The sequence below is a fragment of the Anser anser genome (genome assembly GCF_964211835.1).
Source record: "Anser anser genome assembly, chromosome: 22".
Lineage (NCBI taxonomy): Eukaryota > Metazoa > Chordata > Aves > Anseriformes > Anatidae > Anser > Anser anser.
The window spans coordinates 4,588,755-4,699,186 of NC_139743.1; the positions used below are offsets into that span (position 1 = coordinate 4,588,755).

The window sequence follows — 110,432 nt, forward strand, 5'->3', positions numbered from 1 at the left end:
GGGGCCTACATAAATACAAACTGAAAAGAGGAAAATCTTGTTATTTGAAAAATTGTGATGGGTCCGCCTTTGGGTGCGTCTCCTTTTAAGCATTTTTTTTTCATAAGAAAACTTTTTTATTCAGACAAACTTTAGAAAACTGTTGCAAGAAAGGTTTTCCAGATGTTTCCTCAATTTTTTCTTTTCTGTTTTCTTTGCCAAGGTGAACCTTTAGGACCTGTAGAGAATGGATCTGGGCTCTGAAGCCTGTTTTAAAAAGCCTGTATTTGCTTTCTCAGCTGAAAAGTACTACCACATGCTGGTTTGGTAAGAGAATGAGGTTGCTTTCCCTGAGGGCTTTAAATTGGGGCTAGTGAATAAAATACATCATAGTCTGTTGTTACCTGTAGCTGATGAAGTAGAACAGGCTTATGACGCAGGCAAAACCATTGCTGAGCTCTGGAGAGGAACGATCCAGCTTATGTGTTGTAGCAGGCTGACACGAGTTTGCAAAAACTGATCCATGTTTGCAGGCATGAGCAGGTATTTTGAGCAGTGACACGCTGTGATACGAACGGATCGTGAATCTTTGTGTGGAAAAGACTTTTGATGTTCTGTTAAGGCCGCTCTGTACCTACTGAGGTCAGTGTTTATTTGCCCATTTGCTTCCAGGAATTTGGGGTTCACGTTTGTAGCCTCAAGACTTCTAGTGCGGTTAGATTTACTGTGGTTTTTACTTATTAGAACTATCCTGGCATACTGTGCAGAATCCACAAATTCAGGAAAGCATTTAGACCTGATCCAGTGAACTCCCTAAAGCGACTTCAACTTACTTGGTGCAACTAGGCAGCTAAACCAGTAAGTTATCAGCCCAGATTTCTGCTGATTCGGTGCAGCCTCCCTCATTTCTACTCACTGACTGAGAATTTATTTGTATTTTTCTCTATCCTTGTCATTTCCAAGAATTAAAACCAAGCTGAGAAAAGCAAGAGAAATACAAATTTTGTTCCTGAGATCCTAGCTTCTGTCACTAGATGGTGCTGTGAATTAGACTGAAGGAATCCCTCCCTAGCAAACAATACGCATCAGATTGAAAAATAAATAAACAAAGCCACCTAAACAGAAGAGAGATCAGCAAGGAGCACCAATATTTCTGAAGTATAAAGGGAAATCCATAGGAGGGTTTCCAAATCCCATCTTGACACCAAACTGATGTATTTCCCTGTTTTCAACCATTTGTTTTAGAATATACATCAGTGAGGAATATGGCAGAAATAACATTTTTATTAATTTCTCTTTGTAAAATTGTTGACTTAGACTTGTCATATATTTGTGTTAGTTTCTGAACTGGCTGATGGTTTCACTGTGAACTGTAACTAGAAGTCAGGGTGAAAGGGACAGTGCTCTCTAAAATGCAGCTGATCTTAGATAGGAAATCAGAACAGCCTACATGGAAGCTCTGGTGAAATTATTAATCTCAAAAAGATTGATAAAAGATTCGTTTAATGTGAATTTTGCAGGATACAAGGGCCTGTGGTGCAGATTCTGACGTGAGCTCGACTCACATGCCTGAACTTGGCGTTGTGTCATTTTAGAGAGCCTGAGCGCCCCACAGCTCTCGGGACAGTGCAGGTCTCCTGCGGGTGCTGTGACAGACCTACCAGCCCCCTGCGGGTGTCTTGGCTAACCCAAGGCATCTCTGCATGGCAAGGCAGCTGCCTCTCGCTCCGTCTCTGTAATATCCTGCTATAAATACCGTAGCTGCTCCCCAATTTTCATACCATCTCTACTTTTCTGAATCTCCAGACTGAATTATTCTGCTTCCTGGTGTTCACGCCTTTTAAAATTTTCCTTTTTGTTTCCCTGCATCTTTTAGGGATTCTTGCTGGGTATGAATCTAATTTAGACCTGTGCATCCAGACCGAAGGAGCACCTCAGGAAAACAGAGGCCTTTTGCTGGCTCTGCGGAAGATAAATTCAATTTCATGATGCACAGTCAGGGTTAATATTTTGTGTCCGTGAGCTAGAGCCACAAACACGTATTCTTTTTGACACAGGGTACATGAGCCACCTTCTCTATTTACAGTCTTCTTTTTAAAGGATCATTTACTTGCTTAGTTATTAAAATACAATGACATGGCTGGCAGCCAGTCAAAATACTCCATTTCTCCAACTCTTTCATAACGCTGCCTCTCTTGTCTTCTAAGTCCTGTCCCTGACAGACACAGCCATATGTTGCTCCTTGCACAGTTTTGCTTGCTTACATTGAGAAGTGAGTTACTGCACGTGAACAAAGGTGGAGAAATTGAGCCCCCAAATACTAACTTTTAAGATTATTTTCATACTTTTATTTGCAAATCCTTTTTCTTTATTCTTGTCCTGTCATGACTGATATGGTTATAAAATGCTTAACTTATTTATTTATTTATTTATTTATTTATTCCTCTGCTTAAGCTCAGACTTGATGGTGATCTAGTGGAGAATGTCATTTCAGGATACAAGGTTACTCGTTGTTGTGTTTTATCTTGTAGCTGTCTTTGGTCTGCCTTTTCTGGCAGGGATTCAGTAAAGCACTTAAGTTAGGAAATTAAGTGCAAGCCTGACATTAAGCATAAACATGCGCTATTTGAATTGGGGCCCTTCCACTTTTTTTGTTTATGGTGGTTAAATATTCCATGAAGTCTCTTGGTACATCAGTTTTCACATCAAGCTAGGCTTATCCACAAGGGTGTCGTGTTTGCTCTTCAGAGATGTGCGATGCGTGAATAGCCGAATGCATCTGGCTGGGCTTGACATGGACTAGGTTCTGGCAAGCACAAGGATTTGATGGTTCTCATCTGGTCTGATAACAGGGCAGCAGTGAGGTGAGAAAACACTAAAATGGAGATTTTGGGTAGCTATGAGATGTTCACGTATATAACGCGCTGCACGTAAGCATGAAGGTAAGGCCTGTAATTGTCTGTGGGATGGCTGAAGACGTGCTTTCAAATGCATCTCTGCATCTAAAGAGCACGAGCTCTTTCAGGTCAGGGCTGAAGGGAGGTAAGGCTCAAAGTGCCATTTCTGTGTTAGAATACAGCTGCTCAGTTTAATGATGATTGTGAGGCAAATGCCACTTCTGTTAGCCCACAACTATCTTCCAGCATACTTTAGTCCCTTGATTTTTGATTTCTACTGCCTTTGAAAGGACCTCCGAAACCTTTTAATGTTAACTGGAGATGTTGGTTAGAAACTTCACGCTTCCACAACCTCAGAGAACATCTCATCTCAAATAAAATCCACGTAAACAATGTTCCTTAACATCTGCGTGTTGGGGAGGCTGTAAAGAGAGAGGCAGCCGATTTGTCACAAAAGAATTGAGATGGACCGAACAGCAAATGTTCCCCTATTAACTGCAAATTAGCTACATAACAATTTACTTATTTAAGGTTAATAATTAAAATAATACATAAGTGGAGACAAGTAAATAAAGGCCCTAAATCCACTTTTCCCTCCTGAACAAAACCAGTGAAAGTCGCGGACAACAATGGCTTGTAATCTGGGGTCAGGTTTCAGCATCCTTTTCCCATACCCTGAGATTTCATTTTGCTCCCAGTGGACTTCATCCAGGTTTTTTTCAGCACCAGGGAAATGACTCCCACTGAGGTCAGTTAGTGCAGCCCTACCATGGCTGCATAAGAAAAGAAAGGGGTGGTCTCATGCAGATCTGAAAATGCTTCTTTCTCTGTGTGGTACACAGAGAAGTGTTTCACATTCAGGTAATAATAGTAACTAAATTTATTTTTTTTTTCCATCTGTAAATCTCAAGGGCTCTTACTAAAGACCTAACCAGTCACTTTACAAGTGGGGAAATCATTTCTTTTATTTATTTTTTTAACTGTAGAAATCAACATCAGAAATTTCATAAGCTTCTGGCTGAGAGGACGTAACAAACAAAACCCCTCTTATCCCGGAGAATCAAGTTCATGATATCTGAAGTTAACACTTCACTGTGAAACCCGATCCAGACATTGCTGTGCTAATCTCTGGATAATAACACAATGAATAAGAGCAGAACCTTGAAAAACAACTCTGTAAAATTTCGTGGAGAGTATTGAACTACTTTATTTGTTCAAGGTTGTGTACAGTATTGCTCTTTAGCTTCCTTTAATAATTGTGACATCTGGTATTTATCTAAAAATAAGGAAGTACACCTTATTAATCAACAAAGCTAAGAAATATATTCAGCTGCATCCAGTTCCTTTGTAGTAGAATAGCCTGATCTCTAAGAGTTTTGTGAGTGCACATCTCAGTTGTAACATAGCTTTAATAACCAAGCCTTTATTTTCTCTTAAGCTCAGGCACTAAATTTCTGGAGAAATACCACAATAAGATGGGGACGTACAAGGGATCTCACAGGGGCCGAAGAGCAGAGTTATACAAGATGGTAAAGGCAATGTTAGTCTCAGCCCAGCACTTAAGTTTAAGAGAACTCTTGTTGATCTTTGAGGTCTATTCCTGTTGTTATAGACAGCATGTGCTTGAAGCAGTAAGCATTTAAATTATTGCTTCCCCCTGATATTTTAGAACTGCATTCCCTTTATGTTGGAGGCAAGGAAAGCCTGAAGGTGGTCGGAGATGTTGGTGGTAACATAGCCTAAGGAAACACAGAGGGCTGAATTAAAAGCTTTTGCATGCAGCTTGCGAAGTATTTGATAGCAGAATTCCAGGAGTGGATGTGTGCTCTAGCAGTTGTATGGCTTTGAACTCTTGAATCCTCACAGCAGTTGTTGAACGACAACGCACCTACAGCTTGTCAACATCTGGCTGCAGCTGCGAAACAGGCAGAAATGTGGAGCAGTGGTCCAGAGCTGAGCAAAGCACACCCCACAGGGCAAAGGAGGTGAACACCACCCATCTCATAGCCCTTCGAGAAGTCTGTGAATAAATCTGCGTTCTGTGGAGCTGACGTCTCCTGAAAACTTGTCTAAGAGGACAAATGAGAAAATTGCTGCCCCTGAGTAGGTATATTTTACAGAGACATATTTATTAGTGGTAGGCGATATGTACATAGGATTGTTCTTGCTATAGTTCGTGTCATTTGCTTGAGCCATGAATAAATAAGTGAATGATCTGACAGCTTTTGAGGATCAGACTCTCAGCCCAAACCAGTTTAGCTCGGTGATTGTTTGGGTTGGTTTATTGCCACGTTTATTTTTTTCCTGAGCAATAAGTTCCCATGAAAGCACCAATGTCTTCCCCCTTGTTGTGAGTTAATGTTTCATTAACATAAATCATTTCACGTTTTGTGGAGTCTGACCTAATTTCTCCACGAAATGTAAACCTGCATCTAACTCTTCTTTGTCAGTTGTATTGCAAGGTAAATTCCAGTACTACTTCCTTATGCTGCAGCTAGCACCCCTGCAATTTCTGCTTTTAAAAGATTTCATTCTTTGTGCCAGAGTTCTTACCTCTGTCAGCAACTCCTGTCTAAGAATAACGCAGGCACAGGAGAAATGTAAAGAGCAAATGACTCCATAGTACAGTACACAGCTTTTTTTTATTTTTGAGGGTCATTCTGATCACTCCCTTAGAGACCAGGAACCAGCTGATGGAAATGCCCACAAGAAGTTGTTTTATCTCCAGAAAGTGAATTTGTCTCCCTTCAGACCACATTTAGCTGCTTTGAATTAGGGAAGCTCCACTGTTTCCAGCAAGGCTTTGCTAGCGGAGCCAAGGCACAGCACAGGTGCTGTATTGCTGCAGCGCACGTTCCAAAAAAACGTCCATCAAGGAGCAGAGGTGGGAGATGATGCAACTTTCTGGGGTATGTAACTGACTTGGGGGTAAGTTTGTGTAGGAAAATGAGAAAATGCAAAAATACAGGTTGCTTGGAGTTTACTCCTCTTTATCCAGGGTCAAGAGGCTAATGGAAGTACAACTCAAGCAAGGAGGTCTTACCAAAAAAAAAAAAAAAAGAATTAAATATTTACCTAGCGAAAGAAATGCCAATTGGCAGATTAAATATGTAGTCTCTTTGTTATCATTCCAATAATACCAGCAGAACAAAAAGTCGGAGCTAAGAGGGGGACCAAAAGCCTGGTACAAGCCTCCACCTGTGCGGAGCAAGACGAGACCTGCCACCTGCTCCTCCCTAGGGAGCAGGGCCCCTGCAAGCACTGCGGTTGTTACTCAATCTGTCTGCGTCCTTCTCCACTTCAGGTTCATTTTTGCCTCTCTTGCCTCTTGTACGTACCAAAGGAATTCATGAAAGGAACCAAAATACCTAATTTGTCAGGTAATGAAAGTATAGGGTCATTCCTCTGTTGAGAAAGACCTGGCCAACGTGGCCATGCTGATTTTGGGGGACCTGGACAGACTTGTGAGCCTGATGCTACGGTCACTAGAGCAAATGTGCAGGTGACATCTCTGATGGTTTTGCTGTTAGCTTTGGCCAGATCCAGGAAATACAGGCGGGTCCTGGTGGACATGTGCCTATGAACCACAGAAGTTTTTTCCAGCACCGAGTGTGCTTGAGCTTCAGTGAATGGTGGGTGCTCTAGGTTTTGTTTCTGAAGTTACCCTGTGGTTTCAGCCCTTTCTCACATCTGTGGCTGCTGCTTTAATCTCTGGGTAAATCTCAAAGCTCATCAGTGAAAAGAGCCTAGATGTGGCCTCAAACGTTTTTTCTGTCTAGATAAAACGTTCTGGAGACATGTGCCTCAGATGGCGCTGAGTGCTTTTCAGTCCAAATAAGAACTGCTCATTTAGCATCATTAGCTGGATGTTTGATTAATCAAAACCAAACGGAAATACTTTGTGTTCAGCAGATTAGACTAGAATCTGCTGATAAACCTTTTTGAATTCACACCAGTTGTATTGTTCCTTAATATTGTGCATTAATGAGTGATTAATATTGTGCATTAATGAGTGACTCCTCGTTTAGTGAAGTTTCTCTGGAAATCAGATGTCAGACGTGGTTCTCATTAATTGGCCTCACTTTTGGCAGGCTGGCTCTTGCTGCTTAAGCAGTGAGCACAAGGGAGAAGGAGACTGCTGAGGCTTCTCTTGCTGGGTGCCTTCGCAGTTCGAAGGGAGCTGGTTGTTACATCTCACGTTATTAAACACTTGTATTTACATAGGTAGACTGAGAGGAGCAGATTAGCAGTACTGTTTGGATATGGCTTGTGGGATGCGCAGCAAGAAACATCCTGTCCCAACCCTGATAATGCCATTCGGAAATGGGACCTGCCTAAGGTATGGGCGAGGTATGTCTAATTTCATTGCAGGACTGAATTTTAAAGAGTGACCCGGAAACAAGACTCTTGTCCCTGTTCTGTGTGGAGCTGGTGGGTGGAAAAATTGTTTCTCCCTTGAAAACAAGATAACCCGAGTCTTAGCTGCATGGGGAAAGGCCACTTGCAGGTACAAGTGGATTTCGGTTTGTGTAGCTCGTGCCCTCTCTGTTGAGGATGCAAACAGAGGGCAGATGAATGCTGGTGTGCATGGCAGGCTGTAAGAGACAGATGTTTTTCTGCTAAAACTTAAGCTGAGTGTTAGTGTCAGGCACGGGGGTAACACTACGCCTCTCGGTAACAGGGAGCTTCATCCAGTACCCCATCGCGCTCTGTAGCTCTCTGTACATGCTGCTTTCTCCCAGGACAAATTGTTTTTGTTTTTGTTTTTACAGCAAACTGAATGGCAGCTGATTTAATCAGTAGTCCTGGGAGCAATAACTCTGCAAGGTTGTAACTTGCATTGGCTGCTGTGTTTGTTCTTCCCAGGGAGAGAAGAGTTTAACAAAGCAATGGACGATCGTGTATGTATTGCTCAATAGGATAACTTGTGCTCTCAGTTTACAGGCTTGAAAACAAAGTGGATATGATACCATCAAACTGCTTCATTCCAAGCCCTGCTGCTCCTTAAAATGTCAGAGCTGTAACCTTCAGACACTACTCTGGGTTTTGAATCTTTGCATTCCTGGGGATGCTGCTAGACCCAACTGTGCTTTAGGGCAATGGGTGAGCTGTTATCTTGGTCACCCGTGGGAGAAACCCACGAGAAGAGGAATGATGTCTATGTGGTGTTTTGCATGCTGCTGAATGCTCTTACTGTTTGTGCTTGTCATGGTTTAACCCTGGCAGGCAGCTCAGCACCATGCAGACGCTCAGTTACTGTCCCCAGGTGGGATAGGGGAGAGAATCAGAAAGGTGAATCAGAATCAGAAAGGTAAAAGTGCAAGAACTCATGGGTTGAGACACAAACAGCTTTACTAGGTAAAGCAAAAGCCACGTGCACAAGCAAACTAAACCAAGGGACACGTTGGCTGCTTCCCATCAGCAGACAGGTGCTCAGCCTCTCCCAGGAAATCACGCTGACGGCTCCCTGGGAAGACAAACGCCATCACTCCCCACGTCCCCCTGCCTCCATCCTCACCCCAGCTGTTCCTGCTGAGCACGGCCCCAGATGGGACGGGATGTCCCTTTGGTCAGTGTGGGTCGCTGTCCTGGCCGTGTCCCCTCCCGGCTCTGGGTGCACCTCAGCCTCCCCGCGGGCATCCCAGCTGAGCGTGCTGTGCGTGTACCTGGTCTGACCTCAGAGGGAGGGCCTGGAAATCCAGAACGCTTCTGCAGCAGATAGAGGTTGGAGTTGCTTTTGGATGTATATTGAGCCTCTGTCTGCAAGCACATACTCTGCCCCCAGCCCAGCCCTGGAACAAACTAACTAGACCCAGGCTGTGCATTTCTGGGGATGAAAGACTGGCTCCTGGAATACAGGTGAGAGGATGAGGCATGGAAGCTCCTTTGTGACCGTGAGCCTTCTGTTCCCACAACTATTTACACGCATGCATACTTGCACAGTGGTTATTTCACTGCCAGGTATTTCATGAGAATTCTAATCCAGGGAGCAGTAACACACAAAATGGGAGGAATGACAGAAAGAGTCTCAGAGCAGGCAGAGGTCTCTGTAAACCACAGACTGGGATTAGTCACTCTGCTCTCCTTTTCCATGTGCATGTCTTGGGAGTTGCACTTCTCCTCCCTGAGGCTAGCTGCCTTGTCCCCAGGGGTGACATTTGCATTGCTGTTGAATCCTTTTCCTGCTCCTGCTGCTGTGCCGTGTGCTGGATGTGGTTACAGTGCTGTTCTGTCAGCCACAGCAGCCCGCGAGGGGCAGTCTCTGGATGCTGGTGCCAAGGTGCCAGGTGGTTTGATTGCCTTCGGAGGAGCGTACCCGGCTCTTGCACGTCACCGGCTGTACGTACTAAAAAAACATCCAGAATCTGATCCTCAAAACTCTTAAGACTGGTTTGAGAAAAACAGGATTGAATAAACTTCAGGCTCTTCAGATTTGTAGTCTATTTTTGGATCTTAAGTATACTCAGGCTCATGTTTGCAAGTACTTCACGCCTGAAGTCCTGGGGGTGGCCTTTTTTAATTAAATGGCGATACATTCCTAGCCACTCAGTTCCAGGTGCAGGATCTTTGAGATAAATGTTGCAAATTTCAAAATAAACCAGAACACTTGGAAAGGAAAAACAATGAAAACTCTTGACACCTGTGACCTGGCACTGAAGTACCACAAGGGACATTTTGCTCGCTCATACTGTTTCGCCCACTTGTCTCAGCGAGTTGCCAGTTTGCTCCTGAGATTAAGCAAATCTTCCTCCTCCTGCAGGACAAGTGGTCATCTTCAGCATGAGTCAACAAGAGCAAGCTAGGCTACAGTAGGAGCATTATTTCTTATGCCTTGAGCCAAATCCAAAGGGTCAGAGAAATGTAATGGTCCCCATAAAACATGCCGTGTCCTGCCCCGCTGCGCTTCCCGTGCAGACGTCCCAGCTGCTGGCTGCAATCTTCCTAGGCTGATTGCAAAAGGAGCTGTCAGGATATTCTGGGAAGTGGGTTTCCTCTCACAGGAGACAAGCCCAGCTGATGTAAATGTGAAACCAGCATTAGAGGGTGACTGGATTTATCTTCATCGAGGCTTGAAGGCATCCGGGGTGGGGGATGTAGGTGAGGTGTTACCCACAAGTACGCTCAGATGAGGAAAGAGGAACCGTGCTGTGAAGTGAGCTGGCCCTTCCTCTGCCTTTACAGTCTGTTCTCAGCCTCTTTTCCTCCCCACCTCACTTATTTTCTGCTGTCAGCAGCTGGCTTTGCATGGGCTTTTAATGCCTGGAGATACCCAGAATACTCCGCACGCCTTGCTGCAGTGATTTGTGCTTTAGTGACTCCAGAAGCAGAAGTCTCCCAGCGGAGAGCTTTGAGACGCTTCCTGGAAAGCACAGAGCATGCAGCATGCCTCGTTAGGCTGTGTTAATTAACCAGCAAGGTTCTCATCTGCTAAGGTGATGTGTGTTATTGCAAAAGCTCTAAAATAGATGATTTTGAGCGGCCCCGGGGCGTGTGTTAATATTACTGGAGATTTAACTCTCTGTTCCCCAGCAGAACCTACATGAGACACAAAAAGTCTCCCCTTATTTAGTTGCTGATGCCTGGGATAAATTTTGTGTAGGAAGGAAGAGGCAACAGCTGGTGCAGTGGGGCTTCTGTCTGAGTCAGGGAGAAGGAAACTAACCCAAACCCTCCTGGACAGGTAGATTTCCTAGGGTCCAGCCATGCTGGGTACTTTTTCTTCTCGGAAAGCTTATTTTCTTGAAATGTTCTTGTTTAAGTCTTCTCCCAAAGTAGGAAGGGCAAGATACAAACCAAAAATTGCTGTTTGTTGCAGAAGATGGAGACCAGAATAAGTTTATGGAGAGCAGGACTTCAAGTTAAGCACACGCTTAACACTACGGGCTGGGGTAGGCTTTCATCCCAGCAAGCACTACGTGCTCAAAATAAAGCTCCAAATTAGTGCTCATGCAATAAAGCAATTGGTACTTTCATCTTTTGATCGTTCGTTTCCCATAATCATTTAGGGAGGAAGGCAGCAGTAGTGACTTTTCAAGCTTGTGAAGAATTGCAAGGGTTAAAACATGTGGTATCGCAACAAAACCTTATTGTGGTGACTGAGATTTCCTTGGACAAGGACCACATGTGACACAAGAGCACAGATTACTAAGCTAGTTTTAAAAAAGTTTAGGCAATACGTATTTTATTGCATACGATTGTCACATGAGTTAAATGATTTCCGGGGTGCCTGCTTTGTAATATCTGAAAAGGACTGATTTTCCCAAAAGGCAGAATGCCTGTCCCAGATGTACTGGGGCCTTTCTGATGATGTTAAACCAGACAATAGAAACTTGAAAAAAGGCAAGTTAAACCATTTTCAGAAGTGACTTTTGCTAAGGGTGGGAACTGAAAGGGGCCCTTCCTTCCTGACCCCAGAAGGTGATACCCTGCACCTGGGAATTCTGCCTGCATTTGTTGGGTGCGGTGTGTTTTTGTTGTTGCTGTCATTGCTTTTTGTTACGGCCAGTCAAAAAGTTCATTTAGTTTCTGAATATCTGGTGATTTAATAACAGAGCAGGATTTGCTCTTGTGCTTTGGGTCTTTGTGCCTCACTTCCAGGGCCGAAATGTCCCATTTGTTAAGGCTGTTAGTCAAAACTAAAAGCCTTTTCTTACACTGAGGATTGACAAAGTTTGCAAGTGAAACTGAAAACAATGTTTTTCCTTCTATAAAAGTATTGAGCCTCTCAGTTAGTTTTATTTGAGTGTGTGTTCTTTTGTTTCAGATGTTTCTTTTAGATGTTAAGTTGGGAGAAACAAATGAGAACAATTGAGTCAAAATATTTTCACAATATTGAGATGTTTAGCTGGGAAAGTCCAAGTTAACTTCACTGCAGCAACTCATAATTGGAACAGTATGATCTGATTTGTTTCGTTTTTCTCTGATGTTATCAGATACAACAGAAAACATTAGGCAAATACAGGAGAACCCAAAGCACCTCCAGCATAATGCGTGTTTGTGTCCTGCACCGACGCCGTGACTTCAAAAGGTTGATTCCTGCTGCTGGCCGCAGAGAAAATTCATTCTTGGTAAAATGCACAAAGTTCACATTTTTGTCTTGCAGATTCCAGTGATTATATTTTTTTCCCCTTTTCCTTGGCAGGATATTTGACTATGATAAATGTGCAAAATTTGGAAGGAGAGCCAAGCATCTGCCTTCGTACCTGTAGGTTTGCACGGGGCGGCAGGGGAGCGTGTGTGCACGCAGGGCGCGAGAGGAGAAGCTGCTGGAGTCCTGCGGATGGGCAGCAGAGCCAAGATCAAGGTTTTGGCCAAGAGTGCAGAGGAAGCCAGGCGTAGAAAACGTGATCTATAGCCGAGTGTTTCCCATAGTCTTCAGGTCGGCAAAGTTCTGGATTTAGTTTTCAGGTCAGCATTGGCAACTTCTGCCTGAAAGTTGTGAATTTATTCGCCTGGCCGTGGTGTGCCTCTGTTTGGCACGCTTCTGTGTGATGCACTTGAACTCCGAGACACCCAGGCTTTGTGCCATCGTTACCTGCAATTGTAAGGAAATAAATTAATATAGTAGTTTAATGTCTAATCCAAACTGTGCTGAGCTCTGCCCAGTATGAAAATTCAGCCCTTCTGTAAACATAAAAGCAGCTTGAAAATATTTCTTTGGAAATCACCTGGCCTGGTCTAGTCTGAAAAGGAAACTCGATGGACTCTCTTAAAGTTTGGTGAACCTGATGTCTGGGTTTAGGTCTTCCGAATGGTTACAGGTGGGCCTGGTGCAGAAGTAGACAGGTCCTACCACAGTCCAGAGCAGTAAGAAGACAGACTCTGCATGTTTGTTGCTATCTGATATTTGTATCAGGTGTTGGAACTTTGCAGTGACCCAGTTCATGAACTTGCAAAGAAAAAAGCAAGAGCTTTACTGAATACAGAAGTTATTTCCATTTGTGATTGCGTGCATTGTTATTTCTTCTTGTGTTCTTGCTGTGCTGATACCCCTGTGAAGTCATTACAGGGTACAGACAGAAGCAGGAAAATCCTGCAAGTGGTATTTTTCTTCTGTAAGTGAGATTTTCTAGTTGGAAAAAATGAAGTAATTTGAATTTGGCTTGTTGCAGTCTTGTATTATTTACTCTAAAAAATACACGTAAGAGTGTAACTGCAGTAGTCAAAACACCTGAGGTTTCCAGATCTCACACAGAGTGTAACCAGTGAAGTTCATCAGACTTTGTTGGCCTTCAGTTGAATCTCCTAACAGGCACTGAAAGTTCCTCTGTGGCAGTAAGCTATAAAAGCTAGGTGGAATTGTAGTAACCAGTGTCTTACTGCAAAGCTGTTGGGTCATACAGCAACAGGTTGTGGGACCGGTATTAGAGAAGAGAGTATGAGATGAATAAACGTTGGCAACGGAGCCTCCCGTTATGGATGAGGATTCCTCAGGACTGAGTTCCTCGCATGGCAAACATTCAGAGTTAGTTTTTGCCTGGTTCAAAGCATACATAGAGGTGAAATTGTGTTAAAAATAAAGTGCAAAGATAGTGAGTGCAAAACTGCGGACAGGTAAGTGAAAGAGAAATGAAGGAGAGGCTACAGTGGAAACTTCAGTGCCGCTATTGGTATTTACACAAGAATCCTCAAGCACAATAATTGCTGGTTTGGCACCTGCATTTAATATAATAAAAGGCCATGCAGTGAGAGTTGGAAAAAAGCGGGCAGTTTTCACAACTGAGCCCTACAGAAGGAAAGTCCCTGAATTTCCAGGAAACTGAGAATATTAATTAAATGCATTTTGTACAGCTGGAGTAAAAGAAAATGGCCTATCATTCTGCTCTGCTATTGGCGAGGGATTACTCAAAAATATGTAGCAGAGATGATTAGATGGCAGTCAGTGCTGGGTTTTAAATGAAAATGTATGGCTCGAGCATTTCTTCTTAGATGCGTTTTTTGAGTGCTGCTGGTATGTTGCTTACATGACTTATGCTGATGAAATTTCTGAACATCTGCTCTATTTTAAATCTACATTTCTATCAGGGTTAAATAAAAGGTTTATAGACAGAGATGGATACCAGAAAATTCAGGGCTGCAAATAGTTTTTCTGTTTCATAGCAGCGTGCCATAAATCTGCCCGGAGACACAGCTGTTGAGCTGACTGCTCTCAACAAAAATCAGAGCAGAACATCAAAGAAGTTTGCCCGAGAATGCTGCCGCTGCCATACCCGTGTTTGGCTAAGCCTGCTGCCGCATTGCTTCGTCTTGGAAACGGTGGCTTCAGATCCTACCACATGTACAGTACAGGATCTGGGGAGACAAAAGAGGCTATCTCTGAATTAGAATCTGAGCTTGTTCCTGGATTTCAGCGCGGGAGCCGCAGCAGTGGGCCGTATTGTTTCCCTTACCCAAGCGTTGGCAGCGGCCTGTGAGACTAATGGAAAATCTCCTGTGCCTGAGGGGTTCTGAAACGATTCAGAAATTCTCATTTGCCAAGGGTGGATTTGCTTCCTTGCCGCACATGCGGTGTCTCCAGCGCGTTCCCAGCTCATTCCCTTGTGAGAAGCCCTTTTCTTGCCGTGCCCCGGACAGAGCGGCCGTTGTTCTCAGCTGCTGGCTGGCCCTGGGGCTGTCGTTGGCTCTCGGGCTACGTGAGCTGCGAGCCGCCAGCCGTGCCGGAGGTGCGCGGCTGCCCAAACCGTACGCCTGGCGTGGCTTTGTCGCTTTTGAGCCCCTTCCCCCCTGCAGGACAGCAAGAAGCTGGCCTGTCGCACGCACTCAGCGTTCACAGTAATTCGTGAAAGCAGCTGGGCACGAGAGAGGCTTGCAGGGCGGTGTGGCCTTTTCACATCCTACAGTTTCTGTGCTATAAAATCTGGTGAGGGCCTTGCCTGCGGGAAGCCATGCCTCAAACATCGAGCTGGAAGCACTGCATTTTCCCTGAGAACTGTTATGAACACGTTTTTTTTTCCTTTTTTCTTCTCTTTCCTTAATCCAATCCGTCATGAGATGTACAGTGCTGACGGTCACAGCAGCCGTGCTGTTTTCATCGTCCTTTCCTGAACACCAACACCTATAATGCTGTCCTGGGGCATGTAATTGCTGGTAACCTCAGTTCCTCTGCTCTCTTTCCAGACAACCTTTCTGACTTCCTTACCTGCCTTTGGGGACGCTTTTCCTGATACCAGCTGGCACCGGCAGACCGGAGGAGCCGCAGCTGGGGCAGGCCGTCAGGCAAGGTGCTCTCTTCCCTCTGGGCTGTGAACTTGAGTCCTGGCTGCGGTGAGTGCTGGGGAGCACGCTGTCGAGGCTGAGCTGCGAGATCTGGTGCCTGCGTTCACAAACCTCCTCCTTGCCCTGCCAGCCCCCCTCCGAGCCGAGAGGAGGAGCGGGGCTGCCCGGCAGGTGGCAGCTTCACCCAGCGAATGGCACCGGGCAGCACCGCCGGGGGGACGGGGCCTAACCACCGGCTGCACGAGCCGGGTTCTGCTCTTACCTAAATCCCAGCTCCTGCTTGTGCTCCACTGCCCCCTCCGATGCTGTTGATGACGGTTTCAGGCAAGGGCCACTGCCAGAAAGCGGCAGACGCAGCTCCTGCTGGAGCCAGGGGAGTGGGGCTGGACTCAAACCCAGCGGTTTGCATTCAGAGGAGGGTTGCTCGGAGCATCACAGGGATTGTTTCCCTTCAGCAAACAAGAAATGTTTGGTAGATGCCTCTGGATCTAAAGGCTAGCGTACATTTGGGCATCTCTCTGAAAGTGGAAATCTTTCCACCGAGTTGCAGAGGCAGCAGGTGACATCTGTGTCTTACTGAGTCCTGAAAGAGAGCTGCAACCGCAGCGTTCTTCCCAAAGTGATTGTTGGCTTTTTTTAATCAGAAAAAGGCAGCTTTGTTTCAGGACTTGAAGCCCTTATCTCACTAACTGCATGACGGCAGAGGAAATTGTCGCTCACGCTTTCTGACATAGCCCTTCTTAATGCCAACGTTTTGCTTTTTTAATTTTGTACTGTCATAATAACACTAAAAATGAAAGGGTATATATGTGGAGAACAGCGAGCGTAGTATTAAGTGTTGCAAGGAGAATATGGGGGGGAGAGAGAGAGAGAGTATGAGCCTTTGGATCTTATAATTACACTCCTTTTTGAGCCTTCCATTGTGATTTGCCTGTTTAGTGACACACAGATCCAGATTCCTGGAGCATGTAATTAATAACTCTCAGCTGCCAGATAAATGTGCCTTGTCCTAGGAGTGTTTCAGTCTTCAGAATTTCTCTAGTTCGAGGTATGATGTTTTTAAACCAGTCTTTAATCTTGTTGCCACTTGGGAAATAAAATACCAGTGAAACAACGGTAGACTTGAGAAAAAGTCATGCCAGGATCCTTTTCTCAGAGTGATTGGGAGCCCTGTGTTTCCCGTGAAGATGAGGAAACCCCACAGAGGCAGTTCTAGGGTAGCCTGCCTATAGCAGAGGCTTTGAGCTCTTGGTTGCAGAGAACCCAGGGTCAGTTCCTGTGGGCACTTCTGCACGGGGACACAGAAAGAATCCCAACAATCAATCCTAGAGTTTCTTCTCACTTTATAATAGATGCTGGTTGTTTTTCCCTTGGCACTGACCAGAAATTCCAATTTCTTCTGTTTCTGCAGACCACAGTCAACATTCATAATTGCCCTTCCAGTGCAGCGCTTTCAGCTCTACCCATTTCTTTTATGGGGACAGTCATGCTTCCACTTACCAAGCTTTTATTTCTGCATTTTAGTCTGGTTGTTGGTTGTTTGTTTTGGTTGTTTTTTGTTTTCCCGTTCTCTCTAATCAGTTGTCAAATTGGCAGAAGTTCTCCTTGCAGGCCCCGTGGTGCAACTCTGCAAACTGGAAGTCAGGTTTTCTGAGTGTGGCCTGGCCAGGAACCAGAGCTGATAAGGTAAAGGGGTGGGTTTTACTTCCTTTTTCTTTAGATATAAAATCAGTTTGAACATCTTGTGCCCCCTCTTAAACAGGGGGGCCAAATGAAGATGCAACAGGTGCCCTTTTCTGAACTGGGTTCAAAGCTTTCTTTTTTTGTGTTTCCACTATCCCAGGGTCCCATTGGCAGCTCTGGAGGTAGGTCACACTGCTCCATCCCTGCTGTTGATGATGAAAAGAGACAGATAAATGCTACTTTCAGTTAAAGTCATTAAACTGAGCAGGGTTTGAATGGCCTTATACAAAATCAGTGACCAGCAGTGAAGAGGAGGAATTTTTCCAGTGGGGCAGAGGACTAAAGCAAAAGTGTCAGGGTGAAAGTATTAAAGGTCTAATTAAGTACTGACAGAAGCTGCCAAGGGAAATAGAAAAGCAAGAATCCAAATAAGATGAGAGGAAAACTGTATTCAAAAGTGTGATCTGGAAGTGAGCCAAAGAGACAATCCTGCGGGACGTTGTTGATAGGGAATTGCCCCAACCCTTTCCTAATTATTTTTCCCTAGGCTTCCTGCTGGGTTCCTTTCTCTCAGACTGGGCAGGGAATTAATGAAGAGATGAGGCGAGGTCTGCAGGTGGTCCTGGAGGTGGCACAGAAAACTGTCCAGCCTCCCATGCTGCTCACGTCCCAGGCAAACATCCTGAGATTTCAGAAGCAGCTGCGCCTCGGAGGGGGTTTCCCAAATGTTTGAAGGGGACCGCGGAAAAGTAAATGCTGAATGAAGCAGTAGGAACTTTTCTGTAGATTCACAGCCTGCTTCAGTCCTATTGTTCTCTGTAACTCTCTACCCACTCCTCTGCAGCTGTACGTTGCGGGTTTCGGGGTGAGGATGCTGCCAAAGCTGCTGAGTCCTGTTTCTCTGTGAAACTCTGGGGCCACATGGGTGCTCAGAGCTCTCGGTGTGAGTGGTTTTCAGAGGGGACCAGGTGATTCGACTTTCCTTGTGACACAATTTGGGCTCGAGCCTTTGCCTTGGTAACAGTGCCTGGGTTCATGTTCACAGTGAACAGCCTGCTGGTGCGGTTCCTGGCAGATCTGATCTGCTGAGATAAGAATGTCTCGCACCCATTCAAAGCCCTTAACCTGAAGAAATGCTGGTCACTTAGGTTTTGGCAAGCCTGGGCCAAAATCTGAATGTGAAAGGAAGTTTCGAAGTCCCTGGCTTGCTCTGCTGAGTTCAGGCCCATGTTTGGGCTGAATGTGGCTTTTTTAGCCATTAATAATTCTGTTTGGGAAGGGTTTCTTCCACGGTGTGAGCTGAGCACGTCTGTGAGCAATGAGCAAGGTGCCTTTCTAGGACTTGCTTTCGTTTGCATCCAGTCAAATGAGAGACTCTCAGAAAGTGGGTTTCATCTGAAATTCACATCAACACTTACACGGATTTTGAATGAAAACAACTTTTACAAATGGTGAATATAGGTCATAAGAAGTATCACTGTTTTCGTGTTCATCTGTGGACCTTTAGTTTTGCTTCTGTGGGGTGAAAGAGAGGCTATTTAAAAATGTGCTGGTGAGAGCTCCTTAACAAAATGTTTTTTCTTCAACAGACTCAGTAAAGAGGGACCAAAGCCTTTACTGCAGCATGTTACTGGCTTTTGTGCTGGACCACTGCCTAAGACTGCACTGAGACTCCAGTGGGAACATGGGGCAAGCTGCATTGCTTTCGTAACTGCTGAAAGCCCCAGCTTTCTCGCTGCCTCACCTTGCCAGCTTCCAGAGCTGGTCATGTCATCTATGTGAGTAACATTCAATGGCATTCTTGATTGTATTTTCTCTTCGTGAATCATTTGAGATCTTCTTGTGATTTCTGCCAATTTTCAGGTTTATTTTGGGGGTGGTTCTGTGGGTAATTTCTCAACACATAGATGGGACGGGTGGTTTTCCACCGTGTCGGTGCGCGCCAACCCTGGAAGCCAGCGAGTCACCAAGGTGGTGTAGCTGTAGGTGGGGGAGTTACAAGGATGCCCTTAACACCACCTGCCTTATCAGCCACTGCGACATGCGAAAGGGGAAAGACTGTGCAACTGCTGCCAACCCTAGCTCACCTGAGATCATCTGTCAGCACCGCAGGCAGAGGCAAGCTTGCAAGATGCATGGGCGTACACAAACTCCTCCAGCACCTAACTGCAGAGAGCAGCTGCAGGGACGGGCATTTCAGTGCACATCAGCTGCACCGTGGTGGTCCCAGCAAGCACAGAAGCCCATGTTTTTAGCACTGCCACTGTTCTTGGTCATGTTGCTATCTTGGATAAGGTTGGTTCGCATCGTGCCTGCAGCCACAGTACGGTCACGGTGTGTGTTACGTGCTGTTGTTCCCCCTGCCTGACTCAGCGCTGGAAACTCCTGAACTAAACGTGACTGCTGCTCGTTCACAGACCAACCCCTGAGTGTTTGAGGAGAACGGGTAGGCTGCGAGCAGCTGGTGCTGAACGTGGCGTGTGTGAGCAGCAGGAAGGGAGAGGCAAGGACAGGAGGGCTGTAACAGTCTGTGTGTACCTGCTGCAAACAGCTCGAATATTCAGCTTCAAGGAGTCTGTTAGACAAGTATCAGCGGTCAGGAAAACTTTGGAGAGGAAACAGATCACATCTTGGAGCTCAGGAGCAGACCAGATGATCTCTAAAGTGTATAAAGTACAAAGAAATCCTAAAAAGGTCTGTTCTAGGACTTCATGTGTGTCAGTAAATGCAAGTGCTTGTTCATGGGGAACTCACCTCTGCCTCCAAGTGCAGAGTGGTCTCAGTTGGCTCACTTTTTATATATATATATACTTTCTTTCTACCCTAGAACTCAGAACTTTCTTGAGGCTACTGGGAAAGGGGTTCCCTTAGGTGCCTGCATGCAGTTCTGAAGGCTTTCATGCTCTCCTTTGTGCCTGATGTTAGGCCTGAGCAGCACGGGGCATTTCCTAGTGAAAAAAAACTGTGTGTAGTAACCAGGGAGTGGATGTGGAATGTCCCAGGTTCAGATCCTCAGCGTCTGAGAGGTCATGAGGGTGACGGTGATTTACACTGCCCAAGAACTTAATCACTGAACATGTATGAAGGCTGCCTCATTTGTTCCTTATCAAAACTGAGGTATGAATCAGAACTTGCTTCTGAGGGCGAAGTGGGAGGTGTGAGGCTCACATTAAAAATAAAAATATTACCGAACCCTGCTTAACCTGGAGTGTATTGTGCTATAGTTGTTTTAATGTGTGTAGTATTATAAAAAAAGGTGACGTTGTCTTAAGGAAGCACATAATGACTGAGTGGTCTTGTGCATAAAGTTATCCCAAAATCTGTGCCCCGTTCCTAGTCCTGTTATTAGACTGTTATAGACTTCTTATGTGACCCTGAGCAAAGCACTGAACCTCCTCTTAGCTGCCTCAGTTTCCCCCTTCAAGAAGAAGTTCAGTTTTTCCTTTCTCCTCTCTGCCTTGTTTAGAAGGTATATTTATGGAGATAGCAGCTGTCTACTGTCTCTTGACTTTGCAGCAAGCTGTTTTCATTGGGGTCTTGGCGTTACTAGAGCCGTATAGGTAGAGAAGGAAATCCTGAAATGAGATGTAGCACGGTGAGGTGTGTGTTCCTCTTCCTTCAGCTCCGTTCCTGGCCCAGCCTTGCAGTGTACCTGCCTTTAGAGGGGCAGAACTCCAAGGTAAAACATGTATATGGCTATTGATGAAAGGTTTCTGCAAAATGAGTGTGTCTCTGTGTTTCTCCAAGTCTGTAACCTCCGAAGCTGATGGAACAGGCTGTGCCAGCAGGAGATGCCATCTTCTCTACCTGCATCAGACACTTCCTGAGTGTGTGTGGAATCGGAAACTTGTCTTCGTTCCTTTTAGACCTTTCCACAGTGGGGCATATAGTAAATTCTGGCATTATCCTGAGCGTCTTTATGAGATTTATTACAGCACTCATCAAGTCTCTCTGGCCCTGCCTTGTAAACCTATCTGATCGGGTTGTTTATCATCTCCCTCCTGCTGTGACTCATGATGTCCTGGTAACCTTCGCACCAGCTTCTGCTGAAAATGGGAAACCTTCTTTTATTTTTCTTTTTTGACTTATTTTTTTTCTTGTCGACTGAAGTAACGTTTTGCTTCAAACGTGCTTTAGCAGTGTGTGAGGATTTGCCAGTGTTCTCTGGTAAATGTACGGCAGGTACAGCATGAAAAGTCGCTTACCTGGGGACACCCTGAGACGTTCATATCCCCTGGAGGGATTCTTTGGGTGTGTTTGTGCAAGAGCGAGGCGTTTATTTTGTGGTTGTGAGGCCGGGGCAATTGGGAAGGGTGAAAGTTCCTGGTTAGGAAGGATTTTCTTCTGTGGTATAAATGCTTTGTGGAAACCAAACCAAACCAAACCAGAAACTCCAGAAGTCCTTGGTGTAATCACAGGGGGGAGTTTTGGAGTAAAGTGAAAATTTGTCCCCGTTCTTCCTCTTTCTTGGGCAGGGCCAGCTCAAAAGGTTGCAGAGCCATCAGTGAGTGAGTGACACACAAGTGACACGCTGTGCAGCTGGCTGCCTGTGTCCTCTGCCCTTGTTCACCACAGCTCTGGCATCTCTCATACTTCTCAAGGCAGTCAGCTCCTTGCTGTTGGTGCAGCAACGGCATCGCTCCGCATCCAGCGGAGACTTGGGCTGCGGGGAAGGGCTTCAGCTGCGAGGTTAAACATCCCACTCCTCTGAAGCCTAATCAAACTACCAGAATCAGGGTGCTCGTTGTACTAGTCCTGCTCTGCGGTCTCCAAAAATGTCCCAAGTGTCTCCACAAAGTGTCTCTGGAGGCGCCCGTGCTTTTGGTTCTGCCCAGGGAGCTCAACAGAGGTAGGGGTGCTCCTACGCTGAAGGACACGACTTAAGTAAGCTTGCTGGAACAAATCCCAGCCTCATGCTCTGTGGGCTTTGATCCTGGATTATTTTGCTGTGTGTTCACATATAGTGTCATGCAACAAAATAAAGATGTGGGACATAGAATCTGTAGGCTGAAAAGTCTGTTCTGGCTCAGACAGATGCCAGTTGCTACTGCCTCAAATGAGGCTCAACTTCTCATTTCCTCTGTTCCCTCTCTTGGCTGAGTAGGGAAGAAGTATGAGAAAGAACCTTTTCTAAACGTGGTTGTATTTTAAGCTCATTCAGACCTCTGAGGTAGAGATCCTCATATTAATTTAGCTATTGTATCCTCAAAGACAAATGTTTGTATTTGCAGACCACAAAGCTTTCTGAAATGTCAGACTACTGCTTATTCATACTTCTTGCATTGTATGGTAGGATTAAAGTGCTAATATTGACACTTTCTTTTTTTTAATTAAAAAAAAAAAAGGTATCTGTCACCAGCAGTAATCCAGTAATCCAGTTTTGGAAGAAAATTACCTATGATCTCAACTCCTGTCCTGGGAATAAGACAATAATAAGGAGATGAGGGGAGGAAGTGCCTAATTCATAATCTCTAAGGTAAAGCTCAGGTTCAGACTGTCAAACGCAGCATACCCTTCCGATTTTATATCGTTTGTATACTGAAAATTGTTGCAGGGCCGTGTTGCAGCCAGCCCTGCAGACAGAGTAGGTGCCGTGCTTGGTTTTATTCCCACTGCCCAGGAGCACTGGGCACTGTGGCCATGGCGCTGCTTTTCCAGACGGTGCTGCCTGGTGGGGTGCAAGCTCCCTGAGTCCTAACGGAGGGAAGATCAGTGCTGGGCACTTCACCTCATGTCATCTTGCCTGGAACTGGGGACAAGGCACACACGGTCTGTGTTGTCCTTGCTTTGTGCTCCTTCCATCCTTGCTGAGTTTGGTTGCAGGGATCCGCTGGGATCTGCTTGCAGCTCCGGCTCTACGCTGCGTGCAGTGCGTGGGTGCTCTGTCGTAGGGCTTTGCAGCTTTTGTCAGTTATCCTTGGAGCAGCTGTGTGTGGCGGTCAGACAAAATTTGCCTTTGAATCTTTTGGTCTGTGGACTCGAAGCGTGGCCACCAGGAACATGACAATTGCACCCCGACTTAGCGCAGAGATGCTCCGTGCCGAACCAAGGTTTCACTGCCTCTTAGCCGTAGCCTGACGTAGAGTTTGTTGCTTTGGTCTCGTGGTGAACTGGTCAAGGAATGACTGGGAGGCAGCTGGATTTGCATCTTGAGACAGGCTGCAGCTCATTTTCTGAGCGTTTCTTAAAGGAGCAGCTGTCCACAAGCAGCCTTCCTGCTGTCGGTGCTGTTTGATCATCTAGTAGTAGCTGAGCTCGCGCCGTGGTTATAGACTTGAATCATGGTTTGCGAACAGTTGGCCGAGGAAGAGGCAAAGGCGATACTTGCTGAGCAATCTTTTTCATCTTTTGCTCTACTTGTGTTTCTTCCTTTGGACTTTGTTAGTAAAATGGTGCTTAGCCAAATTGTTTCTCTGTGAAAGACATAAAATGAGAAGAGGGCCATATTTGACAGAGTTTGTCTTTTCCTGGTATGGTGTTGGCTCACCATACACACACGCTCCTTTATATCTTACCTTGTATACCTGTAAAGTTGTTTTGGAGAGTGTGATTCTTTGTTAATACATTGAAAGTTTTTCGAGTAACTGTGGGTAAAATATGGAAAAGGATGGTTATCTGCCACCAAAATAGTGCTGCTTGCTTTATCTGTGGAAAACATGCCCCTTTTTGCAACTTCCTCATTTTAGATATTTATTACTATATCTGCCTGCTTTCATATTTTTAAAGTATTGATATAAACTCAGAAAGAGTTTAATCCTGAGTAAGTCAACGTTACCCCCAGCTTTTCTAAATATGACTAAAGTACAGTTAAATGTGAGCTGATGGGTCTCTAAGTTAGTACGAGACTGTATATTTACTTTGATGTCGTGCAGTCTGCCTTCACATATACACACAGCCTGCTGCGTACAAGTCTCAGACTGTGCTTGTGCTGCTCTGGAGAGCACAGATGTACGCAGGGTGTGTTCTCACACTTAAAAATAGAGATCTTGTTCCTGGCAGAGACCTGCTGAAGGCCTTGGTTCACCATGCTGCTTCCCAGTAGCTCTGTGATGTCAGAAATAGACATTTCCAGCAGCAAACTGCAGCAGAGCACCGTTCTGGATGCTCTCACGTTGTCTCTTGCACTGACTCGAGCCAAAGTCCTGTAGCTTCTCCCCGTGCTTCCTGATATTGCCTTGTGCCATAAGCCTTAAATGAATCTGAATATATGATTGAGCCCTGGTTTTTGCAGAACATCATTTGTCAGGAAAGCATTTCCCCTTGTTAGAAACATTTACCTGTAATTTTACAAGTTTAAGAGGCTGCAGCTTTTATTTTTATTTTTATTTTTATTTTTATTTTTATTTTTATTTTTATTTTTATTTTTATTTTTATTTTTATTATTTTTATTTTTATTTTTTAATGAAGTTCTGTTATGTCATTATTTTAAGGAGAAATATGATACTGTGTTTGTATCAGAGAGACGAGAGTCCACAAATTCTTCCTACCTTGATGTAAGTGAAATGCCACCAAAGCCAGTTTCAATATTCTTCCTCAATTCACCCGGCTACACTGGGCTGTGATTTACACTCACCTGTCCATCTGTGCAGTGTTAGCTAACAGGCTGCCTGCTATTACTAAGCACTTTAACAGCAGAGAGGATATTACAATGTGTGGCTGGTAGTGAGCATTAATGCAGATATGCAAAGCGCGGCAGAACAATGCCCTCGCGCCTGGGAACGCAGAGGGCAGCGATGGGGAGCTGCGTACGCCTCATTTCTTTTCACTCTGCTTGTTTTGGAGGTTGGGTCTTTGTGGTTTGGGGGCAAATCTTTGAACCAAAGGGAATATAATAATAAAGTTTTCATCTTTGTTTCATCAGTCTGCTTTTTTGGGTTTGGTTTTGTTTGGTTTTGCTTTCTTTCATTAAATTCAACGCCAATGTTGTGTTGCAGAATGGTTCGCAGTATGGACCCGCTCCTGAGGGGTGTTTGGCACCCTTCTGACAGACTCCTGGCCAAAAGGACTGCCCAGACCCTGGGCAAATTTATAGGAAGAGAAATTTGAGAGAGCAAACTTCAGGGCCGCAGCAATTCAGTGATTAAAAACCAGCTGGGAGTTAGGATCGTTAGAATCCTAAACCCACTGCGCAGCCCCCAACAAATATTTTTCTGAGAGTCACTGTTGCTTGTGAATAGTCACTGCGACGGTCTGAATTTTAGAGGAAACAACGGTAAGAGGTTTAAGAGGTTGTGCACATGGAGTGGTGTGAATAGGTCAGGTATAATGATCCTGTTATGATTAACGTTAAGAACTTACTCGAGCCCCTATGCCAAGTGTCTCGGCCTCCCTTTAGCTCCACGAGCTGCTTTGGACGGGCCAGCTTTCCCTAGTAGGAAGCGTCGTATTTTGATAAAAACAAAACAGAAAAAGAAGGGGTTTCTTTTTTAAATGAAGGACGTCCTCGTTTAATGAGGCTTGAAGTGTTTACAGGTGTTTCCTCATAAGTTCAAATTTAGTGGCCCCAGGGAGTTGAGATTCTCATAAGGCAGGGGCAAACACACAAGTTTTGTATTTTAGAAGTGTTGAGCATTTAAAGGGCCATGCAGACCTGGCGTACGTAAAGGTTTGGGCTCGCTGAGGTGTCTGGAGCCTGTAGGTATGCCATCTGAAGCAGAGAGTGCAGTCCGACGTGAGACGAGGCCGTTCTTGGTGCCACAGACGGTCACGATCCTGTTAAAAGCCCCTTGTGCTTTTTCTGCTGTGCAACCCTTTGACCTGTTTTTTTAAAAATCTCCGGCAAAAACCCCGTGAGAGGCAGGTTCCAGGCTTGATTGTTTGTTTAAATAAATTTTGGTGATACCAAGTGCCGTTTTACGCATAATATCTTCCAGAGCGCCCTGGTCTTGGAGGAACTGTTCAGCGTCATGAAGAACAACACAGAGCAAGGGAAAATATAGAAGTGGTTGTGGTTGGAGGATGTGATGACATCACAGACTTCAGCGGGAACACGGGGCTTTTAAAAAGCTGAAAGAAACATCCTGACAGTCAGTTATCACATCCCCCGTAAAGGAGTCAAACACACGTTAGCCATTAGAAAGCCCAACTGTCTTCATCAAAGAGAAAAAAGACTCCGTCCCGCCACAGAATATGCACTGGCAAAAATGTAAGTGAGCTCTGATTGCCTTTGTTTTTCCTAACTGCGGTAAAAGATGAAGATTGTAGTGGATAAGCGAGCATTAGCATAGCACGGGAGACAGTACTCTTGAAGAGCTGCATGTCTCAAGAGAGGCAAATGAGAAGGCATGATGCTAATTTTCCAGCAGGGATATTAAGACAGGGCAGCATCGCTGCTTTGTTGGCATTCGTCATTATGAATCAAGTGGAAGACTATGATTCATAAAAACAATAACAGGATGCAGGTATTATATCAAAGGTTATAGTGGTTACATACCAGAGAATTTTCCTTTTTAAAAGTGAAACCTGTGAGAAATCTTATTTCTGTGTCTTTTTTGATATGTACTTTTTTTTTTTTCAACTAATAATAAAGCTAAAGACTGATGCAGTTGAAGGCAATACAGTTATGAGTTTACAGGAAATCAGTTTTCTTGTTTTCAAGATCATTTTACTCCTCTTGGCCCACCTTTGCTCAAGTAGTTTACCGATCCTGATACAGGTAGGTGTTTGCCCTGTTTGTGCAACTCTTGCTCTCACTGCATGGATCTGTAGATGTGCCTTTCTGCAGCCCTGCTGCCGTCCTTTGCACTTCACCATGCTGCTCAGTTAGCCTGGAATAAAATAATATATCTGAATGGAAGAAGCTTATTTCTTAAACATTTGCCATTGACTTACGTAATATGGAACTAACATTAATATTCTTCTCCTTTATATAATAGCCTGTAATTACACAGAGATGGGTTTACTACGCGTGTCGTTCTGAGCTTATTAACTATAAAGCCCGTTTTCTCTGCTATGTACTTCTGTTACTGTTTTCAGTTGAAAACTGGAAGCTCAAATGTATATTTGTGAAATGACATTGTACAGTGTAAGATCCTGAATTAAGCTCTGACTGCTTATTCAATCGTGTTTCAATTTGTCTGACGAGTATTAAGCAGCAAGCAGGAGCGCTATGGCAACACACCTTGTTTCCTATTATCTCGGGCTGTTTTCAGAATCGGTAGGTATACGATGTGGAACATACTGCAAGATGATTAGATACAGATGTTATCTTCTATCTGAGAGGTGTATAAGTCTTTATTTTTTTTTTCTTTACTGCAATGACAAAGCAATACTAACAAAGTGATGTCTTAGGTAGAACCAAATTGGTAACTGATACGATATTTTTCCTTTGCATTGGTTCTTTGATACATGCAGTGCTTTCAAAGGTAAGCAGAAATTACAAGCCTGCATCAGAGGAGATAAAATCCCCGTATTTTGAAGTCAGCCATCTCCCCTGTGAGAGTTTCCAGACAACAGCTGCCCATACCTGCCTGTCCCTCCGTGCCCTCTGAACTTCTCAAGGCTAGTCTGCTGTTACAGCAATGCTTTCTGCTGTTTTGACAGACTGCATGAGACATGGCAGCTGCCTTGATTTGGCGTCTGTTGCTGATGAAGCCCTTTTCACATCAGTCAGATGAAGCAGCCAGACTTGTCCCTGACTCCTGGGCTGCTTGCTAGATCAGCCTGGCCGTGTGCTTACTACGACACAGAAGGAGCCGAGGGGAGATTTCTGTAGGTGGCTGTCTAGGTGACTCTGCTCGCTGTTGGTCTTTGCTGTCTTTGTCTGCTGTGTCATGGCATGGTTGGGCTTCCTCAATCTCATGGACCTTTAGGTTTTTTTTAGCTAAACCTAAAGATGGGATTACTTTTCTAGCATGAAACATCATCCTGCTTCTTTCTTGTACCATTAGTAATGACTTACTTTGACTTCAGTTACCCACTCTACTGGAGACTCCCTGTGCAACTGCAGACAGATTGCTCAGGCCCGTGCAGGTATTCACGTGCCAGGTCTCAGTGGTTTCAGTGGAAGTCAGATTTCTCAGTAGCTCTGTGAGTCTCCATGTGGTCTCTCTGGTCCTATGGTCTCTCTTAGCGCGACCAGCTGTGGCCTCAAGTTTCCTGCGCCACCTGGCTCAAACCACCTGGGACCAGACCAAGTCCCAGTGCCCACATGCGAGCCGTTGGCTTGTCCTAGACTATCAGCTGATGCAGAGGCAGTCTGGGTGCCCAGGGAGCTTGGTCTCTGCTTGCATGAGCCCTGGGCTAATGTCATAGCGTAAAAGTGCTGCCCTGCTCTGCTCTGCTCCCCACCTAGGAAATAGGAAGAGATTTCCTCTGCCATGGAGGGAGTTTCAGTATAATTAGACTTAAAATGAGTTATTCGTGTATTTTAGCAAAAGGGCACCACAGATAGATGGGCAATAAGTCCGTGGGTAGCTTCTGAGGTGTGGGAGAAGCTTTCCCCATGTATTGGATGGAGCATCCCATACTCAGTATAGAAGCAGATGGCTCTGTTCCTGGCAAGAGCAACTGTTTGCAGCCCTGTGGTACCATGTGGCTGAAGAGCCAGGTAAATGTGCCCCAGGCAGACACCTAGCTATGCATTTGGAGGCACGGATGTCAGGATCCGACAGTGCTCACCCAGCAGTTGAGTGACTTCCCTGTGCTTTAAGGTGCTGCTTTATGCAGTAACCACAGTACAGGGGTATAGGATGTAGGTATAGGACCCACAGGTGCACAAGTAAAAGAGACCTTTATCCTGCTGGGGTTCTGAGGCAGCAGGATGCTGGATGAATTGAGCCAAAAGAAAAACAAAAGGAGGCACAAAGAGGTGTCAGTGAAAATCAACTGGAGTCGGGCATTTAATTTCCAAAGACTTCTTTGCAAATCCTGGAGTATGTCCCTGGTTTCTGGAGGAGGCTGGATTCAAAAACAGCAATTAGTAAGTCCAGCTTTACATGCTTAAACACCATATTTTAATCAACAGGATGACTAGGGAACGCGGGGATCCGTGTAGGTTGTGTACTGTTATGGTGCTGGAGGGAGCAAAGGGCCTGCTGGATGCTGGATGCTCCTGCCTTAGCAGTGCAGAGCTGGTTACCCAGGCAGAGCTGTAATTGCAGTTCAGCTCACGGGCAGTGCCAGCTTGAATGCAAACGTAGGGGCCGATATCTTTGCTCCATCTGTACCTGCATGAAAGGAGACTAAATAGAAGTTCTTCCGTCAGGATGCCTTGGTATGGATTAAAACTGTTCTTTGGCACAACAGCAGGTTTCAGAAGAATGCAGTCATTTCCATGTTTTTCCCCACTAGACGAAAACAAACCAACCAAAGAACAGAAACACAAACCAACTGAAAACCAGAGTGACACAAGAAGGCTAATTTAAATAGGTGTCCCCTCGGAGGGCATTTCTCGCTGGCACCAACCTGAGGGGACCCTGCTGTGGAAAGCCCTGCAGGGGCAGCAGGCCCGCTGGCCAGCCTTGCCCTCAGCTGCTGTGGCCGGAGGCCCTCGTCCTCCGGGGAGCCTCGCATGGCTGCTCCTGCGCGCTGGAAATCCTTCCCGCAGGGTCACGGCACGCTGCACTTCTCTGCAGGAGCGGGGCCCAGAGCTTCCGCTCAGCAAAACCCCAGAGAGGCTCTCGGCCCGAAAGCATCCCCTCCCACGGCAGGAGCGAAGTGACTGGTAGGGGCTTCCCGGCTTTTGGCAGGATTCTGCTGAATGGAAGCCGGCCCGCTCCGCCGCCCCGCAGAGGTGGGAAATTTCGAACGCACGGCGCCGTGGGCTTCTCTTCCCTTGTGTGTCTTTATGCAGAAAGTTACCTCGTGTTATGTTTTGGAGACAAAACGAGCATGCTTTCCATGCAAATGATTTCTGTTATGAGAGGGTAGGCAAGCAGGTTGAAATTCTCTAAGTGTTTCTCATTTTGGAGGTGTTTTTGGTGAAGGCAAAACGCTCTGGACACTCAGCTCTTCGTGAGCTCCAGCGGGACTTGTGCAGATAAGGCAGATGTTCAGCCACTTAGCTGTCCCACTGGCTGCTTGGATTCCCCTGCAACTGAGATATGTCAATGTGGACCTTTGAGAACCTCTTCCCAAATGGTTTTTAAGTCCTTGAAGCCTTTTTCTGCCCGCAACAGATGTGGGGCTCTATACACCCCTTCTGAAAGTATCAGAAAATGAGACTGAGAGGTGAAACTGCAATATGTTGCGTCTTGTGAGGCTTAATTTTGGTAAAGCCCCAATGGGAAAGATGGATAGTATGAAAGCTGAGTCCATCCATGCCTTACAAAGCAGGTGTCAGGCTCTATGAATGACCACATAGGCAATTAAATGGAAAGCTTGCATTACTAAAATGGAAAGAGTATTATGGGCTGGGAGGAATTAGGACGTGCGGGTGAGACTTATGGTTAAGACACTTTCTGTCTATCTCAGCTTCCCCTTTGTAGCAGGGGTTCTCTTATTCTGAAACCAATCATTTTTAGTAGCCTTGCCACTACATGGCCAATGCAGCCACCTCTACTGGGCGCTTGGAAGCTCTTTATTTCACTTAGGGGAATCGAAGCAGTAGGGATTATTAACCGCCCTTTCATACTGGTTCCCAAGTGTCTTCAGATCTCCCCCATGTTTAGATTTTATCCAGGTGGAAAAAATACAAAGTTAAGCTTGTTTGCCAATCTGCAACATCTTCCTCGTGTTGGAGCAGAATGCAGGTCCTGCACGGTGCTCCACTGACTTGGATCTTCTGGAGGGATGAAGGAGAGCTGCTTCAGGAGGACGCTGTGCAAACGCACGCTTTGCTTACAAGAATGACCCAGGCAGGGACAACGGCGTATGGATCTGCGAGGATCCAGGGTTAATTTTAGACTTGGAAATCTTCCAGCTGCAGATAAACAGCTGGAAATAAAGGTACCGGGCATAATGCTGAAATACACGGCTGCCAGACGAATCTGTTTCACCAACTTTGGTAGTTACAGTGCTGTGTAACTGGGCAGAGAGGGAACTAGCCGAATGCTGTACCGAGTTGTTGGTCAGCAAGTGAAATATTTAGTCTATTGATTTAATTATGCTAAGAACCCTCCCGAGTTCATTTCCTTATGCTGAGCAATGAACCATCACTTGTCTCTTCTGCTCTTGCTCCGAGTCCTTCTGTTTAGTGTAGAGCAGATTCTCCGATCAGATGTTTGCTTAGTGCTTTGCATTTAGCTAAATCTTTTTTGAAATACCCACCCTTAGTGTGACAAAACCACTCTGGTTCAGTTCTCCTTGTCAGGGTTGTCTAAAAAATAAAATAAAACAGTAACACTTCAAAGGAGATCTGGGATGTGTCAGATGCCCAAAGTGCTGTGTGTTCAGCCCTTCGAATGCATGATGATGTGCAAGCATGGGGTCCTGAGACGTGTCATTTCAGAGGGGAAAACTATTGACAAGATAATAAAGCAAGCAATAACCGAATGCAATACAGATAAATATTACTTTTGAGTTGTTTTGTGATTTATTTGGCAATGCATGCATGGTTCTGTATCTGAGCACAGTGTGGCAGGTTATTCATTCTCAATGCTGGCTAGAGAGCTCTGTTAGTCATTACCGCCTGGTACTAGCCTTCCAGATCTGTTAGCACCAACACAGCACCTAAAATGGGCCTTGGTAGCAATAACTCTGCGTTTTGTTTCCTTTTCAAGGTGCAAGAAAAGGCATGGGTTGCAGGTGGGTCACTTCAGGGAACTTCACCCTTGACTGATCTGATCGGTTAGGACAGGGACACGCCCCGGAGGATGCTGAGGGCTAGCGATGAAGGTGAAGTGAAGATCCTTTCGTCTGAGTGACTCCTTGCCTGGCTGCCATCTGGGATCTTGGGCAGTCCAAGGGGTTTCTGTGTTTTGGTTCCCTACCCTGGACTTACCACCAAGCCAAGACAAAGAAGGGTCGCCATTTTTTTCACTTTTAGTAATATATTGTAGGAAACCATTTAATTAGTGAGCGAATGAAGATGGGTGGTCTTCTCTGGCCATAGCCAGGGAAGCCTCGTTCTCCAGTGCTCTGTAAGCCTCCCAGCTGGGTGGCCGTGCTCAAGGGAGCACGGAGACCTGAACAAATATTAGACCATTTTCTCCCTTGCATGAAGAGGTACGGGGGTTGTGCATGGAGCTGGAGCCTTCGGGCCATGCACTGCTCTGGATGCAGCTGGCGTATGGCTCCAGCAGTGCCAAAATACCCCTGGGGGGCCTGGCAGGGTGCTGCTACAGGAGCTGTGCGAGCCCAGGAAAACCAAAAGGGATAAGGGCTGGTTTTCTCCTGGTTGTATAGGTTTGTAACAAGCTGAGTTTTCAAGGGGAATCTGACTGCGTAAGAATTACAGACCCTCCTTTACCAGGAGTTTTAGAATCACTGGAAAGTGTTTTTACCACTTGTGTAAAGCACATCCCCTTGGGCAGCCGACCAGCTTTGGGGATCTACCTCTCAGTGACCCTGTCCTCAGCCTTGCACAGGGATCCTGGCAGAGCTAGGAACTGCACGTAGGTTTCCTTGCTTCTCCTTGCTGGTCTGCTGCTGTGCGCGGTCAGGTAGGCTGGATGTCGGTACAAGGGGAGCTGGTTAAATAACACACGCAGGAGGGGTTGCCTGGCTAGCTGCTAGGAGCTGCGTTTTATCAAAGGAAAATACTTTTCACGGTGCTCCATGATGTACTTTGGAACATTATCAATACCATAAAAGCAGCCGTTTCAGTTCTGCTGTCGGCTCTGATCACATGATCCATTTCCAAAGCAACAGATTCAAAATAATATTATTAGATTAATGCTTTATAATACTTTTAAAAAGTATTTTTTAGGATTCTCTGTCTAAATTAAATGTGAAATGTGGACAAATACAATGCAGCTTTTAGTCCCTCACTTAAATATTGCTAAATGAGCATTGGTGTCTTATTCTGAAAAGGTTTTGATTGCAGTCAAAGCATCCAAGTAGTGTATCCAAAGCCAAGCCACTTTTTTTTCTTTTTATTATCCAAAGTTCACAGTGTACAATAAAAGTGTCAGCAGCTGCCTTATGTAATTTGCTCTTCGAGATTGAAGTCAGAAAATCACTAGTCTTTTAATTGAAATCTAATTTTTTCTTGTTATCCAGGAGTAACTGTTTGCTTTTTGATGTTACTGCAAATAAGAAAAAAGATTTCTATTGTGTTTCTTTTCAATATTTTATTATATTGGGGGTGAAAGAGGAAAAGAGAAAACTATTTGCACTGGTAACTCTGATCAATTGATAAGCTTATCACACACCAGTGTGTGAGCAAAGAAAAAGTAAATCTTCTGAGGCAGTGGCAAGTGCGTCGTTTGCTGTGGCAGGCAGGCAGTCATGCAAGCTCTGGAAGATTAGCAGTGTATTTCAAACTGAAAAGTGGCCTGAGGGGAAATGGTTCCGACTTGTTTGAAAGGTTTAAACTGATCTGCAGTTCATGAGGGTGTGAAGGCCAGCGGTGCTAATAGGTTTAGTGATCTGAAACTTGTCACGCTTCAATGTTTGTAGCCTTCCAACAGCTGCTTGCCATTATCCTCCCTCCAATTTTGGCAATGGTTAAATACAAATGTAGAGGAAGATGCGTTTTGAAGGTGCTTGGTTTAATTGTTTGGCAATGTCTTTGCATGCTTTCTCTATCTGATCTTTTACCCAGACCAACATTTCCTGGATGTTATTTAGAAGAAGACATCTTTCAAAAGACTGTGTCTGAACATAGGTACTCTCGATGCTATGGACACATCCCTGTTATGTTCTCCAACACACAGACGACTGAAGCTGCCCGAAGCACTAATCTGCTCAGCTTTTTGCTCCCCTTGGGCAAGTCTTGTACAGTACCTTGCCGAAGCTCTTGTCAGCCCCTGTGCTGGGGCTGGAGCTGCTCCCCAAAAGGCCAGCAGCAAGGTCCCCGTTGGCCGTGCCTGCTGCGTGCAGCACAAGCTGGCCCCATACTCAGCGGGACAAATGCCATTTTCTCCTAGGTGCAAACGAATTGGTAAGAATATGTGGAGAGAGAAGTGTATTGACATTAATAACAACACTACTGCAGTCATCAAATCTTCAGCCAGAGCCCACTGAAAGCGGCAGCCTGCAGGCTTCTCTCTGCAGAGGCTGGATTGAGGGGCTGGGTTGCACAGGGGTCTGTCTCCAACCATCGCCGAGGGCTTTTGCCGTTGTCACTTGGTACATAGAGCTGTGGGACTGCCGTGTTTGGGAACTTTTCATTAGCTGCTGTGTTATCCATCCACTTTGAAGGATTACTCAGAAGTCTTCAGGGTTTGTGCTAGGCTTTTGTCGATGTTCAGCAAATACAGTGAGAGATAACGCTGATGAAAGGAGCCTGGGCATGTGCACACACCGTGGATTTGTAAGGCGGCCTGACAAAAGCATTGCAATGAACTAAAACATATTTACACACAGAAACTATTGCAAAGCTTCCTACTGGCTGCATTAAATTCCCCCCCTTCTTTCTTGACTCCTGATGCTTTGTACTGCTCCAGCTTCAGAGAGCGGTTGCAAATCGAGCCCTGGTGCCTGTTACGGAGGGCATGTGGCTATTTCGTGGTGCACAAAGTGTAAAAGAAGCCAGAGCACAGCATGCACTTGAGCACCAAAACACAATGGTGGTGTTTATTTGTCGGAATGGAACCTGGGCATGCGGATGTTGGTGCATTTGCAGCTCATAACTTAAATAACAATGTACCAGCCTGATTTTAATGAGAGTCGGTTCAAGACAGGCTTGATAGTTTATTTTCTGACAACCCTGCTGTAAGAAGTTGAAGAATACTAAATCCAGGTACATTCTTTATAAGGTTGTTGTTGTAATGGTTGTTATTTCTCAAAATGCCTTCATTTTTAAAAGATCACATTTCTTTGGCTGTATGAGAAATTGTCCACTGAAGCCCAGAGTCATTTTGCTGTGGTTCTTCTGTAATACTCAGACATGGTATACACTTAACAGTGGAAAAGCAGCTGTGCTAGCATTATTTTTATTTCTGGAGGTCAGCTTGGGGGGAACCGAAATATGTTCTGCAGACTTTGGTTTTTTTCTTTTTTCTCTCTCTCTTTTTTTTTTTTTTTTGGTTACTCTGCTTACACCGGAAACTCTGAATAGGTATATTTGTCAGCTTTTACAGTAAATTTCTTCTTCCCCATCCCCCAAACCTGGAGCCAGAAACTGCCATCCCTCCCCACCCTATCTCTGCAAGGAGGCTCTCTGCAGTCAGTGCGATGACTCAGGGACAGGACGCTGCCCGAGAGGGACGCTTCTGCCTCCCGTGCCGTCTGCACTGCAGCTCCTATTTGCTTTGGCAGAGTTGATGGTTTTGCTCAGCATGAACAGCAGCAGCAACGTCTGACTCTGAAATGTTCTCAGTAAAGTACAGATAAATCATTTCCAAATGTAAATAAATCCCCTATAAGACCAGGAAAGCACCTTTGGGATGGTCTTCATTTCAGACCTCCTGAGCTCGTTCTCGGAGCTATCAGTGCAGCTCGTGCCACAGCACTTTTCAGCACTGTCTTCATTAGCACTCAGATAAATTAATATCAATTAAAATTTAAAAAGCAAAATGTGAACTGTGTTAAAAATCCTTGTGGATTCTTGCATGCAGAATTAGTGACCTTCATTCCCATTGGTAACTGCATTTCCAAAGCCACAAGCTTTATGAGACTGCAAGTAACCCAAGGTGAAGTCCCACAAGGAATGTCCAGAGAAAGCAAACGCGGATCATGCAAGGGCTGAAATGCCATCTCCTCCAGCTACTGCTTTAAAGCGTGGAATTTTCCCAATATGCTTAAACATATTTTAGCATACAAACAAAGAAAACAGTTTAACACATAATTGTAGGGTTATCTACCACCAAAGGTATTTATAATGGCCTTTCAAGATTTCATGATTAAGTGGTATGTAGTGAGGCAGAAAGAGCAAACGCAGTAGTACAGCACAGTTGAAGGAAAATAAGTATTTCATTTCTGGAAGAAAGTAAAGCAGAAAAGTTTATTCGGTTAAATATTTTTGAGGTTCACTTAAAATATTTATATTTAGACTCAGTTTTTCTCCCTCCAGGAAGGTGTCACAGAAATATCTAAGTGTCCTTATGACTGCATGTAACTGGAGGAGCTGATCAGAATTAAAGCGATTCATCTTGTTCTGTGGTGCGAAGCATCCACATCTTAATCAAAAAATTGGAATAAATACTTCCAAGGTGGGATAATGCTTGAATTTTAAGGTTTGAGCCAGATATCCAGCTGCACTTCATAGACCAAAGGCCTGTTGCGATCCTTAGGAATGGGGACTTATCAACCAGCGTGTTTACAAATCAAAGTGCAGTTAAAAGGGGCAGGTAGCGAGTCCTGCTATCGGTGGTTTTACAAACACGGGGCCTTCCTGAGCTTTGTTATCCTCTGGCCTCCTCCTGCTGTTAACTGCCTCCAAATACTTGATGTAAAATATGGCTCAATAATACCGGCTTATGAAGAACTGGGCTTCCTCTGCTTTCATTGCCGCAAGGCTTTGCGATAGGGCTTTTTAGCTGGCTCTGAGCTTTACTTTTCAAATCGAGGTCTGAGAGGTGCTGTCAGTACAGCTGTCCGTGAAGCTGTGTGCTGGCCCAGCTGGCCAGGCCACAAACCTGCTGGGCAGGCGATGAACAGCTCTGTGGAACAGAGGCATGACTCTGGCCCAGGACGGCACAGGTATACCCGCCTGTTCCCAAAAAATAGACGTGCAGGCATCAAACTAGTGATGGGTTAAATGGCTTTTGAAATGAGGGTGCTTCTCTGATTTGGTTGTGCTTGTAGCTTGCTTCTGAGCACAGACTATAATGTATTTCTCTTGAATATCTGATCTCTACTCATTTATGCATCTACCTGGCCAGCATTTAAGTTATTTAATATGCTGGGTATCTGCTGACCGATCATTATTATGTGCCTGTCAGATAAAGTCAGTCTGAGTTGTCCTTCAAGTGGATGTAAATCACTGCGCTGCGAATCTGTGGCACTGAAGCAACGTAAAGCAGATAGACAAAAGTGAAGTCTCAGGAGGAATAAGACAAGGAAGCTATTTTTGCCAGAAGCCTGAAGAAATCAGAATATTGTGCTCAGGAGTTAAGGGGGAAAAAAATAAAGTGGAAAATCAAAATTAACACACTGCAGCCTCACTGAAGACAGCAGAATGAAAGGTTCAGTCTAGAGACAGTTTGAGGAATAGCAGCGACTGTTCATTGCCCCTCTCCTATTTTTTTAATCTAGCTGGTTGATAACTTGTAAAGAGGGACACCCTTGTGCACGTCCCATCAGAGTGTGTGGTTCACCACTACCGCTCTCGTGTTTCACACACATAAGAAATGTGTCCGCATAGAGGTGTAGGTTTATTGATAGCCATCACTTTTAGGAATGGAGCATTGTCCTCTGCAGAGCAAGTGATCCCTTTTCTGTGCACTACATCCTCCCTGGCTTTCATAAACGTCTAGAGTGATGCAGCTATTTATTATCAGAGCGTGTTCATTACACCCTGCACCTGATGGGGCCCAGCTCCTGCAGACCATGGCAACACCTGCCTGTGTGGTGGGGACACCGCGGTCTGCTTCCAGACCGTCCCCAGCTCTTCTGCTTTCTGAATGCCCTTTGGCAACAAAGGGGCTGAATCCCTCAGTATTCCTGCAGCCAATTCACAGCTGGAAGGAACTGCAAGCTTACTTAATTCAGGTTGGGTTGTCCTCATGATCCATCCGTGTGATTGCAGCATCTGAGCAGCAGAGGCAGAGAGGAGACCTCGTACTTCACCTGTTGGCAAAAAGACATCACGAGCTAAGAAATGTGCACGTACACTGCCGTGTTGAGAGCACCCTGCAGACAAGGGGCTGCCATGGGGATTTTGGCCTTTTGAGTGGCAGGAAAGGAAAATAAACGTCACCTGCATCTTTTTTTTTCAGCTTCTGCTCCAGAACAACAACCGCAGCCTCGCCCCTACCAAGGTGTCCGTGTCAAAGAGCCAGTGAAGGAGCTATTGAAAAGGAAACGGGGAAATGTTCACAACACCAGTACAACGGCAGCTACAACGGTAGGAGAAGAAACAAACTCAGGAGGGAAGTTTTTCTTTGGTAGCTAAATGATTGACCAGCCCTGGCACCAGCTGGCAACACTTCATCAATGAGAGAAATCTAGGAGGTAGTGGAGCCTCACATTACCTGGAAATACCATTAAACAGATTTTCAATTAAATATTATAAATACATTTAATGCAAATAAAATATGTTTTCACCTGTAAGGTGCTGAGCAGCTTCAATCACCATTGACTTAGTTGAAGGGGGAAAGTGCTTTGCACTTGGCAGGTTCTAATTCCTAGGAGCAGAAGGTGGCTTGGGATGTAAGCACACACAGCCCTTCTGAGAAGGACTTGAATTTAATGTTTACGGTTTTAATCCCTGGATGTTTTTCTTCTCTTTTCTAGGTTGTTTTGCCCCATCAGACGCTCCCTTCCTATTCACCAATGGGTAATGATTTCCTGCCTTTCTAAGTGTCTGTCAGCCCTGCTGCAGGGAAAGCACTGGACTGAATTGCGATCCTCTCCTGTTTTTCAGGCCAGCCTTGCATCGATATGGACGGTGCTGCCCCCGCGTTGCCTGTGACAGATGAAGGAGCACTCTGTTCGGGCTGGCTCTCCCAGCCCTCTCCCACATCCTTGCAGCCTTTAACCCAGTGGACCCCTTACCCTGACTACGTGTCCCACGAAGCAGTCAGCTGTCCGTACACCGCCGACATGTACGTGCAGCCGATGTGTCCCAGTTACACGCTGGTTGGACCTTCCTCTGTTCTGACTTACACTTCTCAGCCGCTGATCACCAATTTTGCAGTAAGTCCAAAATCCCTAGCTATAAATGATGGCCAAGTCCCCACCTCCCAAGAAATGTCATGGAGAGTTCAGGATGTAATCTGTATAACTCAGTTGTTGTAACATCATTTGTTCTTGCATCCGTGCCACGTAGTTACAGTGTAAGCCCTTCTGTTCTGTGCTGGGTATCGGAGTGGTTTGAGGGGGACAAAAAGCTGCAGTTGTATTAAAATCAGAGACCCCACTGCCATTTCTCCAGCTCTCTGGAGTGCTCCTGCAGCACTATCCACATTATTAACACACGTTTGTGCTGTTTTCCTGGGAAATGAGTCCTCTCCCACCAAGTCAGCAGCAGGGCTGGCATTGCACTGCGTTTGTTCAGCTCTGTGAACAGTTATTTACTGTAGGGGAATATCAGACGTGTTACTTTTACTGTTGTCATCAATTCCAATTTGTGGAGGTGTTCTTCAGCTCGATTTTGCAACTGCTGAGAAAGCACTAGTTCTGGCTGGGTTTACTCAATAGCTGATAAATGCCGTCAACTGGACGAGTACTTAGGACACAGTCTCTCCAGAGATCTGAACAGTTTTCAGGCAATTTTTTGCTATTTAACTCTTAACAAAGTTAAATAGTTAACAAACTTTTTAAAAAGTAAATGGGATTCTGGGAAGCATCCTCTGGGTGGACCAGGAAAATCACTTGGTGATAAGTTTCTGAAAAATTGCTATTTAAAGATGAAAGAGCAAGGCCAAAATAGCACCTACATGTAGCAGAATAATCGGTTTCAGGTTGGACAGAATCTGTTTGGCAGACCCAAGATAATTCCTTCTTCATTAGGGGAGACAGACAATCAAACTCAAGCAGCTTTTTTTTTCCCCTTTAATGTTTCGGCTCATCTGCTGGACTAGGCACACCAAGTCAGCAAATGGCCCTGCCAGTGGCCCTCACTGTTGAGGAAGGGTTGTCTTTTCAAACCTGGCCCCGTGTTAGCTGATGGATGGGCTGTTCAGCACGGGTGCTCACGGAGGCCAGAACTAAATTCCTTCAGTCCTACGGCAGCAATGTTCTTGTGCCCATGTGTTCGCCTTGCAAGAGGTGCTGCCAGTGAAGGCCGCATTCAGCGCAGGGTGTAGCTGTCTCATGGGCTTACCCTGAGGGTGGGAGCGGGAACAGAAAGCTAGAGGGAACTTGTCGTGAGTGTGAGCTGCTGCTTGAAAGCACCTGGGACACCCACAGCCACCGCTCTCATGGGAGCCAGCGTGGGAAAACTGTCACACTGGTGTAAAGCTTCACCCAGAGGGACAGGAAAAGGGATGTTAAGAGTGAGACCGAGCGTCCTTCACCTCATTTTGCGTCCTCCCCCTGCCCCACCTAACCAATTGTTTGATCTCGTTTAATTTCTCTCCCACTTCAACAGCCCCGAAGCGCCACCCCAGCCGTGGTGCCGCAGCTGGAGGTGTCGGATCAGCAGCCACCCCTCACGTACTTCCCGTGGGCACAGCCCCTCTCCGCGCTGCCGGCCTCCACCTTGCAGTACCAGCCGGCTTCTTCCACGCTCCCTGGGCCCCAGTTTGTGCCCTTGCCCATCTCCATCCCGGAGCCGGCCCCCCAGGAGCTGGAGGACGCCCGACGGGTCATCGGCACGCTGCCCATTGAGAAGCTGCTCCTAGAAGACGAAGACAATGATACGTATGTTTTAAACCACGCTCTCTCTGTTGAAGGGCTTTAAGTTGCACATCTGGGGCCTGATCCTCGCTTACTCAATGCTCCCCTTGGTGTCAGTGAGTTTTGAGTACAGAGGAAAGCAGGCCGGGGGGTGGGGATGGGAACTTAGCTTGGGATTTTGTTGTCCACCTCTAGCACGCCGTGACTTGCGCGTGAAGTGAAACTCGCTTTGTCCTGGGGCCTGGCACAAGATGTCTGCGCTGTCACAACTCCTGCCACCTCTCCCAGGCAGGCTTCCAGAGCTGCATAGTTCTTGTGCTCAGCCTCAGCACGAGGTGACTTTCATCCTCAGACACAGAGCATGGCCTAAAATCAATAACCCGTAGCGTAGCGATGGCCAGCTGTAGTGTTTGGTGAGGGTACCTTGCCTGTAAATATTGGCAAGACCTTTTTCAGAGGACTGCTTTCTAGAGCTCAGTGTAATGCCCTGTACGTGTCTTTGCCCTGTCCATGAAGGAACCTCTTCCTGATTTAGGCGACTAGAAAATAATTTGGGGGCCTGAATTGATACTTTTCTTGTCCAAGTTGAATTGTCCCTTTGAAAAACAAGAAAATATGAAGGGAACGTTTGTTGTACTGGTGCAGATAGATGCATCGGTCTGAAGATGGAAAGCCAGTACAGTTGAACTAAGTGGCAGTGCAGGTGGACAGCCCTGTGCACAGAGCAACCCAAAGCGGGCTAGGTGAAACGTCTGATTTCACAGGAAGGTGAAACTTGAAGGTCTCACCTTGTCTGTTACTGCAAGACAGACACGTAGGTGTGGGACAGTGCTTTGGAGTCCTTGTCTTTCAGCTGCAGAATGTTTTTGGACTCTAACCTATCCACCTTCAAGACGGGGGGCTGGTTCTGTGGCTGGCTGGGAACGCTGCGTGTTCCACCAACGGACAGGTCCCGGCCCACTGAACTCACCGGGAGTTCTGCCTGAGTCAGGATTGCAAGACATGGCCCCATGTCAGGAGACGATTGAGAAGACAGGGTCTTCCAAAATCTGGCCTTTGGTCTAATAACGAATTCATGGCATTACTGTTAGCTGGCAGTACTTTCATTTCTTCTGTAGCATTTGAGCGTGAAGTTGGTGATGTGCTGAGACAGGGGACCTTAGTGACCTCTCTTGTGCCTTACTGCTACGGAAAGTTTCTCCGCTGTAGTTTCCCAGGTTCACAGGTGCACATGTTTGCTTTATGGCTTTCTGGTTTTCTTTCCTGGAGAATGAGTAGCTTTACCTTTTCCTCTGATGCAACTGTAAATATTACTGCTGATGTTCAGGAGTGCCATGCCACAAACAAACATACTTGCAGGAGATGTACCCCCTTCTAACTTTGCTTATTGTTTTCTTTAAAAATGAGGGAGTCTTGACTGATGAACACAATTTCTCTGGGTTTTTCTGCTTTCTAAAGCCCAGGATCTGTAGGTGATTTTAGTGTTTGCAAGACTATGCAAAATAATTTATTGCACTGTTTATTACCTGGTGCCCAGCACTCCGCTTCCCACCCAGGCAGTATTTCAAGTAACTTTACGGTTTATGCCTGAGTGAGGTTTGCAAGCTCACAACAAAAGTCTTGAGGACTTGTAAGCATATTTCATTGTTTAATATTAACAAATCTGGTAGACATGAGCAATAGATCATGTAAGTGATCGTAAAGTCATTTGGAAATAGCAGTAGTTGAGGCGCATTGACATTAGTGGCTTACATTTGCAGAAAAACCCAGCAAAGAAATTAATCAGAAGGAGCTTGGTTCACCACTGGTTACTCCAGTTTTATAAGCACAGAGACATTCAGTAGGTAAAGCTGGGGTAATGCAGCTGTGAACCAAGCCTGTGGTTGCTAAGATTGCTTTTAAATTTCTTTCACTTCAGTGTATGTAAATTCTGTGTGTGGATATAAAACAAAGATGAACTGTTTCAGAATTTCTTTCTGGGTTGTTCTGGTTTAGAAAAAGACAAAATCTTTTCCAATAAAGATCTACGGTAACTTTCATATGCCTAGAGTGTTTTATTTCCTGTCCAAAAGCATAACCCAGCATTGGTTCAGCAGTTAGTCAGTTCAAGAACTATGTAGAGGCTAGAGCCGCAGATCAGCTGTTGGGCTTTTTGCTCATTTTGCACATCAAGGCAGACTAAAGAGGAACCCCATGGTCCCAGTGTGGCTTGGAAGCAGTATTTGCTCACGTAGTCATTACTCACACAAGCACTCCTGCTGCTCGGGTGGTAGTTTGATCCCTGTTACCCTCCGTCGGTGTCCCTGGGGATGTGAGTGTGCAGTCAGAGCTGATGCTGAGCTTGACTGAAAGCTAGACCAGCCAGAAAGCTGCCTTTCTACTGCCTGAAATTGTCAGGTACGGCTCTGGGCTACAAAATCACCTGGGGAATCACCCCAAACAATCACCCGTTGTTTTCCCCTGGACAGAGGGGAAGTGCACAGCTCCCCGTGCTGCCAGGCGTGCCTGGTGCCCTGGAAATGGGCCCTGGAGAGGTGGAAGTGGCACGTAGCTCTGTGCAGCTCTCTGCAGCTCCAGCCGTAGCGTTTCCCACATCGCCATGTCACCAGCAAGCCTGTCACTGCTATGGGACATGACAGCTCTGTGTCTTATGCACAAGGTAAGGACCTGGTCCACCCAACAGCAGTTTTAATAGAGTTTAACTGGCTCAGTTTACGAATACCCTGTTAGGAAGAGGCTGTTTGTACCTCTGGGTGGTGAGATATTACCAGTGCATCACCCCAAACAAGTGAGAGCGTGTGATACAGCACGCTGGGCCCCAGCACAGGGCTTTGGGGAGGACTCGGGTACCTCCTGGCACAGGGGCAAATCTCACACGGAAGTGCTGAAGTGGAAAGGAGACAGCACGTCCAAGTTCAGGAGCGCTGAGGGCTCTTGAAAGCAGCACTTATTTTGAGGTAGGAAGCCCTTTCCTGGGGAGTGGGTGATTTCAGCGTCGAGCCCTTGGGGCTTATGGCATGGTTTTGGGGCACTCTGGGCATAACCCCCCCAAAGCAGCAATGATACCCTGTAAAACCGTTTGCTCCCAGGGCCAAGCAGTGATCGGTGTCTTTATTTACTGTCTTAGAATTCTACATATTTATGCAGCTAAAGGTATGAGGGCGTTTGCGTTGGCAGCTGCAGAGCGCATGAAAGAGCTGCGAAGACTCGATGCCAAGGAACACCGAGGAAAGGTAACGCGGACCATCTTCTCCTGCAAACTGCAGTGTTTGGGATGGGCACAGACTTTGCATGCCTGAGAGCAAGTGATGCCACGAAAATCCACCTCGGCCTCTCTGGTAGTGCAGAGGAAGCCTGGGGCAGTGACTTGCCTTGCTTTAGGTGCCCCTGGCAGGTTCTGCAGGTTAGGTGGGATGAGGACGGGCATTATTTCTTTCCAGCCCGTGGTTCACTGAGTGATCTAAGATAACGCTGGTCCTGGAAGATGCCAGCACGTTGGCAGCAGTCTCTGAGGCTGCAGGTTTTGTGAACAACTGATTAATGCCAGCAGTGCTGCACCTGGCATAAATAATGTCTTGAAAATGCTGGGCTCGGGTTGTCAGCCAAATTAGGGCTGCAGCACACTAGAGGGAGCTCTGAGGAGCTGAGAAATGTCCCCTCTGACATGACACCGTGGGTCCTGATACAGGGCATTCAGAATCTGCCTGTGAGCAATCTTTGGCTTGTGCACCTTTGGCCTTCTAGATACCGTTCAGCCCAGTCTGCCTCTCCCTTTCTCTCTCTCTTTCTTTCTTTTTTTTTTTTTTTTTTAATGATGCTTCGGCTTCTAGACTCTCACAGTTTATCTGCTGTGCTATTTTCAGACTCCTCTGCTGGTGGCTGTCACCGCCAGGCAGCCAGCCATTGTCTATGATTTGATCCAGACAGGAGCAGATGTCAGTGCTGTAGACAACAAGGGGCAGTCAGCCTTGCACCTCGCTGCAACGTACGGGTATGCCCAGGTCCTGCAGGTAGGAAAAGCTTTTATGGTTTTAATTGCTAGCAATATACGCCTACATTAAAGTCTCAATAGTGGTGTCTTTAAATAACAATCTCAGCAGGTGTCAGTAAGCAACGAAGACATACAGAAGCCTCTGCTTCCGTCGCTGTGTTAGGAATTGTCTCCCTAGGATATTCCTGTTTTAGGACTATGCTTGCAGCTAACATCAGCCTCTGTTACGGAGGGAGTAGCTGTAGTTTATTTTGGGAGGGAAATAAGTTCTTTTTGCAGACCATGGCTCTCAGCCTGCTGATGCAGGCCAGGCACAGTGGGCTTGGGCTTGAGCCCTGAGCACTGTTCTGGTGCCTGTGTTGGAGCAGGGTCCCCAGGGGCTGCAGGCAGCTGTGGGGTGTGGGGAGAAGAAGCACAAACGCCAGGCCAAAACCCTCTCCGTGAGCCCAGTGTCATCCAGGAGCGAGCAACAAACCGTGTCCAGGTTCAAACCAGCTGAAGGAAGAGCAGATGTGAGCCTGGAGACGGAGCCAGAGCAGGCACAAAATAAGGCACTTTGTTCACATTTAAAGCAAAACCAAGAGTTGTTCTGCTCCTGTACAGGCAGAATCTTCTAGAGCTTTCACAAGCTACCTGACCAGAGGGAGAGACATACATATGACCATACCTGTAGGATCATGATCATCTCGAGTAACCCTTAGTGCACCCCAGATCTTTCCATGGACAGGGTATAAATCTAAGGAGTGTGCCAGCCAGGCTCTGACAGCCCCCAAGAGCAAATTGGCACAGTAGAAAAGGCACTGTGGCCATTTTGGGGAGGCATTACGTAGCGCAGCTAAGCGTATTGGCGTGTGTCTCTTCATTGTGTAGCTTTTGGCCATAAAATAGAATTAAGAAAATGTACCAGCCTTGATTCGTGTCAGGGCCGCCTGTAAGCTCTGCCATTGCAGAGCTTCAGTGCAGCAGCAGGGCTGCCGAGGAGTTTACCTGCGGGCTGGGCACGGGGCACGGGGTCCTCTGAGGATGAGGAAGGTGTCGGTGGAGGTGCCGCAGGATCCCTGGCACGCTGGCGGTTTGCTCCAGCATTCATGAGCTCTGCCTTGCACACATCCTGCACTAAGTCCCGAGTAGGCAGTTAATGTGTAACGTCACGAGTTCCTTGGAAAACAGGTGTTTCGTTCAACGGGGACAAGTGTTTTACATCCAGATGATTCCACCAATGCCTCCCGGAGTGCCTTATGGTAGAAATGCATCTTTTTATTTTTTTTTTAATACCTGTGAAAGGGAATGAGAGGGAACAAGGAAAAATACACACAGCTTTGCTTCTCGCTGGGGTCAAAGCCATGCGGTGCTACAGGGTTTCTTTTGTTTTGTTTTGTTTTCTAATGGCTTAAGCATCTAATCTCTAATCATCAGGCAGCCCAAAGCTACTTGTCAATATTTGATCTGGATATATTATATTGTTGTTATGATAAGAGAGCACAAGCCCTAACGTTCCTGGATAATCCTCCTGCACCTTGTCCAACTTGACGAGGCTCTGGATGAGTCACGGCGCTGCATCCTCAGCCAAGATGCTGCAATGGGAGCAACTCGCTTGATTCACTCAAGAGCAAAAAGTGCTGCTCTGTAATACTTTAGACAAGGAGCGACCTGCCTGCATCACACCGGGTCTATAAGTTTCTGAAGTTAGAGATTTTAAGTTTTTCACTCTGCAAAACCCAAGCAGCCACTGTAACAAGCTACGGCTTCAGCCTGTCGCACTGTTACACATTAAAAAAAATAAGAATGAAAAGTAAACCCAGCCTGAGAATTTCCACTGTCAGCAAACTTTTAGGTAATAAAGTTTTACTGTACATATCAGGGAGAGATTTTCATTTATCCTTGCCAAGAATAACTCAGAAGAAATACAAATTGGTGTTACGAAGGCATACATTTGCTTAATCCAGGGTGAAAATGAGGAGACTAACACCCTTGAGCTGAGTTTTACTACTAGGGATTGAGAATCTAATAGGATCTAACAGGATCTTGTACGTAGATGGATCTTCGAGAACTAGGGAATGTGATCATCTTGTGCAACCTTGAATGTCCCTGTTAGGAAATGGGATTCACACAGCCAAAAATCCAGTGTCAAACTGCTTAACTTGCAGTTAAATTATAATTTTCTCTTTTGTTGTGTATCACACACACACAGAGCTTCTGTTAGATCTAGCTGATTTTAGCCTGGACAATGTTCTGCTGAACTAAAATTCTCCTTTTCCATTTCTCTGTCACTTCTAGGTTATACTGTCGCTAGGTTTTCCTCTTGATTTAGAAATGAAGAATTTTGAAGGTGAGACTCTTTGTACAAGTATTTTATCGTGATGGTAAAAAAAAAAAAATCAGGGATCAGAGAAGGATCTAGGGCCTTAAGAATACGCTTACATACGTTGCCCCTGCGAGCCCTTACATCCTCTCTTTACATCATTATCTTCGCTGGGGCTGTCGTCACCTCCCTCCCTCCCTGTTTTCCAGGCCATACCCCCCTGCACTGTGCCGTCCTGGCCCACAACGCCCTGCTGCGGGAGCAGGGGCACCCAGGGGTGACGAAGGAGCAGCAGGAAGGTCTCCAGCACCAGAGCGAGGAGCTGGAGACCTGCATCCAGCTCCTGGTGCAGGCGGGAGCCTCCATCTACAGCCGGGTAGGGAGTCGCTTCTGTCTGTCCCTCACTCATCCCCGTGCTGTTCGTTTGTACGAACTCTGAGCCTCGTGCTGCATTCAAAATATCGAATTGGAGGAGGAATGAACTGCTGGCAGAAGGAGCAAGCCTGTTTCCCTCGCAAGGGACTGGTTGCAGGGTCAGCTTCTGCCTTTTGGGGTTGCTTCCCCACAGCCTGAGCCGAAGGCTGGGCATTCAGGCAGCCCCTGCAGGGAAGGAGGTTCCTCGGTGCTGCCCGTGAGCTGCAGAGCTGGCCTGGACGCCTTTCTGCGGGGTTTACATAATGGCTTTAAGTTGTTCTGCAGGATGTTTATTGTGCTTTGTTTTGCTGTCTGTAATTAGGATGTGAAAAGCAACAAGACAGTTCTTCATTACACAGTCCAGGACGCGAACATCTCCCTGCTTAGGTACTTCCTGGAGCTGAACGCTTTCAAGTCCAGGGATTTTGTCAACAGCAAGGTGAGTCAGGAGGTGCCGGGACGGGGTCTGTGTGCCAATGTCCGGGCAGAGGAGGTGCTGTGAGCACCGAGCTGCTCGCAGTGGGAGGCTGCAAGCTCATGGAGCCATTGGGGGATCTTTGGGGTCCTGCAGAAACCAGACACTCTCTTCCCACACTCATTTTTCTGGAGGGAAAAGAGCAACAGCTTGTGATTCTGAACTTGTTTTTTGCCCTCAAACTGCATTTTCCAGTAAATGGGCACCTCACCTGGAAATGTGCTTGAATTGCCATGAGACACAGGCGCCTCTGCCAGCAGCAGAAGCTGACAGAAGGAGAGCAGCTAGGCAGGGAGGAGAGGGACGTGGGAAGTGGTTACTCGAGGAGGAACGCGAACTTTATTACGCTAGGCTGAAGATTGAGAAAACAGATCTGCAGTGATGCAATGGCTTGCTGTTGGCAGCAAAATGACAGCGAGAGACGGCTGTTGAGGGCTGCGCGTCGGTGACCTCTCCGGTCGGATGTGCCATGCGCGGCGAGGGACAGAGCTCCGGTCCAGGGAAGGGAGATGGGGACTTTTCTGCCTCGTTCTTCGCAAGTGTTCTGGCTCTGTTTGTGCCGGGACACAGACGGGTTATTGTGACGGCTCTAGGTTTGAGCAGGGAGAAGCCAAATATTTACAGGGCCCACAGAACTCTAACAGCTGTCGGGAGCAGTGAGGGAGGACAGGCAGATGCTGCTGGCAGCGAGGCGGGGGCTGACCTGGGCCAGCTGAGAAACCAGCTCCCCAGAGGGAGCCAGGACCCCTGCAGAGCAGGCAGGAGCCTGGGTGCTCTGGCAAGTGAAAGGTCTCTGGCTCTGGGAACTCAAGATGCTAAATGCTTGGCTTTAGGCACTCCATACAGCCCCACTTCCAGTCCTGAAGATTTGTCAGTGTCGGTCCCTGAGCGCGGTGTCCCTGCTGAGCCATCCCCAGGTTGCAGAAATCAAGCTCGAAGCCCTCGCGGCGCTGCTGTTACCACCCGTGCTGCCCCCCGCTTCACCTCGGAGCAAACAGCAAGCGGTGACACTATCTTGTAGGTGCATCGGCTCCTCCTGAGCAGAAATCCTGACATTCCTGCGGGTGGCTGAGCCGTCGCCCTGCACCCGGGCTGAGCTGCCCCCCGCAGCAGGACCGGAGGGTGCTGCTGGCAAAAAATCCAACCTGAGCAGGGAGCACAGAGGGAGAGGAGGAGGCCGGGGCTCCCTGCGCTGAGGGGGCAGTGCATTTGCTTTGCATTTCAAGAATTTCGCGGGCTCTCAGCCTTGCATTCCCCAGAGCATCCACACGCCTGTGTCCGACAGAGAGGAATCCAACTCCATTCTGACCGGGAGGCAGAAACTGGGCAGCTTCACATTTTTTTTCCCCCTACAGATTTCTGTTGGGCTGGAGGAGAGAAAAGATGTTTTTCTTTGGGGGGGGGGTAATTGCACTGGAGTTTTGCTTTTCTGCGAGGTGAAAGGCCTTACGCTGTCTTTCACTACATTCTTGCTGTATCTTTTAAGACCCTCTAGGCAGGTGCTATCTTGTCCATGGGAGTCTGCTCTTGTCTCTTGATCACAGTCCTGTGAGAGCTCCCTGCTGCGATAGGATCGCTTGGAGTCTCCAGTCTTGTTGCTGAGATGCCTGGGACAGTGAGAAATGTAACGGCGAGGCTGGCCGGTCCCCATCCTGGCGTTTTAGCTCTTCCAAGTATGACAAGGAGAAGAAAATGGGGATGCTGTATTTTGGCTTCCCTGGCTCGCCCTCTGCTTGCTGTGGTTGTCTCATTCCAAATCCAATTCCTTGGGGATTTTACAGTGAGAAAAGCACTGAGGGCTTTGGGGTATTTTTCACCTGAAGGGTTTCTAAAGCCCAGATGTTAGTGCTCTGAACTGTTGTCTCACGTAAGTCCAATTAAAGTCAGTGGAGAGGCTCCAAGCTCAGGCATTGCCAGATTGCCCTGGTCTCAGCCTCATGCCTGGATTTGGAAGCCATCAAATGCTTCTGCCACAAAGATGCGGTGAAAAAAAAAAAAAAAGTAAAATAGGTGTTTCCTTTTTAATAAGAAATCCTATAAAGAGTTTGTAAACTACCCCTGGACTTTATGGGATAGTAAAATCGACAAGGATCTGCTTGTTCAGGGCTTGTAAAAATGCCTTGACTGAGAATAGTTGTTAAGATTTCCATCCTAATGTCCTGTTTTGTTTGGTGCTTCCATGCCCCCCCCCGTCTCTCTGGGAAGCAGACCCTGAAACCCCAGGCAGCCCTTTCAGCACTATGGGCGCAGGTTGCGCCCAGCCTTTCCAAGCGCTCGGGGAACGTGTGATCGCCTCGGAGAGGAAAAAACACGCAGCTGCCGCAGCGAGACCTGGTGCAGACTAAAAATACCTCGCCTCCTGCGTGTGCTTGCGAGCTCCTCCTTGCTTAGAGCCGTTAGGGGTCATACCCCAGTGGGCAGGGCGCACGTTTGGGGTGCCCCAGCTGCAGCCCCCGCGGGGTGCCCCGCACCCTCTGGTGGCTCCGCAGCTGGCCTGGGGCACAGGGCCATGCAGGGACACGGCTGCTGCTCCTCGGCCTTGCTGCTCGCTTGCCTGGCACCTCTCGGAGCAGCTCTGGGTAACGTCGGGGGTCTGGGGACCTGGGGGAGCTTGCACGGTCAAAGGGGATGCCTGGGGATGCAGAGTTCAGCAGGGGCTGAGTGGGGAGGAATGCTGCTGATACGGGGCTGCCTGTTAGCCCCGAGGTGCTGCTGTGGCCGAGCAGCTGTACCCAAGATCAAAGCTCCCCAGTCTGTGCTATTCTATCACACACACAAATCTAAATCCCTGAATTTCCTCCGTGAGCAGCCATACGTGGGAAACACGGAACAGGGATACTCTCTCACCTCCAGTGAGGAAACGGCGTGAGGTTTCTTCATCTCTTTCACAAGTCTTCGCTCCCAGGGCAGTTGTAAGCAGGTGGTACGGCTTCTCAGAAGGTTTCTCTTACTCGTTCTTCTTCGCCCCTTGCATTAGGCTCATGGCAACACAGCTCTGCACATGGCAGCTGCACTGCACTGCGACAGGAACCAGACGGAAATCATCCAACTGCTCCTCGACCACGGGGCAGACCCGAGCATCCGAAACTTGGACAATGATCAGCCGATCCACATGGCTCCTTCTGGGAAAGCCGGGGACCAGGTACGTTCCCGACACGTCTGCTGTCTGTCCTTCCCCGGGGAAACCGAGGGCATGTCCTGGCCAAGCTGTGTGACGTGGGTCCGAGGGTGTAGGCTGGGGGCTCCGCACTTCACCAAATCCCAAATCAAGGAGCCCAAAGTGGGCATTAGCAGGTACTCCAAGCACATCTGGGGAGATATCGATGTATAGTTCCTTCACAATGGCAGCAAGACTCAAATGAAGACCAAGTTTCATGCCTACAGGTCTGAAAAGGCTCCTGGAGCTCACTTTAGTCTCCAAAATGTTTATACGTGCGTACGTATTCATATACATGTATATAATTGTGTGTGTATATGCATCTGGGTGTCTGCATGCAGCCCATGCATGCACCCACCACAGTTTCACCTGGTACATTATAAACTTTTACATTTTTTGGCAGATCAGGCATTTGCTGAAGAAAGGGAAAATTGCATCTGCATTTATTTCCTGCCGCCGAAATGCCAGGTCCTAGGTTGCCTGCACTTTCTGGAATGGTTTCAACTTCAGCTTGCTGATCGCAGAAAACCTCTTAAAAAACCCTGTGAGGACGGTTAATCAACATGTCTGTGCCCCTAAAATCTTTAACCCCGCGTGGGATGACAGCGTTTCTCAACCTGTGGCCTGGGGACTGTGAGTAGCACGTAAGATATCAAGAGATGAAATTGGAAATGGTTGAGAAGTTTATTTTGTAATAACCCTGTTCCATAACTTAGCAAAGATTTGGAGTACAGCCACTCTTTGGCTTGGTGGCAGTGGAAACCCCGTGGTGGTGGCAGAGCACAAGGTGGTCCTTTGGCTGTAAAAGGTTGAGAAATGCTGATCGAAGACAGGCTCACCCTGTGCCTCCTGTTAGGTCCTATACAGAGGTACCGGGCGAAATGCTGAAGCCTTTGTGATGTGCAATTACCTCGATTATTCCTGCTACCTGGGAATGCGTGAACCTGGGGGAGGGAAAGGACTGGATGGAGGAGGTCAAGCTAGTTTGGGGAGCTTTCCACGGCATGGCACGGCCGTATTCCCCCTGGGGGAACAGGCATCTGAGCTCAAGGCCTCCAAGGGAGGGTTCCTGCAAGCTGCTGCTATCCCGTTTCTCAGCACTTTGTGGAAGAAAGCTGAATCAGCTGCCTGTTGCCACTGTCTCTCGCCCCACCCCGAGAAAGGAAAGCAGATGCTTGAAGTGTGAGCACCTGGGGCAGGGTCTGAGCAGCGCAGGTCCGCGTGGCTCCGGAGAGGTTCCCGGGGCAGGGATGCCTCTGAGATGTCCGATCTGATCCCAGAATGGCAAAGAATAACGTTGTGAGAGCACCTCAGAGCAAGAAGCTCAACTCCCACCGGAGCTAAAGCCTGTCCTGGAGACGGAGTCGTCCTCTGGGATCTGCAGCAGCTTCTGGGGGGGACAGGGCAGAAAACCTTCAGCCACGTGGGGCTGTACAGAGGGTCAGGGGGCAACGTGGCCAGTGCTCTCCTGTTCCCACTCCTACATAAGGGGGCATGTTAGTAAACTCTTATTCTTTCTGTGAAATGATTTGTAAATTGCTGTGCAATCGGCTGGCAGCAGTGTCTCTGCCGGGTCAACAGGAGTGGAGGTAAATGCCTCAAGGGAGTGAAAGCTGTGTTTCGATAACCCTTGCGCAGAGGGTGCCTCATCTCCAGTGCACGTTCTGAATTTTGCTGCTTTCCTAGTCTTGCACAAGTTATTTTTCTTCTAACAGGGCTGAACAATAAGGCGAAGGGCAAATCCCTTAAATCACTGCAGTGATTTCCTTGATCTGACTAACTCAAAGAGACAGGGTTCTTAAGCACTTGTGGGTCGTGCAAACCTGGTCTGTTCAAACAACTGCTTTTCAGGCTTGAACAAAAGCTCTTAAGAAACGCAGGTATCCTGATTAGAGATCTTCTGACTTCCCCAGCCCTCCTCCGTGCTGTTTTGCTACTGCTTCTCACTACATCACGTCGACAAACCTGCCAACATCCTCTGACAAAAGAGCAGACGTATTTGCATGTGTTTGCATAAATTTGCATGCATCTGGGCACAGGCCATCCAAAGCATGTGCTTTCTTACATTGAAGGGATGCTGTAACAAGCCCCAAATCGAGTGAGAACTACATTGGTGATTGTCCAGACAAATGGTCAATAAATTATCTCTTTCTTGATCTCGCTAGCAATGGAACTGTAAAACCGTGACTGGCACTTGGCAACTGAGGCACCCAGGAAGATGTAAAAAGCTTTTTGCCATCTAGAATTGCCTGGGAGGTGACCTGTTGTAGCAAGAAAATAAATACACGAGCTGTTTTCTAGACTGTCTTACGTCTTTATTGTTTCACCTGCCTGCCGTTGGGTGTTTAATGCATCAGGGGCTGTGTGAGCACCACCTGCGGAACATCAGGGCAATATCAGTCCGGGGACGGAGGGAGGGATGTGGCCTCTCCCAGAGCAGCACCCTGTGCCCCTCGGAGGTGATCGATGAGATTTGCAGAGGGAAGATCTCCTGACTGCCGCAGGAAGGATTTAGTGTCTCTGCAGACATCCAGAGACCTGCTCTGAAGCCGCCCACGATCACCAGGCCGTTCCTCTTGTCTTTGGACCGGGTCCACGAGACAGCTGGCGGCTGCTGCCTCCCCCTGCACGTAAAGCACCTTCCCCTTCCCTGCCCAGCCAGCCCCTTCCCGGCCTGCGCATCAAGAAAATCCATTTGGGGGCTCAGAACCGGCCTCCGTGTTAACTCTGTGCTGGGGTGAATTTTGTTGATTTGAGTAGGATCTTCGTATTTCAAATGTTTTGTGGCTGCTTAAGGGGAATGTACCTTGTACAAGTTTCGCAGCAGCACTGGCGGCGTGATACCGCTTTATTTCCCCAGTTTATCTCTTCCTACCTGTGGCTTTGGGTAAGCTGCTAATAACAAAGGCTCGTTATCACTAAACAAACGTGCTCAAGTGGCACCATGGAAAAGTCACCAGTGGTTGGCAAGGAAAACTTTGTGATCAAATACTCTGCGTAACTGGTTAAGGACCTGAGAATAAGAACCTTTTATTTTATTTTTTTTTTCTGTAAGTGCAGCTTACTTCTGGAGTGATTCCTGGCTTTTCTAAGAATGGGGTGATCCTAGCTTTTGTGTGAGTGCATGTTTATGTAGGCTGGCAGAAATTCACCTGGCAGGGACTGATGAAAGGGCAGCGTTTTGGTAGTGCGATGCCAGTTCTGTTAGAGATATGGCATGAGCTATTGTCACTTAATCTTTTTTCTTTTTTTTTTTTTTTGGGGGGGGGGGGAACGGGTAGAGGGGAGGAAAGAGGGGAAAGAATACGTCCCTCATAGCCAGAAAATCCACAATCAGCCTTTGAATAGCCCTCCTCTGTTGTTTTCTTCCTTTCTGTTTGTAGTCAGTCCAGGAATTCTTGTGTCAACAGTGAGCAAGCTTTAACTTGCGCTGCACGTGTCACCTGGGGCTGTTGACACAAAGCCGGGGAACAGCGTCTAAACCGTGCTAGCAGTCCCTGGCATGGGAGGTTGCAAAACAATTGTAGAAGGAGCAGCAGAGAAATGGGAAGTGGCTGCAAGGGACGGGGGACAGAGATACAAGCTGTTGAAGTCCCAGGTGCATGAAGACATTTTGATGGAAATCTCCCTGTCGCATCGGGGCAGCTGGAAATTCGGAGCAGCTGGTCCCATGCGGCACGAGGCCAGTAATTGTTCGGTATCTGTTATCTCTACGAGCACACGGCAGGCTCCCGGCGCAGACCTCAGCCACCTGCTGCCGCAGACGCGTGGCAGCCCAGAGGCGAGCCCGGCTCGATCTTTCTGGAGGCCGCTTCCTCCCGGGGAGGCTGCTTTTTTGCCTGGTTCTGGCCTCATCTAAAGAGCCAGGGGTAAGGACGGGGGTGCCGGGGGGTTGTAGCCCTGCCATTCCCAAGTGGTTGAGCCTAAAGAGCCAGCCACAGGCTCAGTGGCACAGCCAGAGGCTTTGCACTGAGCGGTCCTCCGGGGAGATGCACGGAAACCGCTGCTGGCTGTGCACGTCTCGGCCACCGCCTGCTGATAAACGTGCGACTGCTGATAACGTATTGGGCTCAGATATCCGCCCCGCGTGCAGGTGAGGGAGATGATATCGGGCTGTAGCTCCGCTGACGTCCCTGCTGGTGTTTTTTGGCAGGTTGGGATGCTGCTGGCCTTGTCGTGAACTGTTAACGTAGGCTCTCTCCTCGTTTGATGCTCACTACCCATTTGATGCTCACCCATTTCCACAAGCTGCAGGAGAACCCCTCCTGCTGGTCCCGCTGAGCTCCGGCTACCGCTGCCAGCCCACGGGCAGGATGTGGTCGCACCATTTCCAGCAGCGGCCTCAAATATCTTGCCTCAGCCTTATCCTCTTGGGGCTGTTTGATGTTGGCGATAACGAGCTTTGGTGCGCAGCTAAACCCGTGCCCACCCCACGAGCATCGGGCGGGAGCAGGAGCGAGCTGTGGAGCCGGCTGGGGGGGCACGGGGAACCCCTGCAGGCTCCTGAGACCACATTTAGGGGCTGGAGCATTTCGAGCACTGCTAAAATAACGCTGCCAGTGTCTGCACAGGGGTAATCGCACCTCTAACTGCGGCAAAGATGCAGCTGCTGACTCCTATTTATAAGCTTTCTGTGACCAAACGTGTTTAACGCTTGGGCCAGCTCTGAGATGAGCTGGGTAAAAACAGGGGAGAGGGGAAGTCAAAGCAAAATGCTTTGTGACAAAGTATTTTAAAGCAAACTTTGGAGGGAAAAAAAAATAAAATAAAAGGCTGCTACCTTACACAAGGCAAGGGACCCGGACGCTGGGAAGGTTCAGCTGGGTGCACGTAATCTCTGCATGGCAAAACTGACACCCCCTGCCAGCGACCTGTTTTCCGAGGCAGGGTGGGGGACAAGGTTGGATTAACTGGCATTACCTAAATGTTTTAAAAGTTCCATTAAGAGCTGTTGCTCTGCTCTTAGTTCCTCATAGATTTCACGGGGTGAGGAAGTACTGGTGGTTGGGTTTTTGGTAGAACGGAGGAAACTTCCCTATTTGCCAGGCAAGCTGTGCGTGTCTCGCATCCCCAGCCGCTTGGGCAACGTCAGCTCGGGGGGAGGAAAGCTTTTCAATTCCCTGTGGACGTGTCTGGGGGGGAAGATGAGCATGCAGCTAGCCAAACCGGGTCTTTGCCTTCATAGATGTAGCTGCTTTTTTTTTTTCCGTGTGGATTTAATATGGGAAAATGCTTTTTGCTTTCCAGCCTGGGTGCTCAGCTGAGAAACCAATGGCTTGGCAACCTGCCTCACTGAGTGGTGCTGAAAGGATGTGAGAGGGAGAGGACTGGAAACGTCTGGGGTTATGCAGGAAAACAGGGAACCCTCAGTTGTGATAACTTCCCCATTATACACTTTAAAATAAATCATTTAGCTCCTGTTCAGCTGGCTGTGGTGAAAGAAGACCTGCTATCAGCAAACTCTGCTTTCCTGGGGAAGCCGGTGCTGAGCAGCAGCCGAAGGTGCCTGGTGCTGGATTGTACCCCTGCGTGGACCCACGGGGCTTTTTCCCACACGTGGTCCATGCGCTGAGCTCGGAGCTTGCCTGGAAAACATCGGTTTTCCGGCTCTGCAAGAACCACCCGGGAATTATCGCAGCAGCTATGGGAAATCTCAGAGCTGTGTGTGGCAGCGGGCTGGGTGCCGAGGGACCCGCTGCTGGGCAGGGGCAGGAGGACTTCAATGACTTCAAGTCAAACCCTCACCTTTGTGAGGACAGGGCCGGGATCCTCCGTCATTAGCAGAGGAGAAAAGCACGCGAGTAACAAACGGGCTTCAGCGTGAGTACCAAATGATTTATTTGTACTAAAAGAGCTGGCTTAATGACATGTGTTTGGTAAGGCAGCTTGGGATCTCCTAAAAACAAAACAAGGAAAACAACATTAAAAAAGCTGTGCCTGCCCGTAGAAGACAGGAGGACTAATGTAGTGGCAACATCGTGTAGGAGATGTGTGAGTAGTGACGGATGAATGGGACCGTGCGAGGCAGTGCAACTTTGCAGAGTTCGTGGGCAATTAATCTGGTTCGGGCAGAGCAGAAGCGCGAGGCCCCGCTCCCATTAGCTGTAGCAGACGTCCCAGCTCCTGTCCCGTCGGAAGAAGTCGTCGGCCACGGGCGGGAGGCAGTCCAGGCAGTCCGTGCTGGGGCAGGGGAAGAACTGCGGGCCCTTGGTGTCGGCGTGCTGGGGGCCGCAGGCTGCGCAGCAGCAGGCAGGGGCGGCGTACGGGGACGGGGGGTGGCAGGGCCACTCCTCTGCCGGGTAGCTGTGGGTCGCCGTGTCCAGAGCAGAGGGTGGGCTGTGGGTCAGCGGGGTGAAGGGAGGCAGCTGGGGGGGAGAGCAGCTGTAGGTGAGAGGGCTGGGCAGGTCAGCCGAGCTCGGGGGTCCGGCAGCCTGCAGGTGGAGAGGGGAGAGAAAGGAGAAAAAAAAAAAAAAAAAAAAGAACGGGGCAGTTCAGGATGTGATCTGGGGAACCTGCGGGCACCAGGGGAACGGGCAGGACTTCTGCACTGCTGCCCTGCCCGGGAGGGGCTGGCCACCCCAGGAGCTGGCAGTTCTTTTGACACTGGTGCTAACGGGCGGCTTCCCCGCGAATTAAACAGCTAACAGGAACTGGGCTACTCCTTACAGGACATCTGTAGGATCTGGAGAAGGGACATCCCCTCTTCTGCAGCCTCTTTAGGCTTTAGTGCCCTCCCTGTCCTCTGCTCCCAGGCAGAGGACCACGCCAGCAGCCCGTGTTGCTGTGGCTGCGCCCCACGCCCCTGAAGCAGTTTGCAAATCTTCTGGGACGGGACCCCCCGGCCCCAGCCTCCCCCTGAGCACACCTGCACGCCGTGCTTACCAGGCCCTGGTTGAAGCAGAGCGGGACAGGCTGGAAGGAGTCCGAGATGTAGTGCGAGGGCGTCTGGAGAGCGCCGAGGGCTGGCTCTAAGGTTGCCTCCGTCTGAAGGTAGGAGTCGACCAGCTGCTCCAAGTAGCTCGGGCTTTCCTCGCAGGAGGGGCAGTTGGAAAACTGCCACGATGGACAGCAGTTGGGAGCAGAAGAGATGGGTTCTGCACCGAAAGGCGCTAGGAGGGAAGGTAAAGCAAGCAGTAGCAGGTTATTCGGTGCCTGTTTTCACAGAGATTTCAGGACTCTCACGCGTTCGGTAGCCCTTTGGATTTAGATACGGGTGAGATATGGCCAAAGGTCCCTCAGGTTCAGGCTGCGTTTTCTAGGGGAGCTGACACTAGGAGGAAGATACTCAAAAATATGCAAATAATTGGGAAGTTTAGTCCCGTTGGAAAGCTCCATGTCTTTAAATACTGCCAGAAACCCTCCTGCACCCAGCTGTTTCGGACAGGGATCTGGCTGGAAGCTCCCTCTAGCTCTTGCCCTCTGGCTTCACCCTGAAGGCGAGCACTTCACAGCCCCGGGCAGCGATGTGTGCCACGGGGTTTGACAGGCACCCTGCCCTTCTGCCTCACCCAGCCCCCAGAAGCAGGGTGGCTGCGTCTGCAGGAAGAGCGGGGTAACAGACGAGTGATTTACCCTTTTAGCCTCCACTGAAGCAAACAGAGAGGAGATAAACCCCCGGGCAGGCGGAATGGAGCAAGCTGGCGATAATGCGGCTTTGCACCCAGAGGCCAGAGCACGAGTAGAGCAGAAATGACTTCAGAATGATTACCTTTTCGTGCTGTGCTCAAATGTGGGTAAAAGCAAAGCCCTGAGCACATGGAGGGGCGAGGTCTGGAGGCAGCGGGGCCGCACACGGGTAGAGTCACTCAGTCGGAACCGCGTGCAGGCTCAGGGTGGGAGCGTTTAGTGGGATGGGGGGGGACAAAGTGAGAGGCACCCAAAATACGTAAACAGATGGCAATTTACCAGCCTGGAAGAGCTTTAGCGTGGCTCACGTTTCTGTATTAACATAAGCAAATTGATTCCCAACTATTGATGATTTATTCATTTCCTTGTCCACACAATGTATATATTCACACCTGCCAAACCCTTCAGGTCTCTTTGCTTTGGCTGCAAAACGACTGAAGGCTCTGAAAGCCCAACGGGTTGTTCCCCCAGCCCTTCCCCCTTTGCCTGGATGTTCACCTACAGGAGGAAGGAACTCTTTGTGTTGCTGAGAACCTGACACTCCTCTGGCTCCTGCCAAGGCTGCCAGGAGAGCAAGAAGAGCCAATGCTGCTGGGGCTCAGCACGGTGCTGCACAGCACGCCGGCCCCCCAGGAGAGCAGCGCTGCTCCCTCGGGGATGAGCATCCCTCCTGGAAGGGGCTCTCCCTTCGTGCCGTGGGAAAAATAAACTGCATAAACTGAGAGCATTTGAGCGTGCTGGTGTAGAGGGTGATGTGTACCCTGCCGGCCTCTCGGCATCCTCATCTGCATTTCATGGGCTCCGTTCAGGTGCTGATTGGCTGCACTGCTGGTTATCTGGCACTGCCTGCCTGCACCGAGGGCTGGAAGGTCTCTGGGCTCTGGGAATAGTTGGGAAGGGACATGCGGATGGGTTTTGTACCAACCTGGGTGAGGAGGAGACACAGATTCCGAAAACTGGATGCTGCTGCTGCCCCACGAGACCTGGCCAAAGAGAAGCGAAGAGGAGGGTTTGTAGATGCTGCAACACAGAGGCATTTTTCTGCGTGCGGAGGTAAGTCAGGGTTTCGCTTCAAGCTATGTATGTAAACTTTATTTACCTCGTGGCTGTGGCAGTGCAAACCTCCCTCGTATTGACAGAGCAACATTAGCCCACATAACATGATTTTTCCCCTGAGCCTATGGAGATAACGGTGCTGGAGGAGCCCAGCACCAACCTGGTGCAAAGCAGAAAACCCAAAGAACTTGTAGGGATAAATATCATTCAGAGCGAGCCACTGACAACTGTAGCCATAGTGGTCTCAAAACACAACCACGGGCAACTGCAGGTAGCCCCAGGGCTGGGCTGGCTCACGGTGGTGATGCTGATGCCCATTGGGGATCCAGCTCTGCACCCCCGCGGAAAGGGACAGGCTCATTTTTGGAGGGATATGGGAATCCAAAGGTGACAGGCCGGCATCTGTCCTAGGAGCCTGACCTGCCGGAGGGGAGAGAGCCACCCAAAAGCAACAGGAGGGTCGATGCTTGTTTGGGATCAGAATCTACTCTGCAAACGTCAATCCTTTCCCCCCTTGTTTTAATTCACACAGATTTCCACTTCATTTCCTTTATTCAAAATGCTCTCCGGCTGATGGCTCATTTCCCTGCTAACAGCTTCCTATCCCCAGGTTGCATTCATTAAGCAGTGGCTGTTCTGGGCTCTGACAGCGCCTGCAGGGCTCCCCCTGCTCGCTGTGGCTGCGGACCTGCACCGCGGCAGAACTTTTCGGGTCCAGCTCCCCAACAGGCAGCAGCTGATCCCCCCCTGGACAACGTGGACCTTTTTCAGGCCACAGAGGGAGCCTCCTGCACTGCCCCCTTCTCCCTTATCCCTTTGCGGGCATCAACTTGCAGTGGGAAGCACAAACCAGATCCAGGCAGCCCCGTGGCTGCCGGTGGGGAGGAGGGACCCATTTCCAGAGCCCAGCAGCTCTGTGCTTGGATCACCCGAGCCTCTCCATCCAGCCTACAGGCTGATCAGCTTTCTGTGCAATCAGCAGCCGCCAGGCACAGGAGGTGGGAGATGAAATCTGAAAACCATCCAAAGTGGCGGTGTCACGAACCAGGAAGAAGTAATGATTTACCAACCTTTTTTATGCAAATCCCCAGCGTGGCTGGAGCTGGAGGGCTCTTACAAAGACTGGATGGTTTTGCGTGCATTGTGCGCCCGGGATCCGATCTCCTTCCCCTCCCAGAAGGGGCTCGGAGCTGCCCAGGTGGTGCTGGACAATGCTGGAGACCCGAATTTGGCCAAGCACTGGGATGTGCGCCTCATCCTGCACTAAGGAGCCCTTGTGGAGCAGGACAGAGCCCTGCTTAAGGGCTCTTTGTCCAGGCCTGGTTTTCTTCCTTTTTGCCAGCCAAAATTTGGGACAACTGCTAAGTCCCAATTTTTTGGCCCGTCTCCACCACCTTTTGCTGCTTTAGCAGGGCAGAAATTTGCCCTGGGTGCTCCTCAGAGCTGCGTGGTGAGGGCTGAAGGAGTACCAGGGGCACATCCTCCACCTGGTGCAGCATACCAGCTTGCTTCAGCCCGGCCACGCCACATTTTAAACGGGGCTCATCCAGCAGTGACACCGGATTTGCTGTGAGAAACACAAGTGGGACTGGCTTGGCCAAAAAATAAAAGGTGAAGGGGGAAGAGACAGAGCAGACATCAGAAGTTTTTCACTTACCGTCGCACCGGTGGCCGCCTGTCGTGCCCTCCTCTGCTGCAGTAACTCCTTAACTGTTATCTTTACTCGCACGCCTTGGTACACCTTGGGCTTTCCTGGAAAAATTCATGGAAAAACACTTTACGGGGTGGGAGGCTTTCAGAGCACACGGCACATCCAGCGTATTTTCAGACACGCTCTACGTGAAACCAACTTAGAGCTGACAGCTATCGGTCTCTGGATGTTACTTGTAAGCAGAGTTCCCAGCCCTCTCTCACACCTGCTATTCAAGCTCGTGACAAGCAGACATTTATGAAACAGTTGGTGTTGGATTTTATGTATTAATCATACGTGTTCTATTCTTCAGTATCTCTTTATTTTTTTTTCCCCCCTCCAGGTGTCCTAATACCCAGCTCCATCTGGTGCTACTGTTGAATCCATTTAAATTCCTGTCATATTTGCCGCTCTTAGGACCTGAAAATAGATGTGGGAACCACTTCATCTGGCAGATGAAGAGCAGGAATAAAACAATGCAAATATGTGGGTGGTTATTCAGAGGGCTAAATAAAACACAAATAAAATGACTGCTTTCATGAATCACTTTCTGCAAAGCCGAGATTATCTCTTTGTCTTGCTCGTTCTGTACAACTCCCATTTATTTCAAAAACAAACAAAAAAAAAAGCGTTTAGGATGTCTTCGATCCAGCCAAAACCAACAAAACCAGCAGCCACTATACCTATCACCATGAGGGATTTTTAGTACAGGAAACGGCAAAGAATTTATCTAGTCTGAAAAATCACTTTCACTCGCCGCGCTCATGCCGAAATACTCAAAGCCTCTGGCAGTTCGGTTTCCGTCCTGACTTTCTGCTGGTATTTTCATGCAGCGGCCGACCCTACAAAGAGTGGCGCGGCCGCTTGCGGGTCCCCTGCCCTATTGCTGCTGCCTGCAGCGAGAAGATGGGGTCGGGGGGCTGCGGGGCTGGGGTCCGGGGGGCTGTAGGGCTGGGGGATGAGAGCTGGGGGCTGCAAGGGCTGGGGTCCGTGGGGTTGGGGAGCTGCGGGGTTTGGGAGCTGAAGGGTTGGGGCGTTGGGGGGCTGTGGGGCTGCAGGGCTGGGGTCTGTGGGGCTTTAGGGCTGGGGGCTTCAGGGCTGGGGGGCTGCTCCGCACCTCCCCGCTGCTGCCTGTCCCCGGGGAGATGCTGACGGGTCCCCAGGGGACTTTGCCCTCCTGAGCTTGCTGAGAACCCCCTTTTAGCGGACCCTACGGCCGGGGAAGGGTGGGGGGCGCCCAGCCCCTCCTTCAGCCTGCCCCAAACCCCCCGGGGGGCGGCGGGGGCCGGGGGCTCGGCGCTGCTCAGCCCCGCCGAGGGGCCGGGGTCTGGCGGCGGAGCCCCCCCTGCTGGGGGCCGGGGCCGGGACAGGATGGGGACGGGGGTCGGGGGGGTGGGGGCGAGACCGCGACCCCCCGGCCTCCCCCCCCCTCTGCCCGTGCCCTCCGCGGAGCCTTCGCTGCCTCCTTCCTCCTCCTCCTCCTCCTCCTCCTCCTCCTCTTCTCCTCCTCCCCTCCCCGCCCTCGCCGCTTCCTCCCCGCCCGGGCGCCGAGCTTCGGCCTCGCAGGCGAAATGACCCCGCGGAGCCGCCGAAACGCCCCAAAAAAAAGGGGCCACCGGGGGGTCCCCCCGGCTCTTACCGGACATGGCGAGCGGCGGCGGAGGGGCCCCCTCACGGGCGACCCCCGGCGGCGGCGGCCCCGGCCCCGGCCCCGGCCCCGCAGCGGGGCCAGGGGGCTGCGGGCGGCGGGCTCGGGGTTTGGGGGCGAAGGGCCCCGCTGGCCCCGCGGCGGTGGCAGGTGGTGGCCGGGCAAATATTATGGTTTTATACCCCCGGGTAAAAGTTTGAGTTTTTCTCTCCTAATGCCAAGTATTTAAAACCTCTAGAAACCAATGATTTGACAATCAATGATTGCGCGATACTTTCAATTTGAATATTCAAAGGCTCCACAAAATGGGCTATCTTTTTGTGAAACCGAGCACATCCCCATCTAGCAGAGGGGCTGGGGGAACAGGATTCGGTGGGGCCACCCTCCCCACCCCTTGCTTTTCTGACATTTTCAGGGTTTTAGCCATCTTTCCCCAAACGAAGCAGACGCCTCGAAGCCTGCTCAGTGTTTTCCCCTCAGCCGCCCAGGCTGGGCTCCAGCCCTCTCATATTTCACTTGCTACCTGCAGAGAGGACTCTGCAAGGGACGGCGTGGCTTTTTGCACAATTTGGCACTTTTTAAGGGCAAATACGAAGGTTTTCAGACCAAAATGGCACGGGGTGGGCGTGGCGCAGCAAAGAGGCCGCCCTGGGCACCAGGGTGGTGGAAGGCACCCGAACCCCACTGCTTCCCACAGGGCCCCTTCCCCTCTGCCAGATGCTGGCCTTGTCTTGGTGTTTATATGCATTTTTTCCCCCAATTCGGGCTCTTTGCTGGTGCTGCACAAAGTGGCCTCTCTGTCGCATGCTTCAGCTCAGGCCTGCCCCGTGTGCTGCAAGCAGTGGGGCTGCAGGCCGCCGAGACAACCGGCATTTTGGACAACCCCTCATCACCACATGGTACCCGTGTAGCTGGGGGCTTGGTCTTTCAGGTCACACTTAAACTTTTCCCTGGGCACCGCAGTCTCTGCCGTGCCTCGGGAATCGCCGGCCGATGGCAGAAAGCAGGCCAGGCTGTTAATAATCTACCAGCTGCTCAGCTTGGCTATTGTTGCAGCTGAATCTTTTCTTTCTCTTGAAGTTGGACAAATACACTCGATTTCGGGGAGGAATGGGCATGGCGGCGATCCTTTCCCTCGTGTGGCGGGGCCAGCATTGCTCTGCCCCGGAGGGGAGCCCTCTCCCTGTCCTGTGCTGCAGCATGGGGGGGCTTAGGGGGTGTCTCAATGCAGGCCTGCCTTCACCAAGGGGTTAGGGTCCCTCAGCCCCTGCCATGCTGGGGATGCTTCCCCCTGGAGCGCTGGTGGCGGGGGCTGAGCCCCAGGAGGCCACCAGCAGCCAGTGTGGCCAGGAGCCCCCTGAAGGGACGGCGTTTGGGGTTTTCCAGCATGGACTGGGGTTGGGAGTGTTTCCAGAGCCCCTGCTTCAGTGAGGAGCCGAGTGCCAGAGTGGGTCCGACGCCTCCAGCGCCTCTGCCCTGGCTGCTGGCTCCATCCCTGGGCCGGGCTTTGCTGGCCCCCTCGGGGCAAACAGAAAGGTGCAGCCCGCGGGGTGGGTGGGTGAGGGCTTGGGGCACGCAGAGCCGCGGGGGTTTGCTTTTCTGGACGGGTCTGAACAGGGCTGGGGAATCAGGAAGCGGCAGCAGGGAGCGGAGCCAAGGCAGGGCTGGAGCTGGGTGCTCCCGGCCGGCTGCGGCCGCACGCCGGGGGCTGCGGGGGGCTCGGCCCAGGGGGGGTGCTGGGGTGCAGCGGTGGGGCTGGGCTGTGCCCGGCGGTGTGGTGGCACCTGAAAGCTGCAGCACTCCCAGCCCGTCCTCCGGTGCCAACAGTGTGGCCTGGGGGGCTTGGAAGGGGCTCTGAGCAGCCTGGGGGCTGTCTAGTGGGGATGGCTGTGCGGCTGTAAGGGGGGGGCTTTGTGGAAAGGGACCAGCCAGGCCCGCTTGGCAGCCCCACACAGTGTTGCTGATGGGGGTCCAACACCGCTGCCTGTTTGTGGGTGCATCGCCGTGTCCCCAGGTCCCCTGTGCAGGGGTGCTCGGGGCTGTAGGACGTGCAGCCTGTGACCCCAGGCTGTGCCCTGGTCCCTGGAGGGGGCCGGGGGGCTCCCAGTGCCCACCCAGCCCCAGGGTCTGAGGAGAAAGGGCGAGCAGCGCCTTCAGCCACCCCATCACCGCCCCCTCTCAGGCCCTGGGTCCCTCAGGGAGGCTTTTGGTGGTGAGGGGCAAGATGGGGGCGAAGAGGGTGCAGAAGGCTGTGGTGTGTGTGCGGGACCGTGTTTGTGTGTGTGCAGAGCTACCTCTAGTGGCCGTGGCAGCCCGGCCTGGCACCGGGACTGCAGGTCGGCTGGGTCCCCCATGGCAGCCCTGCGAGGTGCAGGCAGCTCCTGGAGCCCACAGAGCCTTTGGTGGCTGCTCCTGGGGCAGGTGAGGCACCATTATGCTATTGATGAGGGCTTCCCCCAGCCCCTGCCTCGCTCCCCAGCCCTCTTTTGGTGACACCGCTCTGTGGGTGTAGTTTAAGGTTCGGCGAGACCTGTTTTCTCAGCATCTGAAGGCGAGTACCTGAGATCTGTCCTTGCAGTACAGGCCAGTAATGTGCAGGTATTTTTCAGGCTGTGTATTTTACTTGTAGCACAGCGGGACTGTGAGCTATGGCTTTCCTAAGGCACCAGAGCACCCCTGTAAGCTAGATGTGGTATATCCAGTGACCTCTAACCAGAGCATGAAGCATTGCGTGTTGTTAGCATCCTCTGTCTGAAGGAAACTGCTAGGAAAAAGCGTGCGAGTAGCTCATTTGCCTCAATAACAGTCAGCGCCTGCCCTTCCCTCCAGCTCTCGTCTCTCCTCAGTAAGTTCTCCGGCCTTCGTACGTGCCCCAGACGGGACTTCCATCCTCCTTCGCCCAGGCAGAGTTATCGTGAAGGGGCGGCAGCTCCGCGGGCGGCTCCGGCGAGAGGTGGCTCATCCTGGAGGCGAGCTCGCTTGCCGCGGTGACGAAGGGCGAGAAGGAGTAGGGCGAGGTGGCGGCGTAGCTGGGCGAGTAGTGGGCATCTTCAAGGGGATGCAGGGGGTAGGGCTGGGCTCCGGGGCCGGCCGGGGTCCAGCCCGAGCTCCGGTATGGGGAAGAGCCTCCGGGCTCGTGCGAGGCGAGGCACCCGGTGCCTGCGGGCAGCGCCTGCGGAGGCTCTGAGCATGCGGCGTCCGACTGGCCCAGGCTGTCAGGAGAGGTCTGCTCCCACGGCTCTCTCTGCAGGGAAGCGGGGAGAGAAGGCGAGGGAGACCTGTGAGGTTTAAAGATTGTCCTGGAGGGGATGGCATACCTAGCCCGGCGTCACCATGCCACACTCCCCCCGCCCCAAGCCTGGCTGGGAACACTCACAAGGGTTTCCAGTGTTAAAACTGCTGGAAGGAAACACCCGTGCTGTGAGCGGTGGGCCAAGCTGGGCACAGGCTCCCAGTGCACTGACCAGCCCTGATCCTACAGCGCCCAGGAGCTCTGCCCTGCGGCGTGAGCCAGCTGGCTCCTGGGAAGCAGCAGGGATAGGGATAGGGACATGGATTGGGGTAGGGATGGGGATAGGGGTAGGGGTAGGAATGGGGTAAGGAAAGGGATGGCGTTGGGGTAGGGAAATAGGGAAGGGGTAGGCAGCTGTCTGGAGCCAACAAAGGATGTTTCTAGAAAATTTCAGGAGCTTAACGGAGCTGTTGTTTTGGGAGCAGGGAAGATCATGTATTTAGCAGCCACTCTCCAACAGGGAAAGGGGCCGTGAGATGGGAGCAAAGAGAAAAATCATTCCCTTTCAGCCCTGCCCCATCCGCCGTGTATTCTGCTGGGGCTGCCTCGTGCAGTGGCCATTTCCTTCCCACATGGGACCCCCTGACTTAACCCCAGCTTCAATCGGGTAATTGCTCATGGGGGGGCTGAGAACCGCAGAGTCACTCACTAGTAGGAAATGCGCTGTGTCATTGGGGAAGGATGGCAGGAGAGGGGGCAGTGAAGAAGGGCTGAAGAAGGAGCTGGTACCAGGCGTGAGGGGAGCGCTACGGAAATCGCCATATTGCTCGGGGAGATACGGGTCCAGAAGCGTTGGGTAGCCCTGGGTGGTGGAGGAATCGCACGTGAAGGGCTTGGACCCCAGCGGGGACGAATAGGCATCACTGACAAACTGCTTTGTGTTGTGGAAATCCAAGTCAGCTGTGAAGGATCTCCTGACTCCGTAGTAACCAGCCGTGGTAGGGGAACCTGTGGCGGTCAGAAAAAAAGGGATGGCTAAAGGGAAACCACACCAACAGCACCTGGGGAGCTGCAGAGCCACGGGCACCTCCCTAGGTGCCAAGCAGAGCCCTGTCCTTTCCTGCACCTCCCCAGGTAGGAGTCAACCCTGATGTGAAGCAGGTGTACCTGCCCAAGGCTTTTAGCACCCTGGGCTGCCCCTGATCCAGCAGATCACCTCCACCTGCAGCAAACCAAACGTGTTTGGGGAAGCTTTAAATATGAGGTCTTTGTTTTTTCCTTGTTCTGCCACAATTGCAGGGGGAAGAAGTGGATTAGAGGCTGTAAAACCTCCTGCCTCTGTTCCAGGTGTGCTTCCCTGTTCCTGCCCAGGAGCTCAAGAAACAGCACAGGTCAGTTGCTGCTTTTGTGCTTTCTCTCTTCAGCTCCAGTGGAAACTGGAAGGTGCAGAGGTTGGCAGAAGGGGGTTCACCAAGTGGTATCTCCATCAAAAGATGTGGAGCTGCTGTAATTACCTCTGCCTCCCTTTGGGACTTTCACGCAAGACTATAGGGGCCTTCTAGCAGACCACTGCTTGTGTGTTGGCTCTTTCAAATACTTTCCTCCTAGGCTTTCTCAAAGGGGTGGCCCTGTTCCTGTGCTCCTTTCTTCACCTCTCACCTCTGGAGGAGCACTATCTTCTGTCCAACCCCCACAGAAGGTATTTATTGGTAGGGGAAAACCTCACCTGGCATTTGGACAAAAGATGACTGTGGTGTGCTGGTGCTGCCCTGCAAAACATAAAGATGCATTAAAAAAAAAATATTTTCAAAGTAAGGTAGTTCTCTGAGCTTGTAGTTTGGGAAGGTGCTGGCATAGCTGTGATGTACTGTTTGAGCCTTGGCGTTATCAGTATGAAGAGATTAACTTCAAGATTTCAAGCCTGGGGCCTCTGAGGTATTAGCAGATGTAGGCTAAGAAGAGATTTCAAAGGTCTTGGACAGAGCTGATAACAGTAGAAATACCAAGATAACTGACTTCTTTCTCATGTACTGCACCGTCCCTTAATGCAGCCACAATGCTGAGCGGTTACTTTGGTGTCAGAGTAAAACAGGTCCCAAAAAATTTGTGTACAGGTCCTCGGCTGGTCAAAACAGGTCAGCTCTGTGCTGCCCACATGTGAGCCTGGCTCTGCCGCATTGTGCTTCCCTGCCATGGAGCCTCCTCAGCTGGCTCCTGGGGAGCTGTGCAGGGAAGGCAGCTGTCTCTGGCTCCTCTTTGGGTGGTACAGTAACGCTGAGAACAATAATAACAGCGGTGTCTTGGCCCCAAGGTAATGGAGGATTAGCCCTGAGCAACCCCGGTGCTCGGGGTGGCTAATTCCTTACAGGGCACTGTGGCACAGGCACCTGCTCCTCTGGGGCAGAGCTCGTCCACGGGGCAGTGCCAAGGTCTGCCTCCAGCCCTCTGGACCTGCGGTGCCCGTGGCTGCGATGGTGCCATGCTATTTCCAGTTTGCATAGTGCAAACAGGAGGTTCCTGCCATAGCAAGCAACCAAATTTAGAGGTTTAGATTTGAATTAAATTTGCCAGTGCTAAGACTTCCTTTTACTGCCAGGGGAGGCTTGCAGCTGCTCCCTGCTCCGTCATGGAAATGAGCCCTGAGCCCACAGGAGTCACTGGGGCGCAGGAGGTGGCAGGAAGGAGCCCTTGGGCTTGCGGGCAGATGAGCGCTCATCCTGCAGGGCCGGGGCTTGCACCTGCCTAAGGCTGAGCCTCTTCTGGCCACAGACCTCAGCGAGGATCCTCGCTGGCAATGCGGCGCCCTGCGGAGCTGAGGCCACCCCATGCAAATCTGGTGTCAGCAGACACCCCTCCTGCTGCATGCGTGCCGTTTTGGTGATCCCTTCTCCTGCTCCAGGGCGTTTTCCCCACCACTTCCTCTGCCTGCCCGTGGCCACAGCATCCTGCTGCTGGCTGGCTGCGTTCACTGAAGAGGAATCTTTGCCTGAAGGTGATGGTGCAGCCTCCTGCACAAGTGTTCAGACCCCAGTCTTAGCAAGAAACATTCCCAGAACTGTCACCTGGCACCCCTAATATTGCCTTTGAGATGTAAGGGACCAGCAGCGCTGTGCCCTGCCTGCGTTTGGAGGCGCAGCTAGCAGAGAAGGGCTGCGGTGAGGAGAGCTGGGGTGTTTTGCTGGGGGAATGGGGAGGTCCCTGGGCATCCTCTGTTATGGAGCATTTCAAATCTGTGGTACATCTGAGTAAATCCTTGATCCTGCCTGTTCAGCAGCCACTGAAACAGTGTCACAGGCATTTTTGGCACACCCCTGTGAAGGCTAGCTGCAGAGCTGGTGTTAGCTGTGAGGGCTTTACCTGCCTTAATTCAATTACAAGATCCTCCGCAGCTGCCCACCCCTGGCTTTCTCTGTAGCAAGCACCCGCAGACTTGCAGGGCCCTATGTTTCCATTGCCTCCTGGCTCCTTATCAGGTGATGAATGGCTCGGCTTAATTTAAGCCCATTAGTCCATTTCCTCCCTGCATTACTTCCTTTCAGCGCTGTGGGACTGGGCTAGCTGGGTCTTCTGCAACACGTCAGCGCGCCTGTTCAGCATCACTTGAGCCCGCAGCATGTTCAGCTGCTGATAAGCCTGGCCCCCAGCTGCATTGCTTCACCTCGGGAGCTCAGGCGTGTTCAGCTACAGGGCTGCCTTGGGGCAGTAAAATGGGGAAAAAAAGGGGTAAAAAGGATGCAGGTCAACTTGAGAGTGTTATGGCCCTGGCCCTGCAATGGGGAGCCCAGGTGCCCTGGGTTAATAAAAGTGCCTTGCTGGCCACAAGCCTCTGACTGCTGCTGTGCTCGTCTGTGCACTGACCAGTGTCCTTGCCTGAGACAAGAATGTGGTTTAAGTCTTTTATCATACAAAGGGTGACAGCTGGGTCATGCCTCTGTCCGCAGTGAGCCAAAGGAGAAGTGTCAGACCCTCCCCGGAGCCCAGGGCTGAGTCCTTTGGCCCTGCAGTTGATGGGAATTCAGATGCCCAGACTGTGTGGTTTTCACCATGGTACAAACTGTTTTTCTATCGTTTAATGTGTGTCACGCCTGAATGTCCGGAAATGGTTCTGCTGCCTCAGTAAACAGCCCATCAGCTGCCCTCTGATGGGCAACGACCTTTCCTCAGAAGCTTGATTCAGCTCCGCAGACCTTCCCTTGCACGGCAAGGATTTACTGATTTCAGAGCAAAGATCGTATTCAGACAAAAGATGCAGCTAAATTACACCGCATCATAAATATACAAAGGGGTGTTCAGTCATCTGCTGTTTGCTTTGATTCTGGCTTATGTTACCTGTCAGATAAAGAGCTGCTCTTACAGTTGTTCTTTTCATGATATGTTCCAGCAAATACGGATGTTTGCCCTGCACAATAATTTTTTGTCTATCACGGGGAATTAGCAATAGGGCGAATTTTGCATTAGATAGACACACAACTACCTAGCTCTGGAATATAAAGCAAGGGGCAATAAAGCAAGTAGCGTGTGTTTTACAGTCCCTAGGGCCGGCAGTTGGACACGTTGAGGTGCTAAACAAAAAAGCTGCTGCCTCCGGAAAGGGAGCAAGTGAAGCATGATAGTCCTCAACAAGGATCTGGTTGTTCAGTGAATGCAAACAGCATCAGAACTCCTAAAATCCGTTTTCTGCTGTCAGTAATTCAGGTCTCTGCTCCCACCCTTTCCTTGCAGGACCCAGTTTCAGCAGCTTGGCTACATCTCCTCTTCTGTCAGAGGCCCCGCTGCTGCCGGTCAGCCTGGAAGCGAGGTGCTGCTGCCTGATAAAGGTGAGACCTCAAGCACCCAGCAAGTGGCTTACAGTGCCTCTGGGTGCCCCGTGCTGGCACCTGCAGTATTGTGCCCCTTCTGGGACACCATTGCTTGTATGGCTATTCCAGAAAAAAAACAACGTAGCGTACTATAATTTCACTTAGGCTTCCTGTTGCCATAGAACCACTTGAGAAAGACATCACCTCTTACAAGCTGATGTTTGGCCTCTTTCCAGACCATAACATCACTGCGTTTCCCCTGGCACTTGGGTATGCCAGAGAGAGGAGCTGGAAGGAGCACAACATTCAGGGAAGATCATCTATTTCTGCGGCGCTCAGCTGTTCAAATGTAGCTGGTGAGAAAGCAAGCTGACTTGGGAAGGTGTCATACGCAGGATGTGAAAGGAATGGGAAATTTAGCGTTACTGATTTGCTAAATATACATACGCTGCAACTTCAGTTCCTCAAAGGTTCACCGATGTGGAAAAATCAAGGAACCATCTGTGATCTCTTGGGGGAAAACAGTGGTGTAAACGTTTTCACCATTCCCTCCTGATGTTGGCAGTGCCCTGCACTCAATGCAAATGCTCTTTAAACTAGAGGATTACATGGACTGACTTCTGTTTTTTTTTAAAAAAAAAAAACAACAAACAACAAACAAATAAACAAAGCTGACTTACACTGAAGCAGGAGCCACTGCTCTGCCTGGATCGCTTTTCAGCAAGAAGGTCTTTGACTGTGTGTTTCACTCGCACTCCTTGGTACACTCGCTTGCCAAAATCTGTAGTAACTAAGTGAATGAGAGAAGTGTTAGAGGAGTTCAGCAAAGGCAGAGAGTAGGCGGAAGAGGTTGTTATGGAAGAAGCAAATTCCCTGCCTCTACACCAAGTTAGGGAGGCAGCAAGTAAGACTGCTATTATTCATGCAAAACCATCCCTTAGGAGCCCCGCAGTGAGGGCTGCTCATCTGCAGAGAACAAAGACTGAGGTGCCCTGCCCTGCAGTTAGCACTGGGTGCCATGAGGTTTATGTGCAGCTCCATCAGTGCCAGGCTGGTTGGTGGCTTTAGCCTTTAGCCTTTTTTTTTTTTTAGAGTGCCTGGGGGCTCCTACATTTCCCCTTTGGATCAGCAAAATTTGATTTAGTGGTACAGCCCTGCTTGCTTCCAGCAGAGATGCTGTGGTTTAGCTCCTCGGTGCCCTTCTGGAGTTGCTGGCTTTCAGCACATCGCTCTGGGGGCTGAGATAGTTTTGATCTCAGTGCAGCAAAGGCAGAAGTAGCCCAAATGGTGGGACTGACCTCTCTAATTGGTGATGTGAATTAGGTTGTGAAGATACCATGAAAGGAAAAGAAGGGTACGGTCTCAGCCATGTCACCCTGATGGCAGTCCTGCCTGTTCTCTCAAGCTACCTGGAATCCAGCAGAACCTGTACGTAAGGTCTGTGTGACTTCTGGTGCAAAGCATCTGTCCTCTTCCCTTGCCTGGAAAAAGCTTTGAGGTCTATCTGCCTTGTGTACAGGTGTTCTGACACAAGCGAGGGCAGAGCGGTACGGGGAGCAGTTCCAGGGGAGCTCTTTTATCCCGGCCAACGGGCTGCGCCGCACAGAGCTCGCACCTGCGGAGCCAGGGAGGAGTGTCCAGATGGGCTTTTATTGGAGTATTCCAGAGAAAAACTGAAGTTTGAAGTTAATCCCTTGGAAAACACAAAGCTGTGCTCTCCTGAGGGAGCACCAACAGCCATTCCGCAGCTGATGTTTGTCTGAAATTGTGATTTATCATTTTGCCCGCCTGCTTTTCAGGAAGTGCCATTTGGCTCCATTTATCACTTTGATTCGTGAGGCACAGTATCCCCAGGTGCACATACAGAATCACAGAATTGTCTAGGTTGGAAGAGACCTCCAAGATCATCTAGTCCAACCTCTGTCCTAGCACTAACAAGACCTCCACTAAACCATATCACTAAGATACGTACAGGGGGCTTACAAAGGGAAGAGGAAGAGGGTGGAAGCAACACAATCTCAATGCTGGCTTGGGGTTACCCCAGATGTTTTCTGTTGGGCATAGCAATTGCAATTCTGGGGCAACTGCAGTTTGGTTTTGGTGTTTGAATACTGACCAGAGAGAGCCTTCAGCCAAGACATGAGGCAAACACATTGCAAGGACACTGCCCCAAAAAAGCTTATGATCAAAATAGTCTAAACAGGGCTGAAGACAGTCTGAATGCTGACCAGCCAGCATCTCTGGGTAAGCCAGGACACAGCCAGCAATGGATATAATACTCTTGAGGTTGAAAGAAATTTGTCTGTATACAGAGACTGGCTCTTGTCTGTGGCCCAAAGAAGCGTCCCTCCTGTAGCCACTTTTCTGGGCTCTTTTTTACTGAGAGGAGTTGGAAGCAGGGGTACCCGTGCTGGTAGCTGGGGTTCCGAATCTCTGGCAGAGCAGGCATTAAGTGGCAGAAACAGCTATACTTGCTGCATCAGAATCTTTGTGTGAGCTCCTTTAGAGATACAGCACTGCAATTTGATGGATGAGCCAGAACTGCAGAGCACAGCTCACTGGGCTCCACCATGGTTTGCTGCCTCCAGTAACTCAGGCAGCTGTTGCTGGCTGCGTCCTGTGGAAGACTCAGGCCTTGATTCAGCACGGAACTTTGGCAGAGGGACCCCAGCCATGAGTATGCTCATATTTAATTTTCAGAGTGGAGATACCTCTAAAATAGCATTGTTAGAAAAGCCGTGGCCCGCTTTCATTCCTTTGTTCATCAGCCTGCTATTGCCAAATCCTGCAACATCTTTGTTAACTGACCTTGCTTCTGTGACCATTTCCAGCTGCTGTCCGATGCTCTGCACTTCTGCAGTCCTGGTTCCCTAACATCTTTACTGCAGTCTAAAAACACTTCAAAAACACTTCCATACATCCTTTACACAAGGGTGCTGTGCTGTTGAAGTTTCTTCACTCATACACCCACAGTTATAAGAATTTGAGACAAAGAATAAGTAAGCAATATAAGGGCTCTGTCTGTCCTCAAACCCCTTTTTTAACAAAGCAGCCCAGCACATGCAAGTAAAATAACTTGGCATGCTATTCAGCAGGATCGGATGCCGAGCTATTAGAACCCCACATAATCCTGCTCTTGGCAGCATCAGGGAAGAAAATACTAATTTAGGCCAGAGTTGATGTAATTTTTCAAGTAAATTAGATTGTATTTCACATCGCTTTGGCATAACTGCCTCTTGGAAAAAAATATTGAAAATAAAATTGAATTTGGTTTAGAGAAGGCTGAATATTCAAATAAATATTGTTAAATTTTTGGAATAGCAAAGGTATCATATGCTGATTTTAGACAATTCTCCTTTCTGCGTTGTTTTAACTTGAGCCCAAGGATGGCACGATATATTCTTTCCCCAATATTTCCATCATGCTGCTGCATCTTTATGCTTTTGGAAAGTCAAGGTGCCGAGACTCACCTGTTTCCATTGCGATCACTGGTGACGAGTCCCAGCTCTCAGATTCTGCAGGAGTTTGGAGAAGGGCTGTCATGAGCTTCCCAGAGCAGAGTGAAGTCAGTGCTCATTCTCCACTGATAAAGTTCCAGCTGAGCCTGATGGAAATATATTTTCTACAATTTAGTGATGTCTCCACAATACCTTGTTTGGGATTTGCTTAAATGCAAATCTCTTGATGTGTGTATCGCTCCGATTTGCATGGTCAGTGTGGATCATTCTCAGTGGGTCTCTTTCCTGTCTGAGCTGACAGTTCATGGATGAAAACTGAGCTGAGTTCATCAATGGAAAATGTTTGGTTCAGGTGAAAGGCTGGTAAGTCTTGCAGAGATGGGCCATCCCTTCATGGGTGGGAGAACAAGCTGGAAACAAGTGTTGTCTGTAAATCTGAAATGTCCATGTGCAGGTGAAGATGCACACAAGTCATACTCAGGAAGTAGGACTGTCTGTCTGGGACCTCACAGGCCAGCCTGGGCATTACACAAATTCTCTGAGAGCCATTTTCCTGCGACGCAGCTAGCACAGCCTAGCAATGCGTTGAGGACAGGCTGCAGTGAGGCAGATGATCTCTGGAGCATTTTGTGTGCAGAGTGGGCTGGTACATGGCATTACTGTGCTCATCTTACATGAGCAGGGCAAAACTGGCGCCATTGGATTCCTCATAATTAAATATTCCTCCTTGTGGAGCCTGCTGCCAGCTTGCGGGTCTGTTAGGTAAGATCTGTCTCTCTTTATAATTCTGTGTGCTCTCCCTTGCGTTGGCCCAGAGATGAATTTGGCCTGTCACGTGAACTGACTTCCTGAGGAAGGCTGTTATTATTATTATTATTATTACTATTATTATTACTATTAAGTGTAATTATTCTTTTCCTTTAGAAGAAAAGTAAAATATAAAGGGCAGCAGCTGGCAAAGGCTGATCTGATCAGGTCATGAAGGAAAGTAGGGAAGGCAGAGCTGAAATAAATTCACAGGTAATTCCCAATGTACAGAATTCCCAACTTTCAGAACGATTCGGGTGTTCTGCCTGCTCAGATGCAGTGCTCAGGACCAAGAGGACATTCCACAGTCTCTTGGAAAACCCTAGCTCCTGTGAACGGAGTTTTAGACCGTGTATATTTGCCCTCTCCATGGACAAGTCTTATTTTGGCCAGACTGTCCCTGGCTGCCCCCACCTGGTATGCGCGGTGCTGACAGGTGTTACAAGGGCAGGAGGCACCAGGCAGGGCAGGGAAGCGTGGGCAGATGTGAGGTCCCAACAGAAGAGTTGTCTTTGCCTTGTCAGCAATAAGCTTAGTTTGCCACCTGCTTCCTGGCAGGCTTCCCATCCAGTTTTGTCTCCTGTGCCAGATATTTATATACTTTAGGATTCACAAGTTAAAGCCAAGCCCTGTTCAAGCTAATAGCTTTGTGCTATCTAGCCAGTCCAGGTGTTTTCTGTACTGATTACAAAACAATTACACTGAAAACAACAACAGGTCCTGCAGAAAATAATTAAACAGAGATAAAATAAAAACTCAGCCTTCTTTTAGAGGGAATCCATCCCTTAACTTGCATTTTCCTTTGAAAAAGCATCAGATCCAGATTTTCTATATTATTTAGTGGATTTAGGCATGTACCGTGTGTACAATAGGAGTTATGGAAGCAATTGTGTATTGACAAGGCACCTTTTTATGGCACGTTTTATACAGTCCCATTCTGTTTTAGCATGGTATTTACCTGTGCCAAAGCAAACCGTTCTAAGAATTGCGTCTCTGTTCTCTACTACAAAAGCCTGGAGCAGCAGATGCAATACTCAATGCATATTTGTTTATTTCAAACTGTCATTTCAATCTGTCTTTTCATTAATGGGTAAAGAGAATATGTCACATTGTCTCACAGCGGCAACATAATACCGATGGATAGCATGGGTTTTGTGTTTTGTGTTTGGCCAGGATGCCCAGATGTGTGTATTTAGATTGTAAGCGTGTGCACTGAGATGAATTTGTGTTTTTTTTGACAACGGCAGCGGCATTTGCCCTGGAGGCGTTGAAATGAATCTGTGGCAGCTGCAAAGCCTGTGCCAATCTTTGCCTTCTGCTGCTGCAAGAGCCAGGACCTGCACCAAAAACCCTAACATGCCAGGTATGGAGCCTAGGGTACGAGATTACCAAGCCCAGGTGTGAGCTGGTCCTGCTGCAGTCCCGAAGGACTGCACTCGTCATCCTGTGCAGGTCTGGGCTTGTGTTGCACACTGAGGAGCACAAGCCCTGTGAGGAGCAGCTGAGGGAACTGGGGTTGTTTAGTCTGGGGAAGAGGAGGCTCAGGGGAGGCCTTATTGATCTCTGCCTGAAAGGAAGCTGTGGGGAGCTGGGGGTTGGCCTCTTCTCAAAGGTAACTAGCGATAGGACTAGAGGGAATGGCCTCAAGCTGGGGAGGTTCAGGTTGGAAATGAGGAGACATTTCTTCTCAGAAAGAGCAGTCAGGCGTTGGAACGGGTTGCTCAGGGAGGTGGTGGCATCACCGTCCCTGGGGGTGTCTGAGGAAAGGTTGGACGTGGTGCTTAGGGAAGTGGCTTAGTGGGTGACATTGGTGGTAGGGGATGGTTGGACCAGGTGATCTCGGAGGGTTTTTCCAACCCTAATGATTCCACTGGGGTCTGAGCTGGGCGATGCCAACGAGCCAGCAAGGTGATGATGGGTGAACGTTGCACAGGGCCGTATCCTGCCCTATATCCATGTTATGAGGGGGGTGAGAGATGTGTGGAGGAGGGCAGACATGCATAACTTTTTGCCCACGATGACGGTGCTGAGGGGCTCCTCGGGCAGCCCTGGGCCGGTGCCGGGGGGTCGCGGCCCTGTTGGGTTTTCGGGTTTTGGGGGGGGGGGGGGGGGGCGGATTTTTGCCCGGAACCTTCGTGACCCAGCTCCGCTTCCCGCCCGCCCCCTCTCCTCGGCAGTACGCGCGGCTCCGCGCCCCGCGCTGCGATTGGCCGGCGGCTGACGGGCGGGCGGCTTCCATTGGCTGGCCGTCGGGGCGCGGTCCGTTGCGTTCCGGCGCCCCCCGTGTGGGGCCGGGCCTGGGCCGCGGTTGGCCGCCATGGCGCCCGTGAGGGAGGCGGTGGTGCTGCGCTGCGAGTGGGCCGCCTGCTCCTACGCGGCCGCCGCCATGGAGGAGTTCTGCGGGCATGTGGCCCAGCACCTGCGGCACCACCTGCCCGGGGAGCGGCGCGACGAGGTGGACCCGCTGGGTGAGGGGCCGCCCCGGGGGAGTTCTGTCCAACAACGTCCGTATTTGGGGTTTTTTGTTAAGCTTTTAATCTGTTTTCTGGCTTTTTTTATAGAGGAGTACACGTGCCTGTGGCAGGAGTGTGGCTTCTGCTCCCCCGAGAGCCCGGCCGACCTGGTGCGCCATGTCTACTTCCACTGCTACCACACCAAGCTGAAGCAGTGGGGGCTGCGCGCCCTGCGGGCCCAGCCGGACGTCAGCCGCTGCCAGCTGGACTTCCAGAGCCGCAACATCATCCCCGAGATCCAGGAGAACTTCCTCTGCCTGTGGGAGTACTGTGAGGTGAGGGCACCGCGCGGCGGCCCAGGGAAGGGGAGCTGCCGTTCCCTTGCCTCTCGGTTCTGCGCGTACCTGTGTAAGAGTGCCTGCTGCGCGCAGGCTGAGGCCAGCGTGATCATCTCACCCTCTTCTGCCTGTCCCTCCTCCCCCACAGAGGTCGTTCGATAATCCCGAGTGGTTCTATCGGCACGTGGAGGACCACAGCTTCTGCTCGGAGTACAAGGCAGCCGGGAAGGAGAACCACGTGGTGCTCTGCGGCTGGAAGGGTATCGGGGGCGTGCGGGGCTGCTCCGGGGAGCTTGGCGTGGGGCTGGGCTGCAGGGGTTGTGCAGGAGGGTTCTGCATGCCTTGCACGGTTTCAGAGAGCTCTGAAACCTAAAGAGCGCCTGTATAATCCTAATGATGCTGCTGTAAGGTTTCCTTCAGGGGATTTATCAGGGTGTTTGATATTGAACTTTTCACTTAAGGTTAATTGCTACATAAGAGTAAAGGTTCCAGTTAGATTTTTAAAATAATTTCTCGCTTCTGCGTGCGTGCAATTGCCTTAAATGTTTGTGGTGCCAGGGGGCCCGCGGCAGCTGGACACCAGCGCTCCCATCCCGCTGCGTCTTCCAAGGAGCCTGCCGCTCAGCCGGGCTGTGGACGCTTACCCCGCTGAGCCCTGCTGTGGGGGACCCTCACGGCGTTCTCTCCTCTCTGTGCAGACTGCGACTGCTCTTTCAAAGGGCGCTGCAAGCTGCGGGAGCACCTGCGCAGCCACACGCAGGAGAAGGTGGTGGCGTGCCCCACCTGCGGCGGGATGTTCGCCAACAACACCAAGTTCTTCGACCACATCCGCCGTCAGACTGCGCTGGACCGTAAGCTGCTGCGGGCGGGGAGCAGCCCCCTGGGCAGGCGGTTGGGTTGCCGGGGCTGCCTGGGCCCGGGGAGCAAAAGGGTCGGGCGTGGGGAGCTTTGAGACAGCCTGCCTTCTCTGTGGACCGGGAGCTAAGACACTGAAGAGCCTGAGAAGCGGCGTGCGGCAGAGGCAGGAGGGCTGGAGGCCGGCCAGAGGCTGCGCAAAATGAAGGCGGCCTGGTCCTTGCACGTGTTTTGTCTGTTTGTTTGTTGGGTTGGCTTTGTGTCTGCTGTTCCTCGCTGGAGAGGAGGGTTCCCAGCTCGGCTGTAACGACCCCTTTGTCTCGCGTGCCGCCCTTGGGGCTGTTCCCTGTGCTTTGATCTCGTTTCTCACCGCCCCCTCCGTTTCCTCCCCGGCCCTGACGCTGCAGAGCAGAGGTTTCAGTGCTCTCACTGCTCCAAGAGGTTCGCCACAGAGAGGCTGCTCCGCGACCACATGAGGAACCACGGTGAGAAGAGGGCTCCTTCTCCCAGCCGAGCTCCGAAGCGCCCGCTCTCCCCCTGCCCCGCGCTGACGTTTCCCCCCCCGTCTCTCCCCGCAGTGAACCATTACAAGTGCCCGCTGTGCGACATGACCTGCCCGCTGCCCTCCTCCCTGCGCAATCACATCCGTTTTCGGCACAGCGAGGAGCGGCCGTTCAAGTGCGACTACTGCGACTACAGGTGAGGGCCGGGGCTTTGCCGTCCTCCCAGCCCGGTGCCAGAAAAGCGCCCAGAGGCCCGACTCTGCCCTGCACGGTACCCAGCCTGCTTCCTTCAATCGTTTCCTTGTAGCTGCAAGAATCTCATCGACCTGAGGAAGCACCTGGACACACACAGCAAGGAGCCAGCCTACCGCTGCGAGTTCGAGGCGTGCAGCTTCACCGCGCGCTCCCTCTGCTCCATCAAGCTGCACTACCGCAAGGTCCACGAGGTAGGGCCCTGCTCTCCAGAAGCATGAGACGAAAACAAAACAAAAAACCCACTAAATTCACACGCAGCCCCAGCCTGCAGGAGCGTGAGGGCAGGTTGCGTTTCTTTCTAGCTGCGGTGCCGCCTCGTGTCAGCGTCGGGGAACCCGATTCCTCCCTCCCTGCTCGCTCGCGGGGCGGTTACGTCCCCCTCTCTGCCCTTCAGGGTGACTCGGAGCCCCGCTACAAGTGCCACGTCTGCGACAAGTGCTTCACGCGTGGGAACAACCTCACCGTCCACCTCAGGAAGAAACACCAGTTCAAGTGGCCCTCGGGGCATCCCCGCTTCAGGTACCGCACACCTTTAGCTCCCCTCGAGTGCAGGAGGCAGCCGGGCTGCGTCCTGGAGCCGGCAAGGTGACCCGACAGCGCCTGGGTGCTGGCACCTGCCTGTGGCGTGCTCCAGCCCCATCTCCCGGCGGTTGGGAGGCGCGGGGCGGCAAGTTTTCGGTGGGGTTCAGCACAGTGGCGGAGCAGCGGGGCAGAGGTTAGCGTGGGCAGCGCGGTGCAGCCGCGCCTCGTGGGACTCCTCCGAGCTCGGCGGGGCCACGTGTCCCACCCTGGAGAGAGAAATCCATCTCCTGGCTGCTACAGCCCTCGTAGTGCCGGGCTTTGGAGCCCAAAATGTGATTCTCCTTCCTTGGCTGCTGCTTCAGGCTGCTGCCCTTCTCCTGGGGGGAGGTCTGCAGCGTGGCCAGCTCGTCACCCCCACCCTGTTTGCGCTCAGGTACAAGGAACACGAGGACGGCTACATGAGGCTGCAGCTGGTGCGCTACGAGAGCGTGGAGCTGACGGAGCAGCTGCTGAAGGACAGGGAGAAGCGGGGGGAGGCGCTGGATGGCTCCCCCGACTGCGTGGTGCTGTCCGAAGGCGAGGGCAACCTGCGGGGCATCGTCCTGGAGGCCCCCGCGGAGCCTTCCCCGGCGGAGAACCGCGCGGGTGAGCGGCAGGCGGCCCCGCAGCACGCCGCGGCTCGCTCTGCTGCCGGCCCCGAGGCAGCGCTGCCCGGCGCCTTCCCGGGAGCTGCTCCGTCCCCGGAGCGGGAGCCCGGCGCCCCGGCCAGCCCCGTCGTCCGCGCGGCGAGCCGGACCGACGAGCGCGGGGAGAGCGAGACGGCGTACTACGGCGCGACGGCCGAGGAGCGGCTGGCGGAGCCCGGCGGGCTGCCCGCGGAGCTGGAGGAGAACGTCATGGACCGCCTGCAGAAGACGGCCGAGGAGCTGGGCATCCAGATCGTGTGAGCAGCTCGCCTGCCTCGCTGCCTCTGGAAGTCCCGGGCCTCCGCTGGGGTTCGGGGGGCGGTTGGGAAGTGCCCGGGGGAGAAAAGTTGAAGGTGGCTTCTCCCACGTGCCGCCGGCTGGCTTCCCACCCGCCCGGGCGGCGTGGCGGGGGAGAGGGACTGGTCTCCGCTGGCCATGGGTCACAAAAATTAGCTGGAAAGAGCTCTCTCTTTATTTTGGGGACCTCTCACGCCTCCGGGTTTGGTCTCAGCCTGACCCAGGTTCGCTCGCTGGTGCCGCGGCCCCGTTGTGGGCTGTGCTGGGCCCGGTCCTCAGCCGGGCTCTCCCCACGCAGGTGATGTGCGGCAGAATCGCTCACCCGGGGAGGCATGAGGCCCTTTGCAGACCCGTTCTCCCCCTGCCTTGTGCTCCAGGGTGCGGCGTGCTCCTCGTCTGCCCTCATCATCACTTCCCCGCGCATCCTCGTGCGCTGCTGATCCCGTTACGCTGCAGCCATCTCGGTGGGGGGGGGGAGGAGAGGGCTGCAGGTGCTCTCCCTCAGAGGCTTCTGCTCCCCTGCAGCGCCGGGGGCTTGGAGCCTTCTTCGTGCTTCTGTTCTCCCCCGGGTTTCCTCCCCACGTTGGGGTTCGGGCTCCCGGTTGGGTGGCGTGCTTTGGAGAGACGAATAAACGGCAGCGTGCCAGGCCAGCTGGCGTCCGGTGTCTGCTTCGGCCCCGTCCCTGCCCGCCGCAGCGCGTTGCGAGGTAAGACCGAGCTGCCCGGGGTCTGCAGCCCCGCCGCGGAGCTGCCGGGACCCCTCGGCATCTTTTGGGGCCGCCGGCCCCTGCCTTGCAGCGTGTGGTGCCCCAGGTGCCCACAGGCGGCACGGGAAGGCCGGGTTTGGCTGAGGCTCTCCTGGCGTGGGTTGGGTTTTTGCTGCCTCCTTCGGGGTGTGACTGCCGGCTGCCTGCAAGGCTGTCGTTTGAATCTGAAGAGCGGCCTGGGCCCCTCAGCAGAGCCCCGTGCGTTCTGGTGAGCGGTTCGGGTGAGGACGGGGCGAAGCTGGGCTCCCTGGCAGGGGGCTGGCGGGGCTGCCGCCAACTTTTCCCTCTTCCTTTCTCAAGCAGTTGAGCCCAGGCTGCCGGAACCCCAGGTTAACGGAGGGGATCAGGCTGAACCCCCGGCCGTCCGCTCGCTTTCTAATTCCAAGCTCCGCGGGTGTGACCCTGGGCTGCGCGCTGGGGCAACGCGAGTGGCCCCTCGGCCGTGCCCTGCCCGCGGGGCTGCGAGCTCTGCACCCGCTGCGCGGGGTCTGGACGGGAAGCGGGGATGAAGCAGGGAGCGCTGCGTGTCCCGGGCTGTGTGGGGAAGGTTTCCTGGGGCTGGATCCGAGGGTGGGGGGCACCCCCGCTTCCCAGCAGCTCCGACCGCGCGCTGCTGCAGGACGCTCGCCCTGGGGAGAGCGTCCCCGGGCTGCAGGCGCGCAGCGTGCCCGGGGTCTTGCCCAGCCCTCCCCGCCCGGCGTCTTCTCGCTGGCGCTCGGCAGAGCCGCGAGGACACCTCCAGGAGCGGGGCCTCCTGCCAGGTTTGCATTCCCAGCGCTTCTTCTTGGCTCTCCTTCCCCACCCCGCGGGCCTCGGGGCTCTGCTGCCCGGACTGCAGCATCCCCGCGCCGCCCGAGTTGTCCCTTTAAACCCCGGGGCCCAGGGAGGGTAATCTGCCGGGGATTATCCGATGGGGAGAGGATTGGCGTCCCGGGGAGCTCTGCTCCCTGCCCCCACGCCCCAGCATCCCGCCCCGGGTATGGAAACCAAGCTCACTTTCCCCTGGGCCGTGCTCGGGGGCGAGGGGAGGAGGGCAGGGACTGCCATGGGACTGGGGCTCCTCTTCCTCACCGTGCTGGCCACGCTGGGCTCCTGCGAGTACCCGGGAGGTAACAACGGGGTGTTCGGGATAAAAGCGGGGCTCTCGGGGTGTCCCGGGGATGCTGGCACCAGCAAGGAGCGAGACCCTCGCCACGGCCCCGGGCTGAAATTCGGCAGTGGGGAAGGGAGAGCTGGCAGGAAGGAGAGTTGGGGCGAGTGGGTGCTCACGGGTGGGCTGAGGGGAGCCTTTGGGCTCGTACCTCCCACCCGCAGGTCTCTGAGGGCTGGGGAGCTGGCGGGCAGGGTGGTCCTCAGCCCCCCCCCCCCAGCCCTGCTCTGCCCTTCTCCCCGCGCCGCCGGCAGACCAGGACACCTACTGGTCCGGCACAGCGCCCATCTGCCTGGGGGGCTGCAAGGGGAAGCACAAGGAGCTGAAGAGGAGCCAGTGCGGGACCGGCAGCTGCTGCTGGCTGGGCTACAAGTCCTTCTGCCGAGGTACAGGAGCGTGGGGGGACAGGATCGGGGCCGTGCGTGGGTGCCGAGCCCCTCTGGCAGCCCGGACCCCACCCACGGGACCCTCCCCGTCCCCAGTGAACTGCGGGCGGCCCGAGGCCGACTTCAACTCGGTGGTGTACGGCAACGACTGGTGGGTGGGCTCGGTGGTGCGCTACAGCTGCCGGCCTGGGTTCCTGCTGCTGGGGGACCCGGCCAGCGCCTGCCGGTCCGACGGCCGCTGGACGCCCAAGCCCACCTGCCTCCGTGAGTACCGCGGGGGTCTCACTCGTCCCCAACCCGCCGTGGGGGGGGGGGGAAAGGGGTTGGTGGGCACCCGAGGGATGTGCCCCGGTCCTGCCCTCGCGCAGGGCTCTGCCTGCGAGGCCGGATTGAGATCAGCGAGCGGGACGTCGCCGGGAGGTGCTCCTCGTCCTGCAGCACCCTGAGCCACCTGGGACCCCCCCTCGCTCGTGGCTGCGTCAAGATCTCCGCCTGCGTCCCCAAGCGCTCGGGCTGGGCACGCTGGTTCCTGCGCTGCGACCTCTGCGAGTGCGACTGCCACGTCCCCTGCGGGGAGTCCCGGTAGCGGCCGCCCGCCCCCGGTAAGGGTCTGGTGCTGGTTTTTGGGGAGGGGCGGTGGTCCTGAGGGCTGGGGGCTGCTGAGCGGCTCAGGACCTGCTGCTCCTGCTCTCCGGACCCCTTCCTCTGGGTAGGGCTGAGGCTTCCGCGCCTGGCGTCTGCCGTTCCCTTGGCCGCGTGTCTCCGTCACTGGGCTCTCTCCGTAAGCTCAATCCACGCCGAGGCTTCACCTGGGCGGAGAGGAGAGTTTTGGGACTTGCAGCCACCGTGGGTGGCCGTCTCTCCTCCTGGGGTTCTGGCCGGGCTCCCTTCCCTGAGCCCTTCTTTCTCCCCTCGCGCCCCGCCGGGGCGATGCTCCCTGCGTGCACCCCCGGGAATGGCCGCGCGCTCCCTCCGAAGCAGCAGAGGAAGAGCAGGTATTTTAACTCCCCGGGGAAGAAGTAGGGACGTGCGATGGGATTGCCAGGGGTGCCGGAGGCCCAGCGCCACCACCACGGATAGCTAAAAAACCCATTAGCAGCACTGACACAGGTTTTCCAGCTGTGCGGGGAGATCCTGCTGCCCGCTCTGTCCCCGGAGGGACAGGACCTGTCCTGGGCGCGCGCCCCGGGGCCAGGCCAGGCTCCCTCTGCCACGGGTCCCGTCCTGGACCTGTGAGCGCCCTGGGGACGGTGCCGGGCGTGCTGAAAGGGGAGCGAGCTGGGGGAGCACAGGGAGCCCTCGGCTCCGTGAGGAAATGGCAGAAGCCCCCCGTTTGGAGGCCGGCTCCAGGACTGCCACCTCCTGGAGCTGCCCCTGCTCTCTCCGCTCGCTGCCCCCCGGCTCTGTCCCAGCTGCGGGAGGGGGAAGGCTTTCCTCAGCTCAACAGATTTTTTAATTTTTTTTTAATTAACACCCTCGTCAGTGCTACCCGTTTCCGTACGTCTCTCTCACGTTTCGGTGCGAGGTGCTGGTGGGGAGCCAGGTGAGGCTCTGGGGACGTGGGGACGGTGGGGAGGGGGGGCGTGTGCTGGGGGCAAAGCCGTGATATGGGGGGGGGGGGGGGGGGAACCACGCAATTTGGGGCCAGCTGTGCCCCCGGCAGCCCTGACCCTTGGTGGGTGCTGTGAGCTTCCTGAGCAGTGCTCTGCCTCGCTGTCCCCCCGGGGTCCTGGGCGTGGATTTTGGGGTGAGTGGGGGGGGGGTGACCCAGGGGTGCACCGGGGGGGGGGGGGCTGGCAAACTGCGGGCTCGGCGAGCTGGGGGAAGGATGCTGGGGCCTTTGGGGCGTGCGGGAAGAGAGGGAGGAAGGGAGGAAGCGGGGCCGGTGCCTTTAAGAGGGTTTTTTTTTTTTTTTTCACCGCCCCCCCCCCCCCCCCCGGCCGCCCATCGCGGCAGGCAACGGGGGCAGCGCTGGCGGCGGGGGGCTCGGCGGGGCCGGGGGCTGCGGCACGGCCACGGGCGGGGTGACACGGCCACGGGAGACGCGGGCACAGGTGACACGGCCGCGGGTGGCGCTGCCACGACCCCCCCTGTCCCCCCGACCCCCCCCCCCCACCTCCCGCCGCCTCCCATCCGTGCGCATCGCAGCCCCGCGGACGGATGGGGAGGGGACCCCGGCTGGGGACCCGCAGGGGCAGGGCTCGGCCCGGGGCCGGGTGCTGAGCACCGGCAGCCCCCCCCCCCCAACCCCCCCGCAGCCCCCCCACCCCCCCCCCGGGCTCCGGGCAGCGCCCCTTTGTCCGCAGGGGAGGGAGGGAGAGGCGGCGGCGGCGGCGCTGCGGCAGCGGGGAGCGGCGGAGCCGCTGGGAACGGAGCCCCCAGCCCGGCAGGTGAGACCCCGGGGGTTGGGGGGGGTCCCCCCAAAGGCTCGGGGCTACCGGGGAGGGAAGGGGCCGGGAGGGAGGAGGAAGGTCCTCGGCCGAGCTGCCGCCCCCAGCCCCCCCCAGCCGCCTTGTGCCTGCGCGGAGCTTCCCGGAGGGGATTTGGGGGATCGAGGAGCGCTGCGGGAGGAGGAGGCAAGGTGAGCCCGAGGGCGCTTCGTGGCCCCCCCATCCCTGAGACCCCCGGCACGGACCCCCCCCTAAGCACGGGGGGCACAAAGCTTGAGGCTGCAGGGTGTGGGCGGGGGGACCGTGCAGCCCTCGCACCCACCTTTTCTCCCCCGGGGCTGGGGCTGGTATTTTTTTTTTTTATTTTTTTTTCCCACCCCCCCCACCCCCCCAGCCCTGCAAGGGATCTGCCTGCAGCGGGGAGATCTCGGCGCAGCTCCTCGCGAGGCCGTCCTCGCCTTCCAGGGGCTGCGTGTGTGCACTGCAGCTGCGGCCGGGAGCCGCCTGCAGCCTGCGGCTCAGCAAAATGTAGGTTAGCAAAGCCTCGGGGTCCCAGCCCCGTGGGTGGGGGGGTGCTGTGCGCGGCCCGCTCGGGCGGGGGGGACCCGGCATCCCGGCCCGTGATGCTGCAGAGAGGGATGGGAGCACCGCAGAGCCCTGGAGCCGAGCGGGGATGGAGCCGGTGACACCGTGGTGATGGAGCCGGTGACACCGTGGTGACACCGGTTTGGTGCTGGCCTGGCGTCTGGGGCTGTGCCGGCAAAAGACGGGGAAGTGAAACGGGTCCCCGGTCCCAAAAAAAAGGGGCCCACGGCGATCCCGTCCCCGTGCGCCTCCCCCCAGAGCGCCACGATGGCAGAGAAGGGCATGGATCCCGCCTGCGTCTCCATCGCCCTGGAGGACACGGTGTGCCACGCCAGCCCCCCGGACGCCCCGCTGCTCACCACCCACCTGAAGAAGGTGGAGAACCACATCACGGAGGCCCAGAGGTTCTCCCACCTCCCGAAGCGCTCGGCCGTCAACATCGAGTTCATCGACCTGTCCTACTCCGTGCGCGAGGGCTCCTGGTGGAGGAAGAGAGGTAGGGGCCGCGGCCGGGCAGGGGACCCAGGGCTGTCACACCTCTGTCCCGCTCCCTGACCTCTCCCAGGTCCCCAGCATCATCGTCTGTGCTGGATCCGTCCCTTTTTTGCCCCAAAGGAGCGCCTCAGCTCTGCGGGAGGTTGTGCTCGGCAGCGGGAGATGCCGGAGCCGCTCACCCTGCTGTCCCCTGTGGATGCCTGGCCCCAAAACCAGACCCCATCCTGGGGGCTGTATGGGGCACGCGGGGCGCTTTCCCGGCAGGGGGGCAGCCAGGATGGCTCAGTCTCCCCAGCGCAGCGGTTCAGGGTGTGGTGGCTGCTGTGCCAACTGCAGGAGACCCCGAGGGGCGCCCCGGTTTGGCGAGGGGGTGCGTGGTGTGCGGGGGGGGGTCCTCTCCGGCAGCCCCCTGCGCAGCCGGGGCCGTGCTCCCCGTCCCCGTGTATGACCCCGGCCGAGAGCTCAGGGAGGGGAAAGGGGAGGCAGATGGCAGCTGGTGGGTGGTAGTCCGCTTTAATTAGCGCTCTCACTTAATGGGATGCCAATCGGCCAGCCCCGCGAGACAGGGGGGAGCTGATCTGGGGAAGGTGAAGGAAGGCAGGGCTGAGCGGGGTCCTGGGGTGCGCAGACCAAGGGTGCAAGGTCCCTGCTCAGCCCCGAGGGTTTGCGGGTAGGGAAACTGAGGCAGTGCCCGGCAGCGGGACCAGCCCCAGGGCCAGCTCTGCCTCTTGGATGCTGGGGAAGCACAAGATGGAGGCTGAACCGAGGTGCTGAGGGTGCCTGGGGCAGAGCAGGACGCAGCACCCAGAGGTCCTGGGGGGCGCACACCGGTGGGGCTGGGGCGGCGAGGAGCGCGCCGAGGGGTGCTGGGGTCCTGGGGCGGCAGGAGGAGGATGCTCCTCGCCCCTGGAGCGCGCAGAGGAGCGCGGTGCCGTCGGCCGGGATCCGGCCCCGGGTGCTGAAGCTGGAGGTTACTGGCAGTCAATGAACGCGAGTAACCGCTGCGCAAGCTGCAGTGGCGCCGATGTGAGCAGCATGCACGCCGCCGGGGCCGCTCGCTCGCCCCGCTGCCGTCACGCACGGCACCCTGCCCGCGCCCCGCTGCGCCTCTCCCCGGGGTGCTGCTGGGCGCAGGCGGCCCGGACCCCAGGGGTGCGTTTAGGGGCTCGGGGGGGGGGCTGGCGGTGCCGGATCCCTGCTCCAGGAGAGGGGCTGCCCCCTTATTGTGGGGTAAGGACCGTGCACAGGGCTGGCCCCAAGGCTTGCCCCGGTCTGCGGGCAGGGATGGATGTGTTGGCATCACCCAAGGCCAGCTGCAGCCACGGGACGTGGGGTGGGTGTTTTTTCCAACGGAGAGGTGCCCGGACCTGGTCCGTGGTTCCTCATAGCCCCGGCACCCCGCAGACCACAGCTCCCCTGCTGGGGCTGCATTTAGGGGCATTTCCTTAGAGCCTGGGGCTGTGCTCGTTCCCTGCTCCCGACACTGTTGTCGCGTTCCTGCTGCCACAAAATGCTAATCAGCCGCCTTAAAGCAGAGATAATTCCAGGTCTGATTAGCGGTGGCTGCTGCCGGGCGCCACGGCATGAATGCCAATGAAGGCAGCAGCCGGCAGGCCTGGGGGCTCCGCCTGCCCCATGGCACCCCCTCCTCCGGGATGGGACAACGTGTCACCATGTCACAGCCTGGTGGCCTTCCTCAGCAGGCTGCACTCCCTGACCCGGGGGTTTCCTGGTCTGTGGTATCGTCTAGGGCACGTGTCTTTCAAGTGCTGGAAAGGACCAGCCAAAAATTGGGGGCAGAGAGCCCCCTAGAAGTGATGTTAGCTGTTCCACAGCACGTGGAGGTCTTGGGGTCCCCCCGGTGCCGGGATGCTCTCGCAGTCCCCTTGCGCTGATCCCAAAAGCTGGACCCGCTCTGCTCTCTCCCCCCAGGGTACAAAACTCTCCTCAAATGCCTGTCAGGGAAGTTCTGCCAGCGGGAGCTCATCGGGATCATGGGGCCCTCGGGCGCCGGCAAGTCCACGCTGATGAACATCCTGGCTGGCTACAGGTGAGGCTGGGGGGGACGCAGCGGGGCTGGGGGCCGGGGGTCCTGTGCTGCATCCGTCCCCGGGCGCCTCCGTCCCGCAGGGAGACGGGCATGAAGGGGCAGATCCTGGTGAACGGCCGGCCGCGGGACCTGCGCACCTTCCGCAAGATGTCCTGCTACATCATGCAGGACGACATGCTGCTGCCGCACCTCACCGTGCTGGAGGCCATGATGGTGAGCGCCGGGGGGGGGCTGCGGGGCCTCCACGCTGGCAGTGGGACGTGGGGACCCGGTCCTGCTCGCCTTCGCTTCCTCACCGTGAGCTGTGGCCCCCCGACATCGATCGGGGGCGCCCCTGGGCCTGATGTTGATCTCGCCCTGCCCGTCCTCCCCCCGCAGGTCTCCGCTAACCTGAAGCTGAGCGAGAAGCAGGAGGTGAAGAAGGAGCTGGTGAGCGCTGAGGGAGGTGGGCTCGGGGCCTCTCGTCTCGCCCCAGTGCAGGGCAGTGGGGATGGGAGAGCCCTGAGGACACCGGGGGGGGCAGAGGGACCCCCAGGTGGCGGGGACAGGGCGAGGGTCCCCGGGACACCGCGGTGAAGGAGGCTGTGCCCCCAGGTCAACGAGATCCTGACGGCGCTGGGGCTGCTGGAGTGCTCCTACACCCGCACCATCTCGCTCTCGGGGGGGCAGCGCAAGCGCCTGGCCATCGCCCTGGAGCTGGTGAACAACCCCCCGGTCATGTTCTTCGATGAGCCCACCAGGTGAGACCACAGGGACCGGGGCTCCCAGCGCTGCTTGGCCCCACCGGGGGACACCGGGGACCCCTTGGGATCCGAGCGGGGCTGTGGGACCCCCAGGGGGGCTGCAGCGGGGTGCTCTCCTCCATGGGCCTGAAAGAAAGGGGTGCTTGCAGGGGGTGGGGGGTGTCTTTGGGACGTCCTTCTCTCCCTCTCACCTCTCCCCTTCTCTCTTTCTCCTCTGCCTCACCCTTCGTGGCCGCAGCGGCCTGGACAGCGCCTCCTGCTTCCAGGTGGTGTCCCTGATGCGCTCCCTGGCGCAGGGCGGCCGCACCATCATCTGCACCATCCACCAGCCCAGCGCCAAGCTCTTCGAGATGTTCGACAAGGTTTGGGACGGGGCACGGGGCCCCCCCCAGGGCTGTGGGGCCCCTGTGGCCAGGGAGGGAAGCCCTGGGAGGGGGGTGGGGGCTGCAGGTTTTTACCCTGGGGGTGCGTGGCATCTGGTGGGGGGTCTGGCCAAGGTGTCCCATGGGTGGGGAGGAGCAGGAGAGGTGCCCCCGCTGCTCCGTGCTTGCCAGATTTGCTTTTTTTTTTCTCGCAGCTGTACATCCTGAGCCAGGGCCAGTGCATCTTCAAAGGCGTCGTGACCAACCTCATCCCCTACCTGAAGGGCCTCGGCCTCCACTGCCCCACGTACCACAACCCCGCCGACTTCAGTGAGTGCCCCCCCCCCGCCCAGCCTGGGCCGTGTTTTTTTTGGGGTGGCGAGGTCCAAACCCCAAGGGGACAGGGGGACAGGGTCCCCCCGCTGGGTGCTGGGCTGCCGGGTGGCACAGCACCACGGGGAGGGGGCTCCCACCTTCTGCCCTGGGGGGTCGTGGTGGAGGAGAGGGGACGTGGAGGGCTGGCTCAGCACCACTCAGGGGTCCTGTCCTCTTCTGCAGTTATCGAGGTGGCCTCGGGAGAGTACGGGGACCTCAACCCGGTCCTGTTCCGCGCCGTGCAGAACGGCATGTGCACCATGGCCGAGAAGAAGAGCAGCCCCGAGAAGGCCGACCCGTCGTGCCCGGCGCACTGCGTGGCGGTGAGCGGGGAGCACAGCAGGCTCCTGGAGCTGTGGGGGGGGGGGCACAGGTCCCGGGGTGCCCGGCTGGGGACACCTCCGTCCTGCCTGCCCCACGGGCATCGGGTCCTCCTGTTGGGAGACGACCCCTGTCCCTGAGCCACGTCTGTGACCTGCCCGTGGTCTCGCAGGACGTGGACCACATCGAGAGCCACACGTTCGCCACCAGCACCTCCACCCAGTTCTGCATCCTCTTCAAGAGAACCTTCATCTGCATCCTGCGGGACACGGTGAGGGCAGGGGGCTGCCGGGGGGGCGGGCGGGGAGAGTCCAGCCAGGGCTCTCCCTGGAGGAAGGGGCAGGCTGTCCTCTGCCTCCCCGGGGTGCTGCGGGGCCGGGGCCCTGCCTCGCTGAGCCCCCGCGCCCCCCGTGCCCGCAGGTGCTGACCCACCTGCGGTTCATGTCCCACATCTGCATCGGGGTGCTGATCGGGCTGCTCTACCTGCACATCGGCAATGACGCGGGCAAAGTCTTCAACAACACCGGCTTCCTCTTCTTCTCCATGCTCTTCCTCATGTTTGCCGCGCTGATGCCCACCATCCTCACCTGTAAGGAGCTCCCGGCCCTGGGGGCGGGGGTGCTGAATGATGGGGAGGGCTGAGCTGGATAAAAGGGGGGAAATTGGGCAGGAGAGGGGAAAAAAAATCCAAGAAAAGGGGAAAACTTCCCTCAGGATCGCCCGGGGTGTATTGCAGTGTTGCCATTTGTTTGCTGTCTGGCCCAAAGCAGACTTCAGGACTTTTTCTTCCTGCTGAGAGAAGGTCCGTGGAGCTGTGCTCCCCGCTGCTGCATCTCCCTCTCACTTCCTCAAAAAGCCTGGCTGAAACCCCCCAGCTCAGCTGACTTTTCCACGCACCAAGTTCCGCACTCGGCCTCTTTTTTTTTCCCCCGGTGAAGCCGCTCGGGTTCCTGCCCGCAGGCAGGTGGCTGCTGGGGGGGGGGGGGGCGTTCGCCCCCACCGGGGTGGGCAGAGGGGCTGCAGCAGCCCGGGCCGGGGCTCTGCCGACCCCTTCCCTCCCCGCAGTTCCCCAGGAGATGTCGGTGTTCCTGCGGGAGCACCTCAACTACTGGTACAGCCTGAAAGCCTACTACCTGGCCAAGACCATGGCCGACGTGCCCTTCCAGGTGAGCACCGAAACGTGGCCCCGACGCCCCGGGCTGGGGGGTCCCTGGGCTCTGCGTCCCCCGGGGAGGGTCCGTGGCTCCAGCAGGGCTCTCTCCCCGCCGCAGGTGATCTGCCCCATCGCCTACTGCAGCATCGTCTACTGGATGACGGGCCAGCCCCCCGAAGCCACGCGCTTCCTCCTCTTCTCCGCCCTGGCCACCGCCACGGCCCTGGTGGCTCAGTCCCTCGGGCTCCTCATCGGAGCTGCCTCCACCTCGCTGCAGGTCAGGCGGGGGGTTTGGCTTTACCTGGGGTGTGGGGGGAAGGTCGCAGGGGGTCCCACGAGCAGGTTTGGGGACCCCTAGGTGGGCGGCGTGGCCGTGGGCACCCAGCGTGCTGTGCTCCCCAGGTGGCCACCTTCGTGGGCCCCGTCACCGCCATCCCCGTCCTGCTCTTCTCGGGCTTCTTCGTCAGCTTCAAGACCATCCCCACCTACCTGCAGTGGAGCTCCTACGTCTCCTACGTCAGGTGGGACCCAGCGCTGGGGCCGGGAGCTGCCCCCCCGTGGGGCTGGGGAGGGGGGAACAGGGGCACGTGGTGACACGAGGTGACGTGGGGTGTGCTCTGCCCCAGGTACGGCTTCGAGGGCGTCATCCTCACCATCTACGCCATGGAGCGCGAGGACCTGGAGTGCCTCGAGGACTTCTGCCCTTTCCAAAAGCCCATCAAGATCCTGCAGGAGCTGGACGTGGAGGAGGCCAAGCTCTACCTGGACTTCCTCATCCTGGGCATCTTCTTCGTCATCCTGCGGCTCCTGGCTTACCTGGTGCTCAGGTACAAGGTCAAGTCGGAGAGATAAAGGGGCCGCGGGGCCCCGGTGCCGCTCCCGGGCCTGGCCTGGGGACAGACACAGCTGGACCCGGCGCCCCGGGCCGCGTCGGTGGGTGCCAGCCAGGCCTGGCTCAGTCGAGAAGGGTTTTGAGACATCTCGGAACTGTTTTAACCTTTCCACGCACTCTTCATCGCAAAAGTTTTGTACAGCCCTGGCGCCTGTCACCCTCATTCCCCCGGGGACTGCCGGACCCCACGGAGCTTGGGGCCCCTCCGGCCACCCTGCGTTTCTCCGAGGGGCACCGGGGACGGTCCCACGAGGCCAAGGGCGGCTGCTCCGTACCAGGAGGGGACACCCACAGAGCCATCACGAGCCCCCGGAGCACCAGGCCAGCAGCACGTGCATCAGCATGGAGAGGAGCCCGAATATTCAACAGGCCCGGTTGCACAAGGCTTTCGTGTTTCCTGCCGCCGTAGCCACAGAGATTGCTGCATCCCCTTTTCCTTTCGGCCTAGATCCCCCTCTTTTTATTTTTTTCCTATTTTTATTTTTGTTTTAACCCTCCCTGCTTCCAGCCTGCATGGAGGGGAAGGAGGGGAGTCAGCAGGCAGAGAAGTTGGGGCTCTCTCGTGCTGCTGCTTGGATCCATCCTCAGAGGGGATCTGCAGACCTGGGGACCTGGTGTAGGGTCTGTGGGATTGGGACAGGGCTCTCAGACCTCAGACAGCCTCGTGTTTGGTCCCTGTTGTCTCTGGGATCTGAGCCAAGAGGATAAAAGCAACCAACGTGGAGAGAAGTGACCAGTCCCACCAAACCCCGCACGGAGGATTTGGGTCCCCACCGTGCCGTCGCTGGAGCTCTGCTGCTGGAGCTGGCCCCGAGCCCTTCCCTTGTGCCTCCCTCCTCTCCTTCCCTGGCCCCGCTGCAGCCATCTCGGCAGGATGGGGAGGACAGCACCGCTCAGCACCGCCTGCGTGCTGCCCGCGAGGAGGCGATGGGACACGGCCCCGTCGCAGCGGGACCCTCCTGGGGTAGGAGCGCACAGAAATGGGTCCCAGCAGCGCCGGGGCTGGAAAGCAGGTGAGGTCTTGGAGCGGTTTGTGCGCGTCGGGTGAGCCTGGTGCTGGGAACAGCTTTGCACTTGGGCACTGGTGTCCGGATAAGGTTCATTTTGGATGAGGTCCCTTTTGGCAAGGGTCCCTGGCGGCTCCTCCGAAGTCACCCCTCGCGGAGGGAAGGCATTTGGGCACCTCGCTGGCTCGCCGAAGGAACGGAGCTGAGGCCGGGGTGCACACACTGCTGTGCTGGCACCAGGACACGGGGCTGCGCTGATGCCATCAGGAACCCGCTGCTTTCTGGTGGGCACAGACAGGGGAGGGCACAGCTCGGCCCTGGCTCCAAGCGCAGGCTGTGCCAGGCTGCTGCCGGCACGCTCCGAGCAGCGGGGCACCGCCGAGCGAAGGACGGACTTCAGCAATATCCTCGAGCCTCTCCTGCGCTTTTCTTGGCTCGGGCTGGGACTGCTCCGCACCGCGGGGGCCAGCTGGCAGCGGGCGGGTGGATGGCAGATGCAGACGGGCACGCGGCAGGGCTGGGTTTCCCCTGCCTGGACAGCACAGACACGAGGAGCTGGTAGCCACGGGGCTCTCCTGCACCGAGGGGCGCTGGCAGCGGTACCTGCCCCGGTGCCCTTCCCCTGCTGAGCATTGGGGCTTTCCCCAGGGGCTCTCGGCTGACTTATCACTGTCCCTCCTGAAATTCCCCTCGGTTCCTGGATCCTCCTTCACCCCTGGCCCTGTCGTGTCCTGCGGTGAGGCTGCACAGGCTTGGAGCGCTGCTGCCTCCTGGACACGATGCTGCTAACCGGGGGCACGGGGAGAGGGGGCCCGTCCCCACGTCTGCTCCGTCACCAGGGGGTGGCGGAGCTGCAGGGCTGTCACCCATCTCCATTTCACTCTCTGGGGGGCTCTTGGACTGCTGCCCCGCTTTGGCCCTGCTTTTTGGGGCTCGTTCAGCCTTGCCCAGCACGGGGTGCGTGCTGCTGGGCTGGGGCTTCTCCCCTGGGTGCGGGTACCAAGGCAGCAGGAGGTGCTGATGGAGCAGCTTCACGTGGGCCCTGCCTCCTGCTGCTCCCAGCACAGGGACCAGGGCGAGCAGGACAAGGGCTGGGGTGAGCTCTGCAGCTGGAGAACGGCTCTGCCGGGGGGTTTGGGGTGTGGGGATGGGGTCCCTGAGCTGGGTCTTGGCTTGTCCTGGGCGGTGTGGGGGGCACGCAGCAGTAAGGATGCACTTTATGAGAGCAGGGACACGGCACCGGGGGTGCTTCTGCCTGCGGGCACCCCCGCAGGGAACGCGGCTGGATAATCGCGAGGAGCGCGATGGAGAAGAGCAGGCTTCTTCCCCCACGCCTCCTCTCCCCTCCTGCACCCTCCCTGCCCCTGCCATGCACTTTGAAGGGACGAGGACGCGGATCCGGCTGTGGCTCTGGCTCCTGGGGAGCGCCGGTTGCACTCCAACCCCTCTAAACCTGCTTCAGCTCCTTCCCCTGGCTCCGCCAGCCCCAAGGCAGGGGCGCAGGGATCTGGCCCCTCGCCTCCACGCATGGCCAGGCCCCTTCGGCACGCTCACAGGGGCAGCAGCAGCCCCCTCATCCCTTTGGGTTTGCTGGAGGGGGCAGCAAGGAGCGCAGGGAGGGTCTCGCCCCCTCCCCGATCAGGCAATAAACGCGTTTCATTCTCGCCGTGCGTGCCCACCTTCCCTCCCATCCCTCCACCACCGAGCACCCCGCTGCTTTTCCAGCCTTTGCTGTGCCGTGTTGGTAAGGGGGGGGGGGGGGGGGGGCAGCTTTAATCCGTGCTCCCTGGGGCCATTTGCCAAAAAAGCGTGGAGACAGCAGCGCGGAGGCCAAGGGAGGTGGGCGCAGGGGGTGTTTGCCCAGCTCCTGCTGCCTCGCCGGGGGGGAGGCTGCGCAGCGGGGCCGGGGCATTGCTACCCCTACAGCGGCCTGGCCGGCCCCAGGCGAGGTGGGAGCGAGCCCCCGGGCTCTGGGGGGAGTTGGGGGGGCTGCCTGCAGGTGAGTGTCCCATGGGGACAGCGTGTGGGGGGGGTCCCAGCGGTGCCCAGCAGTGTCCGGAGGGCCGTGGAGCGGGCGGAGGCGTCGCGGCGTGTGTCGGTGTCCGGGGGCTGCCAGCTGTACTCGTGGGGTTTCGCACATCAATAAAACCTATATTTATAGTGTGTTTACGGTGTATTTGTAGGGCTGCCTCCCCTGCGTGCGGGGCGGGGACGGGTGGCCCATGGGTGCTGGGGGGGGAGGCACCCACACACCTGTAGGCTCTGGGGGGGACATTTGGGAGGCGAGTACAGCCACGGGAGGGGGGAAGGGGGGGCAGGCTGGGATTTTCTGGGTGTTTTCTGGGATCTTGCAGCACGTTGTGGGGTGCTGGAGCAGCTCCGCGCCCTGCGGGACCGCGTCAGGCTGCGTGCCCGTACACGCGTGCATTGCACAACCCCGCACAAGCTCGTCCTGCAGCCGCCCCCGGACCCCCCCCAGCACCCTCTGAACCCCCCCAGCACCCCCCGGACCCCCCAAATCCCCTCCAACCCCCCCCGGTCCCCGCGGGGAGCCCCGTCCCCGACGCATCCCGGCTCCGGGCGGGGGCGCGCTCCCCCCGGCGCTGCTCCCGGCGGCCGGGCGGGGACAGGGGCGGGCCGGGGGGGGGGACACGGGGCGGAACGGGGCGGGCCGGGGGGGGGCCGGGCCGCAGGAAGTCCCCGGCGCCCTCCGCCGAGCCCTTCCCGAGCCGGGGCAGCCGTCGGGGGGGTCCCGGGGGGAGCCCCGAGGGAGGTGACAGCGGGTGCGGGGTCCTTGGGGTGCTGCGGAAGCGAGGGGGAGGGGGTCCTCGGGGGGGAGGGGTCCTCGGGGGGGTCCCGGGGTTGGATTTGGGGTTTCGGGGGGGCTGCCGAGCCTCTTGTCCGCGGCTGGGGACGGGCAGCGGGAGCGGGGCTTTTTGGGGTTTTAATGGGAAAGCTCTAAAAAGCCCAGCGGGGGGGTCCGGCAGGAGGAAGCCCCCCCCCCCCCCTCCTTTCCCCTTTTTTTCCAACATTTTTGCCCCCCCCCCGGGTGTTGCCGCGCTGTTAGGACTGAGCCCGGGCGAGTGACTGCCGGCTGCAGGGCCGGGAGGGGGCCCGGGGGGGGGGCTGCCGTGCCCAGCACCCACCTCACCTCGCTGCCTGACCCTTCTCTTCCCGCAGAGGATGTCCCGGGCCGTGCAGGGACGGGGCTGCCTGCCCTGGGCCCGGCTGGGGCCGTACCTGCGAGCTGCTTCGCTGCCAGGTGAGCCAGTGCTGCGCCTCTGGGGCTGGGACCCCGAATCCGTCCCGCTCCTGGGGTCACCTCGTTCCCCCCCCCCGGACGCCCACCCCGGCCACGCAGCCGGGTGTCCGTGGGGCACCGCCGCGGGGTGCCAAGGCGGTGAGCGGGGTGCCGCGAGCCCCGTGGGGCTGGGGGATGCTGTCCGTGACCCCCAGGCACGTTGTGTCCCCGCAGGTGCTGCCGGCGGCTCCTTCCACGGGAAGATCCTCAGCGGGGACAGCGGCTCCCTGCCCAGGTACAGCAGCACGCAGCTGGGTGCCCCCAGAGGATCGGGGCTCCCCAGGCACACGCTGCTTTGCCCCCACCTGGAAACCGCCCCCCTGCCCCCTTCCCAGTTCAGCCCAGCCTCTCCGCCTCGCCCCAGCCCCGTGGGGTCCCTGGGTTCCTCGTCCCTCCCTCGTCACCTGCCCGCGCTGCCCCTCGGGGCTGCCAGCCCCTGCCCTCCTCCCGACGCTCTCCTCCTGCCCCAGGAGCTGTGTTCGCCACCAAGGAGGCTCCCAGGGGCCGCCAGCCCAGCGCGGCTCCTCCCGCCACGGCCTGGACCACCTGAGGACCGTGGCCTCTTCTGGTGAGCGTGCGGCCTCGTGGAGGAGGACGGGGGGGTCCTGCAGAGCTGCTGCCCTCCAGGGCTGTGCGTGGTCCCTGCTAGCGAGAAGCCCTCCTCTTGCCAACGCCTTTCTCTCCCCAGATGCCATCAAGAAGCACCAGAAGAGCCTGGCTGCGTGGTTCAGCAACCAGCCCAACGAGGAGAGGCAGTTCGGCCCTTCCTTCTCGCTGGACGCGGTCCACGTGGACCCGGTGATCCGGGAGAGCTCCCTGGAGCAGATCCTGAAGCCCTCTCCCGAGCTGACCGTCCAGCACCAGCTCCAGCGGTCCTCCAGGCAGGTCATCAGCCTCCAGAACCTCTTCGACGTGGATGCCTGCGGGCGGCAGGTGAAGAACGTGGTGCTGTACGGCACCGTGGGCACGGGGAAGAGCACCCTCATCAAGAAGATGGTGGTGGACTGGTGCCACGGTCTCCTGCCCCGCTTCGAGCTGGTCATCCCCTTCTCCTGCGAGGACCTGTCCCACAGCCGCGTCCCCATCTCCCTGCGGCGCCTCGTCACCAAGAAGTACCAGCACCTCCGGGACGTGGCGCCCATTCTGGGCGCTTCCAACCTCAAGGTGCTTTTCATCCTCAACGGCCTGGAGCGCCTCAACTTGGATTTTCGGCTGGCTGGCACGGAGCTGTGCTGCGACCCCGGCGAGCCCATAGCTCCCTCTGCCATCGTGGTCAACCTGCTGCGAAAGTACCTCCTGCCAGAGGTCAGTGTCCCCCTCCAGCTCCTCCGTGCTGCAGGAAGGCTGGGGGAGAGCCCGGGGATGCTTCAGGCTTGGCTCTCGTGTGCGTTGCTCCTTGTTCAGCTTGGCTGTGAGTCAACGGGCAGCCTCCGTCCCTGGAGGGACTCCCTGAGGTGGCTTCATGCTGATTTGTCTCTGGGGGGTCTTTGGGGAGGCCTGGTGAGACGAAGAAGGCGGCAGCTGGGAGCCCGCCTGCTGGGCTGTGCCCTTCCAGATTTAATTTATGTCTAGCAGGGGATGGGGAAAGCTCTTCTGTGCGCTTTGCCTGGGCAAGCTTTGAACCAGCACGCTTAGGGCAGCAGCTTCTCAAACCCTCGGGTGCTCCTGGTCAGAGGCTTGGGGTCCTGCTGAGCTTGGCTAAGAGGGAACACCTCCCAGCTCACCCGGCCCTCCGCTTCCAGGCCAGCATCATCGTCACCACGCGCCCGTCCGCCGTGCGCCGCATCCCTGGCAAGTACGTGGGGCGCTACGCCGAGATCTGCGGCTTCTCCGACACCAACCTGCAGAAGCTCTACTTCCAGATGCGCCTCAGCCAGCCCGGCTGCGGCGGAGGGGACGGCGAGGGCTCGGGCGAGCAGGATAACCTGGTGGAGATGCTCTCCAGGAACCTGGAGCGCCAGAACCAGATCGCCGCCGCCTGCTTCTTGCCCTCGTACTGCTGGCTGGTGTGCACCACGCTGCATTTCCTCTACTTCACCCGGACGGTGCCGCCCAGCCAGACCCTGACCGGCATCTACACCAGCTTCCTGCGGCTCAACTTCAGCGGGGAGGTGCTGGACAGCACCGACCCCACCGACATCTCCATGATGAAGTACGTGGCCAAGACGGTGGGCAAGCTGGCCCACGAGGGGGTGATGTCCCGCAAGACCTGCTTCTCGGAGGAGGACCTGCGGCAGTGCTTCGAGGTGGAGATGAAGACCGAAAGCGAGCTCAACCTCCTGGAGGTCTTCCGCAGCGACGTCTTCCGCTTCTTCCTCACGCCGTGCGTGCAGCCGGGCAAGGAGCACACCTTCGTCTTCACCATCCCTGCCATGCAGGAGTACCTGGCCGCCCTCTACGTGGTGCTGGGCGAGAAGAAGACCCTGGCGCAGAAGGTGGGCAAGGAGCTGTCGGAGCTCATCGGGAAGGTGAGCGAGGACGCCGCCGTGGTTCTGGGCATCGTCTCCAAGGTGCTCCCCCTGCGCTTCCTGCCCGTGCTCTTCAACCTGCTCAAAATCTTCCCCCGCTTCTTCTCGCGGCTGAGCGGCAAGGACCGGGACACGATCGCTCGCACCATGGCGGAGGAGCTCTTCAAAGAGGAGGACTACTACAACGACGACGTCTTGGACCAGATCAACTCCAGCATCCTGGGCGTGGAGGGCCCCATGCGGCACCCCGACGAGGCCCCCGACGACGAGGTCTTCGAGCTCTTCCCCATCTTCATGGGGGGGCTGCTGTCCCGCCGCAACCGCGCCATCCTGGAGCAGCTGGGCTGCTCCATCAAGAACCTGGCGGCCTTCGAGATCGCCGAGGCCATGAAGAAGACCGTCATCAGGAACAGCCGCAAGGGGCTGCCCCCCTCGGAGCTGATGGACTACCTCTTCTTCCTGCACGAGTTCCAGAACGAGCGCTTCACGGCCGAGGCCGTCCGCTCCCTCCGGACCGTCAACCTCTCGTCCGTCAAGCTGACCCCCCTCAAGTGCTCCGTGCTGGCGTCCGTCATGGGCACGGCGTGCCACGAGGTGGACGAGCTCAACCTCACCTCCTGCAACCTGGACGCCGGCAGCTTGAGGACCCTCTTCCCCGTCCTGCTGCGGTGCAAAGTCCTCCAGTGAGTACCTCTTCTGCTTCCCCTGGGCAGCGCTCAAGGGCTGGGCTCCCCTCGCCTCTGCCGGGGCACGGAGCGGGCAGGGAAGGGCAGGAACGCTTTGTCTGTCCTCAGAGCGGTCCCCGAGGACTACAGCGCCCGTCGTGCACCGCTCCCGTGTGCAGCCCGGCTCGGGCGCTGCATGCCGGGACCCGCAGTCCCTCCGCAGCCTCCCGTGGGGCCGCGATCAGCGCCCGGTGCCCGCGGGCTCCATCCCGTTGCTCGGTGCCACCCGGCGTCGCCCCGCAGCTCGCCCCGCTGGGTCCAGGCGGGGGATGCGGAGCCCCGGGGGGGGGCCCCGGGGTCCGTCGCAGTCCGTTTGTGGCACTGCAGTCTTCCCGTCGCCCAGGGGGTGGCGAGCAGCGCTCGCAGAGATGGACGCGGCTGTGCAGCGGGGCTGGGCGCCGCTTCCTGCCTCTGGAGCTTGGGGAGGGCTTGGTGGGGTCCTGCCCCCCCCTGAGACCCTCAGCCCCCCCCGGCAGGGCTTGGGTCCCCCTCCCCTCCCCTCGCTCCTGCCGGCGCTGGCTCTGTCGGCTGACGCTGCCCCCGCGCTGGGGGGGCTGCCGTGTGCTCCTTTTTGGGGAGGAAACCTCAAGGGTCCTCGGCTGGGGAGCCCAGGTGGGGTGGTGATGGGGAGGACGGGGTGAACGGCCCCCCCCCCCCCCCCAGGCGGCGTTTCGGCCCTGCCACCCGCCGCGTTTTGCTCTGCACCAGCCTGCAGCTCAACAGCCTGGGCCCCGACGCCTGCGAGGAGCTGCGCGCCCTGCTGCTGCACGACCAGTGCGCGGTGAGCGACCTGCGGTGAGTGCTGCCCCCGTCCCCGCCCCAAACCCTCCCGGCTGCCCACCCCGCTCCGGGACCCCCTTCCCAGCCTCGGCAGCTCCCTGACCCCGTGTCCTCCCAGGCTGTCCAACAACCCGGTGGGCGAGCGGGGGGCACGGCACCTGGCCGAGGCGCTGGCGGGGAACCGCTCGCTGAGCCGCCTGTCCCTGCTGCACGCCGCGCTGGGGGACCGGGGCGTGGAGGAGATCGCCGGGCGCCTGGCCGACAACCAGCAGCTGCAGGAGCTCAACCTGGGCTACAACGCCCTGACGGACGCGGCCGCCCTGCGCGTGGTGGAGGTGGCCAAGAAGCACGCCACGCTGGACAAAGTGCAGTGAGTTCAGCCCGCCCGCTCGCGGGCGATGCTCCCCACCCGATGTCCCTCCCGGTGGCAGCAAGCAGGGGCTGGAACCCCTCTCTGCCCGCGTATCCTGGCCCCCAACGTCTCCTTGTCTCCTCCCGACCCGCAGTTTGTACTTCAACGACATCAGCGAGGAGGGCAAGCGGGCGCTGCACAGCCTGCGCATGGACCGGGACGGCGTCAGGGCGCTCGTCTTCCTCACGGCGGGCACCGACGTCTCCGACTACTGGTCCAGCATCCTCAACACCGTGCACAGGAACCTGCCCTTCTGGGACCGCGAGCGGGTTCGCCAGCACCTCGCCCTCCTCCTGCAGGACCTGGAGAGCAGCCGGAGACAGACGGCCAACCCCTGGAGGAAAGCCAAGTTCCTGCGGGTGGAGAGCGAGGTCAAAAGGATGCTGGGGAAGCTCCAGCAGGGGACCCTGTGAGCTGCTGTCCAGGCAGGGAGGAGACGCTGCAGGGGTGCCCGTGCCCCTATCCCGGGGGAGATGCCCAGCGGTCGGGTGCTGCTGAGGCTGTCCAAGGCGCTGGGTACGTGGGGCTCAGCCCTGATCCGCGGGCGAGGCTGAAAATATGGGAGAACCGCCCGGAGCCCAGGAACAAACGGGACTTCTTCTTCTGGGCTTGGAGAGTCCCAACCCCTGCCGGCCTGGAGACGAGCCGCGGCAGGGGCAGGACTCCGGCTTGCTTGTGAAATCCTCGGTGGCATTAAAGCGCTCCGCTTTGTTTCCTGGTCTCGCTCTTCCCCGCCGTGGGCTGCCCCAGGGGGCGGCTGGAAGCTGGGACGCCCGGGGGCTGTCGCCGAGCCCCTCGGGGTGCTGGTCCCGGCTCCCAGCCCTGCTGGGCGAGGGCCAGCGGTGCCCCGGGGCTGGGAGGGCAGGGGAGACGTCGGGGCTGTTTAACCATTAAACCTGGGGCGTCTTGGGAGAGGCGGGGACGCTGGCCTCGCTGCCACTTCACCCTGTACCTTGATCCCCCTCGCATTCGCTGCAGCCATGAAGCAAATGAAAGGTACGTGCCGGGGCAGCGGGGCTTCGTCCCGCGCAGCCCCTGCCGCACGTGCACGTCCCAGGCTCTGCAGGGCAGCGTCGGAGCCCGGGGAGGCGCCGGGAAGGAGCTGCAGGCAGCCAGGAAAACGCAGCTGGGCTTTTTGGGGGTGGGGCTTGGCAGGAATCCCCTCTCCAGGGGTTTGGGGGGGGTCCTTGTGCTGGAAGAGGTGGGGAGGTTTTCTTTTGGGGAGGTGTGCGGCGGGGAGGTTTCCATCAATTCTGGGCACCTCGTTGCCCTCCTCACCCCCACCCAAAAGTCCAGGGGGAGGGCTGCACAGACTCTGCAAACCCGCTTGCCCCGGCGCGGCACGCTCGGCCCCTGCACGGACAAACCCCGAGTGCTGCGGGTCTGCCCCCAGCTTGCTGCCTCCTGCGCTCACCTCTCCTCTCCCCCTGCAGGGCTCGAGGGCGACAGGACGTCCATCATGTAAGTGCTGAGCTCCCCCCGGCCGGGGGGCTCGTGGCCCCGTAACGGGGCCGTGCTGAGGCGGTGTGGGACGTGGGTCCTGGTCCTAGGAGGGTTTTTCCCTGAGCTGTCAGCTCGGGAGAGATAGGGGCAGCCCCACGGTGCTGGAGCTGTGGTCCCGGCAGGCTCCCGTGGTGGCAGGGCTGGGGAGGGCAGGGGAAGGCGACGGGGCTGCGCTAACGTGGCCTCTCCCGCCCTTTGTCATTTCAGAAAATTTGAATTTAACCCCAAAGATGGGATCGACAACCCCGCCTTGTCGCTGGCTGAGGACATGGGTAAACACCCCCCCCTCTCCTGCGGGTTCCCCCATCAGCGCTGGGGCCGGGCACCTGGGGGCACCCCGGGGCGCGTGTGGCAGAGGGGAATGGAGACCCCCCCGTGGCTACGGGGAGGGGGTCCCCATCCCACAGAGCATCCCTGCGGCCCCCGCTCACGGTCCGTGCCCCCCTCGCAGATGGCGAGGCCGCGGGGGAGCCCCGCTTCTACCTCCTGAGCAAGGGCAGCGCAGAGACCTTCGGCTTCTGCCTCCACGAGGAGCTGGGCAGCCACGGCCACGTCGTGCGGCAGGTGGAGCTGGGGGGGCTGGCCCAGCGCAGGGGGCTGCAGGACGGGGACCGGCTCCTGCAGGTCAACGGGCACTTCGTGGACCACCTGGACCACCAGCGGGTAAGCCCCGAGCGTCCCGGGGGGGGCGCAGAGGGTGCGGGACCCCGCTGCCCCCCGACCCTGCCGGAGAGGTCCCGTTCTCCGGGGTCAAATCCTGGCCCCGTCCAGGTGGTGCAGAAGATCAAGGCCAGCGGGAACCAGGTGCTGCTGGCGGTGCTGGACGGCGACTCCTACGAAGCGGCCAAAGCCCTGGGCCGGGACCTGGCCCAGCTGCTGCCCGCTGACGTCCGCCCGCGCCTCTGCCACGTCAAGAGGGACAAAAGCGGCTTCGGCTTCAGCGTGTCGGGGCCGGAAGGTAGGGGACGGGGACGGGGACGGGGATGGAAACCTGCCCGTGGCATCGCCCCGCTCGCCGCATCCCGCTCCTTCCCCTCGCGCAGGCACCAAGGGCATGTTCCAGCTCTCGGTGCGGCAGGACGGCCCGGCAGACCGAGCGGGGGTCCCAACGGGCTCCTGGCTCCTGGAGCTGAACGGGGCCAGCGTGAGGAGCTGCTCGCGCTCCCAGCTCGCCCGAAAGGTGCGTGCTGCCCTCCCACGATGGGTGCAGGACCGGGGCTGGGGCCGGCCGTGGTGCCGAGCGTCCCGTGGTGCCGAGCACCCCATGGTTCTCCTCCAGCTGAAGCAGAGCGGCAGCAAGATGACGCTGCTGGTGGCATCCAGCACCGTGGAGGAGTTTTACCGCCTGCGGGGGCTGCAGGCCCCGGCCGCCTCGGCAGACACCTCCTGGCTGCCCTACAGAGCTCGCGAGCTGCGCATGGCGAAGGGCCCCGGCGGCTACGGGTTCCTGCTCAAGGAGGACGACTACGGCGCGGGGGCTATAGGTGAGGGGAGATCTGGGGATAGCGGCGAGCCCCGTGCCCGTTCTGGGGGCTGCTCCCAGCTGCATTTGGGGGTCCGGCAGCGTCGGGCTCCATGAGCATCTTCCCTGCCCTGTCCCCGCCGCGGCAGGCCAGTTCCTGTGGGAGGTGGATGCCGGGCTGCCGGCCGAGCAGGCGGGGATGAAGGAAGGGGACCGCGTGCTGGCGGTGAACGGCGAGAGCATCGAGGGGCTGGACCACCAGGAGACGGTGCTCAGGATCCGCGCCCACGAGGACCGGGTGACGCTGCTGGTCATCGACCCCGCTAGCGACGAGTTCTACCGCTCGGTACGGTTCGGGGACCCCTGGGGTGCTGCGGGGCTGGGTGACGGGGCGGATCTCAGCCCCAGACCTGCGTGGTGAGGGCCCTGCAGGGCTCCTGGCTTGCCGTGGAGCTCCACGAGCCGCGCGGCTAACCTGTGGGGCTCTTCCAGGTGGGGCTGTCCCCTCTGCTGTTCCTCGAGGACGGCGACCCTGCCTCGGGCTCCTGCACGCCCTCCCTGCCCTCTCCCCACGGCTCCCCTGGGCTCTGCCACGTTGACGTGGGACCAAAGGGACCCGGCTCCTGGCTGGTGGCTGCTGCCAACAGCATAACCATCACGCAGGTAACCCGCCTCGCCGCGCTGCTCCCAGGCTGGCATCCTCCTGCCCCGCTTCTCCTGGCCCTTCCCTGGCACCGCGGGGCTGGTGGGAAGGGCTGCGCGGCCCCTTGGCCACGGGGGCCGAGCAGAAAGATCCCCCCAAACCCACCCGCGGAGTGTGGCGGGGTGGGTGGACGTGTGCTGCCCTCTTGTCCCCGCCGTGTCCCCGCAGAGCCCGCGCAAGGAGGAGCAGAGGCGGCTGCGCGAGGCGTTTTAGTGGCCCGGGAGCACCCAGCCTCCGTGGCCCCACCAGGTCCAGGCTGCTGCTGCCCCCGGAGAGCAGAGGAGCTGCTCGGGATGGCCAACGCTGCGCCTCTGCGCCAGGGACGGGGCTGCCAGCACCGCACCTCGCACGGACTCGCCTCCGCTGCCCGAGGCTGGCCCCGGGCTTTTATTAGTGGCAACCTGAAGGCAGAGCTGCGCCTTTGCCGGCCCCGATGCCTCCGGGAGTGTTTAGGGATGCGGCACTCGAGCCCTCGCCCAGCTCCAGGCTCTGGATTGCCCCCGGGAGAGCCGAGGTACGGCCCTTCACGCCATGACCCGGGGCGATGGGGAGCCTGGAGCTCGGCTCAGCCCGGGGCTGGCCCTCGGGCGAAGGGGAGAAGGAGCAGCGGAGGCCACGGGGCACTGGAGGAACCCCCCCAGCTCTGAGCCGGGCTGGGGTCTGCCCCCGCACGGACATCTCCTTGTGCTCCTGCCCTCTGCGAACTCCGGGTGGGATCTGCCCCCAGCAGGGCACCATTCCCGCGTCACCCTTTTGGGGTGGGATTAAAGGACGCGAATCCACTCCGCCGTTCACGTGGGTGGTGTAACGGAGGCTCTGGCGCTCAGGACCCGTCACCCAGCCGGTGCGGCGGTGGAGGTGGAGCTGGGGGGCCCTCCACGTGCTGATGACCCCCTCCTGGGGGTGCCCAGGGCGCTACATCTCCAGGGGGTTGAGGCCGAACTCCTGCAGGCGCTGCTTGTGCTGCAGCGCGATGGCCGTGCCCTGCTCCTCCCAGTGCTGCCTGGCCCCTGCCAGCTTGGCCAGCACCAGGTCCAGGCTGGCCTGGTGGGAGAAAGGACGGTGAGGGGGGGGAACGGTGCTGCCAGGGGGAGCCACCCCAAAAATGTCCCCACTCACGTGGAGGATCTGCTCGTACTCCCTCTCCATGGCGCTCATCCTGCCCTGCAGCTGGGCGATGGTCCTGTCCCGCTCTGCCAGGGCTGTGGTGGCAGCCTGGTGGCTCTGCTGGCTCTCCTGGAGCCTGGTGGCTGCGGGGTTGGGGACAGGGGACACTGAGCACGTGGGTGCAGGAGGCTGGCACTGCACGAATGGTGTGGGACGGAGCGGGCAGTGTGGCACAGCCCCTGCCCGAGCTGCCCCTGCTCCTGGGCTGGCACAGGGGTTGGGGATGGGGCGGCACAGGGTTTGGGGTCGGGGTGGGATCGCAGCATCCCCTCTGCAGTCAGCACCTCCCAAGCTCGGGGATGTGCTGGGAGCAGGGTCAGGCTTTGCCTTCAGCTCCTGCTGGGCAGACAGCACAGGGCGAGTGGCTCCCATCTCCCGCTTCTCCCCCCAAAATGTGCTTCGGTGCCCTGGAATTAACCCGTCCCCATCCCAGCAGCAAGGGGGGAGCGTGCCGGGGCCGTACCGAGCTGCTCCTGCAGGCTGTTCACCTTCGCCTCCAGGCGCTGGCTGTGGGCTGCCGTCTGCCTCTGCAGCTCCCGGTACTGCCGGCTCATTTCTGGGAGCCACGGAGAGGAGAAGGGGACGATAGGAGGGACAGGCAGGAGGTCCCCGAGCTGGGAACCCAGCCCCTGCGGCTGGGGGGGCTCCGGCAAGGTGGGATTTGAGGATTTCCCTTGCAGGCTGGTGCACCCGCAGTGGCCGTGCCCCCTCTCCGTGTCCGGCCGGGGAGGAGGGAGCCCTGTCGGGGGAACGCTCAGCCTCTCCGCCCAGCGTGGGAGAGCGAAAACGAGCACGGAGTTTTGCATGTGGCGAAGACCGCAAACCTCTGGCTGAGGTTTTTCACCTCTGCTCAGCTCAGCTCCTGCTCGAGCACTAAAGGAAGCGGCACGGCCATGGCTGCTGCAGCCTGGGGAGTCTCCCCTGTGCTCTGCTCTGCAGCTGGGTGCGCGGCCGCAGCCTCCGCACACTGGTGGCAGGGGTGGGAGCGGGGCTGGCCAGCACCGGGGCGGCGTGGGGCTGAGCAGAATGGGCCAAAGGGAGAGGTGGGGTAAGCTCGGTGGCGTCCCAGGGTGTGGGGTCCCTGTGTCTGCCCCCTCCTGCCTCTCCCTCACCTTCGTGCATGTCTCTCTTGTCGTCCCGTGCCTGCTCCAGCGCCCGCTCCAGCTCCCGCAGCCTCCGCCGGAGCCCCTCGCTGTCCGCCCTCGCCCACCGGGCCGTGTCCCTCCAGGGAGCTGTGGGGCAGAGGCACGGGGCTGCCGTGGGGTCTGTGTGCCCGCCGGGGGGTGACCCACGGGGATCCGACCCCTGGAGCAGCCACGGAGCAGCGTGCAAGCATGGGGAGCCGCGGGGCTCTATCCACTGGGTGCCCTGCTCGGTGCCATGTCCAGCACCCAGTTTTTCCAACCCTTTTTCTGCTCCCAAGCTTGCCCCAGCCCCTGGCTCCTCCAGCCCTTACCCCGGTGCTCTCCCAGGCTGTCAGCCTCTGGTGCCGCTCTCCTGGACGTCGCTTCAGCTTGGCTTTCTGCAGCCAGAGGGGAGAAAGAAGAGAGGGAGTCAGGAGCAGCCCGCCGGTGGGGCTCGGCCCAGGGACACCGAGGGCTCGCGTGTGGCTCAGGTGGCCCAGGGGCAGCCTGCCTCGGGATGCTCGCCCCCCGGGAAAGCTTGGCTGGGGCACACCTCCAGCTGAAAGGCTGGCGCCAGGGCTGCGTTCGTGCAGACACGGAGTCAGGGTGCAGCCGGTTTTACTTGAAGCGGCTTCCCTGGAGAGATGCACGCTCATGCGGGACCGAGGGCTGGCATTTCACGATGGAGACGGGGCAGCAGCCAGGGTCCTTGGCGCACAGAGGTTTGGGGACCCTTCCCAAACCCCGCTCCACGTGTTCTTCCACTCTCAGAGGTCTGTAGAAGCTGGGGCCTGGCAGTTTGAACCTCCCAAACCAGGTCCCGCTGGGCCGGAGGGTGCAGCGGGGCGCAGGATGCTGCGCACTGCCCTGGGGACCCTGCTGCCTCCTCTTTCTCATCAGCATATCGGGAGCAGCAGAGGCGGGACTGGAGGGTTACATCCCTGGTGACTTGAGGCAGGCAAGACCCCAGACTCACCCGCTGCGCTGCTCTTTTTCTGCTGCTTCACTCCTCTTTTCCCCTTCCCTTTGCTCTTCGGAGGCATCCTCCGGCAGCGCCGCTAGCACGGACCTGGGTCCCCGAAGGCGCAGCAGCCGCCTTGAAGCCAGCCCCTGCTGTTGTAGCAACTGTGTCCGCAGCCAGGGCAGGTTGTCGCCTGGCCCCGCGCCTGCCTCCGCCTCGCAGCAGCCGAGCGTTTCTCCCCCGTGACACAGGCGTGGGCCACACGCACCCAGAGCAGCGCCGGGGTGGTCCGAGGCCGTCCCCGCTCCCGGCACCGAGCCGGTTGGGTTTGGCCGCGGCTCCCAGCGGCTCGGCTGGCCCCCGTCCCAAATGCATCCCACAGCCCTGGTCCCACGGCAGCCTGGTGGCTCCGTGGGGATGGGGCAGGGAGGGCGACGCTCCCAGGTCGCAGCCCGAGGCGAGCCCAGCGCCTTCCTCCCTTCCTGCCCTGGCTCTCCCCTCCGGCACACCCTGCCGCTCGCTGCCGCGAGCTCTGCCCTGGGGACCGCGGCTGGATTTTGACCCTCTTTATAAAAAAGAGGAGAGGAAGGAAGGGAGGGGATTTCAGGCCGCCGTTTCTGCTCGGGACGCGATTAACCCCAAACAGCTAGGAGTGTGTAGGTGCTTTCTTCCGCAGGATGCAGACCCCGCTGCGTGGGCAGGGCGGCGGGAGCTGGCGGCTCTGGGCGAGGACACCGCATCCCCTGCTGCCGCCAGGGCAGTCCCAAAGGGTGCCCAGCTCCTCCTTCCGTAGGGAGGAGACAGTCCCCAAGGAAAGCAACCTTTGCTTGAGGTCCTGCACGTAAATACAGCCGCGGCTTGGCGTGAATCACGCCCAGAGAAGCCGATGATAGGCAGGAGCGCAATTGCTCAAGCACGCTCCCTGATCTCTTTGGATTGGGGCCACGGTGATTTTTATGCTTGGCTCCACTAAGCTGGTGTAACCCTCCCCAGCCCTCTCCCCGGGTACTTGTGGTATCCTGGAGCTGGCCAGGGCACCCTCCGGTGGTCAATCCGGCTTGACTATTAGCCAGAAGCCATTAGCATCTAATGGGAAAAGCCTCAGGAACACGGCCTCAATAAACGTTGACATATTTGAGGTCAATATAATCCTTAGGAAAATTTGCCCAGGTAATTAAAGCCAGACAAGGAGCTGCCTGTCCCAGAAATATTTACCAAGTTCTACCAAAGGCTGTAAAATCAAGACGGGGAGTTTTATAAGCGATTTATACGGGGTTACTTTGCTGCGTCTGGTGCTGGATGCCGCCGTCCTGCTCATCCGATGCCGCAGCTCCATGCAGGAGCTCATCACGAGCCAGCAGCGGACGGACAGCCCTGGTCCGGGGCAGAACTGGGGTGGAAAGAAGCTGCTGAAGCCAGGGCGGCGCGGAGCAGCCCGGTGGCACAAGGAGGATGGGGTACGGCGTGTGTCGGCAGCTGGGGCTGGGGTGGGAGGCGAGGGACAGCACAGCCTGAGCACAGAGCCCTGCGGCCACGGCAGGGGCTGAGCAGTACCGGCGGAGCGTGGCTCGTCCCTGCTGCGGCAGGGGGGTGTGCCAGGACAGTGTTTTTTTTTTTCTTTTTTGGGGGGTTTGCACACCCGGAGCCCCCGGGGGATCCCTGTGCCTGGGTGCAGCAGGGGGTGCAGAGCAGCGAGCTCCGCCGGGGGGCTTGCCTCCAGCCTGCAGCCCCTGTCCCTGGGTGCTTGTGCTCGACACATGACGTTGGCCACACCGCAGCATTTGCTGTTTTTGTGTTTTCTTTCCCCCTTTCTTTCCCCTGTTTGTCCCAGCCCCGGCTGGTTTCCGCAAAAGCCGCGTTCTGCCTGGGCAAGGGCGGCCAAAAAGCGGATCCCAAGGCGGCGCGGCGACAGCTTCCGAGGGGCTGCTGCCAGCTCAGGGGCGGTCTCACGGCCTCCCTGCCCCGCTCCCACCCCGGGACACCCCCTGAGGCGAGGAGCAGGCTGCGGGAAGAGCTTTTATTGTTGGAATTAGAACAGGAGCACAACACGGCTGGGTGGGAGGGGGTGACTGTGGGGCGAGGAGCAGGGTCTGTTGCAGCTCCTGCCGCAACGCGGCCGCCCGCTTCCCGATTTCTGCGCGTCTTCATGTGGAGAAAAGGGAAGCTGGCCCTCAGAAAGGGGAAATAATTCTGTTTTGCAAGACACGGAAACCAGCGCGGCCTGGCCCCAGCAGGCCCGCAGGCCGGCCCGCTGTCAGCGAGAACCGTTGCCATGGCGACGCCGCCCCGCCCGGCCCGCGCCCCCCCTCCCGCCCTCACTAAAC

At 54.7% G+C, this 110,432-nt stretch overlaps 9 protein-coding genes and 2 long non-coding RNA genes across 29 annotated transcripts; 7 read left to right on the forward strand and 4 right to left on the reverse strand.

Moving 5' to 3' along the window:
- Positions 1–11,937: 11,937 nt before the first annotated feature.
- LOC310885362 lies at positions 11,938–15,152 on the reverse strand. 2 transcript variants are annotated; one of them, XR_014574743.1, is made up of 3 exons: positions 15,016–15,152; positions 14,087–14,168; positions 11,938–12,411 (listed from the first exon to the last, which is right to left on the reverse strand). It is a non-coding gene; the product is annotated as an uncharacterized lncRNA (long non-coding RNA). The 2 variants fall into 2 exon arrangements; XR_014574744.1 differs by having other exon boundaries at positions 14,087–14,186; positions 15,016–15,151.
- Positions 15,003–52,899, forward strand: POU2AF1 (POU class 2 homeobox associating factor 1). Of its 4 annotated transcripts, none has more exons than XM_083808582.1 (15): positions 15,003–15,140; positions 16,689–16,778; positions 18,365–18,553; positions 25,649–25,920; positions 37,700–37,827; positions 38,217–38,259; positions 38,347–38,618; positions 40,015–40,286; positions 43,390–43,495; positions 44,126–44,272; positions 46,531–46,582; positions 46,765–46,931; positions 47,292–47,408; positions 50,422–50,586; positions 51,005–52,899. In XM_083808582.1, the coding sequence occupies exons 4-15, from the start codon at positions 25,905–25,907 to the stop codon at positions 51,074–51,076; spliced, it is 1,557 nt and encodes a 518-aa protein (XP_083664708.1). In that variant the 5' UTR covers positions 15,003–15,140; positions 16,689–16,778; positions 18,365–18,553; positions 25,649–25,904; the 3' UTR covers positions 51,077–52,899. The 4 variants fall into 4 exon arrangements, with proteins under 4 accessions (XP_083664708.1, XP_083664709.1, XP_083664707.1 ...); XM_083808581.1 differs by having other exon boundaries at positions 15,006–15,140; positions 16,704–16,778; XM_083808583.1 differs by lacking the exon at positions 25,649–25,920.
- Positions 52,900–56,422: 3,523 nt separating this feature from the next.
- On the reverse strand, positions 56,423–62,761 carry POU2AF3 (POU class 2 homeobox associating factor 3). Of its 3 annotated transcripts, none has more exons than XM_083808616.1 (5): positions 62,613–62,761; positions 60,941–61,035; positions 59,153–59,210; positions 57,484–57,710; positions 56,423–57,032 (listed from the first exon to the last, which is right to left on the reverse strand). In XM_083808616.1, exons 1-5 carry the CDS (start codon positions 62,617–62,619, stop codon positions 56,700–56,702), a joined length of 720 nt encoding a protein of 239 aa, XP_083664742.1. In that variant the 5' UTR covers positions 62,620–62,761; the 3' UTR covers positions 56,423–56,699. The 3 variants fall into 3 exon arrangements, with proteins under 3 accessions (XP_083664742.1, XP_083664741.1, XP_083664743.1); XM_083808615.1 differs by lacking the exon at positions 62,613–62,761 and adding an exon at positions 61,721–61,754; XM_083808617.1 differs by lacking the exons at positions 59,153–59,210; positions 60,941–61,035; positions 62,613–62,761 and adding an exon at positions 58,310–58,717.
- On the forward strand, positions 59,068–61,516 carry LOC310885360. Its single transcript, XR_014574740.1, has 2 exons — positions 59,068–59,280; positions 61,317–61,516. It is a non-coding gene; the product is annotated as an uncharacterized lncRNA (long non-coding RNA).
- A 2,702-nt stretch (positions 62,762–65,463) lies between the features above and the next one.
- On the reverse strand, positions 65,464–74,698 carry POU2AF2 (POU class 2 homeobox associating factor 2; the record flags this gene model as incomplete). The annotated part of the gene is made up of 5 exons (XM_083808599.1): positions 74,123–74,698; positions 71,333–71,442; positions 67,580–67,622; positions 66,563–66,861; positions 65,464–65,865 (listed from the first exon to the last, which is right to left on the reverse strand). The coding sequence occupies exons 1-5, from the start codon at positions 74,193–74,195 to the stop codon at positions 65,464–65,466; spliced, it is 927 nt and encodes a 308-aa protein (XP_083664725.1). The 5' UTR covers positions 74,196–74,698.
- HINFP (histone H4 transcription factor) lies at positions 66,850–81,477 on the forward strand. Of its 4 annotated transcripts, XM_083808568.1 has the most exons (12): positions 66,850–66,987; positions 67,153–67,244; positions 70,576–70,670; positions 76,165–76,280; positions 77,479–77,705; positions 77,857–77,968; positions 78,407–78,559; positions 78,971–79,048; positions 79,142–79,262; positions 79,374–79,512; positions 79,716–79,840; positions 80,277–81,477. In XM_083808568.1, exons 4-12 carry the CDS (start codon positions 76,190–76,192, stop codon positions 80,788–80,790), a joined length of 1,560 nt encoding a protein of 519 aa, XP_083664694.1. In that variant the 5' UTR covers positions 66,850–66,987; positions 67,153–67,244; positions 70,576–70,670; positions 76,165–76,189; the 3' UTR covers positions 80,791–81,477. The 4 variants fall into 4 exon arrangements, with proteins under 4 accessions (XP_083664694.1, XP_083664695.1, XP_083664692.1 ...); XM_083808569.1 differs by lacking the exon at positions 70,576–70,670; XM_083808566.1 differs by lacking the exons at positions 66,850–66,987; positions 67,153–67,244; positions 70,576–70,670 and adding an exon at positions 74,706–74,872.
- Positions 81,478–81,629: 152 nt separating this feature from the next.
- Positions 81,630–84,667, forward strand: LOC310885346 (complement receptor type 2-like). Of its 2 annotated transcripts, XM_083808603.1 has the most exons (4): positions 81,630–82,354; positions 82,998–83,129; positions 83,226–83,393; positions 83,498–84,667. In XM_083808603.1, the coding sequence occupies exons 1-4, from the start codon at positions 82,099–82,101 to the stop codon at positions 83,713–83,715; spliced, it is 774 nt and encodes a 257-aa protein (XP_083664729.1). In that variant the 5' UTR covers positions 81,630–82,098; the 3' UTR covers positions 83,716–84,667. The 2 variants fall into 2 exon arrangements, with proteins under 2 accessions (XP_083664729.1, XP_083664728.1); XM_083808602.1 differs by having other exon boundaries at positions 82,998–83,393.
- A 190-nt stretch (positions 84,668–84,857) lies between these two features.
- Positions 84,858–95,665, forward strand: ABCG4 (ATP binding cassette subfamily G member 4). Of its 5 annotated transcripts, none has more exons than XM_083808563.1 (15): positions 84,858–84,876; positions 86,363–86,600; positions 88,532–88,649; positions 88,730–88,862; positions 89,028–89,078; positions 89,244–89,389; positions 89,631–89,754; positions 89,970–90,084; positions 90,313–90,452; positions 90,623–90,721; positions 90,871–91,039; positions 91,516–91,616; positions 91,722–91,880; positions 92,006–92,124; positions 92,230–95,665. In XM_083808563.1, exons 2-15 carry the CDS (start codon positions 86,372–86,374, stop codon positions 92,453–92,455), a joined length of 1,929 nt encoding a protein of 642 aa, XP_083664689.1. In that variant the 5' UTR covers positions 84,858–84,876; positions 86,363–86,371; the 3' UTR covers positions 92,456–95,665. The 5 variants fall into 5 exon arrangements, with proteins under 5 accessions (XP_083664689.1, XP_083664686.1, XP_083664685.1 ...); XM_083808560.1 differs by lacking the exon at positions 84,858–84,876 and adding an exon at positions 85,069–85,183; XM_083808559.1 differs by lacking the exon at positions 84,858–84,876 and adding an exon at positions 85,387–85,519.
- A 491-nt stretch (positions 95,666–96,156) lies between these two features.
- On the forward strand, positions 96,157–102,640 carry NLRX1 (NLR family member X1). 4 transcript variants are annotated; one of them, XR_014574716.1, is made up of 10 exons: positions 96,157–96,275; positions 96,683–96,764; positions 96,978–97,038; positions 97,274–97,371; positions 97,492–98,108; positions 98,546–99,954; positions 100,705–100,791; positions 100,895–101,146; positions 101,283–101,704; positions 102,622–102,640. XR_014574716.1 is itself a non-coding variant. In XM_083808546.1 (9 exons), the coding sequence occupies exons 2-9, from the start codon at positions 96,686–96,688 to the stop codon at positions 101,599–101,601; spliced, it is 2,922 nt and encodes a 973-aa protein (XP_083664672.1). In that variant the 5' UTR covers positions 96,157–96,275; positions 96,683–96,685; the 3' UTR covers positions 101,602–101,898. The 4 variants fall into 4 exon arrangements, 3 of the variants coding, with proteins under 3 accessions (XP_083664672.1, XP_083664673.1, XP_083664674.1); XM_083808546.1 differs by lacking the exon at positions 102,622–102,640 and having other exon boundaries at positions 101,283–101,898; XM_083808547.1 differs by lacking the exon at positions 102,622–102,640 and having other exon boundaries at positions 96,171–96,285; positions 101,283–101,898.
- Positions 102,641–102,655: 15 nt separating this feature from the next.
- NHERF4 (NHERF family PDZ scaffold protein 4) lies at positions 102,656–105,637 on the forward strand. The gene is made up of 7 exons (XM_083808579.1): positions 102,656–102,963; positions 103,143–103,354; positions 103,463–103,649; positions 103,735–103,871; positions 103,971–104,175; positions 104,303–104,499; positions 104,646–105,637. The coding sequence occupies exons 1-7, from the start codon at positions 102,960–102,962 to the stop codon at positions 105,501–105,503; spliced, it is 1,800 nt and encodes a 599-aa protein (XP_083664705.1). The 5' UTR covers positions 102,656–102,959; the 3' UTR covers positions 105,504–105,637.
- A 42-nt stretch (positions 105,638–105,679) lies between these two features.
- Positions 105,680–108,986, reverse strand: DRC12 (dynein regulatory complex subunit 12 homolog; the record flags this gene model as incomplete). Of its 2 annotated transcripts, XM_083808623.1 has the most annotated exons (6): positions 108,124–108,928; positions 107,480–107,545; positions 107,136–107,255; positions 106,487–106,579; positions 105,976–106,106; positions 105,683–105,900 (listed from the first exon to the last, which is right to left on the reverse strand). In XM_083808623.1, exons 1-6 carry the CDS (start codon positions 108,188–108,190, stop codon positions 105,772–105,774), a joined length of 606 nt encoding a protein of 201 aa, XP_083664749.1. In that variant the 5' UTR covers positions 108,191–108,928. The 2 variants fall into 2 exon arrangements, with proteins under 2 accessions (XP_083664750.1, XP_083664749.1); XM_083808624.1 differs by lacking the exon at positions 105,976–106,106 and having other exon boundaries at positions 105,680–105,900; positions 108,124–108,986.
- Positions 108,987–110,432: the final 1,446 nt, after the last annotated feature.

What these genes read in the sequence shown, in the direction of transcription:
- POU2AF1 (XM_083808582.1), top strand. An exon ending in GGTATGCCCAGGTCCTGCAG is followed by an intron (nt 44,273 to 46,530) that starts GTAGGAAAAGCT and finishes TGTCACTTCTAG; the next exon opens with GTTATACTGTCGCTAGGTTT. An exon ending in CTGGGAAAGCCGGGGACCAG is followed by an intron (nt 50,587 to 51,004) that starts GTACGTTCCCGA and finishes ATTTTTTGGCAG; the next exon opens with ATCAGGCATTTGCTGAAGAA.
- POU2AF3 (XM_083808615.1), bottom strand. An exon ending in TGTGTCTCCTCCTCACCCAG is followed by an intron (nt 57,711 to 59,152) that starts GTTGGTACAAAA and finishes CTTCCCTCCTAG; the next exon opens with CGCCTTTCGGTGCAGAACCC. An exon ending in TCTGCTTCAACCAGGGCCTG is followed by an intron (nt 57,033 to 57,483) that starts GTAAGCACGGCG and finishes CTCCACCTGCAG; the next exon opens with GCTGCCGGACCCCCGAGCTC.
- HINFP (XM_083808566.1), top strand. Translation starts at nt 74,721, where the DNA reads ATGATCTCTGGAGCATTTTGTGTGCAGAGTGGGCTGGTACATGGCATT. An exon ending in CAAAAACCCTAACATGCCAG is followed by an intron (nt 76,281 to 77,478) that starts GTATGGAGCCTA and finishes CTTTTTTTATAG; the next exon opens with AGGAGTACACGTGCCTGTGG. An exon ending in GCCTGTGGGAGTACTGTGAG is followed by an intron (nt 77,706 to 77,856) that starts GTGAGGGCACCG and finishes CCTCCCCCACAG; the next exon opens with AGGTCGTTCGATAATCCCGA.
- LOC310885346 (XM_083808602.1), top strand. Translation starts at nt 82,099, where the DNA reads ATGAAGCAGGGAGCGCTGCGTGTCCCGGGCTGTGTGGGGAAGGTTTCC. An exon ending in GGAGCGGGGCCTCCTGCCAG is followed by an intron (nt 82,355 to 82,997) that starts GTTTGCATTCCC and finishes CGCCGCCGGCAG; the next exon opens with ACCAGGACACCTACTGGTCC. An exon ending in GCCCAAGCCCACCTGCCTCC is followed by an intron (nt 83,394 to 83,497) that starts GTGAGTACCGCG and finishes GCCCTCGCGCAG; the next exon opens with GGCTCTGCCTGCGAGGCCGG.
- ABCG4 (XM_083808563.1), top strand. Translation starts at nt 86,372, where the DNA reads ATGGCAGAGAAGGGCATGGATCCCGCCTGCGTCTCCATCGCCCTGGAG. An exon ending in CCGTGCTGGAGGCCATGATG is followed by an intron (nt 88,863 to 89,027) that starts GTGAGCGCCGGG and finishes CTCCCCCCGCAG; the next exon opens with GTCTCCGCTAACCTGAAGCT. An exon ending in TCTGCATCCTGCGGGACACG is followed by an intron (nt 90,722 to 90,870) that starts GTGAGGGCAGGG and finishes CCGTGCCCGCAG; the next exon opens with GTGCTGACCCACCTGCGGTT.
- NLRX1 (XM_083808546.1), top strand. Translation starts at nt 96,686, where the DNA reads ATGTCCCGGGCCGTGCAGGGACGGGGCTGCCTGCCCTGGGCCCGGCTG. An exon ending in GACAGCGGCTCCCTGCCCAG is followed by an intron (nt 97,039 to 97,273) that starts GTACAGCAGCAC and finishes CTCCTGCCCCAG; the next exon opens with GAGCTGTGTTCGCCACCAAG. An exon ending in CTGCGGTGCAAAGTCCTCCA is followed by an intron (nt 99,955 to 100,704) that starts GTGAGTACCTCT and finishes GCTCTGCACCAG; the next exon opens with CCTGCAGCTCAACAGCCTGG.
- NHERF4 (XM_083808579.1), top strand. An exon ending in ACCACCTGGACCACCAGCGG is followed by an intron (nt 103,355 to 103,462) that starts GTAAGCCCCGAG and finishes GGCCCCGTCCAG; the next exon opens with GTGGTGCAGAAGATCAAGGC. An exon ending in GCGACGAGTTCTACCGCTCG is followed by an intron (nt 104,500 to 104,645) that starts GTACGGTTCGGG and finishes GGGCTCTTCCAG; the next exon opens with GTGGGGCTGTCCCCTCTGCT.